The sequence below is a fragment of the Apodemus sylvaticus genome, chromosome X (assembly GCF_947179515.1).
Source record: "Apodemus sylvaticus chromosome X, mApoSyl1.1, whole genome shotgun sequence".
NCBI classification, from domain to species: Eukaryota; Metazoa; Chordata; class Mammalia; order Rodentia; family Muridae; genus Apodemus; species Apodemus sylvaticus.
Genome location: NC_067495.1, coordinates 108,172,617 through 108,316,795, shown reverse-complemented (window position 1 = coordinate 108,316,795; position 144,179 = coordinate 108,172,617). Strand labels below are relative to the sequence as shown.

Sequence of the window (144,179 nt, the reverse complement as noted above, 5' to 3'; positions counted from 1 at the left end):
CCTTGTCCCAATGTGTCTTGTTTTGTTCTGTTTGTCTGTTGTCTCTTGAAGGCCTGCTCTTTTCTGAAGAGGAAATGAAGGGCATGTGGATGTTGAGAAGAGGGGAGGTGGGGATGGATTATGTGACAGAAGAATCTCTTCTTAAAAAATCACATATATCCAGGAGTCAGATAATTCCCACTGCCATTCTCCTGTGCCTACCCTCTCTCCTGATCAGGTCTCCCATCTTCTGTAACATGAATCATTCAAAAAGTCTTCTATGTCTCTGACTTTAGATTGCTCCTTTTCCAAATCCTCATTTACCTTCCTTTCAATGTTATGCTTTCAAAGTTTGTATTGAGTCACACACTTAGCCACCAACTTTTAAAGTAAAAACTACTATCAGGAATTTAATGTCTATCAACACACGTGCACACACACACACATATATATATGTACACAAGTTATGTGAACCTTCTGATTCGGGTATGGTGATGCATTCCTGAGCTCTTAGCATGCAGCTGGTGTAAGGCAGGGGCATCAGATGTTCAAAGTGTCAAAGATTTCAGAAGGTGGATTGTGAAATGTAACACAGAGTTCAGGATGTGGAATGTGAAACGTAACACAGGGGCCTCAAGGAAAATGTGGACAGACTTTTCCAGTTTTTCCTCCTTGGTCTCTAACCTGTGTGTGATATCATTTCCTCCCTTTTCATTCACTCCACTGTCCTTTCTTCGTTTAGCCTACATGGAATTACTTTTTGGAGTGGCTGTGTTTCCTTGTTTCTGAAGGCTCTTTACCTTTTTGGCCTTAAATCTAATTAGAGGAGTGTGGTTCTTATGAGTGAGAGAGGCGGGATTACAACTTTCTTCTGTTTAACTCACTCATTGGCCATTTGCTGAGCCAGGCATGGCTCTGCTTCCTGTCACAGGTCTCACAACTTGCACAATTGTACTGTTGTGTCTACCTCCAGTCAAATTTGGTAAGGAGAGTTTCTAGAAATTTTGACAGTCTGCAATGCTGGAATGTTAAAAGTCTTTCTGAAGGTTTTAGATAAAATGAAAAAATGTGTCACTTTCCAAATATTTATTACTTAACAATTTCATTTATTCTGTTATATATGTATGTATGTATGTATGTATGTATGTATGTATGTATGTATATATTCATATACACATAAATGTCCACTTACTATTTTTATGGTTAAATATAAATATACATCTGAGTTTGACATAGTTGTAAAAATAGATTTTTGTTGAAACCAATATATATAAAATAACATTAAGAAAAATGAATGGATGTCTTTTGAATCTGTCCCTGTGTTTATATCTGTCTGGTCTGAATCTGTGTCTGTGTCTGTATCTGTATCTGTGTCTCTGTGTCTGTTTCTCTTCCTGGAAAATGGCTTTGCTCATTATTGAGTAACACAGAGAACATCACACAGGAAAGAATGAGGGACACTTTACAGAAACCTTTAACAGAGTTTCTCAAGGGATTAAGCCACTAATTCAAACTGACCCCAACTGACCCAGATAACAAACAGTATTACAAACAAAATGTATTAAGCAACATCAATATTTATAGTGGATATTCATGTTGCATATTGCTTTTGACCCCTGCTTTGCTTTTCTAAGCAAATGATAAGCATGTATAACTCTGAGTCAGGGGCATGAAAGGGTACACATCTTAAGATTACAGTAATGCCTTAGCTTAAGTTGTACAATATGATTACATGGGAAACTAAAGGCAAATAAGATTAGCTGTTACAATGCTTTCTTAAAGGCAGGTTAAATAAACAGGCTGAATCTGTGGTATGATAGCTGTCTTAAAAAGTAACTTCAAGGCAGTACTATTAACTTTGTGAAGTACAACAAAATTTCCAGTCTCATAGAGTGTAAAAAAGCTTTTTTTATTGAAACATACAGTCACACACACACACACACACACACACACACACACACACACACACACTTCATTAATCTTGAAGACAATGTTGTATCTATTGATGAAAGCAGGTGTTAGTTTTCTTTTATCTATCTTTTCCTTCCTTACTCTTCTCTCTCTTCTCTCTCTCTCTCTCTCTCTCTCTCTCTCTCTGTGTGTGTGTTCTTTCTTTCTTTCTTTCTTTCCTTCTTTCTTTCTTTCTTTCTTTCTTTCTTTCTTTCTTTCTTTCTTTCTTTCTTTCTCTTTCTTTCTTTCTTTCATTTTTTCAGTGGGGTCCTATGCAGCCTAGAGAGGCCTCACATTTGTTACACAAGCAAATCTGGCTTTTAATTCCTGGCCTTATTGCCTCTAGCTTCCAAATGCTGGCAGTAGAAATGTGAGCTACTTTATCTTGTTTATTTGGTGCTGAGGACAGAACCCAAGGTTTTAAGTATGCAATGCAGAGACTTTACCAACTGAAATATACCCCTAGCATGGCAATTAAGAATCAAATTCTAATATTAAGATGTTAGACAAAATAGTACATACCTGTAAACCCAGGACACAGGATGCTAAGGCAGGAGGATCAGTAACTTGAAGCTCAGATTGGGTTATATAGCAAGTTCCAGACCTAATTCATTCCCATACTAACTAAAACAAACAAACAAACAAACAAAACTTGAAAGAAACAACCTAAACTATAAACAAGCACACAAATAATGTTGGAAAATTTAAAATATTGTCAACTTGACTTTAGATATCATGGATTTAACACTTGAACCTCTGAAAAATATACAGCTTAAGAATACATAGGCTTCATAATTATATACAACTCTAGGTCTCTGAGACACTGAAAATGGCCCTGTACTAGAAATCTGAGGCAGGAATTATGTACCAAATAAGGCTACAAATTAACATACAGTTTGTCATAAGTGCCTTTGACTGTGCTTCTCCTTGCATATTAGGGCCCCAGTTTAAGGTCTCCTGACTACAAAATGCTCTACCAAAGTAACTTCTACACTTAAGTGTATTTAAATAGTATTTTGTACTCTTTAAAAGAAATGACCACTGAGGAAAATATTTTAATTTAAAGCTCTTCCAAATGGAGGTATACTGAAAGTTGTTTTCAATTACATTACAAAATGATATAGTTTATACACTATAATGTGAATCTTAAGAAACCATGTCTTTTCATTTATGTGCACTTGGATAATTCAAGCCTACGAATTTGTATTCTTCACTAAAATTAATTTTACTTTCTAAAGCTCCCTTTCGCTTAATTCCTTATTGCTCTATTTGAAGTAGGTCTTACTCACAAATGAAAACAATGTTTATAAAATGGTTAAAACCTTTATCATGGAAAAAAGCCCAAACATGGTTCAATTCTGCCCTGCCAGTTTAGGAATATAAAATGTGGCTTCAGATCTAAATTGGAATCGTTTTTGCCTGAGGCCTATCTATATATTGGTAGAAACGTCAGGAGGGCACCTGGGCCTGTGCAAGCACATTGCTCAAGGGGCCTTAGCTATTGAATTTTAAAAAAAATTAAGTTAAACAGTTTTGTTTTTCCTTGAGCAGAATATATTCATTTCAGACTATTTCAGACATGAGTGTGGAAACAGGAGATAAAAAATTAACTACAATCCAAGACATGTCTAAGAATGAAATATAGTCACTTTATAACAGTGACTACCCCTAAAAGGTAGGCAAAAGTATAATGAGAATGTAAGGAGAAAGGGGCACACAGGTGCCTTCGAATGTGTTGATAACATTGCATTTATTGGTTTTGATTTGGTTTTTCATCCTCTCTCCTGTTCCTTCCTGGTTCTCTCCTGTTAGGGTTCTGTCTAACCTCTACCCCACAGTTCCCTGGCAACAGCCAGGTAGGCCTGGCCTACTATAAAGGTGGCTGCTCCCTCCCTCCTCTCTCTTACTTCTTATCTCTCTTACTTCTCTTACTCTCAGCTTCTCTCTTGCCCTCTTGGGCTCTCCTCCCCTCCCCCCCTCCATGTGGTCATGGCCGACCTCTGCTTCTCTACTTTCTCCCTCTCTCTCTGTCTTCCTCTGCCCCTACTACACTCCCCTTAACTCCCCTCCCTCCCCATGCCCTGAATAAATTCTATGCTATGCCATGCCAGTGTGTGTCTGGTCCCTTGGGGGAAGGGATGCCTTGGCATTGGGCCCCCGCTGAGACCCCCTTCCCCCACACCACTATATACCACATTCTCTAACCTCTTTCTCTTCTTATGATCACAACATCTCCTTCTCCTCCCCTTCATTTTACTTTCTGGATAGAGTTTTGCTAACCCAAATAGAGTAGATTTGAATTGGCTATGTGAATTTAAAAATCAAATAAAAGGAGAAGGACATGGACTATTCCTAAAGTTTGGAGAAGATTTTGTTTTGTTTTGTTTTTTTTTTAAATTGTAGCTACAAGGGAGACATCAGGCAGTGAGAAAAGTCCAGGCTGAACATGGCTGGCTGCCTAAACAGGACCATGAGAGGAAAGAGAGGAGTCAAGGGCAAAGGTCACCTGGGCCAAGAGGTCAAGAGACCAGCAGAGCCAAAATGACTGAATTATATAGAGATCAGGCTGGGGGAAGGGAAGTGGGAGTGCAGCCCCTGGGAAAGAGAAGTTAGGGGTAGGGGGCTGGGTGAGAAGGGCTGTGAGGAGCCACAGGTACAAGTGGTGCCAGAGGGCTAGCCTGCTTCTGCTTTGGTATGTTAATTGGCACTACAAGTTAGGTCTCAAACCCAGGACAAAGGGCTGAGGTGCCTATTTAACAGATCAAAGTGGACCTGGCTGCCATATTTTCCCAGTATCCCTTAACCCCTACCTGCTACGGGGTATGGCTGCCATACCGTGCCCCTTACTCTAAACTTCTTCAGCCTAGAGGCTGATCTGCCTTTCCCCTAGAGCTCTTCCATATATAACCTAGCCATTTTTGTTAGCTGGTCTTTTCCTCTATGCATTACCCTCTGGTCTCTAGGTCTGACCTCCCTCCCTATCCGCATCTGTCTTTCACATGGTTCAGAGTACAGGTCCACTCTGAACTCTCCTAGATGTCCCTAGCTCTGGCTATGTTCTCTCTTTTATCTACAATAAACTTTCTCTTCCACCATACCTAGGAGCAATCATGTCCTTGCCTTTTGATTTTTTTAGTCCATTCACATAGTAATTTCTCCTGGGTTTCCTAGACCTAACACTAAGTAACTCAGGCTGGCCTCAAAATTATTGTGATTATCTTGTTTGAACAGCACAATTTCCCAGTTTACTCTTTTTCTCTAACATGTTGTTATTGTGCCTGATACAACACAAAATAGATGTGTTTTTTTCCTTTAAAAAGGTGAGCAAAAGAAAATCAAAGAAACAATTGCAAAGAAGACAGCTGTTTGCTCTGGAACATTCCACAGAGGAATGGTTTGAACAAGAGAAGAAATGAGCTGATTTCCTGAGTTAGGTTCAGTTGCCTTTCAAAGAATCCTTGTGGGAGACAGCTGATGGGATTGGCTATTGTAACTGTTTTAATTCAATTAACTTTATAAAGCATATTGTAAGCATCTTAAATTTTATAAATCTAAGGAATTTTATACATCTAAGGAATTTTACTTTCAGGTGAAAATTTTTCTATGATTTTGGACTAAAGTCCTTTCAAATAAATGATATTAATCACAAATGTATAAAAGCATGAAATAGGGCAAACAACCACTGATGCTTAATTTTTATTATCCATCAAGCTGATTCTGAACATTAAAATACACATATCTAAGACTTGGCCTAAGCCTGTCATGAAGCAACAGGTTTTACATGTGCTTATCTGATCCAGCAGTCATCTTTGAGTGTCTGCTCTTTCCACTACATTGGACATAGGAGATCCTCCAGTATCTCTGACCCCAGGCTTTTTCTTTTACTTTTTTTTCTCATTAGGGTTGCCAGGATAATGGGTTCCATTACTTAAGCTTATACAGAGAAAAGAGATGTAATTGAGGTTCTTCCCAAAGAGAAGTCCTTCATCTTTTCCATGAAATGAGTAAGACCAGTTTGTGGCAGAATCCCACTGTGTTCATACCCTCTGATATGCTGCTGGTGAATTGTTTAGTCCTTAGCTTGTAGCCTGGCCCTGTATCAACAACCAGACCTCAGGTCTACCAACCTGGTGCTGTTGTAGCTGTGAGTCACACAGCTCAATGAGGAGAATAAGGAGAGAGCTAAACCCTTTAATAGGTTATAACCCAGTTCCTTACTAGATCATTTTATTTTATTTATTTGATATATTTTTTATTTACATTTCAAATGATTTCCCCTTTTCTAGCCGCCCACTCCCCGAAAGTCCCATAAGCCCCCTTCCCTCTCCCTGTACTCCCACCCACCCCTTCCCACTTCCCTGTTCTGGTTTTGCCCTATACTGCTTCACTGAGTCTTTCCAGAACAAGGGGCCACTCCTCCGTTCTTCTTGTACCTCATTTGATATGTGGATTGTTTTGGGTATTCCAGTTTTCTAGGTTAATATCCACTTATTAGTGAGTGCATACCATGATTCATCTTTTGAGTCTGGGTTACCTCACTTAGTATGATGTTCTCTAGCTCCATCCATTTGCCTAAGAATTTCATGAATTCATTGTTTCTAATGGCTGAATAGTACTCCATTGTGTATATATACCACATTTTTTGCATCCACTCTTCTGTTGAGGGGTACCTTGGTTCTTTCCAGCTTCTGGCTATTATAAATAGGGCTGCTATGAACATAGAGGAGCATGTATCCTTATTACATGCTGGGGAATCCTCTGGGTATATGCCCAGTAGTGGTATAGCAGGATCTTCCAGAAGTGAGGTGCCCAGTTTTCTGAGGAACCGCCAGACTAATTTCCAGAGTGGTTGCACCATCTTGCAACCCCACCAGCAGTGGAGGAGTGTTCCTCTTTCTCCACACCCTCTCCAACACCTGCTGTGTCCTGAATTTTTAATCTTAGCCATTCTGACTGGTGTAAGGTGAAATCTCAGGGTTGTTTTGATTTGCATTTCCCCAATGACTAATGAAGTTGAGCATTTTTTAAGATGCTTCTCTGCCATCCGAAGTTCTACAGGTGAAAATTCTTTGTTTAACTCTGTACCCCATTTTTTAATAGGGTTATTTGGTTTTCGGGAGTCTAACTTCTAAAATTCAGCATCCTTTCATGCTTAAAGTCTTGGAAAGAACAGGAATTCAAGGCCCATACCTAAACATAGTAAACGCAATATACAGCAAACCGGTAGCCAGCATCATACTAAATGGAGAGAAACTTGAAGCAATCCTACTAAAATCAGGGACTAGTCAGGGCTGCCCCCTTTCTCCTTATCTTTTCAATATTGTACTTGAGGTACTAGCTCAGACAATTAGACAACATAAGGAGGTCAAAGGTATACAAATTGGAAAGGAAGTAGTCAAACTATCATTATTTGCAGATGATATGATAGTCTACCTAAGTGACCCAAAAAACTCCACTAGAGAACTCTTACAGCTGATAAAAAAAATTCAGCAAAGTGGCAGGTTATAAAATCAACTCAAGCAAATCAGTAACCTTCCTATACTCAAAGGAAAAGCAGGCTGAGAAAGAAATTAGGGAAATGACACCCTTCACATTAGCCACAAACTGTAAAAAGTACCTTGGGGTGACTCTTACCAAACATGTGAAAGATTTGTATGACAAGAACTTCAAGACTCTGAAGAAGGAAATGGAAGAAGACCTCAAGAAAAATGTAAAAGGCTCCCATACTCATGGATCGGCAGGATTAATATAGTTAAAAAGGCCATTTTGCCAAAAGCAATATACAGATTCAACACAATACCAATCAAAATCCCAACTCAATTCTTCACAGAGTTAGAAAGAGCAATTCTCAAATTCATCTGGAATAACAAAAAACCCAGGATAGCTAAAACTATTCTCAACAACAAAAGAAATTCTGGGGGAATCAGTATCCCTGACCTCAAGCAATACTACAGAGCGATAGTGTTAAAAACTTCATGGTATTGGTACAGTGACAGGCTGGCGGATCAATTGAACAGGATTGAAGATCCAGAAATGAACCCACACACCTATGGCCACTTGATCCTCGACAAAGGGACTCAAAGCATCCAATGGGAAAAAGATAGCCTTTTCAACACAAATGGTGCTGGTTCAACTGGAGGTCAGCATGCAGAAGAATGGGAATTGATCCATCCTTGTCTCCTTGTACTAAGCTCAAATCCAAATGGATCAAGGACCTCCACATAAAGTCAGACACTCTGAAGCTAATAGAAAAGAAACTGGGGAAGACCCTTGAGGACATCGGTACAGGGGGAAAGTTTCTGAACAGATCACCAATAGCATATGCTCTTAAGATCAAGAACTGACAAATGGGACCTCATAAAATTACAAAGTTTCTGTAAGGCAAAGGACACCATCAAAAGGACAAATCGGCATCCAACAAATTGGGAAAAGATCTTTGCCAACCCTACACTAGATTACTTTCTCATTTGAAGGAAATATTACAGTTTAATTATCTACGTAACTCTAACTGCTGTTCCATTAATCAAGTAATTAATTCAATTATACCACTTGGAAGAGAATGTAAACTACACAGGAAACTTATTTTTGAACTTTTTTTAGCCTGTTTACACACTATCAAACACCCACACAGTCTCTCATCATCTCTACATATGCTACTGGAGGGTGATAGGTTGTGGAAGATGATAATACAAAAATGTACTACATGTTCAAATGTCATGAAAGCTTAAGCTTTGTTGCACACATTAACCCAAGAAAGCAAAACAATATTTTTAGAATAATTCTACTTAATAAAAACTTGAGTGAAAGTAATTTATCTCAGAATAAATGTAATCAGAAAATCTACTAGGTTAAGGCATCTTATTCCCTGAGTATTTTGCAATACATTATTTGTCCCCGTAAGACTCTGACAAGCCTTAGCTTAGCAGGGACCCATTCAGTGAGTTTTTATCCAGTTTTCAGGGGCAGAATAGAGCATCAGAAACTAGGCACAATATGATTGGTGGGACAGTGTTCCCTTTAAACTGACTGGTCTTTAGGGAATGAGGTAGTAGGTGATTAACTACCCTTTCTTTCAGGCTTACCCCTCTGACCTGTCTCTTCCAGGAGAGGCGGGGTGCCTGGTGGAGTTTTCCAACAGCTCTGAGCTGACCTCTTCATCCCCAAAGTCCCATTAGACATAACATCTAGATAACTTTTTGTTAATTTGAAGAAACATATTTTAATGGTAAGATAATGATTCCATCATATGTTTTTCTGTTTGGATATCAAACATCCTGTGTTTAGTGGGTTAAAAATAAGCACACATTCAGTTGGAGTGTTACAGCACACATTACTTTAACTGCTCCATTATCTGGCCTGAATCCTGTCTATTACTCTCTTATAGACAAATATTCAGGTAAACTCTACTTTTCCTCAATGAGGCCTTAAGAGCTGTATATTTAGGTATATTCAGCTACTGATATTTTCTTAAGAATATATGAGTTCTACCCTTGTTAGGACCCTTCTGCAAACATCCAAGAGGGAACATTTTGTGGTTTCCCTGCTATCATATAAAGTACCACATAATACTAATACCAATTATCTTCTTCCCTTAATTAAACATCCCAGTGAAAAGCCATTCATGCTTAAGTGGTTTGTTAAGTAACATTCACCATTTGTTCTGATTTTTGTTACAAGGGTTTTGCCATAATTACAGTCTTATACTGAGCTGATATTTTCAAATAAATGCAACATCTGGTGATTTTAGTATTTCATCTAGACCTACAGAAAGAAGAAAAATAAGAGAACAATACTGGTTTAAAATATAGCAAAGGCATGTCTTTACCTTTAGATTTTGAATGCAATTTTCAGGTCCTTTGTTTTTGTTCTTTCCTTTTGAATGTACTGGTGCTTGCTCCTCTCATCATCTCTTCAGGTTTCTGAGTCAATAACTCTGCAGTATCATGGTTATTGCTCTCTACATTTGACTTTAGTAATGTTACTTCGATACAGAAAACTAATTCCCTTCCCCTGGAAATTATCATGCAAGCTTCCCTTCCCCCATAAAAACTGATAAAGTGTTTATATAGATATCTCAGTTGATTTTGTGCTTAAGATGGTGGTATTTTTACCTCTATATGAGTTTGACCTCTCTATGAATCATATACTCAATTTGAAATTGATTGTTCATTTTGTATCCAAATAAAAAAAATCCCTGCCATGTATACATATGAATAATTTCTATGTGCATCAAGTCGTTTAGTGAAACAAAAAAATCAGTGATAGAACTGTATACATCATGAAAAAAGTTGGGCTTTGCATTGGTTGGGTTTTCATAACAATGTCAAAATACCCAATGTTAATACCTTTAGATGACTGAATCCATGAATCCTTAGTCCATGGGCTTTGAAAAAAATCATGTTGTTTGAAATATGTAGTGGAGGATCTTCATCATTTTATGAGAAAACACCTGTTCTCTGGAGCTTTTCCCTTCCCTCCTTTCCCACATCTAGGTATTCCATTTATGAGATGGTGCCATTCACATTCATGGTGAGAACACCACTTTGGTTGATTTCCCTTAGAAACACCTTCAGAGACACAACAAGAAATGTGCATCATTATTTTCCTAACCACTTCTCAGAACAGTCATGTTGACAGTTATGATTCAATATCAGAGCCTCCCAGATTTCATATTTTCTCCAACTCCTAGAGACAACAGAGGGATTTCTCAGGTTGTGGATGCTTAAGAATAAGAAAGTAGCATCCCCCTGAAGGTTCAGGTGTAAATGTATAATTACACAGTTTATTTAATCTATTATTACAATATAAGGGTAAAATATAAAAGTATTAGGAGTTAAAAACACACCCTTCTGGTTGTGTGTATGATGGTGTTTCTAACGGAGATCAGTCAATGGGGAGGTCTCATCATATCGGCATCGATAAAACATGTAGATTTCTACCAGGAGCAAATGAATGAACAGAGTGAGCACTGTGTTTAGTATTTAATTAAAATATCAATTGTTGTGCTGAGATTGTTGCAAATGTTTGGACCATGTTCAGAGTTATGTTTAAGAACAATGCTTGATGCACCTCACCATCAGGGTGTATGTTCAATGTGTGAGAAGCTCTGGGTTCAGCCCATAGCATCAATGTGGTAGAAAAATGTAATGCAGAGCAGTAAACAGAAAGAATAATCGAGAAAATGTTAGCTTTATAATATGTAGTAAATCATTTAGTCACAGTCATACATATGCATGTGTATACACACCACACCACACACACACACACACACACACACACACACACACACACACACCATTCATTCAGCCATATTCAGCCACTTTCTAGGTCATTTGGATGCTGCAATGAATAAAAAACAACAACAAAATCTGTCCTGGACCTTTCATTGTAAGTACAGGAGACAAATTAGAATTAAAATACATAGTATATTAACAGTAATGTGTAGAAAATAGCTATGAAGGGGGAAACGAAGACATCTGTTGTGTAGAGAGGTTGAAGTCTTAAACAATAGAGAGAATGGTCAAGGAAGATCTTGATGAGTACATTTGCTAAATGCTGAAGGAGGTAAGGATATCAGCTGTGGAGAAATTTGGTAGAAGAGTAACACCACGAGAACAACGCATAGGCAGTGCTGTATGACACAGCTCCTGAGAAGACAGGAAGAAACATCCCATAATTCAGGAAGGGAATTAAAAATGGGTCACAGTAAGAATACCTCCAAAGTCCAAGATAGTGATACAATTAATTATATTGGGGTTATTTCAGGAAAGTTAGTGAAAATTACTATCAGTAGCACAAAGGATTCCAAGACAGCTGCACCACCAAAAGCCGTATCAGCATAGGTCATAGCTTATGGCGTGGCATTCAGGTGGCTCAACAGGGCAGGGAACTGCAGTAGGAACAGGACCACCTCTATGTAAATGCTGGGGCTACGAAGCCACAAAAGCATCTCTTGCTGGAGGACCTTATTGAAGACTGCCTGAGAGACCAAGGATTGCTGCTGCAGACAATGCCAGCCAATCAGTAACTGTGTTTGGAAAAGATGCTTTCTTGGGACCAATTGGGCTCTAGTGGAGGGTACTAAAGGAGTCTGCAGCAGTGTTCAGATGAGCTTGCTGTAGCATTTCTCATGTGCTTCCAGAGTCTGTGTAGTTGACTCAGCACCACCTCACCTCCAACCTGGAGTAGTCAAAGGCACAGGAAGCAGGCAGTACCTCTATCAGGGAGCTCACCTAGCTGATCTGAGAGTCTTTTGGGTAACAAAAGGTACAGATAGTGTCTATGAACAGTCCTTAGAGCTTATATATACTTGGGAAGTGATGGGCCTAGTGAATCTGGTCAGTTTCAGAAACTCCATGAGTCTTTTGAATTGTTACTTCCTGAGATTATCTTCTCTGCAGGATGTAATGTTCTACCTCCCTTTAGAATACTGTATATCTTAGTAAGTATCCATCATTGTTGTATTTTTTTTTATTTCAGAGGAAACTGCTATAAAACAACCACATGCAATCCATGAGACTGGGAGAACAGCCAGTAGGCTAGATGAATAAAGAAACCAGAGTCAAGTGGGAGATGCAGAGAGTAGTATGAGATCAGAATTTTAAGTGTGAAAAGAAACGTATAGGGACTGATAAAAGTTTTTAAAATGTTAAAACTTTATTTATGTATTTATTTATTTAGTGTAGGGAATGAGAGTCTTAGCATGCCTAAGCTGCAGAAGGACAACCCGTGGGAATCAGTTGTCCATTTCCAACATTTAAAGTCTTGGCGATCACACTCAGGGTGTCAAGCCTGGTGGCAACACCATGATGTGTTGGTTGATCATGTCAGCCCTATCTCGACTTGCAAACCGAAGAGTGATATGATTTAACTTCTGTTATTTTGTTCCTGATTTTTCTGACATGGGATCTCACTGTGCTGTCCAACCTGGCATAGACTGCTGAGCTCAAACTATCCATCTGCCTTGGCTTCCTGTGTAGCCGGGAATACAGATGAGTGGCACTGTGCTTGGCTTAGATGTACATTTCATTTTCTTATTTAACTTTATCACCGTGAGTGTAGAATCTAGGCCTTTGGGTATACTAACAAGGCCCTCTGTCACTCACCTACATATATAGCCTTATGTCTTAAGTGAATTATTATAACTGAAGCCTTGAGAAAAAAGTAAAGTAGGCAAGAGCAGAAATGCATCATAGGTCAGTTATGCACCATTTCAAGAATGCAGGCAAGAGACAAGAGTAACTTGTGAATAGTGAGAAGTAGTTCTATTTTGGAATATATTGAGAAAGAGCAATTGGTTATAGAACTTTACCAAAAAATAACCCCACAAAAAGTTTATGAAATGTGATATATACATATACATATATACATATACATACACATGCATATACACATACATATACATATATACATACACATACACATACATATACATATATGCATACAAATATATAGATAGATCTTATTTTTCTTTCTGTGTATATGTTTCTAGTTGTGTGATTTCAGGTGCCCTAGTAGGTCAGAGGAGGGCCTCAGATTCTCTGGAACTGGAGTTACAGATGACTGTAAGTTGCCCAGTGAGTGGGACCTGAAAGCCAAACTTGGGTTCTTTGCAAGAACAATACACACTATTAACTGCTGAACCCTTTAACCAACTCAGCAGGCTAAAATTTTAAGGTTATTAAGAATTAGAAGCTTTTTTGAAAGTACCTATAACTGGGTCACACTTAAAAGTTACCAAAGTAATTTGTTATTTAAGAGTAATACACACTGAATCCATCCATAGAAAGGTTTTAAAATAAGCTATCTACTTTTAAGATTTATTTATATATTTCATGTATATGAGTATACAGTAGCTGTCTTCCGACACATCAAAGGAGGGCATCAGATCTCATAACAGATGGTTGTGAGCCACTGTGAGGTTGCTGAGATTTGAACTTAGGACCTCTGGAAGAGCTGTCAGTGCTCTTAGCTGCTGAGCCATCTCTCCAGCCTCAATGCACTGGCCTTTTTTTTAAATTTATTGATATATTTATTTACATTTCAAATGATTTCCCCTTTTCTGGACCCCCACTCCCCGAAAGTCCCATAAGCCCCCTTCTCTCCCCCTGTCCTCCCACCCACCCCTTCCCACTTCCCCGTTCTGGTTTTGCCGAATACTGTTTCACTGAGTCTTTCTAGAACCAGGGGCCACTCCTCCATTCTTCTTGTACCTCATTTGATGTGTGGATTATGTTTTGGGTATTCCAATTTTCTAGGTTAATATCCACTTATTAGTGAGTGCATACCATGATTCACCTTTTGAGTCTGGGTTACCTCACTTAGTATGATGTTCTCCAGCTCCATCCATTTGCCAAAGAATTTCATGAATTCATTGTTTCTAATGGCTGAATAGTACTCCATTGTGTATATATACCACATTTTTTGCATCCACTCTTCTGTTGAGGGATACCTGGGTTCTTTCCAGCATCTGGCAATTATAAATAGGGCTGCTATGAACATAGTGGAGCATGTATCCTTATTACATGGTGGGGAATCCTCTGGGTATATGCCCAGGAGTGGTATAGCAGGATCTTCTGGAAGTGAGGTGCCCAGTTTTCGGAGGAACCACCAGACTGATTTCCAGAGTGGTTGTACCAACTTGCAACCCCACCAGCAGTGGAGGAGTGTTCCTCTTTCTCCACACCCTCTCCAACACCTGCTGTCTCCTGAAATTTTAATCTTAGCCATTCTGACTGGTGTAAGATGAAATCTTAGGGTTGTTTTGATTTGCATTTCCCTAATGACTAATGAAGTTGAGCATTTTTTAAGATGTTTCTCCGCCATCCGAAGTTCGTCAGGTGAGAATTCTTTGTTTAACTCTGTACCCCATTTTTTAATAGAGTTGTTTGGTTTTCTGGAGTCTAACTTCTTGAGTTCTTTATATATGTATATATAATCCTCTATCTGATGTAGGATTGGTAAAGATCTTTTCCCAATTTGTTGGTTGCCGATCTGTCCTTTTGATGGTGTCCTTTGCCTTACAGAAACTTTGTAATTTTATGAGGTCCCATTTGTCAATTCTTGATCTTAGAGCATACGCTATTGGTGTTCTATTCAGAAACTTTCTCCCCGTACCGATGTCCTCAAGGGTCTTCCCCAGTTTCTTTTCTATTAGCTTCAGAGTGTCTGGCTTTATGTGGAGGTCCTTGATCCATTTGGATTTGAGCTTAGTACAAGGAGACAAGGATGGATCAATTCACATTCTTCTGCATGGTGACCTCCAGTTGAACCAGCACCATTTGTTGAAAAGGCTATCTTTTTTCCATTGGATGATTTCAGCCCCTTTGTCGAGGATCAAGTCGCCATAGGTGTGTGGGTTCATTTCTGGATCTTCAATCCTGTTCCATTGATCCTCCTGCCTGTCACTGTACCAATACCATGCAGTTTTTAACACTATTGCTCTGTAGTATTGCTTGAGGTCAGGGATACTGATTTCCCCAGAATTTCTTTTGTTGCTGAGAATAGTTTTAGCTATCCTGCGTTTTTTGTTATTCCAGATGAATTTGAGAATTGCTCTTTCTAACTCTGTGAAGAATTGAGTTGGGATTTTGATGGGTATTGCATTGATGTATATTAATTCCTGTATTCTCTGTGTTTTATTTTTCCAAAAGAAGGAAATGCCTGTTTTAAACATAAAAATACTCTTGACTTCTGCAATAATTTTTATAAAGCAGAAATTCTTTAATGAGAGACTCTCACTGTTGTTAGCTATCTGAGACTGGCCTTGAATTCATGCTCCTCTTTCAGGATTTAGAGTGGTTGGGATTATAGGTGCCAAGCTAGGAGGAGTATTTCTGAGAAAAGAATTATAGAACTCTATATTTGGAGGTAATGCAGGATGTAAAATATACTTATATTTTGTATTAATTGGCATCCAAAGAGCCTGGCTGGCTGCTTATGTTGTAACTTATGGGAAGTTAGTCAGAAAACATAGAGAGTTGTTATCAGAGATTGTGGTATCAATGCTCACAGTGAAAACTATTACTGACAGGAAAAACCACTCCATGAATATAGGGACAGGACAGTGTACTACAAGATCTTAATGGGCTTACAATCTCCTGCCTCTGTTGGAGCTTCCAGAAGCAGAATCCTTTCTCTTGTATGCCACTGGAAAAAAATGGATATATTGTAACTCTTAGTCCCTTTAAAAACATCTCTTAGTCATCAAAACTATTTTTCCATTCAATTCTCCACAATTTATGTTGATTACAGACCATTGCTATAGTTAAAATTGATGTATTCTTTTAAAGACACGGCTTCTAACCTAAGGAATCTATAGTTCATTGATAGCATAATTGGAAATCACGCTTTTCATCGGCCACCTTCTCAGGAATATTAGGCCAGATGATTATTTTTCTTCATCTTATTTAGTTTTGTTGTTGTTGTTGTTGTTGTTTTTAGTACAAAGCCTCATATATCCCTGTCTAGCCTCCAACTTGCTTTGAAGCTAGTTGAAGATGTCCTTAAATTTCAGATCCTCCTCCTGCCTCTACCTGTCAGTGCAGGCTTCACGCTTGCTAGGCAAGTAGTCTACTGACTAAGCTCTTATACCCTCCCTGCTCTCCAGTTTTGTTTGGGACTTTTCATTTTCCAGTTCAGATTGTGATATATCCTGACCTCATGTAAACATCTGAAGCACTCTCTCTCTCTCTCTCTCTCTCTCTCTCTCTCTCTCTCTCTCTCTCTCTCTCTCTCTCTCTCTCTCTCTCTCTCTCTCTCTCTCCCCCTCCCTCCCTCCCTCCCTCTCCCCCTCTCTCTCTCCCTCTCTCCCTCCCCCCCCTCTCTCTCCCTCCCTCTCCCCTCCCTCCCTCCCCCCCCCCCTCTCTCTCTCTCAGCACAATTTACATGAAGACACTGAAGGATAAAGACTTTCACATTCTCAATTTCAGTTAAATGTATCCTGAATTTCTGTCAGGTCATACTAACAGGGCGTTATACTCAGAGGCTGTTCGTCTGAGATTAGTCTCATCTCACTGACTTTACTTATTGATTACCAAATAAATAAGGGCCAGTGGCTTTCAGGCCACCAATCAGGTCTTTCCATATATTTAATCCATTTCTCAAATTGTTAATCTTATATCTGCCAAAGGAGGATCACTAACAGGAACCAAGAAAGATTTCCATGGTTTCAATCCACAAAATTAAATCTTGTCCTACCTCAGTCTAGCCACTTTCTTAATGCTGAAAGGATAAGCAAAAATATATTTTAAAAACACAGTGATAATGTTACTTAAAAATATCAGTAATGCTCTCACCATTTTTCTTTATTCATGTTTGTTACAGTATGAGATATACTGATATATTTGAAACCATTTTGCAAATGCTTCTATGTTCTTCCTTTTATGCTATAATTACTTTGTAGTGCCCGAACAATTATAACACCATAGATTACCTTATTCTGGCTAGATTTTATGTATAAAAGTTCTGTGACAATATGTTGTTAAAGTGTACATTGGTTTAAACCTGTTTGGCAGTTTAGAAATCTAGCATTGCCTAAGTACTGTGTCTGGTCCCCCATTATATTTTAACGTGCAAGCCTTTTAATGACAAACCTCCTAGCCACTCTATGGGAGTTACCATGGACACTAAGAGGCACTCTACATCCAAATCAGGTAGAGAGAAAAACATAGTTCTTTTCATATATTTCAGGTATCTGCAGACTTTCAGAATTGGCTCTACCACTGAATAAAAGGCATTTAGCCTTAATTTATCAGATATTTTTCTGGCAGAATTCCAGCTACAGGTTTTAGTTTCGTTCTTTTCTGTTCTCAACCACTGTCTGCATTTCATCTCTGTGAAAAGACCTTATATTGCGGACACACAAAAATTTCCTTGATGTTAGTTAGTTCTGGCTGTAAAGCCTATATTAGACTGATTGAACTGGCAGATAAAAAGAGATTAGCTTAGAGTATCTCCCCCTCAGCAAGATCCATTAAGTCTAGAGGAGAAAGATTCATTTCTGTCTACACCTTTTCATTTGGTAAGTATAATCTTCTTTGTGTTTTTCTTGCATTTTGTGGTTGTTGCCATACATAATTAAATCCAGTTCTTGGGAGGATCCTCTTTTGTAGGGATTTATTATACTCCTGTTGATGGACTTTTGAGAGCTATTTTTCTATCAGAATTTTGGTATACTGGGGGGCATGATTATGTATTTATGATAACACATTTCAATCTCTAAACTCTTTTAATAAGGGGTATTGTGGGTCCAGGTTTATGGTGAGGGCAAGATTAGGGAGTATGCTTTATAATTCTATAATAATTTCATGTTTTCTTTAATTTGTCAAACATCTAAGTAAAAGTAACTTCACGTATTATAAATTTGCATATTTAACAGACTTTTACAATTGCTCTATGACACTGACCAACACATTGTAAAAATGGAAAAAACATGAAAACAAATGATTTACTAATTCTAGTCCTATATATCCTTTGAGCAAATTCAAAATTTTACCAATAGAAGGCCTACACAAATTTAAGTCCCCTTTCACACAACCATCTAAATGCCTTTTTACATATTGACATTAAATATACATAGCCAGCAACATGCTGTATATTATCTTTATCTTACTATATTAATTACTTTCATTGAAGCTTGTTGTTGAAGCCATTTGCTCACAATTCCATGTACATTAGCAAAACTATTATTCACTTTCATCTGTAGAGCAAATGCTCAACCGACACATTAGGAAAATAGGTAGACAGGTGGGAAGGAGACTGAGTGTCTGCCTCAGGGCTTGAAAAATAGTTCCCAGAATCCATCTTTCCTTCCTTCATTTCCTACCCTCCAAATTTGCAAATTTTCCGGCTTTGCTTTGGATGTGTTTGAATGTCTCAATTGTTGAAGATGAAGCCAAATTTTCTCTTTGTCAGCTTTTGTATTAGTTATCAGGTTTTCTTTTACTGAATTGTGTAGCAGGAATTATTTTTAAATTGTCATATTGGAAAAACTGTAACTAGCTATAGTGACAAGTTTATGAAGTACAATGTAATGATATTTTCATACATGTATATATTTTGCAGTATCTGAATCAGGTCAAAGACATTTGTGACCTCATATTCCTACATTTTTTTGTGGTAAGATTTGATTTCTTTTGTTTTAAGATCTCTTAAAAACACAAAGATTTGATTTGTTTGCCTTTCATTTTTAATTAAATGACATCATTTTTAAGCACCATTGTGTGTACAAGCATACTGAATTATTGTTCTCAGCACTTTATTTCAGTGTAATTTTGGAATTTTGGCAATGGCCTTCTTGGATATTCCTTCCTTGAATACCCTCCTACTTTTGGGGTTCATTCTCACTTTTCCATAATAAATCTATATTCCTTAAAAACTGCATTTCTATTATTGCTATTATTGGTTTGGGATAAAACATAATAGTTCTAGAAACACAAGCTGTGTTCAAACTTTTTTCAAACATTGAGCAAGAGACAGTTTCTTTATGCAAAGGAGAAAGCCAGAGGCAGCAGTGTTCATACAAACTATAAACTAGAAAACCATTCATATTGCAAGATCATGTGACATTCTTGAACCAAAAAATATAATGTATTATGATGATTAAGATGGCCACTATTTGTGGGCTCTCATTGTGTTTGAAGCACTATATAAATGGAGTAAACAAGATTCTAAGGTACTGCTGTAAGTTGAAGCAATTGACTGTTCTGTATACCAAAGAAATTATCAGAAAGAAACCATTTATTTTTCTTAAGCTGGGATCCTCGGTTGCATAATTAGGCTCTGTTTGAATCACAAGCTTGAAAGCTAGTTTTGATTGTGACCTCTCATTGCCTGTTACATGTAATTTCTTAGTAAGTCATATTAATGAAAGCTTTTCAATATTTTTCACATAATTTGTTTCTTTTAATATTTAATGACTTTGCATGCATAGTTTTTATGATTTGTAAGTTTAATCATTATAACTTTTTCTTATAAACCTCTGTGAAATCCAGGCATGGTTGGGCATGCATGACATGGGAGGTTGAGGTAGAAAGATCAGGCGTTTAAGACTGGCCTGTGGACAAAGTGATTTGGAGGTCAGCCTGGGGTAAATGTGACCCTGTCTGAAAAAAATCCAAATAAATAAATAAATAAAAACCACCCAAAAACATTTGCCAGATGTGGAGATACACATGTGTAATACCAAGACTTTGGAGATTAAGGCAGGAAGATAGTTCCAGGGCAGCCTGGCATAAATAATCTCTGCCTATGCCTCTGTCTGTCTATCTGTCTGTCTGTCTGTCTGTGTCTCTGTCTTTCTGTCTATTTCTCTCTCAGACACAAACAGATAATTAAATAGATGAACTGCTTTTCATCAATGGGTGGACATTTCCCTTAATATCAAATCCAAAGACTTTATTTTGGTCACTGTGGCTAAGGGAGATTTTTGTCATATTTTTTACTGTTCTGACCTCATTTTGTGTCTCCCGGCACTTTTGTTCTGGCTATTGTGATTTTCTTTCATTTATTTGAATGAGTGTGCTTGTCTGGAGTCTTGCTAGCACCTGCTCATTCTTAAGAGAGCTTTCTCTGATTCCACATCTAGTTAGGTCTGCTTGTTGCTGTATTCCCTTATATTCCCTAAACAATTCCCAGCATTCTGCACTTTGCTTAGCCCATTCTCCCCATGACAGTGTGAATTCGATGACAGGAACGCTGTTGCTGTGAAAATTGTTTCTCACTCAACTTTCATGGAGTGCTGCACACTTTAGTTGCTTACAAATGTATGCTAATTAAAGGAAAGGTCAAGAAAATGAGGATTACTAAGCTTTGCAAATCTTGGAATGACTTATCAATGTGATGTTCAGGGGATAAATTCTTCAGATATGAATGTTAGAAGGAATTCAAGAAGCCAGTTGGATTTTCCTTCTGTGCTATGTTAGAATCTCTACTGCATCCCTCCCATGAAGCCCTCTATGTTCTCTTTATGAAAAATTTTAGGACATACTTTTTTTAGACTTTTTTTCTTTGACGTCTCAACATAATCATTTACTTACTTATTTTTGTGCTGTGGTTAAATACTGAGCCTTATGATAGTTAAATCTGTGTTCAACCAGTGGGTTCTATCTCAAGCTCATATATGTATATGTGTGTATAATATAAAGTGAGATTATATTATGTTAATTTGTCTTTTTACATTTCATTGACATTTTGTACAACTAGTTGTCTAGTTTTTTTTTTCAATGTATTCTTTATTTACCTTTCAAATGATTTCCCATTTTCTGAGTCCCTACTCCCCTCAAGTCCCATAAGCCCTCGTCCCTCCCCCTGTTCCTCCATCAACTCCTTCCCACTTTCCTGTTCTGGTATTCCCCTATACTGTTGCATTGAGTCTTTCCAGAACCAGGGGCCACTCCTCTGTTCTTTTTGGACATCATTTAATATGTGGATTATTTTTTGGGTATTCCAAGTTTCTAGGTTATTATCCACTTATCAGTGAGTGCACACCATGATTGATCTTTTGAGACTGGGTTACCTCATTTAGTATGATGTTCTCCAACTCCATCCATTTGTCTTCGAATTTCAAGATTTCATTGTTTCTAATGGCTGAATAGTACTCCAATGTGTAAATATAGCACATTTTTTGTATCCATTCCTCTGTTGAGGAACACCTGGGTTGTTTCCAGCTTCTGGCTACTACAAATAGGGCTGCTATGAACATAGTGGAACATGTGTCCTTATTACATGATGGGGAATCCTCTGGGTATATGCCAGGGTATAGCAGGTTCCTCCCGAAGTGCCATGCCCAGTTTTCTGAGGAGCCGCCAGACTGATTTCCAAAGTGGTTGCACCATCTTACAATCCCACCAGCAGTGGAGGAGTGTTCCTCTTTCTCCACATCCTCGCCAGCACCTGCTGTCTCCTGAGTTTTTGACCTTAGCCATTCTGACTGGTGTGAGGTGAAATCTCAGGGTTGTTTTGATTTGCATTTCCCTAATGATTAATGATGTGGGACATTTCTTAAGGTGTTTCTCAACCCTCTGAAGTTCTTCAAGTGAAAATTCTTTGTTTAGCTCCGTACCCCACTTTTTAATGGGGTTATTTGGTTCTCTAGGTTCTACCTTCTTGAGTTCTTTGTATATATTAGATATTAGCCCTCTGTCATATTTAGGGTTGAGGAAGATCCTTTCCCAATCTGTTGGTTGACGTTTTGTCCTTTTGACACTGTCCTTTGCCTTACAGAAACTTTGTAGTTTTATGTGGTCCCATTTGTCAATTCTTGATCTTAGAGCATAAGCTATTGGTGTTCTGTTCAGGAACTTTTCCCGTGTGCCCATGTCCTCAAGGGTCTTCCCCAGTTTCTTTTCTATTAGTTTCAATGTGTCAGGTTTTATGTGGAGGTCCTTGATCCATTTAGAGATGAGCTTAGTACAAGGAGATAAGAATGGATCGATTCGCATTCTTCTGCATGCTGACCTCCAATTGAACCAGCACCATTTGTTGAAAAGGCTATCTTTTTTCCACTGGATGTTTTCAGTTCCTTTGTCGAAGCTCAAGTGACCATAGGTATGTTGGTTCATTTCTGGGTCTTCAATCCTATTCTATTGATCCGCTTGCCTGACATTGCACCAATACCATGCAGTTTTTATCACTATTGCTCTGTAGTAAAGTTTGAGGTCTGGGATAATGAATCCCCCTGAAGTTCTTTTACTGTTGAGAATAGTTTTAGCTATCCTGAGTTTTTTGTTATTCCAGATGAATTTGAGCATTGCTCTTTCTAGCTCTATGAAGAACTGGGTTGGGATTTTGATGGGGATTGCACTGAATCTGTAGATTGCCTTTGGCAGTATGGCCTTTTTAACTATATTAATCCTGCCAATCCATGAGCATGGAACATTTTTCCATTTTGTGAGATCTTCGATTTCCTTCTTCAGAGATCTGAAGTTCTTGTCATATAGGTCTTTCACTTGCTTGGTTAGAGTCACCCCAAGACGCTTTATGCTGTTTGTGGCTATTGTGAAGGGTGTCATTTCCCTAATTTCTTTCTCAGTCTGCTTATCCTTTGAATATATAAAGGCTACTGATTTGCTTGAGTCGATTTTGTAGCCAGCCACTTTGCTGAAGTTGTTTATCAGCTGTAGGAGTTCTCTAGTAGAGTTTTTTGGGTCACTTAAGTATACTATCATGCCATCTGCAAATAGTGATAGTTTGACTTCTTCCTTTCCAATTTGTATCCCTTTGACCTCCTGATGTTGTCTAATTACTCTAGCTAGGACTTCAAGAACTATATTGAAAAGATATGGAGGGGGTGCAGCTTTGTCTAGTCCCTGATTTTAGTGGATTGCTTCAAGTTTCTCTCCATTTACTTTGATGTTGGCTACCGATTTGCTGTATATTGCTTTTACTATGTTTAGATATGGGCCTTGAATTCCTGTCCTTTCCAAGACTTTTAGCATGAAAGTGTGCTGAATTTTGTCAAATGCCTTTTCAGCATCTAATGAAATGATCATGTGGTTTTTTTCTTTGAGTTTGTTTATGAAGTGGATTGCATTGGTAGATTTTCTTATATTGAACCATCCCTGCATCCCTGGAATAAAGCCTACTTGATCATGGTGGATGATCGTTTTTTATATGTTCTTGGATTCGGTGGGCAAGAATTTTATAGAGTAATTTTGCATCGATATTCATAAGGGAAACTGGCCTGAAATTCTCTTTCTTAGTTGGATCGTTGTGTGGTTTTGGTATCAGCATAATTGTGGCTTCGTAGAAGGAGTTGGGTATTGTCCCTCCTGTTTCTATTTTGTGGAATAGTTTGAAGAGTATTGGTGTTAAGTCTTCTTTGAAGGTCTGATAGAATTCTGCACTGAAACCATGTGGTCCTGAGCTGGTTTTGGTCGGAACGCTATCTATGACCCCTTCTATTTCTTTAGGGGTTATGGGTCTGTTTAGATGATCTATTCGATCCTGGTTTAATTTTGGTATTTGGTATCTGTCTAAGAAATTGTCCATTTCCTCCAGATTCTCCAGTTGTGTTGAGTACAGGTTTTTCTAGTTGTATCTGATGATTTTTTTGAATTTCCTCAGTTTCTCTCAGTTTATGTTGTAATATCTCCCATGTCATTTCTAATTTTGTTAATTTAGATACTTTCTCTCTGCCCTTTCGTTAGTCTGGCTAAGGGTTTATCTATCTTGTTGATTTTTTCAAAGAACCAGCTCCTGGTTTTGTTGATTCTTTGTATGGTTCTCTTGGTTTTTACTTATTGATTTCAGCTCTGAGTTTGATGATTTTCTGTCTTCTCCTCCTCCTGGGTGAATTAGCTTCTTTTTGTTCCAGGGCTTTCAGTTGTTGCGTTAATCTTCTAGTGTATGCTCTCTTGAATTTCTTTTTGGAGGCACTCAAAGCTATGAATTTTCCTCTTCACACTGCTTTCATTGTGTCCCATAAATTTGTGTATGTTGTGCCTTCAATTTTGTTAAATTCTAAAAAATCTTTGATTTCTTTCTTTATTTCTTCCTTTACCAAGGTATCATTCAGTAGAGTATTGTTCGGTTTCCATGTATATGTGGGGTTTCTGTTGTTTTTATTGTTATTAAATACCACTTTTACTCCATAGTGATCTGATAGGAGGCATGGGATTATTTCAATCTTCTTATATTTGTTGAGGTCTGTCTTGTGACAAACTATATGATCAATTTTGGAGAAGGTACTGTGAGGTGCTGAGAAAAAGGTATAATCTTTTGCTTTGGGATGAAAAGTTATATATATATATATATATATATACATATATATATATATATATATATATATATATATATATATATATATATATATATCTGTTAAATCCAATTGGTTCAAAGCTTCAATTAGGTTCACTGTCTCCTTGTTTAGTTTCTGTTTTCCTGATCTGTCCATTGGTGAGAGTGGAGTGTTGAAGTCACCCACAATTATTGTGTTAGGTGCAATGTGTGCTTTGAGCTTTAGTAAAGTTTCTTTTATGAATGAGGGCACCCTTGTATTTGGAGCATAGATGTTCAGGATTGAGAGTTCTTGTTGTAATTTTCCTATGATCAGCAAGAAGTGACCTTCCATGTCTATTTTGATGACACTAGGTTGAAAGTCAATTTTATCTGATATTAGAATGGCAACTCCGGCTTGTTTCCTGACACCATTTGCTTGTAGAATTGTCTTCCAGCCTTTTACTCTAAGGTAGTTTTTGTCTTTGACACTGAGGTGTGTTTCCTGTATGCAGCAAAATGTAGGGTCCTGTTTACATAACCAGTCTGTTAGTCTATGTCTTTTTATTGGAGAATTGAGTCCATTGATGTTAGGAGATATTAAGGAGTAGTGGTTATTGCTTCCCATCATTTTTGATGTTAATTTTATACTAGTGTGGTTATCTTCTTTTGGGTTTTATGAAAGCTGCTTAATATCCTGCTTTTTCCAGGGTAGAGTTTCCCTTGTTGTAATGGTGTTTTCCCCCTATTATCCTTTGTAGGGCTGGGTTTGTGGAAAGATATTGTGTAAATTTGGTTTTGTCATAGAATATCTTGGTTTCTCCATCTGTAGTGATTGAGAGTTTCGCTGGGTATAGTAGTCTCGGCTGGCATTTGTGTTCTCTTAGAGTCTGCATGAGCTCTGCCTAGGATCTTCTAGATTTCATGGTCTCTGGTGAGAAATCTGGTGTAATTCTGATAGGTCTTCCTTTATATGTTACTTGCCCCTTTTCTCTTACTGCCATAAGTATTCTCTCTTTGTTTAGTACATTTGGAGTTTTGATTATTATGTGACGGGAGGTAGTTCTGTTCTGGTCCAGTCTGTTTGGAGTTCTGTAGGCTTCTTGTATATTCATGGGCATCTCTCTCTTTAGGTTAGGGAAGTTTACTTCCATAATTTTGTTGAAGATATTTGCTGGCCCTTTAAGTTGTAAATCTTCACTCTCATCAATGCCTATAATCCTTAGATTTGGCTTTCTCATTGTGTCCTGGCTTTCCTGGATGTTTTGAGTTACAAGCTGTTTGCATTTTGCATTTTCTTTGACTGTTGAGTCCCTGGTTTCTATGGTATCTTCTGCATCTGAGATTCGGCATCTGAGATTCTTCTATCTCTTGTATTCTGCTGTTGATATTTGCATCTATGGTCCCTGATTTCTTCCCAAGATTTTCTATCTCCAAAGATGTCTCCCTTTGTGCTTTCTTAGTTGTTTCTACTTCTGTTTTCAGATCCTGGAAGTTTTTGCTCAGTTCTGTCATTTGCTTGTTTGTGTTTTCCTCTAATACTTTGAGAGATTTTTGTGTTTCCTCTTTCATGACTTCTGCCTGTTGATCAAACTTCTCCTGTATTTTTTTAAGTGAATTTTGCATTTCCTCCTTATTGGCTACAAACTTCTGACCCATATTGTCCTGAATTTCTTTAAGTGATTTTTGTGTTTCCCTTGTAAGGGCTTCTAGCTTTTGGTCATTTTTCTCCTGAATTTCTTTAAGAGATTTATTTATATCCTTTATGTGTTCCTCTAACAGCATCCTTACCAGTGCTTCTAATTCCAACTCTTGTTTTTCTGGTGTGTTGGTGTATCCAGGACTTCCTATTGTTGGAGAATTGGGTTCAGATGCTGCCATAATGCCTTGGTTTCTGTTAGCAATGTTCCTATGCTTGCCTTTAGCCATCTCACTGGTGTTAGATAGTCTTATTGTCACTGTCTGGTGCCACAACCTATTGTGGACCTTTAGGGCTATTTCTGAGACACTGGATGACTGGGTTCCCTCTGGCACAGATTACTGATATGCTGCCTTCCTCTTTTGGGCCTTTGGAGCCCTGCTCAGTCTTGCCTCAGGAAATGTTATACTTGGGTTGTCACGGTGAACCAGGTGTTCTCAGACTGCTCTGTTATGGAGCAAAGATGGTGTGTGTGGGGTCACTCCCTCTGTTGATTCTCACATAGGATACAGGCCCCACAACCGACCGGCTTGCAGATAAACTGCCTATGTTCTCAGGTCCTGGGTGCAGGCAAACCCCTGGAGATTTGCACCCCCAGAGATCTTAAACTCAGAATAATACAGTACCTAGTGATGTATTTCTGCCCTGGCAGGCCCAAAGATGGCCATGGGAGTAGCTCCCTCTGCTGTTCTCTGCAAAGGATACAGGCCCCACGACCTACCAGCTGGGAGATGAACCACCTGTGTGCTCAGGTTCTGGGCGCAGGCAGACCTCTGGCTGTTTGCACCCCCAGAGATTTACAGCTAGGGTGATACAGTTCCTAGTGACTCTCTTCTGCTCCAGCAGGCAGAGAAAATGGCTGCAGGGATTCTCTCCCTCTGCTGGTCTCCAGGCAGGACACAGGCCCCATGCCGGGCAGACAGGCAGATGAATCACCTATGTGCTCAGTTCCTGAGTGCAGGCAGACCCCTGGTGGCTTGCACCCCCAAGATCTAAAGCTCAGGGTGATACAGTACCTAATGAAGCTTTTCTGCTCTGGCAGGCAGCAAATATGGCCGCAGGGATTCTCTCTTTTTGCTGGTCTCCAGGCAGAACACAGGCCCCACGCCCGGAGGTCTGGCAGACGAACTGCCTGTCGTTCTCTAGTTTTTAGGAGACATCAAACATTATTCTCTGTCTCTATCTCTATCTCTGTCTCTGTCTCTGTCTCTCTCTGTTTCTCTGTCTCTGTCTCTGTCTCTGTCTCTCTCTCTCTCTCTCTCTCTCTCTCTGTGTGTGTGTGTGTGTGTGTGTGTGTGTGTGTGTATTGACATTCAAGATTGAATCCAGGGTTCAAATAGCTGCAACCCTAGCTCTTGTGTTGTTAAGTAAAATATGGTAGAAAAAGAATATATGATTCAAAAGGCATCACCCTGAGCTTACAGATATGCAAGTTAGAACAAATGGGATGAAAAAACACTTCCTAAAGTTATATCCTGAGAAGGAAGCATGATGAGCCTCAGGCCTACCATGCATCCATTTTAACATCTCACTATTATTCATTTGTGAGAACTGCTTCTCACTGTCACCTATTCATCTTCTCTCTTATTAGGAATGTGGTCGATTTGTTGCCTGTCCCCTTAACCCAAAGTAGGAATCAGAATGCATTGGTTAGAAAGAAGGCTAAGTGGTTAAGAGCCCTGAGTACTCTTTCTAAAGGACTTGGGTTCAGTTCCCAGAACCCACATGGCAGCTCCACAATTTGTGGAAACCCACAATTGTTCAGTACTGGTTCTAGGGTATCTGACACCCTCACAAATATATGAATGCAAACAAAACACCATTGCACATGAAACAAAGTAAATTAAAAAAAAAAGAAACAGTTCTATAATCAGTTCTTCCCTGCTTTAGCTGTTGCCAGGAGTTGGGACCTTGGCATCCTTTGAAAATGTTTTTTGTTCTTTAACAGATGATCGAGGACAATCTCAAACTCTGAAAATTGTTACTAGTGCAATCCTTTCACATGCATATAATTTGAATAGGTCTGGCAAGATGCATTTAAGCTCATAAAAGTGTCACTGAATGTTATGAATTGGTTTTCCATGCTTCAGTACAGCCAGTGTACAGATTAGCACTTTCTATTATAACACCCGGACTCTGCCCTTGACTACAAACAGCAGGAAAAATTTATGAGCCAGAAAACCTTTCTTGGATTTTGCCTTAGGGAAGGAAAGAATGAAATTAATTTGCTCATAGGATGGAAGTACAGATCTCTGAGGAATCAGAGTGTAGAGGATAGGGCAGTCACGCTGAGTGAAAATACAGTTGATGAATTTAGTTCTTAGAATCTTTAAATGGAATTGCCAGTCTTGAGAAGAGAGTCAAGGTTGCAAATAAAACTTTAAAACATATCTGCTTTATATTCAGTTACAGGAGAGAGGGATGGTCTAAGCTATGATATGGACAGAAGTGAGTTTTAGGATGTGGTGCTGTTTTAGAATTAAATGAGTTCAGTTCTTACAGACATACATGACTCAAACATGGTCTCTAGGAACAAAATACATAAGGAAGCAACTCTGGAGCTTTGATAGTAGTTATCTTTTCACTTCAATTCAAGAAAACTTTATTTTCCGTATCTTATATATACGAGAACATAGAAATAAATTCGAAGATATCTCTGCCTTCCATGGCTCCCATTCAAGGGAGAACATACAAGACAAAAGAAAGGTGGAAATGGCATAGTGTGGTGGCACTCGAAAAAGTAGCACTTGGGAGACAGAAGCAAGAGAATCACAAATTTATGCACAGCTTTGCTACACAGGGCAACCAAGTCTCAACAAAACAAAAAAGGATAATAATAGAATCTAGTTGACATAAGCACAGGGTATTTTTAAAGAACACACTGATTTTGAGGGGAGCCAACTAATGAGAATTTCATGAAAGGCTTTTTGGAAGTAATAGCATATGACTTAAATCCTGAAAGACCCCGAAGACTGAGGAATACCATAATCGAAAGACTCTATGGAGGTAATTTGGAAGAACAGTAGGATGTATAATTAATGTGGTACAGTGCTATCTGGCAGAGGGAACAAAAGCAGATGTATGGTAGATGAGAATAGATAAGACATGCCTCAGCAGCAGCATGAAAGACCCACGTGCCAAGCTAAGGTAGCCAGACTTTCTAAACAGTAGGAGGGAGAAGTCTCCATTTGGGGTAAATCAGTTGGCAGCAGCGTGATATGGGGTACTTCCAGAAGAAGGGAGACTAGTTAAAAGTTCTTTAATAACTCAAGAGAGAGAGAGAGATTTAAAAGTTCTTAGCAAAGGTAATAAAAGGATTGTAGCAGTGGATGAATTTGAGAATGCTGAGAGACATTTTTCTTTTTGTCATTATTTTTTGCTTACTTTAATCCAAATTTTATTTAAGCAGGAGTTCTAAATGTTTGATAAGACAGCATTTGAAATAGTGGAATTGAAAAAGCTTGGAGTGGTTGTGAGTGTCCCTAATCCCAGCTCTTGGGAGGCTAAAGAAGGAAATTTAATTCTTCTTCTTCTTTTTTTTTTTCCAATGTGAAGTAAGCTTTATTAAATACTGACCAAGATGGACTTGGACTAGGATGAGACATATTTTGCAGGTGCTTATAAGAACAAACCCACAAGCCACTGTACATTCCATGTGGCTTTCTTTTCTTCTTCCTTCTCCTCCTCTTCCTCCTCCTCCTCCTTCTTCATTATTTTATTTATTTCCGAATTGTTACTCCTATCCTTATTGTCCCTCGAAGAGTTCTTCCCCTCATTCCCTCTCCCCTTTGCCTCTGAAAGGATTTTCCCTTCTGCCTGCATCTCCCTCCCTGGGACATCAAGTCTCTATAGCATAAGGGGTATCCTCCCCCATTGAGAGCAGATAAAGTAGTCCTCTGTTGTATATGTATGGGGAGGCCTAGGTCCAGTCCATGTAAGTTCTTTGGTTGGTGGTTCAGTCTCTGAAAGCCCCCAAGGTTCTAGGCTAGTTGACTCTGTTGGTCTTCCTGTGGAGTTCCTATCCCCTTCAGGGTCCTCAATACTTCCCCTAACTCTTCCATAAGGGTCCCCAAGCTCCATCCACTGTTTTTCTGTTGGTATCTGCATATATCTCAGCCAGCTACTGTTAGAAACTTTCAGAGAACAGCCATGCTAGGCTCCTGTCTGCAAGCACAACATAGCATCAGTAATAATTTACCATAATTCTGAAGCTAACTTGAGCTACATAGAGAATATGAAGCAAGACAGAGCAACATCATAAAATTTTTCTTTAAAAAAAGCATACACACTGGATTTTTATTTAGTCATTATGAACAATGACATTTGAGTGAAATGGATGGACCTAGGAATTATAATATAACATAAGGTAACCCAAACTTAGAAGGACTATACTTCCTGTTCTCACTCATATGCAGATCACTGTGTGTGTGTGTGTGTGTGTGTGTGTGTGTGTGTGTGTGTGTGTGCAAGTGAGATAGATAGAGAGGTGGGAGAATTAGAGAGAAGATATGTGTGAATTTGTACTAGATATTATTTCAGATATTGTTCTTATATTTACTACTTTGAATATTCTCAATATTCCTCCTAAAAGTAATGTTATTTATTTACTCATGTATATGAATGTATATGTGAAGAGTGTCTAAGTGAGTGCAGATAATTGAAGACATCATGGAGTGTCTTCCTCTGTCACACATCAATTATCCATTTCAGGCCAAGTCTCTTGATGATCCTGGGGTTCCCCTTTGTTTTCTTGGTTATATTGGAAGCCAAAGCAATGTTCTCTTGTATGGTTGTTCGAATAGTTGTGCCCCCCCCCGCCCCCGCAGACTCATGTATTTGAATGCCTGGTCATAGGGAGTGGAACTATTAGGAAGTGTGGCTTTATTGGAGGATGTGTGCCTTTGTTAGATTGTGTCATCGTTGAGCCTGGGATTTGAGATCTTAAATGCTTAGGCTATGCCCAGTGTGAAACACTTTCAGTCCCTTTCTGTTGCCTTTTGATCAAGATGTAAAATTCTTGGCTCCTCCAACACCACATTTTCTGCACAGTGCCATATTTCTGTCCATGATAATAGTGGAATTAATCTCTGAAACTGTAATCCAGACCCAATTAAATGTTGTTCTTTATAAGCATTGCCTTGGTCACGATGTCTCTTCACAGCAATGGAAACCATAACTAAGACAGAAGTGGGGTATTAAAGTGATAGGCCTGACCATGCTTTTATTTGGGTGAATGTGAATTTGGGGATGTTGGATTAGCAAAGCAGTAGAATGCTTTATGTGGGGCTTAATGGGACATACTGGCAGATGCATAAAAGACAGTGGTGCTGAGGATGATTTGTACTGTGGGGCCCTGACTCAAGAGGTTTCAAAGGAGTTGAATTTTAGTATGTTGCCTAGAGATCATTCTTGTGATATTCTGGTGAAAAAATGTGCCTGCTTTTTGCCCTTAAATGAGGATTTTGCCTGAGGATAAAGAGAAGAGATTTAGATTAATTGCATTGGCAAAGGAAGTCTCAAAACAGCCTAGTATAGTCTCTTTCCTGTAGTTCACTCTTAGGAAGAACATTTTGCTCAAATACAGCAAACTGAAAAGGAAAAATGCAAAAGGTATGGTTCTCGGATTAAAAAGGCACCAGAAAGTAGAATGGAGCTAAATATTGTGTTGAAGGAAATAAACAGATTAGAGATACTAAACGGAGTTAAGGGGTGATATGAAGATTAAAGACTGATGTTGGTAAATGGATCTTGGGGCAAAATTCCACCCTAGTTTAAGTTTTCATTTTGTAAAAAGAATGCTCCCCAAGGGACAGTGCCACCTATTCTTAATTTACAATGTGTTTGTGGTTGTACAAAGGACAGTTATATCATGTTAAGTCTTATTATGACCTGGTTATTGTTTTCATTTGGACATAAAGAAATCAATTGTGTGTCAAGTTGACATAGATTTTAGTGGTCAATTGCAATTTCACCAGTTATTTTACACACTGACTTTGTTTCAAATCTTTTTATCTTCTTTTACTTAATAAAACAAAGATTTCATACCCTTCTGGAACGTCTATTTCTCCTATGATTTTCATGTAGCTTGATAGCTTGATATTATAATTCCTTTAATATATTTTACTGAAATTCTACTAATATCTCTTTTCTGACTTGGAGATACAACTTGCTTATAGGTAACATATAGTTTTCAAGGTCATCATAGAAATTAAGATTTTGCTTAAAAATCCTTTTGTACTCAGACTCATAATATAAAGGGGGAAAATATAAAACAAGCTTATCCTAAAGGCAATGTATAAAGGTGACACATTCTAAAAGCATCCTAAAAACACTAAAAATATTCCTTATTCTTCATTACCTAATCCAACCATGCAGGTTTAAAATGTGTGTGTGGTCAGGGATACTGATTCCCCCAGAATTTCTTTTGTTGCTGAGAATAGTTTTAGCTATTCTGGGTTTTTTGTTATTCCAGATGAATTTGAGAATTGCTCTTTCTAACTCTGTGAAGAATTGAGTTGGGATTTTGATGGGTATTGCATTGAATCTGTATATTGCTTTTGGAAAAAATGGCCATTTTAACTATATTGATTCTGCCGATCCATGAGCATGGGAGGTTTTCCAATTTTTTGAGGTCTTCTTCCATTTCCTTCTTCAGAGTCTTGAAGTTCTTGTCATACAGATCTTTCACAAGTTTGGTAGCAGTCACCCCAAGGTACTTTATACTGTTTGTGGCTATTGTGAAGGGGGTCATTTCCCTAATTTCTTTCTCAGCCTGCTTATCCTTTGAGTATAGGAAGGCCACTGATTTGCTTGAGTTGATTTTGTAACCTGCCACTTTGCTGAAGTTGTTTATCAGCTGTAGGAGCTCTCTAGTGGAGTTTTTTGGGTCACTTAGGTAGACTATCATGTCATCTGCAAATAATGATAGTTGACTTCTTCCTTTCTAGTTTGTATCCCTTTGACCTCCTTATGTTGTTGAATTGCCCGAGCTAGTACCTCAAGTACAATATTGAAAAGATAAGGAGAAAGGGGGCAGCCCTGTCTAGTCCCTGATTTTAGTGGGATTGCTTCAAGTTTCTCTTCATTTAGTTTGATGCTGGCTACCGGTTTGCTGTATATTGCTTTAATGATGTTTAGGTATGGGCCTTGAATTCCTGTTCTTTCCAAGACTTTAAGCATGAAAGGATGCTGAATTTTGTCAAATGAATTTTCAGCATCCAATGAAATGACCATGTAGTTTTTTCTTTGAGTTTGTTTATGTAGTGGATTGTATTGATGGATTTCCGTATATTGAACCAACCCTGCATCCCTGGGATAAAGCCTACTTGATCATGGTGGATGATCGTTTTGATGGGTTCTTGGATTTGGTTGGCAAGAATTTTATTGAGTATTTTTGCATCGATGTTCATAAGGGAAATTGGTCTGAAGTTTTCTTTCTTTGTTGGATCTTTGTGTTTCAAAATTGTGGCTTCATAGAAGGAAGTGGGTAGGGTTCCTTCTCTTTCTATTTTGTGGAATAATTTGAAGAGTACTGGTGTTAACTCTTCTTTGAAGGTCTGATAGAATTCTGCACTGAAACCATCTGGTCCTGTGCTTTTTTTGGTTGGAAGACTTTCTATGACCACTTCTATTTCTTTAGGGGTTATGGGACTGTTTAGATGATCTATTTGGTCCTGATTTAATTTTGGTATTTGGTATCTGTCTAGGAAATTGTCCATTCAGTATCCCTGACCTCAAGCAATACTACAGAACAATAGTGTTAAAAACTGCATGGTATTGGTACAGTGACAGGCAGGCAGATCAATGGAACAGGATTGAAGATCCAGAAATGAACCCACACACCTATGGCCACTTGATCCTTGACAAAGGGGCTGAAAACATCCAATGGAAAAAAGATAGCCTTTTCAACAAATGGTGCTGGTTCAACTGGAGGTCAGCATGCAGAAGAATGCGAATTGATCCATCCTTGTCTCCTTGTACTAAGCTCAAATCCAAATGGATCAAGGACCTCCACATAAAGCCAGACACTCTGAAGCTAATAGAAAAGAAACTGGGGAAGACCCGTGAGGACATCGGTACAGGGAGAAAGTTTCTGAATAGAACACCAATAGCATATGCTCTAAGATCAAGAATTGACAAATGGGACCTCTTAAAATTACAAAGTTTCTGTACTGCAAAGGACACCATCAAAAGGACAAATCGGCAACCAACAAATTGGGAAAAGATCTTCACCAATCCTATATCAGATAGAGGGCTAATATCCAATACATATAAAGAACTCAAGAAGTTAGACTCCAGAAATCCAAACAACCCTATTAAAAAATGGGGTACAGAGTTAAACAAAGAATTCTCACCTGAAGAACTTCGGATGCAGAGAAACATCTTAAAAAATGCTCAACTTCATTAGTCATTAGGGAAATGCAAATCAAAACAACCCTGAGATTTCACTTTACACCAGTCAGAATGGCTAAGATTAAAAATTCAGGATACAGCAGGTGTTGGCGAGGATGTGGAGAAAGAGGAACACTCCTCCACTGCTGGTGGGGTTGCAAATTGGTACAACCACTCTGGAAATCAGTCTGGCGGTTCCTCTGAAAACTGGGCACCTCACTTCCAGAAGATCCTGCTATACCACTCCTGGGCATATACCCAAAATATTCCCCAGCATGTAATAAGGATACATGCTCTACTATGTTCATAGCAGCCCTATTTATAATTGCCAGAAGTTGGAAAGAACCCTGGTATCCCTCAACAGAAGAGTGAATGCAAAAAATATGGTATATATACACAATGGAGTACTATTCAGCCATTAGAAACAATGAATTCATGAAATTCTTCGGCAAATGGATGGAGCCGGAGAACATCATACTAAGTGAGGTAACCCAGTCTCAAAAGATCAATCATGGTATGCACTCACTAATAAGTGGATATTAACCTAGAAAACTGGAATACCCAAAACATAATCCACACATCAAATGAGGTATAAGAAGAATGGAGGAGTGGCCCCTTGTTCTGAAAAGACTCAGTGAAGCAGTATAGAGCAAAATCAGAACAGGGAAGTGGGAAGGGTTGGGTGGGAAAACAGGGGGAGGGAAGGGGACTGATGGGACTTTCGGGGAGTGGGGGTCCAGAAAAGGGGAAATCATTTGAAATGTAAATAAATGTATCAATAAATTAAAAAAATGTGTGTGTGTGTGTTGTGTGTGTGTGTGTGTTATGTGTGTGTGTGTGTGTGTGTGTGTGTGTGCATGTTTCAGCACAATGTCTTACCTGGTTTTATTTGTATGTTTGTTTGTTTTAGCAAGACTAAATTGACAAAGTTGGTGTGAACAATGTGGATGGATATTGCCCAGCATATTCAAAGCCATGGGTTAGCTCCCCACCACTCCTTTATCCATAGTACAATAAAGTGAACTTCCAGCAGTCATCATATCTCCCCATTTTGATTGTTTTCACATGGTGTCATGTCTTTCAGGTTGAACTCAAAGTCACAGTGACTACCAGATTACTTTGGTTTCCTGAACATCCAGCCTTCACCTCCAGAGAACTAGAGTTACAGGTAAGTATTAGTGTGTCCAATTTACTAATATGCATGTTTTACTTACTACTTTGTTAAGAAATTTCTTCAGAATCTGTAACAACACATGTTACTCACAGAAAAATCAGAAATATCAGATACAGACTGTTAGATGGTTTGCATGTCATTCTGTATATAGTTATGTAGACACACTTGTGTGTGAGAGATGTACTGGAAATTACACGTAGAATTTAGAGAAAGTTCTAGAAATGTGCTCTAATACTCAACTACATCTATAACCACCTAAATATACGCATATGTATATATATATTTATATCTGTACTTTCAAGCTTCTGATGTTTATGACTGGGTTGAATGGTAATAGTCTTTTGTCCTCAATAAAGAACTCGTAAGTATTTCTTTAAATAAGTGCATATGGAACTATTTTTAAACATGGACCTAGAGTCCAATGAACATGTAGCACATATATTTATGCTGTTTATCTTAAAGGTGAGTTTGGAACAGATTTTTTTAATGGTTTCTTGATATCAGATTGACATACTTGAGAGTGAGAGATCAGCATTTGGCATTGCACTGGAGGCAGAGACCAGAAATTTGAGATTAAAAACACTGGGTGTGACAACAAATTTATGACATCGAGAACAGCATGGGGACAGGGGCCATGAGTACCAGGGACATAGTAGTTCAAAATAAATCACAGTTTATTCGCCATACAGGTCAGTGTTCATTTTGGCACAGTGAACCTAGTACAAATGAGACAAATATTTGTAATAAATTGAACATGTAGTTTCATTTCATTGTCCTTGTTGCCCTCCTATGTGATATCTAAGAACATTATGATCTCCAATTTAATGATGAGGAATGTAACATTTTTTGAGAGTTTAAAAAAATTCATGAAAGTTCTTACATTTGGTAAATGGCACAAGACAGATGCTAACCCTGATAGAATGAGATCGTGCTGACTGAGAGCTACAAGAAAGATGAGGCATGGAAAAATTTCCTTCTGGTGATCACTATTGATTTATTTCTCCAAATCTCATTTGAGTCCATCATTGTACTTCAGAATTAATGATTTGTTTAAAGCAGTGTAAAGGGTTTTTTTTTTCCAAGAACAGAGTCAAAGAGGTGAAGGACAATCATATCATGAGAAATATGTATATGAGATATACTGTCAATAAATTACATCTATTCAAACAGATCTGTGAAAGCCCCATGCAGGAAAAGGGTACCTGGTCTCTTTCTCTCCCCACCCTCTGTCTTTCCTCCTCTTTCTTTCTCCTCCTACTTCTTTGCCTTCTCCTCCTTCTTCTTGTGTTTTTCAGACAGGGTTTCTCTCTGTAGTTCTGACTGTCCTGGAACTCACTTTGTAGACAAGTATGGTTTTAATTCTACAGTGCTGCCTGTCTCTGCCTTCTGAGTGCTGGGATTAAAAGTGTGTGGTACCACCACCCACAGCCCCTTTTAATTTTTCATGTATAAATATTTTATTATGCATATTTATTACCCTAAAGAACGTGGAAGGACCAGAAATACACTACAGCAATCGAGTGACTGCTTAGCATTATGCAAGACCCAGTTTCCAAGCCCTAGCATTGCAAGAGATAACAATCTCAGCTTCAAATTCACCTTTACTTCAGCCTGGTGCCTCACATCTGTAGTCTTGAACTCAGTAGGCAGAAGCAGGGACACCATCACAAGTTTAAAGTCAATTTCTGCGATATAGTAAGATCCTGTCTCAAAACCAAGCAGCAGGCACACACACACACACACACACATGCGCGCGCGTGCACAGGCACAGGCACACACACATGGCTACACATATGCCCACACACATGCACACCACTCCTTCCTCCCCGCCCCCAAGTCTGTATTATCTGTAGCATCAATAAGAAGCTATAGTTGGTTGTCCATGACTGTGATCTTAGTGTTTTGGACAGTGACACAGTTGGATTATGAATCTGAGACTAAACTTCCTTAGTTGGCTTGTTTACCCCCAAAACAAAAGGAAACCAAGGGCTAGCAAGATGGCACAGGAAATAAGGCTCTTGCTAAGCAAGCCTGATAAGTTGTGTTCAATCCCTGGAGCTCAAGTGAAGGTAAATAAGACTTCACAAAGTTGTCCCTTGACCTCCTCCACATGCATACTGTGAGGCAGAAATGCCTACGCACACCCTCTGCTCTCTCACATGCACATGAATTTAACTAAAACAAAAAGAACAAGAATGGTAAAGAGTGAAACAGCAAAAACGAAGCCAAATCAACTCCCCCAAACATGTGGTGCTATTGTTAACACATAGGAAAAATTAACAATATTCAATTCAATGTTGATACTTCCTTAATTGTCTTAATTTCTGGACCTGCTCAAATTCCATGAGTTAAATTATCTAGGCTAGAAGCTTTGAATGTTATGTTTCATAGCGCTATGTTAAAATACATTACCATGGATGTATACTCCTTCCTTTGTCATTTTTAGATAACACCTTCAAAATATTCTGTAACTTCTTGGTCACTCTTTAGGAAGAAGGTTTTTTGGAGGTAGCAGGAGACTGTTACCATATGTAGGTCGACCATTCGAGTTTCTTCCTTTCCCAAGTTTCCAATCTTTAGATATGCACTTAGAGATTTCTCTAATTATGGCTTGGTGCTGAGACTAGAGGGATCATAAGTACTCACAATGCTTCAGTTGCAAGTGCAAAATATTTCAGTATAGGTTAATTAATGTTCTTTTAGGTTCCTGATACATATCATAATGAAACTCAACAATTCATTGGCTTAAACCCAGGGTCTTAGACATGTCTGGCAAGTGTTCTACCACTGACTCACACCCCTAGCCTTTTCCTCTGAATTTCAAATTTGATCTGATCCTTTTGAGAAATGGAATAGCTGTTTCTTTCCATAAATCTAATTATTGTTTAGAAAATATTCATATTTTGTCTTTAACTTTTATTGCTTTGCTCTAGATTCTAAATCAAAACTTATCTCACATTTTTATTTACATTTTAGTAAGAACATTCTGTATTCTGGCTCACTTATCTTAATCTTTAAAAGATGTTTAACAGAAAAAAATTGTGGCTGTGGAAGAAAAAATGATTTTTTTCTACTCGGCACTATTTATAACTGTTGAGTAACTACTAATTTGTAAGGGTGGTGGCTATAAAGTAGCCTAGTATTTCAAATGTCTCTTGAACAGAAATTGCATTTGTATCCATCCAGTGCTTAAGGACTATATTCTTTGTTGAAAATTCCCCTCATTGTTTTCCTTGTAAAATCTTTAAAATGTGTCATTTAGTCTTAATGATTTCTTAGCATTTTTCATAAGTCTGGCTTGACTTAATTTGCATATTAGTCTTAATATCTAGTTACCACTGTGTCATTTCAGGAATAAAATAAAAATCTTAAAACATTATAATAGATTCTGTTATAGACTTAAGCAAAAAAAAAATACAATCTTTACTCATGATTATCTATGAATTAACTGACATTACTCTTACATTTTGTATATCATTGGTTATTTAATCTCTTTTGAGGGGCCAGGTTCTAGTAAAGACAGTAACTTTTGCCACATACAGTATATGTGGAGAATACTCTTTACACAGAATAATCTCTCATTATAAACTTAATGCATTAATGAGTGAATGCTTGGTATTGTTCTTCCATCTTTTACATATGTGACCTTATTTATTCTGATAACAAAACAAAGCAAAGTATGAACTATTTTCTGTAACCTGTAAAATATGAGTTATATTACCAGTTTATGGGATTGATAGGAAGATCATATCACAGCTTCAGCAGTTCTTGCCTGTCATCTTGGTGTTTTTCCTTGGAAGAATGTAATCCAGCATCCTATCTTAGAGATGGCACTAATGACAAACCAAAGGTTTCTATCCAAGTCTCTCTTGGTAAACAATTGAGTTTATAGGACCTCATCACACAGCATGAGTGAGCAGTTACTTGCAGGAGTGATGGGCACACCACCAAATAGCCACATTAGTAAATGCTTTACCACAGCATAGTTGATACTGTTCCCACAGATGTGCAGATGATGTTCTCTCCTTCAATTAACCTTCATCCTTCTTTTCATAGTTGGCTAGACCCTCCCTGAAACCATGTACAGTTTGGGGGAGAATTAATGTAGCTAGGACTGGGACAAAAGAAAGAGCAGTAAGAACCTCAAGTGAGAATCTGATGACCCTTCCCTTCTGGGCCCTTACTTATATGAGGGAGTATCAACAGGCTGAGGTCTTGGAAACTTCTTGTGGGTAACTACAACTACTTCAATTAAGATGGAAATGGTTAACATGTCAATATTACACAACTGTAGCAAATTCTATTTAATTCACATTATTGAATACTATTATCATCTAATGTTATATAGGGTCATTGAAATGTTAGGAATGAATTCTGGGGTCTCCCATATTCTAGGGAAGCACTTTACCACTGAACCAGCCCCTGGGTAATTCTTGAAATATTTCCATTCCTATTTTTTCTTATTAGTGAATTTAGTTTCATTCTTTATCCTTCTTAATTATGGAACTTCTCATTGTTTGGTTTGAAATATAAGGGATGGGGAGTACAAGATACAACATTTCTTTGTGATAGGAGTGGGATTTCCTTACTTATTTGGGAGAAAACAGGCTTACTGAGTACTGGATGGCAGTCTGGATAGTGACAAGATACAACCCAATTTCAAAAAAATGGACACATTGTTTGGGCATCATTTTTTGTCTGGTACTGGTGGGCAAATCCAGGACCTTGCAAATTCTTTATACTGATTTAAATCGCTACCTCCTACCACTGTATTTAATAAATTATTTTCACTTGCTAATTACTAGCACAAAGTTCAGTTTAAGTCCTATACTTTCTGTGATTCATGTCCAAGGTGAGTGCAATTTTCTCTTCTCATATTCGTTTAAATTAACCCTCTATGGCCACAAAGCCACTCAGCCAAACTGCTTTTCTTCCCTATACTGTTTTTAAAAGTATATAGCCTATGGCAGATCAATTTTCTTGGTGCAGTCTTCTCTGAGACTGTGGTACGATGTTCAAATTCACAAAGATGGGAATAATATGCACAAGTTATTGGAATTAATGATAAAGGGACATGCCAAAGCGTTCTGATTGTTTTCCCCAATAACTTCATTGAGTATTAGGGAATGGAGTTGAAGACTCGTTGGGATAGTAGAAATAAGAGCAGCAGCTGAAAGGGCTTACTACATATCTGCCTACAAAGATTGTGGTCAGATTATGGAGGCACCACGATGTCTTCTTATAATCGACTTTCAACTTTCTCTGACTTCTACATTAAACATCTCTTTAAGTTGTAAGAAGGAAGACCTAAATCCCAAGATTAATTGGCTTCAAATTCCCAGCATCACACTTTCAGAATTCCATTTAAAACAAAACCTGTATTTCAAAAAAATACTTTCTAAGGTTGTTTGATGATCAAAGCACTTTTATCATCCAATGCTGACGTGATGAAAAGAAACTGGAGATATTTTGGAGTGCTTGGAACAGCTTCAAAGAGTAATAGAACAGTATGTGGAGACTTCTTTTCTTCCAAGTTTGGAAGGCAGCGGTTTAGCTGAGACTCACTGTAAGGAGCAGCTTCCCTGAAAACATCTAAGGTCTTTTCCTACTTTGGGCTTCTAAAGGCTAGAAGAATGCAAGTTATGCTTATTCTCAATAAGGTTCTCATTTTCCTCCCCAAAACTTCTTTTAGTATATTTACACTGAAAGATGGTTCTTGAGGTATTTGTAGGAAGTATCTCAGTCTCCTAATCCTCCCAAGAGCTGTTTCCATACATTTTGAAAGAAGTCCTTGTATCACCACCTCACATTTTTTTGTTTTTGTTTTTGTTTTGCAGAACGAAAGGGCGAGAGACTTGGGGGCAGAGGGAGGAGGCACAGAGCTCACACGACCTCCAGTTAACCTGGTACCTCTTCGCTAAGACTTTGGTACCCAAAGCAGCAGACCCTGAATTGGATTTAGCATCCTTCCTTGGATTCTCGGTTTTCTTTCAACAAACGTTGAGCACGTTCCAGCGTCTTCTGTGTGCGCTACACCTCCCAGCCACTGGCCTGGGGTTCCTTCCCACCATCTCCCTCACCCCCCTCCCACCCCCAGCCTGCGCATGCGTCCTAAGAACCCCCTCCACTCGCGGCCCAGGCTCCGAGTATTGTCGGGGGCTATTCTCTCTCCTAGGAACATGGCGGCGAGTCAGGGAGGCGGTGGGAACAGTGGGGGCGGCGGCTGCAGTGGAGGTGGAAGTGGCGGTGGCGGTGGCGGTGGCGGTGGTGCGGCTGGAGGAGGAGGAGGTGGTGGTGGAGGAGGAGGTGGCGGGGCCTGGGCGGGAGGAGGTGGCGGTTGTGGCGGGACCGTGGCGGTGCCCATCCCGGTACCGACTCCTTTCGGTCAGCCGTTCCCCAATGGGCCGCAGTGGCACCCGAGCTTGCAGCCTCAGCACACCGTGAGGAGCCTGGACCGGGCCCTGGAGGAGGCGGGGAACTCTGGCATCCTGAGCCTCAGTGGCAGGAAACTCAGAGAGTTCCCGGGCAGCGGTTACGACTTGACGGACACCACCCAAGCAGGTGACAGGCTGGGGGAGGGGAAGCGGGGCCTGGAAGGAGGATGGGGAGTGGGTGGCTGCGTGGCTGCCTTGTTGGAGTCCACTGGGCCGGCGCGCGGAGGCGGCGGGAGTCCCCGAATCCTAGCAGCCTCCTGTGACTGCAAAGGGGCAATGCAGGCAGCGGGAAAGAGGGGCGCCAGTAGCCCAGGGATGATGGAGAAACTGGCTGTGATCTTAGTGGCATTATTGTCAAAGAGAGTTGCATGCATACCGGCAGAAGGGACTTATTGACACCTTCCTTAAAGCACTTCTTTCAACTCTTGGCCTCATCTTTCCACACCTCAACTATGAGTAGGTGGGAGGTTGTGAGGGGGAGTTGAGAACAGACAATGCAGAATATCATAATCTCTACATATTCCTTGAAGGCATCCATGCCTGCCTGCATGAATGGCATAGTCCTTTTCCAAGGAAGGCTTGCTGTTTGTCTGTAGTCTTATGCTGGATTTATTTAATCATCTTAGGGTATTTTTGGCTTCCTTCTTCTCACATATGGCTTATAGAGTGGGTTCTATTTTATCTTATTTTATTCTTTTTATTTTCCTGGTGTTGAGAAGTGATGGTGGCTAGATTAGTATTTGTTGTACTAGCAAATTAAATCATCAATCACTTAAGTGTTTGGTTATTGGGTAAAAGATGGTCAAGATTTGAGAGGTGCTAGTTTTAATTTTTAGAGCAGAAAACAAAAAAAATGGGCATTTTTGAGAAAAATTATTCATTTCTTATAGAGTTGATGGTTAATGGATTATCCTATACTCTGTGTTAGTCTTTGTTGTGGCTGATATTTTTGCTGTTGTTACGAATCTGCTCTCCTTCTAAAGCTGTGCAGCTTATTTTTAGCTTTGTTTAGGTTTGCTGAAAGTTTTTTTTTCTTCTCACAATCTTTAATTCTTTATTTATGTATCCCATATACTCGGCTGAAATAAATTATGCACCAAAATATTTGAACTGATGTAGTGATTTTGAAGCAACATAGTAAGTAAATTCACGCAGAGTGGGAAATAGTAAACAACCTTATTTACAAACCAGACAATTTGAATGCATTCAGTTTCTAGACATCAGATCAAGATGTATGCACTGACAGGATGGAAGAGGAAGAAAATCTCAAATTGAAGCTTCCAGTTCAATATGCCTCTTAGGCATTTGCCTCAGGAATGCGTAATCAAGATCTGATTTTTATATTTTGGAAAACACATTTGAATGTTTACACCTTTACCAAGAACAGATTGCCCAAATAATTCTATTCACACCCTTATGGCCAGGCATTGGCAATATATGCTCCTTGGTGTGTTTTTTCAAAAGCTTCAAGAAAAATGGCTCCATGATGCATTATTGTAGGGATTGTTTTTCTTGTCATTCTTTAACCCGTAAAGGTTCCTTCTACCTGTAGGACAAAGTTTAAGCATCTTAGCTGTCACTGTCTGGCCCCAGGTTAATTATTGCAACCTTATCTCTGCAAATGTTCCTGCCTTCTGTTCCAACTAGGTCAGCCTACTGCCCCTCAAATGTATTTGTGTAATTTTGCCTCATCTTCATGCAAGGCTCTCAGTATGCATGAAGTGATCCAAGAAGCTGGCTCCATAATCCGTGGCAGTATTCTGTTTCTATGAATCCTGGGTACTTATTGTCTTTACTACTTATATGACAGTGCTAGCTATCTCTTTATGTTTGTGCCTTGTTCTCCCTGGGGATATGGAGAGTCACTTTAAAGGTATATGTTTACTGTTACCACTCTATATTGCTTCATCCTCCTCCCCTTCTTCTTTGTATAGTGGCATTTCTCACAAACATGAGCATCATTTTATTCAGTTTATAACCATTTGCTTTTAGGCCTTTGGTTGGATTTCTGCGGCAAACTTCAGCACAACCCAGAACCATATTTGTTCTTGGTAAACTGTTACTCCCCATATCTTTTTGTTGGGGCTGGTGCTGAAGACTCAGGAGTTTGCAGATGCTATTCAAGCATTCTGTGTACCCAGATCTCTTCCATCTTAATCTTTACTAGTGTCTATAAGGTACACATACCCTTTGGTGGGTGTACCTGTGTTTGTGCCAGTGCAAACACGTGCAAGGGTGTGTATGAAAATGTGGACATGAGCAAGAATGCCAGAGGTCAACCTAAGATGCAGTGCATTTTATTTTAGTTGAGAGGGACTCTCACTGCCCCTCTCAAGTTGTCAAGTAGGTTGTTTTGAGAACACTGAGGACCCATCTATATTCCCTTTTCCAGCTCTGGAATTACAAAAATTTAAAAATAAAAAATCATGCCCATCTTTTTTTTTTTGTATGTAGATTCTGGGGATTAAATTTAGAGAATCATGCTTGCCTGACAAATACTTTTTCTGCTGAGTAAGATGTTTTCATTTGTTTGTTTTCTTCTTTTTTCATTCTCTTCCTGTGTCCTCCTTTGTGTGTGATACTCCTCTGTGTAAACATTCACTTATGGATGAAGTCACATGGGTATCACTGCCGGCATGTGATCATCAAAGGAGTACCTTGTGTATCACTTTATACCGTCCTTTTACCTGAAGATAGGAGTCTTCTGGACTCAGTAGTATTCCAGGCTAGCTGACCCATGTTATCCCAGTGGTTCTGCTGCCTTTTTCTTATCTTCTTAAAGGAGTGCTGAGATTACAAATACCTCAGCTACTGTGCCTGGTCCTTTACATGGGTGCTGGGGATTTGGACTCCAGTTGTCATTCTGTTGACAGGACTTTACCAATTGTCATTTCCCTAACTCCCCTTAGCCACCCTTTTGAGACAGAGTCTTAATGTCTGGTTAGCACTGAATTTATTTTGAATCCCAGGTTGGCCTTGAGCTTGAGATAATCTGCCTGACTCAATATCACTTAATTACAGGCAGGAGCAACCACCTGATTGGACTTTTCAAAATAATTTTATTATAAGCTATGATGCGGGGTGTGGGGACCCAGAAAAGGGGAAATCATTTGAAATGTAAATAAAAAATATATCAATAAAAAATAAGTGAATAGATAAAAAATAAGCTATGATGCATATATGAGGGAGAATAGGTAGATTTTTCTCTTTCTGACTTTGGGTTATCTTTGCTTAATATTATACTTTCTAAACCCATCCATTTGCTTGCTAATTTCATTTTTATGAACATCTGAATAACATTCTATTTTTTATGTGTAGTGTTTGTAAGTGGATGCCAATATTTGTTCCATTTCATTGTTATTTTAAATACAATTACATACATATTGGAGCAATACATATTGATACGCAATTCTACCTGGGATGGAGTCTTTTGAGGAGTCTAGCTGGGTCATATAGTTGGGGTTCTTTTGTTTTATTTTCTGAGGAAATTCCAAACTAATCTCTGTATTTCTTGTATTTATGTGAATTCTACCAGCAGTGAGTAAGGATTACTTCTCCCAATCCTCCCCCTACAACCCTGTCCTCTCTAACATTTGCTGTTAAATTTCTTGATTATAGCCATTCTGGCCAAGGTACTATGAAGTTGGAAAGTAATTTACATTTATCCAACAACTACTGATGTTAAGTGCTTTAAAAATACATGCCATTTGTGTTTCTTCTTTTGAAAAATGTCTATAGATTTAATTAGCCCATTTGTTAATTAGCAGTTTTATTTCCTAGCCTATAATGTGTATGCATGTATACATGTAAACTGCTGTTAGTATGGGTGTAGTTAGTACATTTAGGAAGGCAACAGAGAGGATACAGTTAGGTGATGAGGAAGGATGGGATGTAGGTAAAAGGACATGCGAATCATGAACTGGAGGTAAAGACACCTTTTCTCTCCTAGTTTCAACTCTTTTACAGTTTTGTAAAAATTTTTTGTGGTAGACAAGTGAAGAAAAATATAATTGAAAGTAGAAGTATAAAACCTTAACCAAAGCTCTGTCCCTTCAGAATGACCGTTCTGACTATATAGCAGTTCGCTGAGATAGACAAGGTTGGGACTAGGCAAGTGTTTGAACCAGCTGTGTATATAAAAATGTAAATGTTTTTATCTCTGAGTTAATTAGAACAAAGTGATTATATTTAAAAATCAATAATGTGATTTTATTTTAAAAATCAATAAAACAACAAATTAAAAAGGAAAGAAATGCCAGACATTTAATTTTTTTGTGTGTTTCAAATGTGTGATCTTTGTGAGACCATATCAAAATCAGGTAGAGAAAAATAGATCTTGTGGTATTCTCTTTTTCATTTAAATAAGACATCAGTATGTGAGTTACTTGTCATTTTTTTTAATTGTCATCTGTTCTGACAAGATTTATCCATGCATTATTTAGAAGCAATATTTGTGAATATAGATATCATGTTCATTTTATATAAATGAAAATAGTCACCTCAGAATTGAAGACAAATGGAGCATATGTGATGTTATACATGTACATGTACACAAACATACATACAGATACTACTATATTCTTAAAGATGATACTGCTTGATGGTATTGTTGCAGTGTCTTTACAATGACTTTTGGTTAATGTTTCAGAACAAAACTGATTATTTAGACAAGCATGAGGTGGTTTATTGGATAGAGAAAGGACTCAAAGAAATGAAAATAGCTAAAATACAATTCTGCTAATTAAACGGTGGTTGGAAAATGAGTTAAAAATAGCAGACATGCTATTCTGCTAATTAAGTGGTTGTTGGAAAATGAGCTAAAGCAATATTGACTTAAGAGAAATTGACAAATTGCCAAAGAAGAAGGAAGGGAAGGCTTTCTGTGTTATTTTTTACTCTCCCACATACATGCATAAGATGAAATATACCAGTGTTTCCTGCTTTGGCTAGACATTAAAATCACAAGTGATTTTTTATTTTAAATGCCAAGGCCTTATCCCAGACCAATTAAATTAGGGTCTCAGTGGCCAAGATACTTAAACAAAATCCTCTCAGGTGAATTCAATATGCAGTCAAGATTGTATAAATGTAAACACTTTCAGTTTGGGTGAATAAAAGTTCAGGCAGTTTAGTGATTAAGATTACTACTTGAGCAGAGGTTCAAAATGCAAACTAGGAAGCGTTCAAGTTTCTAGTGCAGAGTTATGTTGTATCTATATACTCTATGAAATGAACTTACTAGGAACCTACGGTTTTCTTTAATTTTCTTGGATAGTCCACCCTTATAGTTCATCCTGTTTGCAAACTTTACATAGTGTCCCAAAAATTTATGTAGCCATGAAGCCTCGTTGCCTCTAAAAGGCTTACTAAAATGGAATATCGTGAGAAGATAGCTGTTGGCAGAGTGTATCTTTGGTGTCTTTTCCTATTTTTTCTGCATTAATGGTGTCTGTTATTCATGTATCCCTCCTGTCAGTTTTCTTTTCTACTTCTGGCTCACTTTTCTCGTTTACTGGGATGGAGCTCAAAGCTACACAAATGATTATGACAGCCTCTTGAGAAGATTAACATTTAAGAGGAGTTTGCACCTTTCCTAGAGAAATCAGCTGATGGTTTGTACTCATGACCTTTTTGAGTATATCCACTTTCTCAACTCTTAATAATAATAATAATAATAATAATGAAATCCTCTCACCCAAAAAGGATATAAAAAGAGGGACCCAAATTTGTTATCCTATTTTGGGAAAGACACTTATTCTCTTTGTAATCTCTCCTTTCCTGTGGCCTGCTTATCTACTTGGTATGAACTTTCTGGATACTGTGATAATTTATTGCCTTAAAATGAATTTATTGCACTGGGCAAAGGTGGTACATATCATTAATCCCAGCATTTGGGAAGCAGAGGCATGTAGATATCAGAGTTTGAGGCCAGCCTGGTATACAGAGTGACTTCTAGGACATCCAGGGCTACACAGTGAAACTGTCTTGAAAAACAAAACAAAACAAAACAAAAACAAAAAACCCAAGCAAACAAAACAACAACAAAAAAAAAAAACAAGAAGAATTTATTGGCTGCCCAAACATTTATTGATCATTTTCACAGCTTTACCCCCCCCCCTTGCTACAACTAAGTGGATGTGTTTGAGCCTACTTGCAGCCAGTCCTTCTGATACATTATACAGTACCTTTTCTGTCCATGAGCAGTATGTCTGTAAAACAGATTTAGAAATTCTTTTGCCAGATTGTGCTGTGTCCTGGATAATCACATGTTTTCCTGTAAACCAGGAATTGACTCTAGAATTTCCTACATGTGTTGGCTCACCTCTTCAACTGAAGAATATGGTACATTGTATTTGACTGTAAAATGGAGCCAGATAAAAACAACATCTGACTTGGTCTTATAGTTAAAGGTCTTGCTAGTGCATTTACTGGAACAAATTTGTGATTTAATTTTTCACCTGAATCAAGTATCTGCCTTTCTTTATGGAATGTCTTCCTAAAAATAGAATGTGAAACACATTTTTCAGAGTTGACTCATATTTTAATAGCTGTAGATTATATCTGAGTTGCTAAACCTTGAATGGATTTACTCTGAAACTAATCTTATATTGATCCCTTAATTTCTTTTATTTTTCTGCAAGTTTGCAAGTAAAATAAAATTTTTGCTTGAATTGGAAGTTATAGTCATTGTTAAACTAATTTGATTTGTACCTCTTCATATCTAATGCATATATTCTATTTTATCCTATTAATGCTTTAATTAATTAAAAATTAATATGCTTTGATATTGTTTGCTTTTGGTAGAATACATAGTACTTTTTGTGTTTCAGGGGGTTTCTGTGACTGCTGTGGAGTATATAGCAGAGTATTGGTTAGGAATATCACAGTGAAGTATCCACTGGGAATGTTTTCTCCTTATTATAGAACTATTTTTTTTTTTTTTTGAGACAGGGTTTCTCTGTATAGCCCTGGCTGTCTTGGAACACTCTGTAGACCAGGCTGGCCTCGATCTCAGAAATCTGCCTGCCTCTGCTTCCCAAGCGCTGGGATTAAAGGCATGCGCCACCACCTCCCAGCCATTATTATAGAACTATTAATGCAAATATATAGAAGTTACTTCTTGTGAAAGTACATGCTTATTCAACTTCATGGCTATCATCATTTTCCATGTCATGCTGTGCTGTTTGAAAACTTTAGAATGAAATAATTACTTTTAGAAGTCTAGCTTTGGAAACATGTTCGATAGTCTAGAAAAAAAGGAACCTAGCATGTATATAGATGTACGTCTGTAATACCACTCATCTGAAGGCTAACAGAGTATTGTATTCTTTCTTCTTTTCGGGGGATTATAATATAATTATATCTCTCCATCTCTCCCTTCCCTATACTCCTTCCAAATCTTCCTACGTACCACTCTTACTCTCCTTCAAATTGATGGCCTCCTTTTTCACTGTTATTATTGTATGAACATATGTATATGAATATACACACACTCACATTCCTAAATATAACCTGTTTAGTCCATGTATGTGTGGGTGTCTGTGTGTGGGTATGTGTATGTGTGAGTGAAAATGTACTAAGGTCTATTAAGAGGGTGTTGGACTCCCTCAGGCTGGAGGTATAGGCAGTTGTGAAGTACCAAACACAGGTTCTGGGAAACAGCACCTTTGTCCTCTTCGGTAAGGGCAGTAATCACTCTGAACTGCGGATCCATATTTTAGCTCCCAGGCAGTAATAATTTCAACTTAAGGCTAAGTAAAAGTACAGAAAGCATGAGGAAACAATGTCACACCAAAAAAAAAAAAAAAAAAAAAAAAAAAAAAAAAAAAAAAAAGCTCCAGCTGAGTATTAGGATCCTTGCCTAGCAGGCATGAAGTGTTTGATTCTGGTGTAAGCAAACAAAGGTAGGCTACATGTTTGAAGTATAACATAAATATACACAGAAATGGATAGTTGGGATATCCTATATTTGGATGGAATGTGTTGGTAAATTTTAAATTTTTATTTTTCAATTTAGATTATTTATAATTAGGGTTCTCTAGGGGAATAGAACTGATGGGATAAATGAATATGGCTTATATATAATACTATATAGATATTATAACTATATAACTATATAATTATTACTATATGTATGTGCCTATATCTGTCTATATATCTATCTTTATCTCCTATCTATCTTTCTATCTCTATCAATCAATCAATCAATCAATCTATCTATCTATCTATCTATCTATCTATCATCTATTTATCTATCTATCTGTCTATTTATCTGAGTGTATTGCAGGCTGTATGTGGTCCAGCTAGTCCAACAATGGCTGTCTACCAACAGAAAGTCCAAAAATCCAGTAGTTTTTAGTCCATGAGCTGCATATCTCAGCTGATTTTCAGTATATGCCAGAATTCCAAGAAGTGGGTTCTAATGCCAGTGAAGGAAAGCACTTACCCATGAGAATGAGGGCAAGCAGGCAAAGAGGAAGCACTTTCTTCTATGTACCTCCTATGCATTGCCACCAGAAAGTGTGGCCCAGATTTAATGTGGATCTTCCCTCCTCAAAGGTCCAGATGTAGTATGGGTCTTCCCACATCAAATAATTCAATCAAGAAAACTCTCTCACACATATACTAGGCCACTCATCCCAGATGTAGTCAAGTGAATAAACATCACACTTGGAATAGTTTATATGGCATTAGAAATAGGTGAACAAGACCATTACCATACAAGTAATGTTAGGGATACTTTTTACGAGAACCACATATTGAAGAATTACAGCTTATTGACTTTCTGGGACATAGTATTGAAACTCTAGTGAATTGGTGAAAATGGACAATCTCTCTGTTCAACCCAGTGGCTGAATGATGCTTAAACTGAGTGATAACTAACCTCATGCTTTGGAGATTATTTATCAGCATGGTAAGGAGTTGAAATCTTGGCCTTTGGATGTAAGTCAGTTGAAACAACGGATACTTAACAATCATTCCTCTGCACCACACAAACCAGTTATTGTAGTGTATGCTTGTAACCCCATCATTCAGATAGGAAACATGGGGGTCTGAATTTCAAACCTCATAACTGGCTAGATAGGGAATTGGAGGCCAGCCTCTGTTATAGGAGAACCAGTCTCAAAATGGAAACAAGCAAAACGAACAATAGCATTTAGAGTGTCAAAATATAACTGTTTCTTTTTCCCCATGCTTGGGTGTGTTCAGACAATTAATGAAACATTGTAATACTCTTGTAGAATCTGTTCTCTGAAAATTTTAGAGATTTCTCTACATCTTCTTTATAGGACAAAAATCCACACCTTACACTCCAGATTACCATTTCATGTATTGAAAGAAAATGGCATGGGATAATTTTATAATGAGTCAGTGTTAAGTGTCAATTTTAGCTTGTGCATTCAATCTAGTAAAGGTCAAACTTTAAGTGCTTTTGGTTTGGGATACTATGGATTGAACTCAGGACTTTGTACCATTGTTTTTTTTTTTTTTCAGCTTCAATCCCAAACATTAAATCTTTATTTAATCTGTTTCAAAGAGATTTAAATTTATACAATTTCACTTACATAAAACCAGTGTATGGATTATACAAGATAACATTCCCATGTTTTTTAATGTTATTTGAGATCATGTGAAAAAAAGTTTGATATGAGAGTTTTAAAAGAAAATTTTTTTCCTAAACAAGATTTACAGACTGAGCTTGTTTTAGTTAGGTGTTTGTGAGAGTGTGTGTACTAAAAACAAACAAACAAAAACCCAGATGAATCTCAGAAACTTAATATTGGGCAAGAAAATATAAAAGTTGCTACAATAAAAGAAAACACAGTGTAATATTGGGTTTCACTTTTTAAAGTGTTGAGCCAAAGAATAAGAAAATGGGGCTCTGAAATGTTTTGTTAAGACAACTATACTGTGATGATAATAACATAGTTCAGCAGACTTATCTCTGTTGGAAAAAAAAAGACAGATAACTGGTTTGAATGTGTCTTATCACTGACAATCATAGTTGCACAGTACAAAGCATAGTCAAACAAGGACTGGAAAGACTTTTGATTGTAACAATTTGGGGGTGGTGCTGATAGTGACATTTGGTAGTCAGAGATGAGCGATGCTGCCAAGCATCTTTCAGCAATAAGAACAATCTCCACAATGTGGAAAAAAAATGAAGATTCTTTTTTCTTTCCCAAAACATCAATGGTAACCATCTTTTCTGGAGCTTAACTTTGAAGAAGGTTAAGTGCTGTAAATGAAAACAGTGTGCATTGCCTGCTTAGAGGTTGGGATGATATTTGATTGTACTATAGAAACATCACAGGGAGCTTTAGAAAGAATACTTTGGCTTAGAAAGGGGATCACATAGAACCTTACTGAATATGGACATCCCAAGATTTTCTCAAACCCAGTTTATCAGATAATGTTGCTGACTCTTGACTGTCTCATCACTCAGATTAGGAATGTGGGGCTTGTTCCAGCTTCTTTTCTTTCTCTCAACTTCTCCAAGAGTTAGAAATTGGTGCCTGTTCACCAATTTTGAATAACGTTCCTTCCTGACTGTCCTCACTGCCAGTGTTATTTTGGTTTTGAAATGAACCTGTCAATAGTTTCTCAAAGTTTCTCATCTGTCTACCTCATCTTTGCTTCAATGTCAGTTTTTTCTCCACACTTGTTTGATTATGCCAGTTATCTGTCTTAACAAAACATTTCAGAGCCCCATTTTCTAATTCTTGTATCAAAACTTACAAAAGTAAAACCCAATTTACACTATGTTTTCCGTAACTAGTAACTTTTATATTTTCTTTAATTACATTTCTGGGATTCATCTGATTCTTTATTTGTTTTTGGTGTGAATTGCAATCCATTCCTTTGTGTCTCTATACTATTACTCACTTTCTCTTCTTGTTATGCAACCCCCTTTCTCCTGCAGACAATTGACCTGTAAGCATTAAACATAGCTCTTGGATATGTGGAAACCTTTTTCATTTATATACTTTGAAATGGAATTGCTAGGTTGTATATCAATAGTCAAATTGCTTTACAGTTTATATTTTCATGGAAATCTCGAGGTGTGTGTGTGTGTGTGTGTGTGTGTGTGTGTGTGTGTGTGAATGTGCTTCCTATACACAGACTAGAGATCAGGCTTGGATTGTGTGTCATGCTGGATGAGATGTCTCCTGATGCTCCTCCATAGACATTTCTAAGAGTGCAAACACGAGTCCCCTTTATTTAAATATTTTCCAATTTAAAACAGTATTTTTGGAAATCGTTTTTAAACTTTTATTGATCTTTTGTAAATTTCACATCATGTACCCAATCCCACTTGTTTCCCTATCCATTCATATCCACTCTTGTAACACTTCTCCCCCAAAGAAAACAAAACACATAAATAAAAAATCTCACCATGATGGAAGCTGCAGTGTGTCAGTGTCATGGTGTACCACACACTAAACCCTTTTGCTCAGATAGCTTTACTTGCAAATATCACTGAAATGAGTCATTGGTCTGGTTCAAGGCCTCTGGCTTCTGCTATGCTATCAATATTGGATTCTCACCAGTACTCCTCTCTCATATCCTGTTTTTGCCCTGTGTCTTGGAGATTCTGCAGCTTTGGATCTATAGGACCAGCCCCTTCATGCACTGCAGCAGTTTATAGTTGGCGTAGATGTTGGGGTGAACCACATTGGGCGTGGGTGGTATATCCCACTAGCTTTCCAGCTCCCACACCACAAGGGTCAACTTTCTAGCACTGCCTCATGAGCTTACCCAAGGGGCTGGATCAGCCCTCTGCTCTCCTGCTCTTAGGGCTGGCTCACCCTAGCCCCTTCCACCAGGGTAAGCTCTATTGTGCTGTCCTAGTAGTACAGGGTTCTCTACCCTGAATGCCATAGCCAGCAGAGCATGGGACTAGCTGTCTTGCTCTCATGACCTTGCGACCAGCTCTCCTATCTGCTAAAGGTTACTGGGGCAAGAGTGTGAGGGAGGGCATTTCTCCCAAGTTGAGACCACCTCAATGCAGAAGAGGCTCACATTCTCAGGGAAGCCCACCCACATACTCCGTCTCCACCCCCCCCCACCCCATCTCTGCCCCTTGCCAGCTCTACTGTGCAGACCAGGGGAGAAGTGTGTGTGGGCAGGGCACTCTCCAGAATACTGTAGCCTGTGAACGGCAGGGCCATCTCTTTCCACTGACACAACCAGTGAGGGGTGGGGCTAGCTCTGTACTGTCCTTGGACATCAATATGGTCACAGGCAGCAGCCCTCACAAGGTATATCAGCATGATGTTTGGTGGTAATGTGGCCCATGTTTACAGACACAAACCTTTGCTGCTGAGCGTCCACCAGCCCATGCATAACCCCTAATGGCAGGATGGGCTGGGACTTCACTATCTCTTCAGGTAGCAGTGCAGGCTGTTCCTCACAACCTTGAGTGTCCAGTTCCACCTCTCTTCATTGTACTCAAACTATTCTGCTTGCTTTTCTCTTTCATCTCTTCACCACATGCTGGCACAGTTAGTAACACTCATGGCAAGCAGGCCAAGCAGTGCACAGCATTTCACTGTTTGAGATCATACATGCATATAATGTGTTTTGATCAAATCCATATCTCCTATTCCCTCCCACTGAAGTTGTCTTTTATCTCCCAACTTCATGTACTTTGTTTGTTTTAATCCAGAATCCATTTAGTGCTGTCTGTATATACTGGGGTGTAGGACCATCTACTGGAGCATGGGTGCCCTCTCAGAGTCTGAATCCCTGAAGAAAACTCACTCTTACTTTTGAATTATGATGCCTTTCATTTCTGTTTCTTACCTAATTGTCCTGTATATAAATTATGGTACAATATGTAGTAGATATAGTGAGAAAGGGCCTTTTTTGTCTGTGTTTGGAAGGGTAACACTTTCAGTATTTTCCCAAAAAATATGATGTTAACTTTGGTATTTGAGTATAACATTTATTAAGTATTTCAGTTTGGGTTTCCATTGCTGAGAAGAGACACCATGATCATGGTAACTCTTAGAAAAGAAAACATTTAGTTGGGGCTGGCTTACAGTTTCAGAGGTTTAGTCCATTGTAGCATCATGGCAGGGAGAAGGCGACTTAGAGGCAGACATGGTGCTGGAGAAGTTGGGTGTTCTACATCTAGATCTGCAAGCAGCAGGAAGAGAGGGAAATACACTGGACCTGGCTTGAGCTTTTGAAATATCAAAGGCCACCCCCAGTGACACACTTCCTCCAACAAGACTGTACCTACTCCACAAAGAGCATTTGTCCTAATTCTTCTAAGTAGTTCCACTCTTTGATAATGTCAGCATTCTCATATATCAGCCTATGGGGGCCATTCTTATTCAAACCCCATATCAGGTAGAAGAAATTCCTTTTTATAACTAGTATTTTAATTTTTAAAAGGCATTTGAATTTGTAAAATGCTTTTTCTATATATTGAGATAATAATTTTGTTCTTTGTGCATTCATATGGGATATTATGCAGATTTTATTTTATTTTTTAAGGAACTCATCCTGTTATAGTGAACTCCCATGCTTTTATTTAGTCTCAGAGTAAATAAAACCAGAGTAAACTATGGTTTGATTTTCAAAAGTATCCAACCGCCCATCTTTGCAGGTTTCTTGGTCTGTTGTCACTCCCTGTCAGCCATCCAGCCTTCTGGTTTTCCTCCTTTCATTTCCCCCATCACCAGCAGCAGTGACAACTTCAAACCCCTTTTATAGTTGTTGTGATATTTTATTTAAATTATTAGTTTTCTTCCATTGCACCATTTAGCAACTTTATTATTTTTTGAGGTATGATCTTGTTATATAACTCAGGCTGATCTAGTACCCACCGTGTAGTCCAAGTTGGCATTGAACTTCCAGTGATTCTGCTTTGTGAGTGCTAGAATCAGGGGTGTGCTACCACACTGAGCTATATATAATTTGTTCCTTTCATTTAATCTTCTCTCATACAATACATCCTGAGCATTGTCTAGCCTCACTCTACAATTCCCAGTGCCCCACCTCCATTCTCCTAGATCTATTGCTCCCTCAATTTCCCTTCAGAAAGGAGCAGGCCTCCCAGTGATATCAACCTAACCTAACATGACATAACAAGATGCAATAAGAATAGGCACAAACCCTCATGCCGAGGCTGGATGCAGCAACCCAGTAGGAAGAGAGGCGTCCTAAAGCATAGCTAAAAGAGTTAAAAGAGACCCCCTCACTCCCACGATCAGCACAAGCTCAACAAGCACAACATGTATGCTGAGGACACAGGACAGGCCCAGTCAGGCTCTGTGATTGCTGTTTCAATCTCTGAGCCCCTATGGGCCCTGTTTAGATGGTTATGTAAGTCATGTTCTCCTGGTGTCCTCTGGCTACTACACTGCCCCACTTTCCACAGGGTTCCCTGAGCTTCACTCAATGGTTATATGTTTCTCTACCTACTTCCTCTGCTGGAGGAATCCACTCTGATGGTGACTGGGCTAGGCACCAATTTATGAATATAGCACAATTTTGCTAGGAATCATTTCATTGACTTTTTTTGTTGTTGTTATTTGTGTTTGGTTCTACCCTAGGTCTTTGAGTTTCTAGCTCCTGGCCATCTAGGCAGTGTCAGGTCAAGGATCCTTCTCATGGCTTGAGCCTCAATTTAGACAGTCATCAGTTGGCCATTCCCATAATTTCTGAGCCACAATTGCCTCAGCACATCTTACAAGCAAGACAAAGGTCCTGAATTGTGACACATGTGTGCCCGAACTCACATGGAAATGCAAACACACACACACACACACACACACACACACACACACACACTTGCATTATAAAAACCAAATGAAAATAAAAACAAAAAAAAAGTGCTTTGGGGAATTTGAAGCATGGGGTTGACATGGTAGTGACCTAGCAAGCTGGGTGGGGACATTTCGGGAGCTCTGAGCCAGTGAATCTCCATCAATCTCCAATGCATGGCCTGCCAGGCCACTGGGGCAGAGAGTTAGAGGCACAAGCACAGGAACATACCAGTTCTACTTTTTAAATATTTCACACAACACTGAAGTTTGCTCACCTTTATTTATATAATTCTGCTATCATGAATTTCATGTTTTGATTGTTCTGTAATCGTAGGAATTAAGGCAAAACCAACAGAGAAGATTCCTTAATATTGGTAGCCCTGAGTTACAGAATCTTATAGCCTGGTCTTTCAAAGACTACCCATCTCATTTACCTCTAACACAGAGAACTACAAGCTCATGGCTTCAAAGTGTCAAAGTTCAACACTTATTGCTCTATGTTTTGGATGCATAGACTTATTGCCCATGTTGTAGGGACTCAAAACCAGTAGCTAAAGTTATAATTATGAGTATGGGTATCAGAAATTTTGGGGTTTCATTACTCAGTGGCTTTTTCAAACTCTTCTAGCAACCAGAGCTTTCAGTTTTTGCAGTTCAGCTCCTGTCTTTGGCTCTCCACAATTTCTTGTCTTCTGTATGCTCAACTTTTCTGCCTCTGCATCTTGGCCATTTCTCCTGTTCTCAACACTTCCATTATTCTTAGCTTCTTGCAAGTTCAGCCCTCAGTTGCTCTCTGGAACTCTTCAACAGTCGCCTAGTAGTACATCTCTGAACTTTAAAGCATCCAGCTCAGACTGCTTTGCCCATGATAAGGACCATTTACGAGAAACACCCAACATTTTTTATGATCTTAACTGAGGTTTTAATGGGGTATATCATAAGAAAAGCCATGGGCCTAACCCCATAAGATTGAAATACTGCTTGCTTGTATAGCTAGGACATGAATGTGGTGTACTTGTGGTCCACTGTAATTCTATAAGCCACAGCATGGTTTCCTGGTCACAGTTCTTAAGCTCACATAAAGACCATTCAGAAGCCTCATATAGGAAGTAATGAGAAGCTTTTTGCTGATTCATTGGATAGGCATTCCCTGGTAGGTTCTGAGTGAGAATAACAGCAGTATGAGCAGGGTCATGAAGAGTGTAACCAGGGTTGTCCAGTGTGGAGTCTGTTTTCAATCATCCAGATGACTTACCCACTCCTATCAGCTTTTGCCCCTTTGAATGAACTAAATAACAGATTATTGACTGAGTTGGGCCTCAGCTGAGGTGCCTCTGAAGCCCTTTTTGCTTAGAAAGTTTAGGGGGTAGATGGTGCTATGGAGTGATGTTTGGGGGAAAAGACTACAAATGAATAGGTTATCTTTATTTTTTTTCTTTTTCTTTTTCTTTTTTTCTGCTTCTTTTTTATTTATTTATTCATTTATTTATTTTATTTACATTGCAAATGATTTCCCCTTTTCTGGGTCCCCACTCCCTGCAAGTCCCATAAGCCCTCTTCCATCCCCCTATTCTTCCATCCACCCCTTCCCACTTCCCTGTTCTGGAATTCCCCTATACTTTGCACTGAGTCTTTCCAGAACCAGGGGCCACTCCTCCATTAGGTTATCTTTATATTGGAGCTAAATATTAACACAAAGAAAGAAAGAGGATCTTAAGCAAGGGCTTTCCCAAATAAGTTTAGGCTGTTTTAGAATCCATGGAGAAGAAATAATGAGTGAGTTGTGTATAATATTGTCCATCAGGTGAGGTTTAGGTGAAAGGAAAACAATTTTGAGATACAGGTAGCAATGGGGTATTAAATAAAACATTAATATCTAAAATAGCAAAATGTTGTATCATGAATAATACTATCAGAGAGTGTGTGGGTTGGTGATAGGGATGTAGGAGAAGAGAAGAGTTTCAATAACCCTAAGATCTTAAATTATATCTTAAGAACCATCTGGCTTTGAGGCAGGGAGAATGGGAATTTTATATGGAAATTCAGTCAAGGCTAAAGAAAGTACTGCATTTGGGAATTTGTAGTAAATGCGTTGGAGTGTTCTCAAGGCTTTGAAACTTAGATGGGGAATAGGATAGGTCTTTAAGGTTGATGTAAGTGGAAGGAATATTTGAGACTCTGTGTGAGTTTGACAGGAACAGCTAAGAAGTTCTGAAATGGGAGATATTGGAGAGCAGAAATGATGGATGGTCCTGGTGAACTTCCGTTTTTTTAAGGAACCGTGTTTGAGGTTAAATAGGGTGCAGATGTAGTCTGGTACCCAGTTTGTATATAACATCTCTTCCTAATAAAGTAATTGGTCAAGAGGGCCAGATAAGGAAGTCAAGGCTAAAATAATGTCCTCCAAGAAAACGGGACAAAAGAGGAGTGGCCATTGGTTGGAAAATGCTACTGACTTCAACTACTAGGATAGAAACAAGAATGACACAGCATGAAAAATCAGGGTCTGCATCTAAGAGAGAATGATATCCTTATTTGGATAGTGAACACTATACTGGTCTTAGGCAATTCAGTAGTCTAAGATAGGGTCTGTTTAAGATCCTTCATTGTAGAAACATCAGTCTCATTGGACCTTAGGTTAGACTTTAGTGAATTGAGATACGTGTGTGTGTGTGTGTGTGTGTGTGTGTGTGTGTGTGAGAGAGAGAGAGAGAGAGAGAGAGAGAGAGAGAGAGAGAGAGAGAGAGAGAGAGAAAGAGAGAATATTGTTCTTCCTGTGTTTGACCTGTTTACAAGTTTGTCTAGATAGTCTAGGTGGGAGCCTCTTTGGAGAGGCAAATTTTACTGCAATGACCAGACTGACTATACCTAAATCAGAAACTAAGGGAAACCTCTCAAAGGCCACTCTAATAGCGAGGGTTGACAGGCTCGTTTTTTTCATCTTAGATCTTTGGGACTTGATCTTTTGCCTTGTCTCTCATGTGCTTGAAGATTGTTAAATCTCCAAAAGACTGTGTAAAAATTTCATTCTCTACAGACATTTCTAGTATTCTCGAATGTATTTCTAATATCCCGTGTTGACTGAGGGATGGCGTGCTTCACCAGGATTATTATCCTTTCAGGAAGTTTCCATGAAGACTGGGTATTTTTGAAGAGTTTCTGAAGGGTGATTAGAAAAAGGGCAAACATTTTATCTGGCTGATGCAGGATTTCTCTAATTTGATCATTAATGATCGTGATAAATCCTGTCTTCTATCAGGCAAGGAGGCCTATAGTCCCCTTTAGCATCATTTGGGAAAGTCAGCTAATAGTTCAATGCCAGGCTACACGTCAATTGCATTGTCTCCAGTAACATAGTGGCCTAGCTCTGTGAAACATGTTATTAACATATTCTGTTGCTTTAGCATACACAAGTGTAAACAATACCTTTGCCTCCAGGTACTTCTTGAGCAGCAGGTATTTCCAAAACCAGTAGCCTGACAGCAGTGGTCAGAGTGGGTGTGGAGCTGGGAGGGCAGAATGGCCTTTAGTGAGGGATGAGAAGGAGTTTAGCATTAAAATATACATGATGATATACATGATGAGCATAGTCATAGTGAGAGTGGGGGTCAGTAGGAGTTGAAGGGGGAAGGGGGATGAATTGAGGAGAAAGAAGCGGCTTGCCTGCAAGTAGGGCACTTACTAACATGAGTGATCAAGTGTGAAGAAGTCCTGAATAAGAGAACGCAATACCAATTTCCACCCAAGTGATAGTAAAGATGGAATTGGAGGAAGACACTGTGATTAAAAGAATAATTTTCAGGTCAGACTTCCTAGCCATCCATATTGAATAAAGACCAGGTCATACTACAAGAGAAAACCTAGGTCCTAGATTCTTGGGGACTCCAGAATTGCATACCCAGTCTTTGAGGGTCCATGTAAGGGGATGCAAAGATTCCTTCTAAGAACATTAAGACAGTGTCCCTGGTGGCTAATTAATTCATTGAAAGATTTAGCAAAACTAGTGCTAGGACTTTTGCTAAATGAGAAAGAAAAGAGAACTGTCTGTCTGAGATGGTATGAAATCTTTTCTTTCTTGTCAAAAGTGTCTGAGTTATCACCCCACAATTTGTTCTCAATACTTTGACTATTTATGAATCTCTGCATTAACTGTTGACCACTGCAAATACAAGTTTCTCTGACCAACATTGAGAGTACCACTAATTTAATGAGAGAAAAATGGGTATTTCGATGGCAACTTCACACAGTGTACATTCATCTAAACAACAGTAGATAGTTCCCTTTTAGAGCCTATTACATTTGCCATCTATGGGGCTTTTGAACAGGTCTACAGTACCAGGTATGGATTCCCCCCTCGTGGATTGATCCTCAAGTCCAATCAGAAAGCAATTAGTCACCCAATAACAAACTTGTTGTCATTTTATAAGTGATTATATTTTGCTTGACATGTTGCTGTTGTGGCTTGCAGAGTTTATAGCTAAGACCATTACTGACTTTTCCTTCCCTTGCAGCCTGCATAGGATCTTCTAGTACTGTGAAATCTAACTCACAAGGAGGAAAGTTCCAGCTGAGATCTAGCCTCATTTCTCTATGTTCTGCAAAGTATGTAGTATCTTCAGCAAAAGGGTCGTACTTGTAGTTATGGTAGGTTACCAAAGAGCAATTGAAACAGTTTGTGTTGTTTTTTGAGAGAAGGAACAACTTTTGGGGCCTCTTTGTCGAACAACTCTTAGGGGAGGCATCCCATACCTGGAACTTGGAATTTTATTTAATAACTTATGACTTCTGGTTCCTCTGCTTAAGTGCTTTAAAAATCTGTTTCAATATGTTATATGAATGTTGATTATTGATAAACTTTTTTGAATTTCTGATACAAATAATGGAGTTGTGCTATTTTTATTAGTGTACATTAATTATTGCTTCTTAATAGACTCACACTTTTCTTCAGATGGGTCTAAGCCAGGAAACCATTTGTTAGTGATTTATTTCTTCATGAGACACTTTGAAAATCCTTCCCTATTCTAAAATTCCACAGTGCTTTTCATGTTCATATTCTCTTTTCATGTTTATTTTACTTTAGAAGTTTGTAATGAAGTTATATGGTTTGTCTTTAAAAATAAAACATTAAGTCAACAGTCACTTCATAAAAAACACGACACTGGTTCAAAATGCCATATTCACAGTCTGTACAATTCATATGGGCTGAAGGGTAGTGTCATTCTTAAACATCAGTTTGATGTTGATGCCATTAACTCTGATTCATTAGGCATTAATTCTTGGTGAAACTGAAGAATGTTGTTGAAATTATTAGAGATGGCTCTGCGTGTAGTTCCTCTCCCCACTTTTAATAAAGTCTTGGCCTTCCACCACTTTTAATAAAGTCTTGGCCTTCCAAGTGACTTAGCTGATGCACGACTCACAGTCTTTTCCTCATAGAGCACGGATGTAATCTGTCCCTCTGGTCAGCAGCTCTGGTTTCTTCTTGCAGCATCTGCCTTTGTTGGCACCCTTACTTTTCAGCGTTCCTTTTGGCAGCACGAGTCTTCCATCACTGTTTCTTGTTATCTGGTGAATCTAGATGCTTCATATCGATTCTACTAAATGTTGGCTTTAAAAAAACTTTTCAGCATTTCATCAAATATCTAAAAGCTACTTCTTTCTCTCCACTATACTATAGTTCATATTTTATTTAATCATGGAATAGATTAGAACTTCTCTGCCTCACACATCCTGCTGATCCAATAAGGCTTAGACCTTATAAATTGTTATCTCCTCTGGAATGGCAGTCCGACACCATTCTAGAGAATACTGAATCAAGAAATCACCTGTCTTTGGAGAGGGCATGTGCTGAAAAACAGATGCCAAAAACCATGGGGTTGTCATTTCCCATCAGGCTCCAACATCAGAATCTCTAATACTTCAAAGACACTTTTCATTCTTGCATCGATAGAGAGTTGTGCTGGCTCCTGTTTTCTCATTGGGTGTTGTTCTAGTTCTGACTGTTTTTTTAGATGGAAAAATAGATAAGGAAGTATTAAAATGTGACACTGTATTAACAAGATTTATTCAATGCAACTTGAATTGAGTAATGGAAGTTTCTGAAAAGTTGTAAATAATGTATTTTTCATGTTAGAAAATAAAACAACTTGTTCATTTTTACTCCAATAGCATAATTTTGTTATATATGGTCCATGTCATAAAAACAAACATGATGTTCTAATTTCTATTATTTTTGTTTGTTATCTATATGTACCTTATTTTTCATTTATTATGCACAAATTGATGAATTGTCTTTTATTCCCATTGTTTATGCCTTCTAGAGATTTTAGTTTGTTAGAGAATATCTACTCATTTTCAGCAAACTAATAATGATGGATTAAACGTTTGAAGTCTCTTACAAAGTCTGAAGTGTGTTCAGTTATAGTCTAGTGTTTCGTCTTAAGTAGTTTACAGTTTTGAGACATTTATATTACACCTTCAAAAAGTACACCCTAAGAATGATAGCATATTGTTCAGTCTGAAGACCTTTATAAAAGTTATAATTTTGGTTGAAATAAGTGCAGGTGATTCTTTTGTATTACTTCAGTCACTGAAAATGTTCTAATGTTAGCTAATCTGATACCATTTGATGCTAGAGTTGGACACGAATTGGTATTATTGCCTGTAGTTGGTGTCTTAGTCAGGGTTTCTATTCCTGAACAAACATCATGACCAATAAGCAAGTTGGGGAGGAAAGGGTTTATTCAGCTTATACTTCCACGTTGCAGTTCATCACTAAAGGAAGTCAGGACTGGAACTCAAGCAAGTCAGGAAGCAGGAGCTGATGCAGAGGCCATGGAGGCATGTTCCTTACTGACTTGCTTCCCCTGGCTTGCTCAGCCTGCTCTCTTATAGAGCCCAAGAACACCAGCCCAAAAGGGGAACCACCCACAAGGGGCCCTCCCCACTTGATCACTAATTGAGAAAATGCCCCACAGCTGGATCTCATGGAGGCACTTCCCCAACTGAAACTCCTTTCTCTGTGATAACTCCAGCCTGTGTCAAGTTGACACATGAAACTAGCCAGTACAATTGACCCCTTGTCAACTTGACACACAAACACATTATTAAGCCTCAACCCTTACTTTCTTATTCATCCCCAAGATCTAAATTACTTTAAAAGTCCCACAGTCTTTACATATTAAAAGTTCAATCACCTTAAAATATCCAATATCTTTAAAATTCAAAGTCTTAAAAATTCAAAGTCTCTCAACTGTGGGCTCCACTAAAATACTTTCTTCCTTCAAGAGGAAAACATATCATGGCACAGTCACAACCAAAAGCAAAACTCAAACTCCAATAGTTCAATGTCTGGGATCCAACTCACGATCTTCTGGGCTCCTCCAAGGGTTTTAATCACTTCTTCAACTCTGCCCTTTGTAGCACACAGCTTGTCTTCTAGGCTCCAGCTGCCTGTACTCCACTGCTGCTGCTGTTCTTGGTGGTCATGGCATGGTACTGGCATCTCCAAAACGCTGCTATCTTCCACTGTAATTAGGCTTCACCAATAGCCTCTCATACGCTCTCATCAGGGTGACAAGCCTCTGCTCCTATGCATGACCTCTTCAGGTCCTGGGCCATCAATTGCAACTGAGGCTGCACCTTCACCAATGGCCTTCCATGGCCTCTCACTGTGCCAAGAGCCTCAGCTGCTCTTCATGACCCCTTCATGCCTTCAAAACCAGTACCATCTGGGTGACTCTTACACAGTACCAAGTCCAGCCACAGCACAAAATACAACTGTGGCTATCTCTGGAACACAGTCTCTGTGCTCTCAGAAAACACTTCCAAGAAGATTTTATTTCAGTGATGCTGGTCTCTTCTTAATCACCGCTAATTTCTTAGCTCCAGCTAACCAGCATCAATAGTCCCAGTAACACAAAGGTTTGCTTTAGTGGTTCTGGTATCTTGTTACTTACAGCTGATTCTTCAGCCCCAGCTAACCAAAACCACAGAATCTTCACAATCAAAACATGGCCACTTTAAGAGTCTTTAATCTTCCCTCTGAAATTTCACAAGCCGGGCCTCAATCTTCTGCACTGTTCGTAACATTGTCTTCCAAGCTCCTACAGAACTTTCCACAGCTTTTCTAGCTCAAAGTTCCAAAGTCCTTCCACAATCCTCCCCAAAACATGGTCAGGTTGTCACAGGAATACCCCACTACGCTGGTACCAATTTGTCTTAGTCAGGGTTTCTATTCCTGCACAAACATCATGACCAAGAAGAAAGTAGGGGAGGAAAGGGTTTATTGAGCTTACACTTCCACGTTGTAGTTCATCACTAAAGGAAGTCAGGACTGGAACTCAAGCAGGTCAGGAAGCAGGAGCTGATGCAGAGGCCATGGAGGGATGTTTCTTACTGGCTTGCTTCCCCTGGCTTGCTCAGCCTGCTCTCTTATAGAGCCCAAGAACACCAGCCCAAAGGGGGAACCACCCACAAGGGGCCCTCCCCACTTGATCACTAATTGAGAAAATGCCCCACAGCTGGATCTCATGGAGGCACTTCCCCAACTGAAGCTCCTTTCTCTTTGATAACTCAAGCCTGTGTCAAGTTGACACACAAAACTAGCCAGTACAATTGGTGTCTGAGCTTACCTTAATGCTTCTTCACCCCCAGTTAATGTGTAATGAATTCAATTAAATAAATGACAGCGAGTCAATTAAAGACGCTACCTGCAAAATAGGAAGATAAGTTTTGCAAAGCGATTATCAGAATCTTCTTATGTGGCTACATGGAATTTGCTACTTACAATATCTAGATATTAATTTGTACAATTGTGGTTATGCTGTGACCATTTTTCCCTTTGATACCTGAGATGGAACCCAGAGGCTCATGCCTGCCAGACAATCATTCTGCTCTTGACCTACATTCCCAGTGTATAAGCTGTAACTTCTAAGCCTTACTGGACTATGGAAAGATACTGTTTGGAGACAGTTCTCAATAGGCTTTTATGTTTCCATACCTCTTCATTGTGAGGCACTGTTTGTGAGATTTGTCACTGTTTGTGAGGTTTGTTTGTCAGATTCTCTTTTCAAGTATGTTTGTATGGTGAGCAGCCTTGCAAAGATGGTGAGCTGTTTCCTTCAATAGCAAAGGTCAGACTGGCTAGCATCCTTCGAAAAATTCTGTTCTGTCTCTAGGGCAATGTACAACCACACTGTCCAGTAAAATAAGGATATATTACTTAAGACACAGGGGAAGCATGCTTACTGCTATAAATGACATGGGTACTCTCCTGTCACATTCCTCTTAAAATAAGATATACCAGAATTAACACACCTACATTGGCTCAGTAGGTTTTTAAAGGCAAGTGAAATAAATATGAATATTCTCTTCATTCCACATTATTGGCTGTGAGTTCTAAAGTCTTTTATTTTTCATACAGGAGTCTCATGACTTTTTCTAGCATCCACATTCAGCTTTAAGCTAACATGTGCTCTTACAAGTAGCATAACATTTCAGACCCTTTGTAGTCCCTTCAATAAACTCAATGGTTCTGACTATTGTGCTACACTCCTTTAGAATGAATTGGTTTACTTAGTTTTCTTTAATCCTTATTTAATGAATTGATTCAAAATCTTGAAACACTAATAAGGGCCCATTCATTTTAAGGCGCTAACAAGGCTGTATCTTATCTCAGAGCAAACAATTGTGTATTGATAAAATTAGGAACAGCTGAGGGCTTTATATTACTGTTGATTACTTTCTAAACCTGAATTTGGTACTTAGCTAATATCTGTGTTCGGTTTCCTGTTACAGGAATCAGTCTTTGGTGTGTATTTGTTTAGAAGAGTTATCATATCTCTGACCCTGGCTTGTGGTTAGAATCAGAATATTTGAAATATGAGACAGGAGGTCCTATTAGTGGAGGAGAGGAAAATTATATAGAGAGCATGGGCTTTGAAGTAGATTTAAGTTCAGAAGCCCAGTGCTGTAGGGTTTTTTCCCCCTGTATTGGACATGTCATTCAATCTGTCTTTGCTTCATATGTATAATAAGGAATGGTAGCTACTGCATAAAATTAGCATAAGGATTAGAGATAATCTATGACAAGTGCATGGATTCTGATGTAATTTATGATGTGTGTGGCTCAGTCTGATATGAATTTTGAATTCTGACTTCAAATAATTTATACATTAATCTATGTTCCTTTAAGCAGGTAATTCTTTTTTTCTTTCTTCCTCCCACCTACATTTCTGTCTGTATCATGTAATTGTGTTGTTTGGGTTTGACTCTAAATTGTATGAGCTGAAAAATCTATGATATGATGCTATCAGATAATGATGAAGATATGTTCTAACAATTTATGTAAATATTAGAAATTTTACTCGAGAGAAACACGATCTGGGCTTCATATATTAATAAAGTACTGTGGTAGTCTGTATCACTAGATAACACTGACTAAAAATGACTCATTTCTCTTAGTTTACAATTTGGCAACTTACATACTTCCACTAAAAATATCAGACTATAAGTAGCACATTTAGTGTGATATTGGGATAATTTCTGAAAATCTTTTTCTGTACTTTGGCAAAACTGCTGCTGATGGGCCAGGCATTATATTGGGCAGCAGATGGACCCATCTGTGGTGCTTATGGTTGCAGCTTGGAAGACTGCTAACAGACTTCCATTCCATCTGACTTTCTCCTCCTTTCCCCAATTTTCTTGGTCTTTGAAGCTAACAGTGATACAGAACGCCATTTCCATTAGATTAGATTATTTCAGAGGCTCAATTAGCATCTCTAAAAGGCTGTCAGCAGTTTTTTTTTTTTTTTTTGTAAAGAGTGTCTTGTAGGAAGGCAGGAAATAGTAAACTGCAATCTGTCTGCTGCTGACTTACAGTCAGTAGTGGTTGATATGATTTATGTTTAGAAATGAGACAAAGGAAAAACTGGGTACTTGTTATAATGTGATAATGTCTAAGGATATTAATTAAATGAAATGTCACCTTAAGGCACAAGAAAAAATACATAACTATGTTTTTTTTATTATATGTGCTGCCAAATACCACAGTACACAGCTATTAAAAATTTTAAAGGCATTCACCCAATAATTATAGTAAATGATTAATGTGAGATCTGTTCATTTCCTGTGGTTTCTCTAAAAATTATCATAAACTTAGTGGTTCACAGTACTAAAATCTGAGTCTGCTATAGATATGGTGGTCAAAAGTCTGAAGTGAATTTTATGAAATGAAGATCAAGGTTTCAGGGAGACCTTCTAGAAAGCTGGAGGGGATATTCCATGTCTTGTCTTCTACCTTCAGGTGGCTTCTGAAACTGTCTGCACACATAACTCCGATGTTGATGTCTCTCCTTACGTGACTCTCTCTTCAATGTATCTGTCTAATTTCCTTCTGCTCTTCCCCTTTGCCATTGCTGTGGAAAGTAGTTTCACTAAGTAGTTCAGGCTGGTCTCAAATGTGTGCCATTGCTCTCTGCTTGCTCCTCCTTTTTCCTTACAAAGGCACATGTAATCAGATATAGGGCCCACTTAGATGGTCCAAGGTATGTCAATATGGCAAGATTCTTAATTATATTTGCAAAATACTTACCTTTTAAGGTAATGCAGGTTCTAGTAATTAGACCTGATTGCGAGTGAGGACCACCATTTAGTCTACAATTGAAAGATGATTTTTAATGATGAAAAGAAGAACATATCTATAATTGTCTTTTCCTAAGGCCTTAGTGTTCCCAGAGGAGGTACATTTTGAAACTGTTTTGAAATGAATCTCAGGATTCATTCAAAAGGAGTATATTAACAGTTTATATTCATGGTCTTGCTGAAAAATTTATTTATTTATTTATTTATTTATTTTTGTTCATGTATTTATATTTTTTACTGGAACTATGTTGAAACACCAACTTTATGGATATTTCTTGAAAATCATATGTGCATTATTGTGTTATTCCAGTTTCCTGAGTATAAATGGTAATTAAATAGTTTTTATTATTCTAAAGCTCTTTTATTAGGTATATATATATATATATATATATATATATATATATATATTGCAAGATAAATTTTTAAAATTAGTTTACTTTTATGTATTACATCTCTGTAAGTAAATTTTTGCTTTTTTCAGGGTAAACATGTCATGTAGTTAAGTGTGAAATAGTTCATAAAATTAAGACATAATGATTTTGTGTTACTACTGTGTTTCCTTAGTGGGGTAGTATTGTTTTGGCAGTGTTATTTTCTCACCCAGTGCTTAGAAGGGATGTTTATACTAATTTATAATAGGAAACATGCTAGAACTAGATTCCCTTAATTAGGGCCTATGCCACAGATGGGGTATCACTATTCACTTCGTTATGCTTTGTTATAATTCCATTCCGTTAGAATAATCCTGTAATTTTAACTGTCTTATAGTAAATAAACAGGAATTCATTCAGACAACATTTTATGAATATAAACATAATTAAAATCCAGATGGGCTTATAGTATTTCTTTATAATTTAACATCTTTTGAAAGAAAATAAACAAAATATATCATGTCAAATGTTATTAAAATATGTAAAATATGTCTTTATATCATTTAAATTTATATGTCTTTATATCATTTAAATTATCTCTTTATACTTATTTATTCATTTATTTTGTTTTTACATTCCAGATTTTACTCCTCTCCAAGTCTACCCTCTGGTTTACATCCCATACCTCCTCCCCATTCTGTCTGTACCACCCACATTCACCTGATCTCTAAACTCTCTGGGGCCTCCAGTCTCTTGAGGGTTAGGTACATCATCTCTGAATGAACACAAACCCAGCAGTCCTCTGCTGTATGTGTGTTGGGGGCCTCATATCAGCTGGTGTATGCTGCCTGGTTGGTGGTCCAGTGTTTGAGAGATCTTGGAGGTCCAGATTGAGACTGCTGCTCCTCCTACAGGGACACCCTCACACTCAGTTTCTACTAGCCTTTCCCCAATTCAACCATAGGGGTCAGCTGCTTCTGTACATTGGTTGGGTGCAAATATCTGTATCTGATTCTTTCAGCTGCTTGTTGGGTCTTCTGGAGTTCAGTCATGCTAGGTCCCTTTTTGTGAGTGCTCCATAGCCTCAGTAGTAGTGTCAGGCCTTGGGGCCTCCCCTTGAGCTGGATCCCACTTTGGGCCTATTCCTGGACGTGCTTTTCCTCAGGTTCCTCTCCATTTCCATCCCTGTAATTCTTTCAGACAGGAACAATTATGGATGACAGTTTTGACTGTGGAATTGCAACCCCCTCATTTGATGCCCTGTCTTGTGCTGGAGGTGGGCTCTACAAGTTCCCTCTCCCCAATGTAGGGCATTTCATCTAAAGTCCCTCTCTTTGAGTCCTGAGAGTCTCTCACCTCCCAGATCTCTGTTGCATTCTGGAGGGTCCCCTCCCAACCTCCTACCTCTGGAGGTTGCCTGTTTCCATTATTTTTGATGGCCCTCAGGGCTTCAGTCCTTTTCCCTCACTCAATATCAGACAGATGAGGTTGGCTCTACCCCCAACCACTGTCCACTTTCCCTCCCAGGTCCCTCTCTCCCTCCACACTTGTGGTTGCTTTCTTCTCCCTTCCAAGTGGGACTGAGGCATCCTCACTTGGGCCCTTCAGCTTGTTGACCTTTTTGAGTTCTGTAGACTGTATCTTGGGTATTCGGGTATTCTATACTTTTTTCCAGCTAATATCAACTTGTTAGTGAGCACATACCATGCATGTTCTTTGGGGTCTGAGTTACCTCACTCAGGAAGTATTATCTAGTTCCATCCATTTGCATGCAAAACTCAGGATGTTCTCATTTGTAATAGCTGAGTAAAATTCCATTGTGTAAATGAACCACATTTTCTGTATCCATTCTGTCATGTGACGTCTGGGTTGTTTCCAGCTTCTGGCTATCACAAATAAGGCTCCTATGAATCTTAACAAAGGCATTTTTACTAATAATATTTGTCCTTGTTACATCTAGGATCTTTTCTCATGAGAATAATTTTTCAGTATTTGCTTTTTATTCATTCATTCATTCATTTATTCATTTACTGTTTTTAGAGAACAGTTTCTCTGTGTAATCCTCGTTTTCTTAAAGCTTGCTCTGTAGATCAGGGTGTCCTAGTACTCAGAGATTTATTTGGAATTAGTTGTAGGTGCCACATCCCATCTGATGGCCATTCTTGATCTCTCTTAGTACTCAGAGGTTAAGTGACATTTTCCATTTCTGTGATTTATTGCATTAAGGTTATTCAATTTATTTCTAATTTTATTTATCTGAGATATCACACTTGAGATTGATAATCATCTGATAAAGTAAATTACATCATTTCTTCAAAAAGAAAAGTATCTCACCTATAGCTGCACAGCAACATAAATCTTATACCAATTCCAATCCTTTATTGGGTATCATCCACCAAATGCTAGGCTAGAATCCTATGGCATTTTTGATTCTTAATTCTTTCTTATTCCACATAGCTCCCCCCTTCCCTTCTCTATTTTGGGCCAATGATAAATACATTTCAAAGTCCATCCACTTTTCTTTTCTCTAGTGTTTTTCTACCTCATTTAAAAATACCATAATTTCTCTCTGGGATCATTGAATTATTTATTAGTAATTCATATAAGATGCTGTATAGAAGAATGTAGTGGGTATAATTCTATCATTATAATTTCAAATAATGGTAAAGAATAACTTTGATTCCTAACATTCTGAAGTTATAAGAATAAGAGGGAGAACCATAAATTTAGAAGAAAAATTACTTCATTTCTCCCCTTTGCTTCACACTTTGGGAATCTGGGTAGTGTTCAGATTTTGGTTTCTAGTAATTATATATTAAGAATCTTATGATGAAGTTAATCTAAATTAATTTTCATATTATTTGTTTACAAAATTATTGTTCAAGCCTTCTTTAGCCAATCATAAACTTTTTCATTTGGTGGGGATGATAGTCAGCTCTTGACCTGTGCCTCTGGGATCAGTGTCCATGTGTAGTAATGCATACATGTTAATGTTCTGAAGAAGGAATTGACTCCATTGATTGATAGGATTTTTCCCTTGCAGTGAGGCTGTTGAACAGCATTGATAGGAAATTGTTTTCCTCCTGAGGATAGAACAGATGCTAGGCCAAGTTGGACTGTAGATGTTCTCCGTGATGAAGATAATCCTTTTCTAATGATTCATATATTTTAGGCCAATTCAGTATAATAAACTAGTACAAACAATGATTTTCCATGATAAGGTAATTAATTTAATAATTGTTTTGATACTTGTATTTTACAGGTTTCTTTTGCTTGTTTCTTTGACAGTTAAGGCTACAGAGTAGATAGATGCTGTTATAGTGTTCAACATACTTTCCAAAAAACAGCTATCTAGCAAAAGGGTAATTTTTATTGATTGGAAGAAACAAAATCTTTTTGGGTCATTTTTTATAGTCCATTGTGTGTTGTCCCGATTTCATTCAAAATTTTATCGAACAAATAAAAATCTAATAAAAGAAAAATGGTTAAGTGATACTACTATAATTTTATTTTTGTGAAAACTCGATTGGAGAACATTTGTATATGATCACAGAAATTTAGCAAGATCAGAAAGGTACTATTCTAGGTCAAGGAATGAAAATGTTCCCAGATAGATGGAGAGGTTAATGATGTGGAGGCTATTGATAACCTTGGAGAATGTGAGAATGAATGGAAACTTACATGTGGGTCTATAAAAATACATAGTAAATTTAGTTGTATAGTGGATTTGTGTAAATTTGGCCATGAAGGAGAAGGAGAGAGACAAAGTAATGAGAACTCAGGGGATGGTTAGGGAGGCTTTCTTATTGTTACTATATATTTAGTTGTTTACTTGTTACTCAAACATTGATTTTATTTTTCAGATCTTTCCAGAAATCGTTTTACAGAAATTCCTTCAGATGTGTGGTTATTTGCACCACTTGAAACATTAAACCTCTATCATAATTGCATCAAAACCATTCCTGAAGCCATTAAGAATTTACAGATGTTAACATACCTTAACATCAGGTAAGCAAACTTTTAAAAATAGATCTTGTAGGTGCTGAAAATGTAGCTCAGCAGTTAAGAGGAAAGCCTTCTTGTTTCAGAGGACCAGGGTGTGCTTCCCAGAACCCCTATGTTGGCTCAACTTTAAGTCCGTTTTCAGAGGACGCAATGACTTCTGACCTCATCAGACACCAAGAATTCACATGATGCACATATGTACATGCAGGGAAAATACTCATATCAACAACAACAAAAATAACAATAAAATAAATATGCATTTTATTATATTTAACTAATAATATAATTAATAATAATATAAATATTGCCTAATATATTAGCTATAATACAAAATATATTTTCTAAAATAAAATATGATATAATATATTATAACATAATATATAGAATGCTAAAATATATCATGCAAATATAATACATTTATGTATAATTATTATTTATTAAGTAAATAAATTATTATTTACTAAGTAAATAAAACAAATTTTGGAATATTATAAGACTTTATCAGTTTTAGTAGTAAAGGAATGTGTTTTGTTTATGTTTACATTATTTTGTAGGTTTTTCATGTTGTTCTTTAAGGCAGTGTTTTTCAAAGTTTCACACACAGGTATTGTCTGGGGATCTTGTTAAAAGATTCTGTCCTGGTAGACCTGCTGTGGGAACTGCATTTTCGAAAAAGTCCCTTGCTAATTCCTTTTCCAGCACATGTGTTTGTAATTAGGTCTCACTTTGAGAGGAAGGCTTTAGAATATGAATATTTTTTATCATTTGCTGACCAGTGACAAACATCTTAGGTTAAGTTTTCTTACTTGTGATGTTACCAATTCAAGAATAGGTAGATTGGGATGATGTGGTTGGAAAATGAGAGGACAGAGCACCTTTGTGTTTAACATACTTTATTTTTCAGTGATGGGGATCAACCCCGCGTGTTGTGGATGCTAGGCAAGCATTTTACCACTGAATAACATTTCTAGCCAATTCATGCTTAATTTGTATTTACCGCGTGCCAGGCGGTCTGCATCCCAAGTATTTGACTTATATTACTTCATTTAATACTCGAACATCATGCCAATATGTCTTGTATTATCCCTATATTAAAAATGAAAAAAAAACTTTGTTAAGTTTGCAAAGAGCCCTATATTCATACAGTTGTTATTTGGTGTCTGTGGTATAATGACATTCACCTCAAATACTAATGTCAATCAATATTAAGTTTCCTTACATAAAATGGCATAGTGTATGAAGGATTATGAGTGGGACATAGAACGTTGCACATTTCTGAAGTTCTTCTGGATTAGTAAGTAAAAAGTATTATCCTTCCTTTTTGTTACAGGTGCGCGCGCGCGCGCACGCGCGCGCGCGCGCGCACGCACACACACACACACACACACACACACACACACAAGTAACCTCTATTTCAAAGCCAGACTAGTATTTCTAGATATACTCTACAGAGATAAGATGGGGTGAAGGGTCTTTTCTTCCCTCCTCATTCTTGCTTGAATAACATGGAGCTTTTGTTAATATATATGTTATATAAAATATGAGGTACAGGTCTCTTAATGCTAATTAGAAAAGTAGGAAAAATGATAAGATTATCGTTTTCAGTGCTTGCTAGTATATAGTTGGAGTGTTGTCTTCTCTATATTTTGATTGTGAGTCTGGGTTAATCTGTCTGAATTTGACTTTTGACTAGAGCATGTTAAGGGTAAAGATACCAGAGTATGATTGACATTATTTCAACCCTGATCATCTGTGTAACCTTAGAATGTTTTATTTACCCTCTTTGTAGTTTATTTTTCTTTTCAAAATGGGGCTCATGATGAGTGTCTTCCCAAAGGAGATTATTGTGATGGACACTTGCGTTATTTCTTATGAGTTATTCTGAACATTTACTGGCAAATACTAAGTATTCAATAAAATGTTGTAAGTCAAGTACTAGTGGCAAGCTTTTCATCCTAGCACTCAGGAAGCAGAGGGAGCCAGATCTTTGTGATGTGATTTGATGCTAAGGATATAGCAAAGTACAGTGTGAATTCCTGTACAGCTAAAGCTATACAGAGAAAGCCTGTCTAGACAACTTGTGTACATGCATATGTGTGTGGGTGTGTGTGTGTGTGTGCACACATGCGCGTGTTTATATGAGTGCCATGCAGGTGGAGGGCAGAAGATGGTGTCAGATTCCCTGGAACTGGAGTTACAGGGAATGGTGAATTGCACCCAGCAGGTGCTGGAAAACAGATTTGGGTATGCTTCAAGAACAGTCCATATCCATAACTGTTGGCCCATAACTCCACTTTCCAAGCTACCAATCTTTTAAAAAAATAACTTCTTTCTTCACTTCAAGCAAATTTCCCTGAAAGACTTTCCGTAGTTAGGGTTATGGAGGCATTCTTTAGAAGAAGGTTCGGGTATTTTCTTTTTTTATTTTGTTTTTTTTTTTTAATTTTTTTATTCGATATAATTTATTTACATTTCAAATGATTTCCCCTTTTCTAGCCCCCCACTCCCCGAAAGTCCCGTAAGCCCCCTTCTCTCCCCTGTCCTCCCACCCAACCCTTCCCACTTCCCCGTTCTGGTTTTGCTGAGTACTGTTTAACTGAGTCTTTCCAGAACCAGGGGCCACTCCTCCTTTCTTCTTGTACCTCATTTGATGTGTGGATTATGTTTTGGGTATTCCAGCTTTCTAGGTTAATATCCACTTATTAGTGAGTGCATACCATGATTCACCTTTTGAGTCTAGGTTACCTCACTTAGTATGATGTTCTCTAGCTCCATCCATTTGCTTAAGAATTTCATGAATTCATTGTTTCTAATGGCTGAATAGTACTCCATTGTGTAGATATACCACATTTTTTGCATCCACTCTTCTGTTGAGGGATACCTGGGTTCTTTCCAGCATCTGGCAATTATAAATAGGGCTGCTATGAACATAGTAGAGCATGTATCCTTATTACATGGTGGGGAATCCTCTGGATATATGCCCAGGAGTGGTATAGCAGGATCTTCTGGAAGTGAGGTGCCCAGTTTTCGGAGGAACCGCCAGACTGATTTCCAGAGTGGTTGTACCAATTTGCAACCCCACCAGCAGTGGAGGAGTGTTCCTCTTTCTCCACACCCTCTCCAACACCTGCTGTCTCCTGAATTTTTAATCTTAGCCATTCTGACTGGTGTAAGATGAAATCTTAGGGTTGTTTTGATTTGCATTTCCCTAATGACTAATGAAGTTGAGCATTTTTTAAGATGCTTCTCTGCCATCCGAAGTTCTTCAGGCATTTACATTTCAAATTATTTCCCCTTTCCTGGATCCCCCTCCCTGAAAGTCCTATAAGCCCTCTTCTCTCCCCCTGTTCCCCCATCCACACCTTCCCACTTCCCTGTCCTGGTAATCCCCTACACTGCTGCACTGAGCCTTTCCAGGACCAGGGGCCTCTCCTTCCTTCTCCTTGGGCATCATTTGATATGTGAATTGTGCCTTGTGTATTCCAAGCTTCTAGACTAATACCCACTTATCAGTGAGTGCATTCCATGTGTATTCTTTTCTGATTGGGTTACCTCATTCAGGATATTTTCCAGTTCCACCCACTTGCCTAAGAATTTCATGAATTCATTGTTTTTAATTGCCGAGTAGTATTCCATTGTGTAAATATACCACATTTTCTGTATTGTTGAGGGGCATCTGGGTTCTTTCCAGCTTCTGGCTATTATAAATAGGGCTGCTATGAACATAGTGGAGCATGTATCCTTATTACATGCTGGGGAATCCTCTGGGTATATGCCCAGGAGTGGTATAGCAGGGTCCTCTGGTAGTATTATGCCCAGTTTTCTGAGGAACCGCCAGACTGATTTCCAGAGTGGTTGTACCAGCTTGCAACCCCACCAGCACTGGAGGAGTGTTCCTCTTTCTCCACATCCTCACCAGCACCTGTTTTATTTTTTCCTGAATATTTAATCTTAGCCATTCTGACTGGTGTGAGGTGAAATCTCAGGGTTGTTTTGATTTGCATTTCCCTGATGACTAAGGATGTTGAACATTTCTTTAGGTGCTTCTCTGCCATTTGATATTCCTCATGTGAAAACTCTTTGTTTAGCTCTGTACCCCATTAATAAAAGAATTTCTGGGGGAATCAGTATCTCCAACCTCAAGCGGTACTACAGAGTAATATTGTTAAAAACTGCATGGTATTGGTACAGTAACAGGCAGGTAGATCAATGGAATAGAATTGAAGACCCCGAAATGAATCCACACACCTATGTTCACTTGATCTTCGACAAAGGAGCTGAAAAAATCCAGTGGAAAAAAGATAGCCTTTTCAACAAATGGTGCTGGTTCAACTGGAGGTCAGCATGCAGAAGAATGCGAATTGATCCATCTTTATCGCCTTGTACTATGCTCAACTCCAAATGGATCAAGGACCTCCACATAAAGCCAGACACACTGAAACTAATAGAAAAGAAACTGGGGAAGACCCTTGAGGACATGGGCACAGAGGAAAATTTCCTGATCAAAACACCAATAGTTTATGCTCTAAGATAAAGAATTGACAAATGGGACCTCATAAATTTACTGAGTTTCTGTAAGGCAAAGGACATTGTCAAAAGAACAAAATGGCAACCAACAAATTGGGAAAAGATCTTTACCAACCCTACATCTGACAGAGGGCTTTTATCCAAGATGTACAAAGAACTCAAGAAGGTAGACTTCAGAGAGCCATGTTCTTTTTTTGTTTTTTTAAAGGAAGCACTCAATAATTGCCATTGAAAGCTTATGATTTATTATTAAGTTGCTTTTGTATTTTGTTAGATAATATTAAAAGCCAGACACATTTTTCATAATGACACTTTCTTCCTTTTTTTTTTTAGTCGAAATCTTCTATCAACTTTGCCAAAATACCTATTTGACCTTCCCCTTAAAGTTTTGGTTGTCAGCAATAATAAACTAGTATCCATTCCAGAAGAAATTGGAAAATTAAAAGATTTGATGGAGTTGGTGAGTTAAATATTGTATTAAATCATATATACATATATGTATATAACATATAATATTTACCTTTTTCTTTTGGAATTGTATGCATTCTTTTGTAGAATTTCACTGATTATTTTAAAAGCATAACTTGGTATCTGCCTAAATTCAGTTGGATAGCAATCTCAGCTACATTTATTTAGGTCTGATTTTAGCTCCCAGCCAACAGTAACTGTAATGGATGTTTAGTGATTCCTTAATATTAGAGACATAAGGAGTCTTGGTCACATGCTTTCCGACATATGTTTAAAAGTGAATCACTATTTGTTCGTTCACTTTGCGGACAGAGAAGTTTGTAAGAGATTTTTTTCCCCTAAGGTTTTATGGAGCTGATGAGGAGGCTTGGAGAAGAGTGGTAAAGACAGTGAATCCAACTGTGAGGACACTGCTGCATGCCTGGAGTCTCAGCTCCTAGCTACTCCAGGGGGAAGGCAGCTTGGTCATTTGATCTTCTGCATTCATACATCAAGCCAGGGTACCTACTGAGTCCCCTTGTCATGAAAAGAAACAAATGAATAAATAAATTCTTTAAAGGCAAAGAGAATGATGCTTACAAACAGAAGTAGTAGTAAGAAAATAACTTACTTGATTAATGATTAATATGTTCATATGACTTTATAACCCTTTTATAACCAATGTAAATGTAGAGGCAATTATATGTAATTAATTGTAGAAGTTGATATAATATCGTTGCAAAATAACATTTTACATTTTAAAGGACATTGAACCTCTAGAGCAAAATAGAACTCAAGTATTGAGCTCTTTCAATGTATTTTGTCTTTCCTCATTCTTACGCTTTGCCATACTGCTTATTTCTATTTTCTGTGCTGTAGTCAGGTAAAGCTTTCCCAATAAATTGATATTTTAGGTGTTTTCTCCTAAAATAAAGTAGGATTTTAATTTCTCTCAAGGAACAGATATTTTCTTTTCGAATGTATTTACAATATAATGGGAATATATTGTTATAAAGTACAATAATCAGAAATGTCAGGATTTTGTGTATTAAGGTACAACTTCACATCCAATTTTACTTTATGCTTTAGAACTATAGAATTCAGGGGTTATAAAAGATCCTAGAAATGATCAGATATGATTGCTTCCTAATGTAGGAAGCTCTGTAATTCTACTTATGTATATCCAACATGGACAGCTCTCTGGGTATATTTGAACCACTCCTAGGTCTCTTGAGAACTCTTATTAGTTTGTATTTTTAACCAGAATGCATGCTTCTGTCAGTTTTATCTATTGACCTTGGCTACCCTGTGAAGAAGTGCACAACTTCCCTGAAGTACTTGTAATCTACATGCATGTCTAGTACTGAAAATTTAAAGCCATTTCTTTTCTTTAGTGTATACATTCTATTTACCTTTGTTTCAATCACTTCGTTTTTTTTGAGTGATCTAGTTATTTAAATTGAACTATGTGAATTTATTAGTGTGATTAGCTATTAGAAATTTTGAGAACCAAATGTTAATAGGTGCTGAATTCTTCAGCTTCCATATTTATTCTCAGATTTATTAGTTCTTTGAGAGTTACATACAATATATTTTAATAACATTCACTGTTTCTTACAACTACCCCCTTCCCTCCCAGATCCAGCCAGTTTCTTTACCCACCCAACTTGTGCCCTCTTTTTAACATATTAAAAGCCCATCAAGTTCAATCTGTACTGCCTATATATTCATGGATGAGTGGCCTTCACCTGAAGGAGTGACCTTACACTGAAGTACAGTTGACCATACTTTTAAAACAACCAATTAATAAATTTACTCAAATAAGGAAGTTTCAATGTAATAGAAATGAAAAATCTCAGGAATCTAAATACAAGAAAAAGTGAAAACATAATTAGCCAACTCTGTGCATGTTTTTTAGTTAAACATCAATATAAATTCATATTCATCCTCTTTCTTTAGGTAAGAATAACACAGAATACATAGCATAAAGTGTCTGGAAAAATGAGAGATGCTAAATGTTTCTCACATTTAACAGATTGTATGGAATATATTTCAACAACAACATTCTACATGAATGTGTACTCCTGATTTAGTTCCATGATTTTATAGTTCCAGAAGTATGGTTTCTCTTAATTTAGCACATTGGCTTATAAATATTGAAGGCATTTTATACACAGTAACATTTTGGAAAAATTTAATATTGATTGTGTAAAATGGTGCTTTAAACTTTCAGCCTTTTCTATATAAGAAAGCAATTTTATGCATTTAAATGTTTCTTTATAAAACAAAATAAAAACTAATGACAGCTGGCATTTCTAGTACCTAGAAATAAGTTCTCTCTCATTTGTTGCACACTACAAATGATGTTATTATGCAGAATTACATTAATACCCTGGAGTTCATAAACAGTGTTACAAAACAGCCATATAAATTCTTCATCAACATACAGGGTATTCACAGATTAGCAGTAATAGGTTCTATCTTATGGCCTCTGACCTCCCTAGCCACTTGTTATTGGTCTGAAAATGGTGCCAGGTATGGATTTCAACTTGTGAATCACACATTCAATTCTATCAGAGAGTAATTTTTTTACCTTCACAGTATTCATGACAGTATTGTACCAATGGGCCTGGTAGCAGACCACAGGATTCATATCTGGGTAATATTAATGCTTACTTTTCTCTTCTGGTTGTATGCATAGTAACTTTTAGAAGTATGAAAGTAGGGATGAAGCTTCATGCTTGAAATCAAGTTGTAGCTTGATTTTTCCATGTCCTAGGTGTCAAGTAGGATGTATCTTCAAAAAAGGTGATCTCACTCTCAGTGTTTGTAATGTAACCAACAGCAATAGCAAGAGCCTGTGATATTGAATATTTTGGGTCTGCAGAGCCTCATTGGCCACATTCTCTCAAAGAAATAACCCATCCTGGACATGGGCTTTTTATTTGATCGTATATATTTTCTAATAGTGTCAATGTTGCACTATTATTGACTGGCTCCATTTTTAAACTTTTTATATATGCGTGTGTATCCATCTATATCTATCTATATTAAAGAGACTTATACAGTTGTAGATTTCCATATTCTTTTTCCCCAGAAGGTCTTTAGATGATTGCACTTTCAATCAGGGTTACATGTGTATCGCCTTGAGAGACTTCAGACTCTTCCTCATTTTGAGTATCTTTGAGTGGGATTTGGACTGCTCATATATGTGCTTGTAGCTTTCATATTCATATCTCTTTTGGAGAAAGTAATTTGTTTAAACTTACCTTGATTATGGTACCTGCCTTTCTAGCTCACATCTCTGAATCCTTGACTTTTTGAGGGTTTTATACTCCCAAATAGTCTAAAATGAACTATAATAATTGGCAGATTATTTCAGTTGGTTAATAGTTATCTATAGTATTTTATCTCACCTTGAACATTTGGCTCATTGTAGTTTCTGTGGTGAAGTTTGCTCTTTAGCTGAGAGTTTTACTTGTGTAGTTACATAATTTAATCTCATATTTTCACAGAAGATTTTTTATTGATGGTGGTATATTGGCTTATGATCCAATACAAATAAAATCCTGCCAGAGGAGGAAATTAGAAGTAACTTTGCTAGCAATTTGGCCATGTGCTTAAAGTTTAAAATTAAAAGTATGTTTGTAATTCTCAATTTTGTTACACTTTATTTTCTTGTTTTCTTTAGGACATTAGCTGCAATGAGATTCAGGTCCTTCCTCAACAAATGGGAAAATTACATTCACTTAAAGAGCTAAATATAAGAAGAAATAATCTTCAGGTTTTACCAGATGGTAAGATAGTCACTGTTTTCACTCACTGGAATAAAAAAGTAACCATACAACATTTAACTTACTTTTTTTTCATTTCTGAACAGAATTAGGAGATCTTCCCTTAGTCAAGTTGGACTTCTCCTGTAATAAAGTAACTGAAATTCCTGTTTGCTATAGGAAGCTGCATCATTTACAAGTAATAATTTTGGATAACAATCCATTGCAAGTACCACCAGCACAGGTTTGTAATAAGTATATGATACTTATTTTTCTCAGATGTTTATGATTTTATCTGTTCATTAAATTTTAAAGTAGTATCTTATCACTCAATTTTGTCTTTTATATAGCATTATTTAGAGTTTTTATAAGAACTGAAATTTTACATCTTGTATTGTTTTGTTTTAAGACAAGATCTCTTATATCTTTAGACTGGTCTCAAATTTTCTGAATGATGAATGAGTATGAATTTTGATCCACCTGCTTCTAACTGTCAAATGATGGACTTGGAAGCCTATGTCACCATGCCCTGCTAGATGTGACTTTTTATTTTAATTAGGTAGTAATTGTAGTGTAGATTACAGACAAACATTTGGGAAAGCTAGAATCATCTTTTGTGTGAATTTGTAATTCTAATTGTAAATGTTATTTTAAGAAGACAGTTTCTGACTGAATATGCTCAAGTATATATTTGCTTGATATTTGTTGTTAGGGTGATGCTATAATGGGAATTGAGATATGGGTTGGAATTTGAGTTCCTCTAGGAAAAATCCTTTCTGGGAGTTCAAATGGGCTGCCTGCTAGACCAAGAGTACTTTACCTGAGGTAAGACATCTCTCTTAAGGAAGACTAGTCACATATAGCTTCCAGCATATTTTTTTAACTGAGATAGAATTCATACAGATAGAAAAATTACAAATGGAAAACATTACATTTGGCTTTCAATATAATGAGTATTAAAGCCACAAGGAATCCAGTAAAACAATAAAGAATCACTAAGATATACACCCAGAAGGACAAAGAGAGTTCATGAGAAGCAGACAGCAGATATTTGAAAATGTAAAATAGGTGAAATAGTGGTAACTAATGCCCCCACTCCGAAGGCAGACATTTGCCTGAGGAGCACAGCAGTTCCTACTCCCTCCAAGCGTGGGTCCCTGGCATATGAAGAACTGTCTTTGTTGGCTTGTTCATTTTAGTCTTTCAATAATGATTCATTGCGTTCATTACAAAGTGCATTTTTAAATATACTTGTTTATTTTTACATAACTTCATACAATGTGTCTTGATCACATTCACATTCACTCCCACTCCTCCCTCTTCTCCTTCCTCCTCCCTGATCTACCCGTTCCCATCATGGCAGCGGTGGCAGCTGCTTTTGCTGCTGCTTCTTCTCCTTCTTCTTTCTTCCTTCTTCCTCCTTTCTTTTCTACTTTTTTCTTTTTATATTCAATATCTTCCTCCTTTGTCACGAATAATTGACTATGTTTACAGTGCCAAGCAAGAACTCCCTTTATTGAATGAAGTGACTATATTTTTACCTCTCAAAAGACATAGATTATCTAACAAAGCCCAGTTTCAGACATGAGAAACCTCTTTTCAAGTTTCTGCTCAGGGGCACCAAAAGGAACCCCCCAAACAATATATGCTATGGTCAATGCCTTAGTGCCTTCCAGAAAAAGAAGGTAAGATTCCATTGCTGAAGACATCATATACATCATACATTGGATTTGGAGGAATCCGTCTGAAATTTAACTGGAAGCATCAGTGAGAATTTGCAATCATAGTTTCATAAGGAACCATACATGCAAGCTGTCAATAGATGAAAACATCAATGAACTATTACATTGCTTGCCATGGCAAGGCATTCTTAAAGGTGCCAAAAAGGCACTAATGCTAAAAATTAATAAATGGAATTCTTGAAATAAATTTTTTTTTTCTGCGCAGCAAAGGATACCATCACTTGAGTAAAGAGCCAGCATATAAAATGGGAACAAATCTTTATAAGCCTTAGCTCTGTGGAAAGGTCAGCTTCTAAAATATTAAAAAAAAAAACGTATATAAGAATCTGAACATCATGGAAATGAACAATTAAAATTGGAGCATGAAACACATAAGTTTCAAAAGAAGAGAAATACCTGAGAATTATTTTAAGAATGTTCACCATCTTCAACTATCAGGGAAATAAAAAACAAAATTAGTTTGATATTTCATCCTACTTAAGTTAGTTTGGCTATTAAAACAAATCAGAACAAACTAAACCCCCAAACTACTCAACATCAAGTGACCACAAATGCTTGCAAGGATGGGCATGCAGCAAACACACATAAACTCTTAGTGCTGGTACAAAAATGATGCAACCTCTATGGAAATTCCATTCCTCAAAAAGCTAGAAACAGATCTGCCACGCAACTCAGTCATACCACTCCTGGGCATATTCCCAAAGGATTCTATATCTTTCAACACAGATACTTTGGCCTCCCATGTTCACTGGAAAAGGAAAGCAGCCTAGATGTCCATCAACTGAAGGACATTGATAATGAAAATATGTTACATGTACTCAATGAAAGTTCACTTATTTTTTTTATTTTATTTTATTTTATTTTTTCATTGTTATTTTTGGAATTGGGGATTACAGCCAAAGGCTCATGCATACATGCTAGGCAGGTTTTCTATTGAGCTACAGTCCCAGCTCATTTTTCTTTCTGTAAAGGGATGAGTTCTCTTCCCCAACATACTAGTACTTTCCTGAGTAATGAAACTTACAAAAACTAGTGTTCTATCTTGCTATTTATTGTACTTGATACTGCCCTCAAAAGGTGAAGACAGTAAGAAGGGTTTTCTCCAAAGACACATGCTTTCCAGTGCCCCAATTTTCTTCCTTAGAGTGGTCTACTATGCTCAAGAAAAACTATTTGCCGGGTGCATCGGTACAAGCTGTTGATTATTTCTGAACTCCATTTGAACTTACTCAGCTCCAAAGTAGAACTAATCATTGTTTCTCTCTCTCTCTCTCTCTCTCTCTCTCTCTCTCTCTCTCTCTCTCTCTCTCTCTCTCTCTCTCCCTCCCTCCCTCCCTTCTTCCTCCCTCTCTCCCTCCTCCCTTCCTTCCTGCCTTCCCCTCTGCCTTGAAAAAAATTCATTCACTAAAAATTTTCACTTTTCCTTAGAAAATAACACAGATATGTTTTGCCCCTGGGTCTGTGCTCTGTGACTTTCTTTTTTTTTTTTATTCGATATAATTTATTTACATTTCAAATGATTTCCCCTTTTCTAGCCCCCCCACTCCCCGAAAGTCCCGTAAGTCCCCTTCTCTTCCCCTGTCCTCCCTCCCACCCCTTCCCACTTCCCCGTTCTGGTTTTGCTGAATACTGTTTCACTGAGTCTTTCCAGAACCAGGGGCCACTCCTCCTTTCTTCTTGTATCTCATTTGATGTGTGGATTATGTTTTGGGTATTCCAGTTTTCCAGGTTAATAACCAATGAAAGTTCACTTATAAAGAAAAATAAAATTCTCAGATAAATGGTTGGAACTGGAAATAATTATCCCTGCTCAGGTAGCCCAGACACAGACAAAGTATTGCCATGTGTTTTCTCTCACATGTGGATGACACTTTAGATGTGTATGTTCTAATTGGAGTACCCATAGAAGTCAGGAAACCCGTAAGGACTAAATTAGGAGTCATAGGAATACAGTTTCAAGGAATTGGGAATAGAAGACAGGTGGGGGGAGCTGGGAGAAAAAATCATGGACTAAAGGTTAAATGAAGTGGGCGGTGGAAGGACAGGAGGCTGACTTTTCTCCATTGTATATTGTGAGCTAATTTGTAAAAAAGTAAAGTAAAATCCGACTGTGTACATCTGCATCTGTATTGGTTCCACTCTGGCAGAGCCTCTCAGTGGAGAGCCATACTGGCCTCCTGTCAGCAAGGACTTCTTGGCATCAGCATTAGTGTCTCGGTTTGGAGTCTTCATGTGGGATGGATCCCCAGGTGGGGGCAGTCTGTGAATGGCCTTTCCTTCAGTCTCTGATCCACTCCAAGTCTCTGCATTTCCTTTTGACAGAAGGAATTCTGGATTAATATTTTTTTAGTGCAGGGACCCCAACAGGGAAGTCAGGGCAAGACCTGTAGCACTTGGGTTGAAGGGGCTTGCAATGTCATAGGAAGAACAACAATGTCAACTGGTCAGACCTCCCCCCACCCAGAGCTCTCAGGGAATAAATCACCAACCAAAGCCTATACATGGAGGGACCTATGGCCCCAGCTACATATTTAGCAGAGGATGGCCTTGTTGTATGTCAATGGGAGGAGAGGCCCTTGGTTCTGTGCAATCTTGATGACCCAGGATAGGGGCATGATAGGCTGTTGAGGCAGGAGTGAGTGGGTGGGCGGGTGTGGGAGCACCCTCATAGAGGCAGGAGGGAGAGAGAAAGGGATAGGGAGCTTGTGGAGGGGAATCTGGGATAATATTTGAAATGCAAAATAAAATAACCAATAAAAATGTGGAAAAAAAAGAAAATTTGGTAGCTATATGAACTTGAGTTTATATAGCTCATCTATTCTATTGATCAACATGTCTGTTTTTATACAAGCAGCATGCTGTTTTATTACCATAATTTAATAATATAAATTGAAATCAGGGATTTTGATATCTCTAGCACTGTTTTCACTGTTAAGGATTGTTTTGATTGTCCTAGCTCTTTTTATTTTCTTTGTTATACTTACTTTACAATAGTGCTTAGTCTCTCTCTCTCTTTAACCTCCTCCTCCTCTCTCTCCCTGTCCCTCCCCTCCTCCTCCTCACCCTTTCTCTCTCTCTCTTTCTCTCTCTCTCTCTCTCTCTGTCTCTCTCTCTCTGTCTCTCTCTCTGTCTCTCTCTATCTCTCTCTCTGTGTGTGTGTGTGTATTTGTTAATGTGAGTATGCACATGTCATAATACAAATGTCGGTGGACAATCTTATGGGCTCAGGAATTGGTCCTTATTTTTCACTTAGTTTGAAGAAGGATCTCTTGTTTTCTCTCTGCATATGTGAGGCTAACTCATTGCCAGTTTTAAGATAGTTTCCTCTCTCCACAACTCATTGCCAGTTTTAAGATAGTTTCCTCTCTCCACATTCTATCTTACCATAAGAGTATTAGGATTAGAGTTGGGGGATACTATATTTTCGTTGTTGTTTTATAATGTGGATTTAAGGAATCAAACATAGGGCATCATGCATTTGTGGCAAGTGCTTTACTGAGTGAGTCATATTTTCAGCCAGCATACCTTCCATGTAGATTTTGCATACAGAAAACCATGTTTTCTGTATGAGCAACAGACGTGTTTTCTTTGAGCATTTTCCTTGTTGAACTTTTACAATTGCATTGATAATGTGATTTTTTTGTTTGTTTATTGTTTTGTTGGTTTGTTTTTGAGACCGAGTTTCTTTGTGTGTAGCCAGTGATGTCCTGGAACTTGCTCTATATTGACTGTTTGAAATAAAGGTGTATGCCACCACTGCCTAACACTTTAGTTTTAAATTGATTTATTATCTATTTACACAGTCTTCATTAGTCCCTTTTTAATATTTTATATCACGTTTTTGGTTTGGATGAGAGTATGTATGTATATTTTCTCTGTTTTCACTAAATCAGAGAATAGTATGTTTCTAATTTTTGTAATAAAAGTGTTATCTATGATATAGATCATTTAGTGTTTAGTAGTTTTCCCATTTTACTTTTAATAAGAAAATGTGAATTAAATATTGAAAAATGGGTTAGAGATATAGATTAGCAGTTAAGAACAATTTCTGTTCTTTCAAAGGCCCCAGATTCTGTTTCCAGCACATGAAAAAAAAACATGCCAGTTCCAGCATCTCCTGCACTCTCTTATTACTTCCATGGTTGTCAGCTATACATGTGGTACATGCAGGCAAACATGCATATACATAAGATAAAAATGAAATGCACACAGGGATTGCACAGATCTAAACCTAATGGGACCTGCAGAGATAGGATCTAGATACAAGTCTCATTCATAACTCAGAAGCTATTTCCTACTGACAGCCACTTGCAAAGGAGGATTTCCTTTTTACCCATGGATTTTCATTGGTTATGCAAACCACATCTCTCGACCCAGGAGATGGCCAAACTGAAATGAACTCAACTGTATTTTTGAAAGCTTTTTTATTGTCTCACAATGATTTGTCTGAGCTATTTTTTTAATCTTACAGAACTTTTGTTTATACATTGTGGCTTCCAATCATGGTTTTATTGGTTTTATGAGAAGGAAGTATGTATTTCAGCACCTTTATGTGTTTTTTTGTCCATTTTCTTTGTTCTTTTTGTTTTGTTCTATTTAGTTTATAAATTATATTTTGTAGTATAAAAATAATAATAATAAATAAAAAGGGTGTGGATTTGGGTGGGATTGGAAGTGGAGAGGATCTGGGTTGAATTAGGGGAAACTATGATCAGAATGCATTATATAAAGAGATCTATTTTCAATTAGAAGATGAGAAGAAAAACTAACCCAATTATTAACTAATAAAAATAATATAGAATACTTTTTGATAAGATGATAGTAAGTTTTTATTGTTATAGTATTGTCACCTTTTCCTATCTTGCTCCAGACACATAATGCATGAAAATACTGTTGTGATTTTAGGATATTTTGATATTATTTCAATTTATAAATCACTTGATAGTGTTCCATTATATTTGAATTTATGGGACAGAGAGATTGCTCAGCAGTTAAGTGTACTTCCTCTCTTTGAAGAGTACCTGAGATTTTTTTTTCCAGCTGCTATATTGAGGCTCATGACCATCTATAACTCTAATTCCAGGCATCCTATGTCCTTTTCTGGACTCTACCATATGGCACACACATGGTGTACATTCTTACAGGCAAATCACTCATACACATAAGAATAAATAAATATTTGAATTTAAAATTCTTACTCAATGCTTCCTTTTTTGTTTACAGATATGCTTAAAGGGTAAAGTACACATATTTAAGTACTTAAATATACAAGCTTGTTGTAGAATGGATAAGAAACCAGATTCCCTCGATCTCCCATCACTGAATAAAAGAATGCCTTCTCAGCCTCTTACAGACAGGTAAATAGTCTTACAGCTTCAGACAATGATTGTGCTCTGTTTTTATAAAAGAAATTTATCATTTGTAAGTATACTGAATATATTTAGCCAAATTAGTGTTTAAAAATCTTCATTGAATTTTTTCATTGAATAACCTCTATGGCAAACTTCTGAACTAAATGTGAAATTTTTCTTTAGGTAGTTATTATTTTAGTACAAAAATGTAAATACTTTACAGTATAAGTTACAGCATTGACATCCTTTCTGTGACAACTGGTAACCTACTTTTGATCACCATATTAATACTTGTAATGACTAGTTGAATTTGTCTTTCAAGTGACTTTGAGGGAAGAGGAAGAGATTTTGAAGATACCTTTAGTCCTTATTTTAATGTTCTTTTCTTTTTCCAATGTTGAGTCTTCAATCTAAGCAAGTGCTCTATCACTGAGTGCTCCTCCCCAGCTCTGTGTGTGTGTGCGTGTGTGTGTGTGTTCTTTTTTTTGGAGGACTGGGAGTTTAGTGCAGAGCCTGTTTTATACTAGACAATTGCCCTGCCAGTCAGCTATACCTCTTCATTTCCTGGTCAAAAATGATTTATTATTGGTCTTTGATTATGCTGTTTTCTTTATGACATTTTAATATTGTAGATTTTTGTTTTAATTCATACTTTAAATGTAGATTAGTTTGAAAGAATTTTTCAAAATGCAATTCCATCCAGAAATATGGAAAATAACTTGGTGTGGGGTAAGACTACAGAAAGGGTGATTGTAATCACCTAAAATATGTAATGGTTTGTCATTGATTTATATGATAAATTTGATATTTTGGATGGCATTTTAGTAAGTACTACTGTTAACAGTAAAGCCCTCGAGTTCTCAAATAGCACATTCCCATGAATCTTTCTTTTGCCTCCATAAAATATTTATGTATTATATTAATTCCTAAATTGTATTTTCGTTAATATTAGTAGTACAGCAACATTAATATTCTATTGAAGTCACAATTAGTATCTATACTAATCTCTATTCATATGCCTATTAGTTTTGCAAGTGAGACACTTTATTATTTATGGTGTTCATTTTTTTCGCAGTCATTTCTGATATCCATAGCTTTTAAATACTTACTGTTAGACTCTGGGTATATTTTGTTGAAAGCTGTAAGTGTTGGTCTTGGCATCTCATGGAACTTACAGTCTAGGTGGAAGAATCAGTGAACAAACAAAACAAGGAAACAAGAGTTCAGTTCATTTTGCACTGCTATAATATTAAGTAGGCATTTTTGTGCCTCGCAGTTTTGTTGACTGATTAATTCCAACATGACATTCAGTGACATGTCAAAAGGTAATAGATAAGGAAACGAACTTGGGAGATGTGAACATGGTGTCAAATTTACTTTCTTGGCAAATATATTTCCAGGATGAGAAAATAACTACTACAATAGAAAGGTTAATCTCTTCATAAATTGCACTCTTATGGCCAAAACCCCTACCAGACCCCACAAGACAATGCTTTTGTATTAGGATTTAAGTTTACAATACATTCAGACAATAGCATGCCTATTTTCTACCCCCTTACTCTCCCCCTCCCTTTCTTCCTCTCCCTCCCCTCCTTCCCTTTCTCTTTTACACAGTCACAAGTGTTGCCTAGACATGATAGTTCATGTTACCATTTTTCAAGAATTCCATGGTACTTAAGTTACCAGCAATCAGCAGAAACCATTCTTAAATTCTGAATTTTCTCTTTTCTGGGGATGCCAATGTATAGTATGAGTATATCCTTGTGCTGCTGGACAGTGACAGTGAGCTTTTGCTGGATCACAGGAATAGGCAATACTCTAGAGTGGACTGAGTGTTGATGAAGTATGCTGTTTCAGATGCATGGTGAATGCTTTTTAATTTGAAATATTTTTTTAGCTTACTATTAATTCATTGGAACCTTTTACCTGTATGCAAAATCTGAAATTGTGACAGACTTTGAAAGAAATATCTCTAGTCATATTTCAAGTCTTTGGTCAAGGAATATGTGTATGGGGTATTGAATAATAATAAATAATCTATTAACTACTATTAAATTATTATTATTATTATTCCTTCGATTCAGGGTTTCTTGGTGTAGACTTTGGTTGTGCTGGAACTCATTCTGTAGCTCAGGCTCCTACTCACAAAGGTCTTTCTGTCTTTCTCTCCTTGAGTGCTATAATTAAAGGCATGTGCCACCACCACCTGGAGAAGTTGAAGGTTTTTAGTGTGTTTTGTTTTGTTTTTTTGTTTTGTTTTTTTGTTGAGACAAGATTTCACTGTCTGACCTAGATGTAAACCAGTATGGTCTGTTCTTCTGAGGACCCTTCAACTATGTTTTTTAAGTCATAGGCTGGTGCCGCCAGGCCTGCAATCACCCTTAAATGACATGAATAAAATATTTTATAGGAAAATTTCTGGTATTTCTTCTTTTAAGAATGTTTGACATCAAAACTACTTATTTTGCATTATCTAGGGACAGTTTAGCTCAATTTGCTTTACATATTTAAGAAAAAAAATCTAGCTGCTCTAATTATTTCTATTTCTACAGCATGGAAGATTTTTATCCAAACAAAAATCATGGCCCTGACTCTGGAATCGGAAGTGATAACGGAGAGAAGAGATTGTCTACAACGGAAGTGAGTTTTTTTCTCTTGCTGGCCTGTGTTGTTTTGTTATTTCTTAGAGCTTTGAAAAAGAGGCACTTGAATGCATTGGATTTTCCTTTTCAGGCAGATATAACTTTTGTTATATTTTATGACTTCAAAAGAAGGAGTACCTATCGATTTTTCAAAGCAGAACATTCATTGTAACATGGATTTTGGGTTGGAAATCTGGAGATGTAAAGCAGATATTTTCTAGTTCCAATTTAATCAAAGAAGCAAAAAGTTCCTTGTGTGTTTCAAATGCCTCATTTATACTGTGTGCTTGCTCCTTTTAGCCTTCAGATGATGACACAATCAGCCTTCACTCTCAAGTCTCAGAATCGAATAGAGAGCAAACATCAAGGAATGAAAGTCATATAACAGGAAGCAAGCCTGATTCTCAGAAAGGTAATCTCTAGGTTAAACTCATTTATACAGCCCATATTTAAAAAATGAAATTTTTATTTGAAATAGACATTGAAAACTTTTAAGATTATAAGATATAGCTTGTATTGCAAAAAGTGAACTTTTATCTTGAAAACTAAAATAAGTAGAGCATCTATAATATTTTATGATATTAATCTGTACCTAGACCAGGAGGTGTATGATTTTATTGATCCCAACACGGAAGATGTAGTAGTTCCTGAACAAGGAGATACACATATTGGATCATTTGTTTCTTTCCTTAAGGTAAGTATGGAAAATTCAGTGAACATTGTTAACATTCACTCTATCCTGACAATATAAAAGTATACCATGCAATTTAAAATAATGATTTTGCTTTTTATAAGGGGAAAGAAAAGTGCTCTGAAAAATCTCAGAAAAATGAAGAACCAGCAAATGAAAAAAAGTAAGTATGCTCTCATTTTCAAAATACAGTGTGAATTATGAATACTGGGTTTATTCATTATGTATTCCTACTTGAGAGCATGTAAGACGTTTACATATGTCATGGGTTTCCCTGAGCATGTTTAGATAGTTAACTTTCAAGTACTTCAAATTAATAATTATAATAAACATTTGGTTTTCCCCTTGAAGTAGAATAATAATCATGCCTTACTATTTTGTGACCTAGAAGGACTGTGTCTTCACAAACACTGCTTCATTTGCGTTTCTCATAGAAATGCCAACAGGATTATTTTATCAATAAGGACGCTGAGGCCTAGAGTCCTGAATTTCTGGAACTTGAGCTTTCTGTTTCTTGATTTAACATTTCATATTATCTACTAAAAGACTATAAACTATCTATTGAAGGCTTGTCCCCAGTCCCCACTAGTGTCAGAACTGAGTTTTCTCCCAGCGTTTCTAGTCTTCTCTGCACACTATGTTTTCTTCAAGCGACTTTATTGGTAATCTTGTTGAGTGCTAAGTGCTAGGTGAGCTCCATGCCCCATGCCTGATAAACACATATACTCCAAGCTACTTACCTGGAAAATTGCTTATTTTCTAATAACTTGTTAATACATGTCTCTTACCCAGTTATGAAAGCTTTGTTTTGTAATCTCTTTTGGTAATACTGAGGATTGCGTGTTCAGTCTTCAGCATGCTACTAGACAAGTGCTCTCTACCACTAAGGTATCTTAGTGGTATCTACCACTAGTCTCAGTCCCACCTTATTAATGAGTTTTTAGACAATTTTGCAGATGTACACAAGGTGTAGTTGTCATTCTCATCTCCCATGCCATTGCTATGCCTATTGTCCCCACTCTCCACTGACATTTCCTGCACATTGTTCATTTCTATTCATTTTGTTTTGTGGTCCACTGAAATTAATTGCCTGTGTCAATTATGGACTCAAAACTATCTGTTGTAACAGGGTGACTCACTAATGCATATAAAACTAAACACAACAGTTCCCTGTCTTCAAGACTCTATCAATTGCCAGTAGTTCAGAAGTGATAGTAGGCAACATGTATTCCCTACTTCCTTGACCTATTGCTGATAGGTCTTGTGTGGGCCTAAAAGAAGCTGTGATTTTTTGTGAAGTAACTGCAACCCTACACCCTACCTTCTGGCTCTTACTTTCCTCTGCATCTTCTATAATGTTCTTAGAGCCTTAGAAAATGTGGTTGAAATGCCTTTCTTATGGCTATAGCCCTTTTTAATTTTGTATTAATTATATTTTGGATAGGATTTTGCTAAACTGTCAAGGCTAAACTTGACTTCATTCTATAATCCTGAGCTGCCTTGAAATTTTAATTCTGCTGCCTTAGGCTCCCCAGATTATAATCCTGTGGTGCAATTTTGTTGTATTCTTTAGATTTCATTCCTCTCTTAATTTCATTCCTCATAAAATGAAGAGAGTTGTTTAAGTTCAAGTGGCAATAGTGTCTGTAAGATGTAATAAAATACAGTATTGTTAACATTATTGTTATTTCTGCTTATTGTTATTAAATGAAGTGCTTTTTATATAAAATAATTAGAATTTGGAGAACAAATCGTTTTTAATTTAGTTTTTAATGTTAAAATGATATTTCTGGAAAACATGACTATTTTTATTATTTCTTAATCACTCTGTAAACCTTGATCTGGTGAGGGTAGTAGAAGAACAATGGTCAGTACCTCTAGCCAATCAGCATGCAGCTGTCCCTGAATTTTATGTGGGTATTGAAAATCTGAATGCAAATTATTTAATAAAATTTATTTTATTAATATTTGAATATATTTTAATAATTTCTGGAAAATTTGAAACTGTTATTTGAACCAATTTTACAGTCCTCTTATTTAAACTATATTGTTTGTTTTACATACTGCTTTCTAAAATCCAAATAAGTAAACTTCTAGAAACAGTGTGGCAAAATGAAACATTTTGATAGTTTTTCTTTATTTTTAAGAACAGGCTGTGTGAATCTTTTCAGTCCTTTTTATACTCAATACTGAACAGTGTGTATTGTTAACTTATTGTGACCATTCTATATCTCAAATTAAGCATTACTTGATAGCTATGGTTCTATTGAGAATACAGATATATTTTCCTAAAATTCCATATATCCCATTTTACTATTTCAAATGTAAAGTCATATGGATTAGCTTTCATAAGGACTTTAAAAATGACAGTTTTGATATCTAGATGTTGACAAAGTACAGATGCCTTTACTTTTTGAAAAACTGTGTTTGTTGCAGACTTGACAAAGAACAGTTACTTCCAGAAGAAGATGATGATTTGAAAGAAGTCACTGATTTGAGGAAGATAGCTGCTCAGTTACTGAAGCAAGAACAGAAGAACAGGTATTCTGTTCAGTGTTGAGATTTGCGTAGTCAGATCTTACCATCAGTAAAAGATGATCAACATAAGGAAATGAGGTTTCAAGCAAACAATAGGGCCCTTTAAGTATTTTTTTGCAAATGGTTAAAAAGACAGAAGGAAGTCCTTAGGAGAGAAATAAGAAATTACATATATAACTACCAGAAGGTACTCAGGTTGGCAGTATATTTATTTATTTGGGGGCTCTTGGTGATGAAGCTCCGGGCTTCATATTGCACTCGGCAAGACCTCCTCTGCAATTCCTCCCCAGCCTTAGTTAATGTACCTCAGAGTTTACTTCTGTGCTAAATAGTAGTAACTGATTTATCTGCCTATATTCATCATAGCGCACAGTAACATTATACTATGAACATTTTTTTTCTGACTATATACTATACTGGTATCATTTATTTATTAGATTTTTATATCAGATTCTTAATTTTTTTTTTAGCTATGCCATTTCCCAAGGATAGAGGTGAATTATATAATTTTTGATTATACCAGTTCAGGATTTAAGTGTCTCAAGTTTACACTTATCTGTTTTTTGGGTCAACAACCTTTCCTCCCTTTGGTTCGGCTTTCTTCAAATACATATCATTGCCAACAAGCAAGAGATTATATTCATGATTATAGGATCAGGTTAAGTTTATTCAAAGTTTTTTGTGTGAAGCATATGTATATGTGTGCACACATGGAGGTCAGAGGTCCACATCAGGTATCTTCTTCAGTTGCTGTCTACATTATATTTTGAGACACAGTCTCCCACTAAACCTAAAGCTCTGTTTGGCTAGAGGTCCTGACTTCTGGGTCTCCAGGGTGGACCATCTTCACCAGATCAAGGTTTATACATTCACGGAAGCTGGCCCTGGACTTTTCTATGAATGCAGGAAATCTGAATGCACGTCCTCATGCTTGCATATCACGCAATTTACCTACTGAAGCCAAAGCCCATTTTTTTAAAAATTTTCTATATTCTTTGTTTACATTCCAAATGCTTTCCCCCTTCCCGGTGCTCCCCCCTCCCCGTATGTCCTGTAAGTCCTCTTCTCTCCATCCATTCTCCAATCACCCACCTCCTTTTTCTCTGTCCTGGTAATCTCCTACAATGCTGGATCAAGCCTTTCCAGGATCAGGGCCTTCTCCTTACTTCTTCATGGGAGTCATTTGTTATGCTAATTGTGTCTTCAGTATTCAGAGCTTCTGGGCTAATTAATATCCACTTATCAGTGACTGCATTCCATGTGTATTCTTTTGTGATTGTGTTACCTCACTTAGGATGATATTTTCCAGTTCCAACCATTTGCCTAAAAATTTCATAAATTCATTGTTTTTGTATAAGAAATCAACCATATGCTATATACTACTATGTACATAGTACATATATCATAAGATTACTGAAAATCTTACATTAATAATTTTGACTGAAGTTTCTCTTCTTCATGAGGAAATTAATAAGATAATTTTGCTGTATTTAGAATGGATAAGTAAAATTTCTTTTCACTTCTTCAAAATATGTTTATGGTTAACATGGTGACCATCCCTTGAGAGTTTCATATTTAAATATATAGGCATTTGTTTTAAATATATTGTTAAAATTTAACATCTGGCAGCTGTAGTGATGGATGGTTTAGGGATTAAGGGAATTTTTTTGCTTTTCTAGAAGATTGAATTTTTTTTCCAGCATCCAAGTTAAGTGGCCTCCTGTTACTTTACCTCCAGGGATCTAATTTTCTGGCCTCCAAAGGAACCCACTCACATGTGATACAAAGTCACATATACACATATGCATACTTAATAGAATGCATAGCATCTAGGTATAGTGGTGTGTCCCTCTAATCCCAGACCTAATGAGGCTGAGGGTGACCACATGATAAGGCAGCCTGGTCTGTACAAAGCTATGTCTCATAATAAAAAACCTACCCTGAAAAGATGTAGCAAATGATTGTACTGTGTTTCTAACTCAGTGGTGGAACCATTGCCCATCATGTATGATGGCCCAATTTGAATTTCCAGTACCACAAAACAAAGAAACACAACAGTGCTGGTGAGAAGGCTCAGTGCATAAAGGTGCTTGCAGACAAATCTGACAACTTGAGTTTGATCCCTGGAACCTATATCGTAGTAGTAGAGAACCAACTCCCACAGGTTGTCTTCTGAGTTTCCCACAAATGTTGATTCATGCAAGTGTGCAAAACAGACATGCACACACAAAATAAATACATATGGAAAACCTGAAAGACAAAATAAGCAAACTTGTCAAGTGAGAAGTATAGAATCTGCTTTTAGGGATAGAACTGGACAATTGATAAGATAAATCACCATCTAGCGCCATTTTTGTCCAGCAACTACTCTTAAAAATGTCATATTAGGAAATATCATTTACCTGTCTTTATTCATTTTTAATGAATTCTCATTCATTTCTTGTATCACTGCTTTATATAAATGTTTCTGTGTGGTTTACTGTTTAATCTTTTCTAAAAATTCATTTCTTATGTGCCCTCTAAAAATAACTTTTGAGATTAAAATGTGATTATCTAATTTCTGCTTTCTCTTTTCTCCTTCCAATCTCCTAAATAACACTCCAGTTTATTCTTTTCAAATTCATGGACTTTTTCCTTTGTTTGCTGTTATATGTCTATGTCTGTGGATGTATATACATGTGTTAAATATATATTTATTTTGTATACACACACACATATAATTCCTAAATACATATATACAACCTGTTCAGTCCATATGGCTTGCTTGTATGTTTTCAGGGTTGATCATTTGGTTTTGAATAACCAAATACTGTGCTCTAACCTGCATTTTACAAACTTGTCACAATAAGGTTTTGTGTTGATCACCTGGGTGGTTTGACTTACTGGAGCGTACTACTACTAGCTCTTGAGACATGTATCCGTTAGCTAGCAGATTTTTATTTATTTTTAATTATGAGAAGAGAATAATGAAAATTTTAAGACTCTATAGTAATATCCATTTGAGATTTTCGTTTTAGATTCAACCCTCCCATTCATAGTTTTTCTTTATTTTCACCTTTACCTATTATATTTAGTTTCATCTGTCTCTGTTTCTTAATTATTTCCCATAGTTTAGATTAGGGGTATCTGAGTAGGCCAACTTTTGTAGGGTTTGCTTTGGTGTTGCCTTTGTAACTAGTACAAAATGGCATCTTGCATTGTGCCTTCTACATAGTAACACAGAAGGCACAGAGCTATAATATTTGTTGATTGAATTTTTGAAATTTGTAAAATTTAAAGTTAACAGAATTTATTTGTTTAGCCAAAATGTCTATATTCTCTGTAAACACTTTAATTCAAGATATAAACCGAATTTTGTCTTTATCTCATTTTCTTCTTCATTATCATTTTATGTGTAACCAGATAATGATATGAGCCATTTATATTAAGCATTTTAGCAATCTTAAGATATTGCTATTTTTCACTATGAGATAAACAACAAGCATTGTAGAGTCTTTTAAAAAATGATACTTATTTCCCACAAGGCAAAAAGTAACTCTCACCTGCTAGGTAAAGGAAAAATCCACTTTTTAAAAGTTCTACAGAACAGAAGTGCAATTTATATGTTAGGTTTTAATACAATTACTATAGATTTTTGGTTATTGCTATTCCTGTTTAAAAATTATTTATATAGTATTAAGATTAACCACATGTATCAGAAAATATCATGCCGAACCACCCAGGACTTCTGCCTTGACTACACACTGAGCTGTTCTTTTGCTTGTCATTGCTTGCAATTAAACATAATTTTAGGTCTAGGCTAAAAGAAAGCATGTTTATAATCTCAAACAAGGCTTGATTGGAACAATGCCCACATTGAATTTTGTGATGACTTTGTCATAGCTCCTTTGCACTTGTTTAGCCTATGCTAGTTAGTTGAAACCTTTTATTTTCTGAGGAAGTTTGTGCTTTTCTTTCATGAGTGATTCTGTGCTAGGACATAAACAAAAGATTCCATAAGAGAAAATTATTAATCAAAAACTGTGGGGCAAGTAGTCAGTGAATAGTGTGTCATGAAGCTGACTCACAAGGCTTTTTATTATTATAAAACAGCTTCTTATTTCTTTGGTTACAGATTAAGATTCTGTGAAGTTAATGCAGTGGTGTATTTTTGTTTGTAACCACGCAGGGACTGGAGTTAAAGGATTTTTGAGCCCAGAAGTTGGGCTCAAATTGTAGAAAATATACCTAAGGAGAATGTGGTTTAAATAAAGTATAGAGACTGTCATTTCCCAGTGAAAAACTCAAACAAAAAATCTTTAAAAATTAGTAGCTTAAAAATAATTTTATGAGACAAATAAATTATATATGTTTGCTTATAAAACACTGTGCCTGTAGTTAACAGTGCACTTCACAGTTAAAAATGACTCCTTAATAGAGCTTATGTTAGTTTAAAAATGTTTTATATTACTGGGGATCAAACTCAGACTTTATGCATATGAGACAATTAAATATTTTCACCAAAATTAAATTAAACTTATATAAAAATCATGCTTCTCAAAATTGGGAAATAATTGAGAAAAAGTTGCTGAGAAAAATGCTAATATCAGAGTATTTTTTGACTGCGTGATTTATGATAAACAAGAATATTCTTTATATTGGCTTGAAAATAAAAAGGAAATTCTGTTAAAAAACCTGTCAAGATGCTATATAAATTATTTATATTTTCCTATATTTTAAATCATCCCTACTTATTTATGTAAGCATTAGAAAAATTATTATTATGCTTTACCTTATACTGACTTTATTATGTAGTTTAGCTAGCTTTATATTTGGCTATTATCCCGATGGAAAGGTTATTGTATATGTGAACTTTACAATACCTCCAGTTAACTGATTCCCATTATATAATCACTCTTGTTAACTTATTTTATACTATTTTGATATATGTTACATTTTAATAAGTATTTTATTTGCTTTTAGGTTTGTCTTGAGAACTTTTCTTTATTGAGGAATGATGTGCTTCTGAAGACTTTGTGATATAACTAGATAACATAAATGCAAATCTTAAAAGTGACCAAAAATGATCAAAGAAATCAAAATTGGGTTTTGAGAAGTTTATTGCTTGTATTTAGCGTTATAGAAAGCATTGTGACATGTTTCTTGTAATTTTTTTATCTGATTATATCAACATTTCAGTTTGAAAACCAATTATATTAACTTTTAATTTGTTATAACTACTTGAATACTTCTTATAACCCTTGAAATCTAGCCATTCTTTCTTTTTCTGTTTCCTTTACTAATGACTTCCTTGTCTTCTCCAAAACTATTTTCTTTCTCCCATCTTTTGGTTTGGTTGATATATGTGAAATGTGAATATAGATGGAGGCCTTTAAGTTATAGAACATCATTCAGTGACAAACTCTTCCAGAGGACCAGAGCAGCAGGACGGAAATCAAGGTATCTAGAGTTGGTGGAAGCCATAAGCATTAAGGGGCCAGATTTATATGGAGGAACTGTCTTAACAGTTTGGATTAAATAAATACTGGGAACTGTGATAGGGAAGTGTCTAAATAATTTGATTAATCTTTTAGGTAAAATAGATATTTAGCTTTTATTTATCACATATATAGGTCAAATTTCAAATATATTATACATTTTTTACATGTATGTTGACTTCAACTACTATTTTTCTGTTCCATCATACCAGTAAGGGGTGTGGAGAGCCATCATTTTTATCATGGTGAAGATCATTATAGCTTCTCCCTAACAATTCTGACTTTCCTCCCTGAGTAGTATTTATTGTCATTTCTCTTTGTTTTATTTTTTTTAAATCTCTGTTTAAAGTTTATTTTCCTTTGTGATTTCCATAATTTTACATTTAGGGAATCTAAGGGAATCTTAGCATATGAACATAATTTTTTAATGTACTTAATTCTGTGATCATTTGGCTCAGAAATAGAGTTGTTTGGTGCTAATACTTGACCTTTTACACATCACTGCATCTTTGGGCTATGGTCAGAGCCAAGCTAGTGAAGACGTAAGCCTGGCACCCCCTGGCTGCTATATAGTCACAGTAGGGCCATGATTAGCAGTGTATATTTAGTTCATAAGCAATGTATTTAGATTTTTAAAATATTCTTTAGATTCTTGATGTCTAAAGAATTCTATTTAAAATAGATATTTTTTTAATTGCAGCACTGATTTTAAAATTAATTTACATTTATATATAATAAGAATGATTAAATATGTTCATTTATTTAATAATAATAATTATTGATTTAGTACATTTGACATTGAGATTTAATACTTGGAATTAGATAAAACCATGGACAAATAGTTCTCTTTTATATGGATTCATTATTTTTTATTTTTATTCTAATACTGTTTCCTATTGAGGGTTATAATTTTTTTTAGTTTTTTTTAAAGTGTCATTGTCCTTTATCAGTAATTTTGCTTTTAAAATTAATGTTTATTATTTGGCTTTTGTCAAAATGATTATGAACAACCAACATACCTTATGTTATTTTCTGTGCTGATAAAAAGAAAATGACTCAAAAGTGTACCTACTGTATTTCTTTATATTCTGTGTAAGTCAGACTTAGATATAGAGAGTATTCATACAATGGCTAGATAGAATCCAAACGTAGAGAAAGGGTTTCTAAAATGAGATGTAAGACACATTTGATGAACTTAATTCTTTCATTTAAAATGTGTTAATGGGCATCTGAATCTAAATAGCATTGAAGTATTATTTTCTAGGAATGATCTTTATGCAGTGATCTAGATGCCGTTCATTTGGGACAAATATGTCATATGTGTACAATGTTCTCTTCAGTATAGTTTGTAATCACTGTGTTGATTTACTTCTAGGATTCTTAATCATTCAACTTCTGTCATGAGAAATAAGCTGAAACAAACTGTGGAATGTGAAAAGAGGTATAAACATATCATAGTACTTATATTTGGTATATTAAAATGAGACTTGCTACTCTGACAGTGATTTTCCCTAAAAGGTCTTTTTCCTGGGTATATGATGTAGTTTTAATATAAGTAGATAACTTAGAGATCAAACATGCCACAACATGAGTTCAATTTATCTTTCTATAAGCAAACCCCTAGATTATGATTCTTTTCATTTATACTTACCATTTGTCTTGATTCATTCACAAATATTTATCATATGGATGTTACCACCAGGTTTAATTATTTCTTCATCATCAGTTGTGGGTTTTTTGTTAGTTTGTGTTTTCATTTCTTCCCATTGGGTTTTACTAAACTCTTCATTTTTTTTAATGATGTAGGTTTATAGATATGATTTCAAGAGAATATGAAAATCTGAAAATTTCTATTTATTGTTCTTTGTGGTATCAAATTTCTGTTTTATGTAACTTTTAGCTCAACATTTGCATAGTGTGAAGTTTCAAAGATAGGCATGCAGAGTTACATACCGAGTTATCAACTGTTAGATGTTAGGCTATATGTGCACTGTTCATAGCACTTTAAATGGATTGCCTTATTCAATCATCACAATACAATTATGAAATTGTTACTGTGGAGATATTCATTTTGCACATCAGCAAACTGAAACTCAGAAATTCTCATAACTGTCAATATCACATAGTAAGTAGGAGAGTCAGTATGCAAACTCAGATTTGTCTTAATGCAGAGCCTGAAGTCCTTCATTTACTTACTTCATTTGTTTACTTACTTACTTGTTTGTCTATCTGTATTTATTTATTTTTGTTTGTTTTATGTGTATTGATGTTTTTGCCCACCCACATGGATACTTGTATGAAGGTGTCCAGTGACCTGGAACTGGAATTACAGACATTTGTGAGCGGACATGTGGAGGATGAGAATTGAACCCTGGTCCTCTGGAATAGTACCCAGTGTTCTTAATCACTGAGTAATCTGGGATGCAGTCCCAGAATGTTAAGTCTTAATGTACAGTTACAGTTTTGACAACAATAAGTTTATTTCAGATCTGTGCATCTTACTGAATTATTTCCATTGATAGTGCACAGTTCCATATAGATTTCTCTCTGCAACTCCATCTTTTCTTGTGTGGTCCATCTGCCCTAGTGAATGTGAAACTTCTTATGTAGTCAAGCAAGTCAACAACTTTGCAAATACCTCACTAGTATGTCTTCTTTCTAATACAGTTAGTCATGCAAAATTAATGTCGCTCAAACTATCTTACCATCCTCTTACTATTGTACTCGGGTTGGTTCAGCTTCCATTGTTTTCATTTGAGTCACTATGCCAGTCTCGGTGCCTAACTTGTCTCTTCAGTTTTGCTTAGTTTTAAATCTGGTCTCTGTATTATTAATGAATATAGGTTGTAGAACACAAATCTGACAAAGCAACACCCATTTATCACCCAATGAGTACTCAGACCTTTTATGATTAAAGGTAAGAAGGTTGAGGTTAATTACAAACTTAAAATGAGCTTCTACTTATCATCAGCCTCAGATCAGAGCCTCATCTGCTGCACTCTCTCAAGTGGCACCCTTTGAGTTTAGGATCATAATTCTTTGATTTTTCTTATTTATATTTCTATTTTCTATATCCTGGTTTTCATGTTGCCTACATTTCTTCCTGTCTTTGCATGATTTCTTAAGAGCCAGCTCAGTTCTGCATGGTTGCAGTGAGGGCTTCCTAGTAGCCAGAATCATTGTATAAAAGAGTTCACCCAGTAAGACTGAAAGCCAGAGAGATAGTAATAAAGTTAACGTTTAGTTTTATTTTATGTAATGCATCTTATTCCCATAGGAAGCAAATGAAGCTCCTTTAAAACTACATAAAACCCTTCCTTTTTTTCCGTTTTTTTCCTTTTTTTTTTATTCGAAATATTTTTTATTCACATTTCAAATGATTTCCCCTTTTCTAGACCCACACTCTCCGAAAGTCCCATAAGCCCCCTTGCATTCCCTTGTTTTCCCACCCAACCCTTCCTACTTCCCAGTTCTGGTTTTGCCCTATACTGCTTCACTGAGTCTTTCCAGAACCAGGGGCAACTCCTCCTTTCTTCTTGTACCTCATTTGATGTGTGGATTATGTTTTGGGTATTCCAGTTTTCTAGGTTAACACCCACTTATTAGTGAGTGCATACCATGATTCATCTTCTGAGTCTGGGTTACCTCATTTAGTATGATGTTCTCCAGCTCCATCCATTTGCCTAAGAATTTCATGAATTCATTGTTTCTAATGGCTGAATAGTACTCCATTGTGTAGATATACCACATTTTTTGCATCCACTCTTCTGTTGAGGGATACCTGGGTTCTTTCTAGCATCTGGCAATTATAAATAGGGCTGCTATGAACATAGTGGAACATGTATCCTTATTACATGGTGCGGAATCCTCTGGGTATATGCCCAGGAGTGGTATAGTAGGATTTTTCGGAAGTGAGGTGCCCAGTTTTCTGAGGAGCCGCCAGATTGATTTCCAGAGTGGTTGTACCAACTTGCAACCCCACCAGCAGTGGAGGAGTGTTCCTCTTTCTCCACATCCTCGCCAACACCTGCTGTCTCCTGAGTTTTTAACCTTAGCCATTACTGGTGTAGGTGAAATCTCAGGGTTGTTTTGATTTGCATTTCCCTAATGACTAATGAAGTTGAGCATTTTTTAAGATGCTTCTCCACCATCTGAAGTTATTCAGGTGAAAAGTTTTTGTTTAACTCTGTACTCCATGTTATAATAGGGTTATTTGGTTTTCTGGAGTCTAACTTCTTGAGTTCTTTATATATATTGGATACTAGCCCTCTATCTGATGTAGGGTTGGTGAAGATCTTTTCCCAATTTGTTGGTTGCCGATTTGTCCTTTTGATGGTGTCCTTTGCCTTACAGAAACTTTGTAATTTTATGAGGTTCCATTTGTCAATTCTTGATCTTAGAGCATAAGCTATTGGTGTTCTGTTCAGGAACTTTCCCCCTGTACCGATGTCCTCAAGGGTCTTCCCCAGTTTCTTTTCTATTAGCTTCAGAGTGTCTGGCTGTATGTGGAAGTCCTGAATCCATTTAAAGATGAGCTTATTACAAGGAGACAAGGATGGATCAATTCACATTCTTCTGCATGCTGACCTCCAGTTGAACCAGCACCATTTGTTGAAAAGGCTATCTTTTTTCCATTGGATGTTTTCAGCCCCTTTGTCGAGGATCAAGTGGCCATAGATGTGTGGGTTCATATCTGGATCTTCAATCCTGTTCCATTGATTCGCCTGCCTGTCACTGTACCAATACCATGCAGTTTTTAACACTATTGCTCTGTAGTATTGCTTGAGGTCAGGGATACTGATACCCCCAGAATTTCTTTTATTGTTGAGAATAGTTTTAGCTATCCTGGGTTTTTTGTTATTCCAGATGAATTTGATAATTGCTCTTTCTAACTCTGTGAAGAATTCAGTTGGGATTTTGATGGGTATTGCATTGAATCTGTATATTGCTTTTGCAAAATGGCCATTTTAACTATATTGATCCTGCCGATCCATGAGCATGGGAGGTTTTTCCATTTTTTGAGGTCTTCCTCTATTTCCTTCTTCAGAGTCTTGAAGTTCTGGTCATACAGATCTTTCACATATTTGGTAAGAGTCACCCCAAGGTACTTTATACTGTTTGTGGCTATTGTGAAGGGGGTCATTTCCCTAATTTCTTTCTCAGCCTGCTTATCCTTTGAGTATAGGAAGGCTACTGATTTGCTTGAGTTGACTTTATAACCAGCCACTTTGCTGAAGTTGTTTTTCAGCTATAGGAGTTCTCTGGTGAAGTTTTTGGGTCACTTAGGTACACTATCATGTCGTCTGCAAATAATGATAGTTTGACTTCTTCCTTTCCAATTTGTATCCCTTTGACCTCCTTATGTTGTCTAATTGCCCAAGCTAGTACCTCAAGTACAATATTGAAAATATAAGGAGAAAGGGGGCAGCCCTGTCTAGTCCCTGATTTTAGTGGGATTGCTTCAAGTTTCTCTCCATTTAGTTTGATGCTGGCTACAGGTTTGCTGTATATTGCTTTTACTATGTTTAGGTATGGGCCTTGAATTCCTGTTCTCTCCAAGACTTTAAGCATGAAAGGATGCTGAATTTTGTCAAATGCTTTTTCAGCATCCAATGAAATGACCATGTGGTTGTTTTCTTTGAGTTTGTTTATGTAGTGGATTGCATTGATGGATTTCCGTATATTGAACCACCCCTGCATCTCTGGGATAAAGCCTACTTGATCATGGTGGATGATCGTTTTGATGTGTTCTTGGATTCAGTTGGCAAGAATTTTATTGAATATTTTTACATCGATGTTCATAAGGGAAATTGGTCTGAAATTCTCTTTCTTTGTTGGATCTTTGTGTGGTTTTGGTATCAGCTTAATTGTGGCTTTGTAGAAGGAATTAGGTAGTGTTCCTTCTGTTTCTATTTTGTGGAATAGTTTGAAGAGTATTGGTGTTAGGTCTTCTTTGAAGGTCTGATAGAATTCTGCAATAAAACCATCTGGTCGTGTGCTTTTTTTGGTTGAAAGACTTTCTATGACCCCTTCTATTTCTTTAGGGGTTACGGGACTGTTTAGATGATCTATTTGGTCCTGATTTAATTTTGGTATTTGGTATCTGTCAAGGAAATTGTCCATTTCCTCCAGATTCTCCAGTTGTGTTGAGTATAGGCTCTTGTAGTAGGATCTGATAATTTTTTTAATTTCCTCAGTTTCTGTTTTTATATCTCCCTTTTCATTTCTAATTTTGTTAATCGGTATACTGTCTCTGTGCCCTTTGGTTAGTCTGGCTAAGGGTTTATCTATCTTGTTGATTTTCTCAAAGAACCAGCTCCTGGATTCGTTGATTCTTTGTATGGTTCTCTTTGTTTCCACTTGATTGCTTTCAGCCCTGAGTTTGATGATTTCCTGTCTTCTACTCCTCCTGTGGGGATTGGCTTCTTTTTCTTCCAGGGCTTTCAGGTGTGTCGTTAAGCTGCTAGTGTATGCTCTCTCCATTTTCTTTTTGGAGGCACTCAGGGCTATGAGTTTTCCTCTTAGCACTGCTTTCATTGTGTCCCAAAGATTTGAGTATGTTGTGCCTTCATTTTCTTTAAATTCTAAAATGTCTCTAATTTCTTTCTTTATGTCTTCTTTGGCCAAGGTGTCATTGAGTAGAGTATTGTTCAGCCTCCATGTGTATGTGGGCTTTCTGTTGTTTTTGTTGCTACTGAAAACCACTCTTACACCATAGTGATCTAATAGGAGGCATGGGATTATTTCGATCTTCTTGTATTTGTTGAGGTCTGTCTTGTGTCCAATTATATGGTCGATTTTGGAGAAGGTACCATAAGGTGCTGAGAAAAAGGTATATTCTTTACTTTTAGGGTGAAATGATCTATAAATATCAGTCAAAACCAATTGGTCTAAAGCTTTAATTATTTTTACTGTGTCCCTGTTTAGTTTCTGTTTTTCTGACCGGTTCATTGAGGAGAGTGGAGTGTTGAGGTCCCCCACAATTATTGTGTTAGGTGAAATTTGTGCTTTGAGCTTTAGTAAAGTTTCTTTTACGAATGAGGTTGCCCTTGGATTTGGCGCATAGATATTCACAATTGAAAGTTCTTCTTGGTGATTTTTTCCTTTGACCAGCAAGAAGTGTCCCTCAGTGTCTCTTTTGATGACTTTAGGTTGAAAGTCAATTTTATCTGATATTAGAATGGCTACTCCGGCTCGTTTCCTGTGACCATTAGCTTGTAAAATTGTCTTCCATCCTTTTACTCTAAGGTAGTGTTTGTCTTTGACCCTGAGGTGTGTTTCCTGTATGAAGCAAAATGTAGGGTCCTGTTTCCTTATCCAGTCTGTTAGTCTATGTCTTTTTATTGGGGAATTGAGTCCATTGATGTTAAGAGATATTAAGGAATAGTGATTATTACTTCTGTCATTTTTGATGTTCTTTTTATATTTGAGTGGTTATCTTCTTTTGGGTTTGATGAAGGAAGGTTACTATCTTGCTTTTTCCAGGGTGTAGTTTCCCTCCTTGTATTGGAGTTTTCCTCCTATTATTCTTTGCAGAGCTGGGTTTGTGGAAAGATATTGTGTAAATTTGGTTTTGTCATGGAATGTCTTGGTTTCTCCATCTGTTGTGATTGAGAGTTTTGCTGGGTATAGTAGTCTTGGCTGACATTTGTGTTCTCTTAGAGTCTGCATGAGATCTGCCCAGGATCTTCTAGCTTTCATGTTCTCTGGTGAGAAGTCTGGTGTGATTCGGATATGTCTTCCTTTATATGTTACTTGCCCTTTTTCTCTTACTGCCTTTATTATTATTTCTTTGTTTAGTCCATTTGGGGTTTTCATTATTATGTGGCGAGAGGTATTTCTGCTCAGATCCAGTCTGTTTGGAGTTCTGTAGGCTTCTTGTATATTCATAGGCATCTCTCTCTTTAAGTTGGGAAAGTTTTCTTCCATAATTTTGTTGAAGATATTTGCTGGCCCTTTCTGTTGTAAATCTTCACTCTCATCTATACCTATAATCCTTAGGTTTAGTCTTCTCATTGTATCCTGGATTTCCTGGAAGTTCTGGGATACAAGCTTTTTGCATTTTACATTTTCTTTGACTGTTGAGTCAATGGTTCTATGGTATATTCGGCATCTGAGATTCTTTCTTCCATCTCTTGTATTCTGTTGTTTATGTTTGCATCTATGGCCCCTGATTTCTTCTCAAGGTTTTCTATCTCCAAAGTTGTCTCCCTTTGTGATTTCTTAGTTGTTTCTATTTCTGTTTTAGATACAGGATGATTTTGCTCAGTTCCATCATTTGTTTGTCTTTTCCTGTAATTCTTTAAGAGATTTTTGTGTTTCCTCTTTCATGACTTCTGCCTCTTGACTCAAGTTCTCCTGCATTTCTTTAAGTATTTTTTTTGTGTGTGTGTTTCTTCTTTATTGGCTTCTATCTCATGAGCCTTTTTCTCCTGCATTTCTTTAAGTGATTTTTGTGTTTCCATTATACGGGTTTCTAGCATATTCATGTTCCCCTGTATTTCTTTAAGAGATTCATTTATGTCCTTTTTGTGTTCTTCTAGCAGCATCATGACTGTGATTTTAAATCCAAATCTTGTTTCTCTGGTGTGTTGGCATAACCAGAACTTGCTAATGTTGGAGAGTTTGGTTTAGATGCTGCCATATTGCCTAGATTTCTGTTAGTAGCATTCCTGCATTTGCCCTTTGCCATCTTGTTCTTTGGAGTTAGTTGGTCTTGTTTCTGGCTGGTGTATGAGCCTCCTGAGGGACTCTGGGGCTATTTCTGCAACACTGGATGGCTGGGTTTCCCCTGTAGCAGATTGCTGATGTGCTGTCCTCCTCTTGGGTGCCCTTGCAGCCCTAGTGTGCTTTGCCCCAGATTGTGTTTGTGAACCACATGGTACCCATTTGCTCCTTCAGGGAGTGCTGAAAGGTGTATGCTGCGGGGACCTTTTCCGCATGCTGATCACTCTTCTGGGCAGCCCATCTCCTAACCGGGTTGGTGTACACAAGGGTAGCCTAGCTGCTCAAGCCATGAGTCTGGGCAAAAGCATGGGAGGCCAAGGTCCGAGCAAAGTTCCCCTGGGGCTATGATTGTTAATTGGGTCTGTCAGGTGGCCAGGATGGTGGGCATGTGCCTGTGCTTCCTGAAAGTGCAGGGAGAGTCTGCTGGGCTAACAATCTCCTGGGCAGGTTGACACACAGATGGCCCACCGAGCATCCCAGTTCTTGGTGTCAGTCCAGGGCCTGTTGGGGCATAGACCCCTGCTATGTTAGCCTTGGGCTATGCCTGTTAGCTGGTTTTGCCTGCTAGAGCTCTCTGGTGTCCTCTAGGCAAAATGGTGATGCGTATGCCAGCCCAGGCAAAAAAACTCCTGGCTGGGTTGGCACCCCAATGGTCCCACGAACAGCCCAGGGTCTGGGTGCAGGCCAACGCCCGTCGGGCTTAGACCCCTGCGTTGTTGGCCTCGGGTTATGTTTGAGTACCTCAGTCTGTCTGATCTCTCTGGAGTCCGAGAACCAAGATAGAGGCAAGTCTTTCATGACTGGCGGGAGGCAGAGTTCTGAAGTGGCTTCTGTGCGGTGAAAGGCACCGTAAATCCCCATAAATCCCTTCCAATGACAGGCTTTCTATTGACCATACTAAGTTCCACTCCTAAAGATTTCACCAGTTCTACACCACAGTGCTGAAGTTCAAGCTCTCAAACCTTGTAAGAAACACACTATATTCAAGACATAGCATACTCTTCTTCAAAATGTGCATATGCATATTTGCATTTGTTTATAAATGTGTGTGCATCAGTATATACAACAGTGTTAATATATAGGAATGTGCGTTTATATCTACTATAGTGTTTATATACATGTGTGCATCAATATACATTATAGTGTTTTAAGCTGTGCATTGATATATACCACAGCATGGTGAATTTTGCTGTTTCCTTGCTATAGCCACTTAGATGTACAGTATGGATGTGTAATTTCTCCATACTGTACTTACAATAAGAGTGAGTGTACTGTACACTCACTCTTATTGTGCACTTAAATATGCTTCTTCTGTATTTTTTCACATTTCAGAAAGTGTGAACTCCCTCCCAAGTGCTGGGATTACAGGCAGGCACCACCACACCTGGCTTCCGTCTTTATTTTGAAACAGCTGAAAAACCCTTCATTCAGTTTGTCAGTTGCTCTCAAAGTGCATAGTTATTCCATTACCAAGTCATGTTCAGTATTGGGAATATTTCTAGAATCTGTTCACTTTTTATCGACTCCACTTCTGCCAACCTTGCTCTATACACCCCTAGCAGTGCTCAGGTATAATTTGGCAAATGAATGATTTCTCTGAAAAGCTTTACTGGGGAATACCATTTTGCTTTACTGTACAGGTACTCAAGAACCATTTCAGGTCAGATCAGGCTTGTAGAACTTCATTCCTGAAAAAAAAATGGAAATATATTTGAAGAGAAATTATCCTCATTTTGATATAACTGGAAGAGTAGAATGATATTCCATTGTTCAGAGATGTGTGTGTGTGTGAGTGTGTGTGTGTGTGTGTGTGTGTGTATGTGTGTGTACCAATGCAGGTAGGGTTATAGATTGTTAGGTGCATAGTCCAAGAGGTATGTGTATACTGTATGTCATGTGAAGGTAAAAGAGGCAGACTAGCAAGTGCTTTATTTGAAGAGGTAATACACTCATGCCTGTGGCTGTGTGTGGTGTGTGCATATGCGCATGCATGCATGCACCCATAACCAAACCAAATAGAGTTCTAGGTTGCCATTGTATTCTATCTCCTCACTTGCCTCATTATTATATTGTCCTGTGTACTATATGCACTCGTTTTCTCCTTAGCTACTAAATGTACTGACTGTCTGGAATCTACCTTGCTTCTTTCTCCCTGCTCTGTGGAGTAGAAATGATCTTTGTGTAGCAACCTGAGCCAAGCATGAAATTCATCTCTTGTTGTCCATTTGTAAGATTCTTTGTTTACACTTAAAATATGTTTGTTTAATTGATAGATTTCTGTATTTGATAAGAGGTAAGGAATCTAGGGTTTTTGTCTTTATACCCTTCCTGCTTTTTCTCACCCATCCTGTGCTGCTGTTTCTTTTTCTGTACTTTACAAAGTCTTCCACTTTATTTATTATTTGTTACATATTCTACAATTTCTATAAATTTGACCCTCATTTGTACATAAAGTTACTGTACTTAAAATTTTGTACTTTAATCTCCCACGGGGAGGAAATAGCTATGAATTCTGGAATTACTGCATTTTCATATTTGTATATATTTTATTACTCCCTAGAGGTAGAGATATCCCTTGTACTTATTACAATTTTTATTATCTTCTCTCCTTTTTCTCTTCCTTCATCTGTTCCTCCTTCTCTCCATCTTCTCTCTGTTTGAAACAAGTTCTTACTCTGTGGAGCAGCCAGGTCTCCATCTCATGGTGATACCTCAGCCTTGTGAGTGCTGAGATAACCACTATGAGCCATCACACCTAGCTTTACCCCATGTCCTTTCAATTTTAATCCTTTCAAGTGGGTTTGTGTGTGTGTACGTGTCTGTATCTATCTGTCTCTGTGTCTGTGTGAATGCATGCTACATGTGTATATGTGTGTGGATGGCCATGAAGGCCAGAAGAAGATGTTGGATCCCTTGAAGCTGGAACAGGTCCTCCATAACCCCTGTTATGTCATAGACGAAGCTCATAATCAGTGATTCAATTAACAATCAAGTATTTGTCTTCTCAGTTCTTTGGCATTTAGGAAAGGATTTTTTCATGTATTTATTTAATATGTGTATGCATGTATATATATGTGCATGTGTGCTGTGGCACAGGTGTGGAGGTCAGAGGACAGCTTTCAAAAATTCAGGGAGTTACTTCTCCCCTTCCACTATCTGGAACCCAGGGTTCTATCTAACTCAGGCTGTCAGGCTTGATAGTAAGCTGGTACCTTTATTTGCCGTCTCACCTCACTGATCCTGTTACTTGGTTTTAAAAATGGTAACTTGTCTTCAGTAATATTCTGTGTACTTACTGTATATTGGTACACAGTATACTCAATTTGTACTCTCTAAATGAGGTTGGCCTATGTATAAGTTAATATACAATAAGCCCATGTTGTGTTGATGTTGCTCTTGGAACAATAGTTAGTAGGCATTTACAATTGGCTGGTTTCATCAACTTCAATTTGTATAATATTACTAATTCATGTGGTAGTTACTACCTCTCATTGCAGCCCTTGGCAGACTGAGGCAGGAGAATTGCTATGACCTCATGACTAGCCCGAGCTACAATATTGAGTACTAGGCCATCCAGTGCAACATAGTAAGACACAATCTCAACATAACACAACACAACACAACATAACACAAAACAACACAACAAATGAGCCATAGGTATGGATAGTGTTTATGTTGCTGCCTTAAAGACAAATTCCTTGTTTATAAAGTATGCGATAGGGTTTTTAAAATACCTTGAGAAATATTAATGCCTCTTTAATTTTTTTAGTGTCTCTGTAGATGAAGGGAATTCACCATTATCACCTCTTGCATGGCCGGTAAGGGGAAATAAAATTAATAACACATATTATTTTGTTGTCATTTGTTGAGTTTAAAAAGACCTTTCTCCTTATAGCCATTAGAAAATCAGAAGGAACAAATAGTTGATCAACAGTGGCCAGAATCTCAGCCTATAATCTGGCAAAATGAAGAGAGGAGACGGAGCAAGCAGATCAGAAAAGAATATTTCAAGGTAAATTAATAAATTTTAAATTCTGTTTTTGTTTCCTACTTACTACATTTTACTTTTGACACTTTTGTTTTAAATTAATAATATTTAACTCTCCAGTTAAATGTCACAACTGTGGTCATGCTGGTTGCCCTTGAGTGTAAATATACCCACAAAATTTTATTAATTCAAATTATTAATATACACTGTGATTATATTTAAATTGATAAAAAGATGAATGTTTGTGTGTTACACTTCTAATTATGGCAATTAATGTTATGTTTCTCTTTATTTTTTCTTTTGAGGTTGATTTTCACAATTGTAGCCCAGGTTAGCCTCAAATCAGTATTCTCCCATCTCTGTCTTTTATATGCTGGTATTCCACTAAGCCTGGCTCACAAAAAGATATTAACTGATTTTGTTTCATTAAGTAGTTCAGAAGTTGTTTTTTTTTCAGATAGCATTTAAACATGTCTATATAAATAAGTAGTTGAAGATTGGTCCATACTTTCTTATATTAGGAAATTTGTTTTTAAATAGGGTCTCTCTATCTTGGACATGTCCTGGACCTCTCTATTGTAGACCATGCTGGCTTCAAACTCACCGAGATCTATATGCCTTTGCCTCCAAAGTGCTGGGATTAAAGGTGTGCATCACTGCACATAATGTAGTAGATTCCTTAAGAAGGTCTTTTAGTAAAGATAAATTAAGGTACGAGAGCATATAAACTATCCCAAATTTCTATTGCACTGTTATTTATTTGTATTTTAAGTCTGCTATATTTGCAAGTGTTAGTCATCAGGATTTAGAATCAGTTTTTTTTTTTTTTTGATGGTTTGGGTTGAGGTTTAATTTTTTTTAGACAAGAGTTTCACTGTATAAATGAAACCAGCTAGAACTCACTAGCCCAGGCTAGCCTCCATTTTGCAGCCACCACCCTTCCTATAAGTAACAGTATGAAAAAGAGGCAATACAAGATTTTCTTCTTTTCTTCTTCCTCCTCCTCCTCTTCCTGCTCTTCCTCCTCTCCCTCCTCTTCCCCTTCTCCTCTTCCTCCTTTTCTTCCTCTTCTTCTTCCTCCTCCTCTTCTTCTTCCTCCTTCTCCTCTTTCTCCTCTTCCTCCTCCTCCTCTTCTTCCTCCTCCTCTCCTTCCTCCTCTTCTTTTTTTTTTACATTTTTTATTTGATATATTTTTTATTTACATTTAAAATGATTTCCCCTTTTCTAGCCCCCCACTGCCCGAAAGTCCCGCAAGCCCCCTTCTCTCCCCATGTCCTCCCACCCACCCCTTCCCACTTCCCCGTTCTGGTTTTGCCGAATACTGCTTCACTGAGTCTTTCCAGAACAGGGGGCCACTCTTCCTTTCTTCTTGTACCTCATTTGATGTGTGGATTATGTTTTGGGTATTCCAGTTTTCCAGCCTAATATCCACTTATTAGTGAGTGCATACCATGATTGATCTTTTGAGTCTGGGTTACCTCACTTAGTATGATGTTCTCTAGCTCCATCCATTTGCCTAAGAATTTCATGAATTCATTGTTTCTAATGGCTGAATAGTACGTCATTGTGTATATATACCACATTTTTTGCATCCACTCTTATGTTGAGGGATACCTGGGTTCTTTCCAGCATCTGGCAATTATAAATAGGGCTGCTATGAACATAGTAGAGCATGTATCCTTATTACATGGTGGGGAATCCTCTGGGTATATGCCCAGGAGTGGTATAGCAGGATCTTCTGGAAGTGAGGTGCCCAGTTTTCGGAGGAACCACCAGACTGAGTTCCACAGTGGTTGTACCAATTTGCAACCCCACCAGCAGTGGAGGAGTATTCCTCTTTCTCCACACTCTCTCCAACACCTGCTGTCTCCTGAATTTTTAATCTTAGCCATTCTGACTGGTGTAAGGTGAAATCTCAGGGTTGTTTTGATTTGCATTTCCCTAATGACTAATGAAGTTGAGCATTTTTTAAGATGCTTCTCCACCATCTGAAGTTCTTCAGTTGAGAATTCTTTGTTTAACTCTGTACCCCACTTTTTAATAGGGTTGTTTAGAATCAGTTTTAATATTGGAGAGCATCTAATTTTAGAATTGACTTATAGAAGCAGTACAAACTTTGTCCTATACCCCAAATAGCAAACTGTGTTGGTCTGTACCTCCGTAAACCCTCATCACCAAATAACTATCATTTTATCCAAGTATATAGTACTCTGCTAAGCTACACATTATTTTAAGTTCATGCCACTAATAAATAGGATGTCTTTTATATTTTTATGTTTGGTAGAATTTGGTACTTCTGCTTGTATTAATGTATTTCCATATATTGGACAGCAACATGTGTTTGAAATTAGCATATTATCAAAATAAAATGTATATTTTAGCAGTACCTTAAATACATTAAACTAACTTTGAACAAGTAATTATTGATTATTTTTAAGCCTTGGGTTTTGGTTGACCGGACAATATGAGGGATTATCACACATGGAAAAGACATAGGAAGGAAATGGTCAGGTCATCCCTATGAGAATACTCTTATCGGAACCATTTGCAGCTTGGAGCTTGGCATTTATCTAAGTTTCCCTTTTTAATTCATGAAAACTTAGAGCAAACTACTGAACAAAAATATAATTATAGGTGACCTTTGATGAATTATTTTTGATGTTTTTTTTCTGAGCAATATTTGACATTTCTTTGTTTTCCTTTATCCCAATATAACAAAACCATATTGATTATATTTGTCCAAACACCTGCATGGGAATTATCATGTGCTAGCTACTCTCATGAATATTTACACATATTAGCCAGTTTACCATTTAGAAAACTTCAGTAACATAAATAAAGATATCATTTCTATTTTGCATACAACGATATTAAGACCAAGAAAGTCACATAGTTTGTTAATCATACAGTTGAAATTAGAGTTCAAAGCCTTTACAGTACTGTTTCTTTTGTGTTGTGGAGACCTTGATATAAAATGAACAAACACTAATATTTAAATAGTTTGTACTAATTAAGTTAATAGATGTGCTAGTGAGCCTTTATCACAGACAAGTTTTTCTTGCTTTAAAAAAGCATCATTTTTCCATTAAATATTTTAGTTTTTATCGCTGACACATTTCTTCTACTCTATCAATTATATTACAGAGTTGCTAGGAGATAAAATAGGATAATCTCTGAAATGACCATTATAGAACTATCACTCAGAAAATGTCCCTTTCTTTCATTTCTTTCATATGCAATTAAGTATGTGTAAGCATAATCTTCGGTCACTGAGATATGCTTTAAGGGCATGTGTAGTTCTCTCAATTGTCAGAAGATGTCAGTGTTAGGACATTGCATAAAAAATTAACTATCAACAAAATATTCCTGTGTTGTCAGGAAAATAAAAAAAATGTATAGTACTGTGGGTGTAACTCATTGGAAACTAGCTTAGTATGCTCAATGTTATAGGTTCAACCTTCATTATCAAAACAGAAAGAAAGACATAACGGGGAGCATATGGTCCATTATTAATCATAGCTGTAAAATATATTAGAGGAACATGTCTCCTAACTGGAATTCTTAATACACCTCAGATTGGGACTGAAATACTAGTTAAATATATTTTTTCCAGCGGATATCAAAGACAGAGTTTCATAAGAGGAGCAATTAAACAGAATTCTGAATACCAGGCAAAAAATTCTGGGACATGATCTGAGAGTTAGTAGTTTTAAAGATAGTATTTCTATGAGTTCCTGTTTCTGGGACATGATCTGAGAGTAGTTTTAAAGATAGTATTTCTATGAGTTCCTGTTTCTACCTCTGACTTACAGAAGAATTCAATGCATTTTGGTAAAGAATCAGAAAATAACTCTAATGATTGACACACTGTATCATTTTGATTCTAAGCATAAGTCTGTCATATAGATAATTTATATTGAACAATCTATATCTATATTTCATAATAAATTTGGAGTAATTGTACATATACCTTATGCAGTTGTTATAAAGATTAACCTTTCAATACATAAAATGCAGTCATTACTGATGTATAATAAGCAATAGTTCTAGATGGATTGAACCCAGAGTTTCTGGACTGAACCCAGAGTTTCAGAGTTAGTAGGAAGCATACCTCTAGCCCACCTTCTTAAAACAATTGCTCATGTTTTAGTATAGTGAAATTACAAACCATGTGAGAGATTCTAAGAATGCTGGATAGGGTGGTAGTTTTAAGAATTCAGAAGAAGTTAGCCAAAATAGTTGACTTGATGACTTGTTGAACATAGTGAACTTAGAAAAAGCAAGACTCTACAACCTTCCTAATGCCATGACTCTTTAAGTTCCTCATGCTGTGGTGACCCCCAACCATAAAATTTTTTTGTTGCTACTTCATAACTAATTTTGCTGCTGTTATCAATTGTAATGGAAATACCTGATATGCAGGATATGTGACCTCCAAGCCCTTTACGATCCACACTTTGACAACTGCTTTTCTAAGATAGCCCTGAGATTGTAAACCTGAAAGAATGGGAAATGGGTCTGGCTTAGGAAGGAAATGCTACTTGCAGTATTTTGAGGCCTTGGGACAGTGTTATTCACAGCATCGTATGTGTGAATGGGAAGACTGTCTAAACTGACCGTGTCCATAAGTCTCACTGCAGATAAGTTAATAAAAGTACCAGTGTAGCAATAAGCCTTACATGTCATTATGAACAAAAATTTTGCATGTTCAAGGAAAAATAAACCATGTATTTGAATTGTTTTTCAGTACAAATCAACAAGGAAGAATTCAAGTGGCAATGAGAATGAGGAGGTGAGACAAAGGGTGATGTTGACCTGAAAGAGTTCCTTTCATATTTAGTTGGTTCAGTGATAGCTAATCTAGCCCAACTGTCTGCTGCTTTGTTACTGAGTTAAGGTGCGCGTTTTCTACAGTAATGAACATTTCTCAAAATTTTCATATGGCTACTGATTTAATCATTGAGTGTCTGGTGGATTCTGGAACACACTTTCTAAAAATTGGTGTAGAGCTTTATGGTTTGCTGTGAAACTGTAACCCTTCTGTTTACTATTGTTATCATTTTCCACTTTACTTTCCCAAACTGCATGTTAGTCAGTTGAGACTTAATCTGTTTCAAAAATGTGCCTGTGTGTATAGGATGTGTGGGCGCAAGTGTGGCTGTTTGTGTATTCCAAGCATGCACTTGAAGGTCAGAGGGCAATGCTTAAGAGTCTGTTCTCTCCTTTCCTCCTTGGATTCTAGATAGTGATCTTGAAGTCATGTTGTCAGTTTTTGGAAGAAAACACTTTTACCTGTTGACAGATTGTATCTGTCTAAGATTTTAAAAGGACTTTCTTCACAAATTCTCTTCAGATGTTTTAAATTTATTTTTTATACATTTCACATTATTATACAGTTTCTGCTGCACTAATGCTGAAACAATATTTCACAACCAACCCCCCCCCCCAAGTTTTGTGTATATTTTGTTGGGAAAACTAGTAACCAATTTGATGTTTAGTACTTGGCAGGGCATCTGAAATTAAATTACACAGGGAAAAAAGATCTATATGACTTACCTTTGCCTAACTCAAAAACCGTTTTCTTTCCATGTCCTATCAAATAGTATTTTGGGAGACTGAAATAAAAGTAGTTGTGTCCAAAGTGTCCCACCATGTATCTCAATGTTAGCATTTGTGGTATGTCTGCAGGCAGGTTTGTGCAGGTGTGTTTCCTAATATGTTGCAGCTCATGCCCTCTGTCAATTCCTATATAGCTGATGCTGGCTTTCCCTTAAACTTTACAATATCTAGTTGACCCTTACATTTTATTCCTGTCATAACCCACTGTGTGCACTTCAAAGTGTTAGAAGTGTTCAGAGTTTTGATGACTAATGCCAGGGTACCTGATGAGCACACCTAGTTTATGTCTCTAGTCCATACTTACCCTTGAGCCTTAGGCTTCTTGTAGCAATGTATCCTCCTTCATACTTGCTTGAAATCTTTTTCTCACCTAAGGGTGCAATACATTCATCTTTTCCCCGCATTTGCTTCAAACAAGCTTGTTTTTTACAGTGAGGCAATAGTTTTTTAACTGAGGTTGCACATTGAAAGCCATGATGAGTTTTTAAAGACTATTGATGCCTGGGTCTTACTCTCAGATGTTCAGATTTAATTCGTGTGTGTGTGTGTGTGTGTGTGTGTGTGTGTGTGTGTGTACACGTGTGTGCATGCGCATGTGATATGTTTAAAAGTTTTCCATTTAAGTTCACTGAAGGCTGAGTTGATAACTAATTTATGAAATCATTATCTCCCTTCTAGACAAAGCAGAAGTTGGCAAGGTGGCCCAGAGTGAAACCTAGCCCACTTACTATGCTTGTAATTGATGTTTTAATACAAAAGATCTGCAACCATTTACCTATAGATGCTTTTCCATTCTAATGACATTTTGGCAGTTACTACCGAGACCATATATCTAAAATGTTTCCTATCTAGAATTCCACAGAAAACAATCTGTGAACTCTGAGTTAGAGGTTCACCTCGGCTGTCCTCTGTGCCTTCTCAGTGACTCTTTTGCCATACCCTTTCTCCCTTTAGTCCATTCTCCTGCTCCTTTCAGAATACAAATACACAAAAATGCAAGAAGGCCAATCTTTTGTTTAGAAAACTTAAGGTTCACCCATACCTTGAAAGTAAATTCTTTGTCAGGTTTTCTTATAGGCACTGGTAACCATAGCAGCAGAAACTCACAGCTTGCCCTCCCTTCCCCTTTGTCATCTGCAAGGACACAGACTTGCTTTATAGCCATCTTTTTTGTTTTAATTTCTTGTTCTGTGTCTTCAATTCTTGTTACTTTCTCAAAAAAAGAAAAAAAACTTACCTTTTTTCGGCATCCCTTCCTTTCCTCCTTAGTCTCTTTGTGATTCCCTACTAGGCCATATATAGACTGGGAATGTTTTAATAACTGCTCACATGATTCTTTCTTCTCTCTAGACTGAGACATTCTCTAAGGATGTTATTGTATTCATAGTGTCTAGAACATTATCTGACATAGTAGGTGGCCAATTATCATTTGTCAAATGTGGTATTCATCTTCCACTTATTCAAAAACCACAAACCCTTTATTGTTTTTATTCAATTAAATTCTTTGTAAAAAAAAGTTCTCTACTTACACTAATACATTTTATCTTCCAGATAGTTTCTTATTAATTATTATGACCTCGTGCTAGCCTTCATTGATGGGTCTCAGATGGTTATACATCTTATCTACTGTGTCTAGACTGTAGTTCCGATTTTATAAAATGCTTATAAATCATTAGGGTTTCTTATATACAATCTGATGTTTTATTAGTTGGAGCCAGAGATCATTCATGTCTAACAAATTCCCTGAGAATGCTTGTATGAGAATGCTTGTACCATCGTTCACCAACATCATTTAAGTGGCAAGGTTCTAGATTGCACATTGTCAATTCTTCCTTGGACATTTTACAGGAACAATCTTCCATTGTCTTTTTTTATGTTAAAATCATCATTGTGTATTTTAATTTCATCTTTCACATTTTTATTTTTATATTTTAGCAAGAGAGTGATAATGCTCATATGTCACCACAGTCTCCGGTATCATCTGAGGTACACGTTGTTTTAATGATTTGTATCTTTTCTGTGTTTTCAAAACAGTTTTTCCTTGCTTCCTTTCTCAATAGAAATCTTATTTTTCATTTTTTAAAGTAATTTATTCACTTTAAAAAATCTGTGGTTGATTATGTTATACAAGTCTTGTCTGTAAAAATTTATGAATACTATTCCTTTTTATTAATTTCCTAGTAAATTACACTAATTTGTGGTTTTCTGTGGAACACAAATCTATATTACACAATATAAGTCAGTTTATGTGATGTATGCATTCTTATCTCTTTACATTTTAAAATAAGTGGTAGGTCTTAACAATGGCCTTGGAATTTTAATGTGAAAATTTCCCTTAAGCATTGTGCAATGGCCTTTGGTTTTCCTAGTAACCAATTAGGTCTGAAAACAATGCAAGAGAAATGTCCTTTTTCCAAAAGAAACAATCCTGCAGTGGGTTGTTCCTATCGACAGGAGGTTACACTTTTGCTGGCATTTTAATTCTAAATGCTTTAAAGCATTTTAAATAGTATCTCACTTAGTTTATTTAGTATTCTACAGTCAATTTTCATTAGCAAGGAAATGACCATTCATTTGGTGAATTTAGGTCTTAAACTGATTGATCTGAATTAATTATATAAATATGATTATGTTTTCTCATTGTATGTAAGTAGATTTACATTTTTAGAAAGCCAGGATTCTTTCTGTATTAATTTGTGTGATTTGTATTATAAAACTTTTATATAGCTCTGAGCATGCATTTAATAAACAGATTTCCAAAATATGGGAAGTAAAATGATACACATGGTATTAGGGAACAATTTAAGTTAGGATGTCCTAAAATTTGTCATAGCTGCATGCTTTGTACATCCTTTCTCTGTAAGTTATAAGAAATGTGGAGGTAGATATGACTACTGCTGGATTTGCATAGTTGATCTGTGATATTATGGTCTGTGTCTACTAGGCAGAATATTAATGCCATTCTTTCCAGATAAGTTATATTGATATTATAATTTTTGCTTGTGTTTAGATGAATGGATTTTTTTGTTCAGGAATTTATAACAATTTAACCAAACTAGTTGGGACAGCACATAAGGGTGTGGAAGTATAGAATGATGACCATGTGTATTGCAACTCCACTGACAATCACACTGAGCTACCTGGAATATCTAGACACCCTGCAGAATTCTGACTGCTTCAATTTCATGTGAAAAAGAAAATGCTAAAGCCTGTTTGCATATCACATTAACAAAGTCCCTACGTTTCATCTGAACATAAATATAGTCCCACTTGTATGCTTTTATCATTTTGTAGTGGAAAAGACCAGTATCTTTCCCAATTAGCCATGTCAGTAAATGACAGACAAGTAACTGTGGTTTTGGCCCTGCCTGTTCCCCAGAGTTGTCACCCTGAGTAATAAATCACTGCCATGCATTATGGTTATTTATTTTTATAAATTATAAATTTTTTAAAGCGTGTTCAATCACCTCACTTAATTTTTACAACACTCTCAATAGAATTGCATGGAACAATTACATTAAAAATAAATGTTTCCATAAATATACCTTAAGATTTTCATTCCAATTGCCAATTTATTTACATCTGTCTTTCCATAGCTCACCACAGCTTGCAGAAGCACTTATAAATAATGTTCGTCCAGAAGGAAGACATAGTAATTTATCATATGTTCGGAAACCTCTGTTCATATAAATATGAGGATTAGTCTCAAGTTTGCCACTGCTAAGTGCTAAGTCAGTGTAGATACAGTGTCCATGTTGATGCATCTTTTTCCTGAAGTATGCTTTACTATTTTAGAAACTAACTGGATTCTTCTTTTTAAAAAAATCTGTCATTCCTTGTTAATGGTCTTACTTTTTGGATTTTTTTCTGTCTATAAGAATCTAGGCTGGTGAGCTACTTCAGCAGGTAAGGGCTTATGCCACAAGGCTGGATCAACTCAGTTTGGTTACAAGGACTCACATGGATGAAGGAGAGAAGTGACTCCCCCAGTTGTCTTCTGACATCCTCTTTCCCTCACCTTCTGCCCAAGTTCCCCCTCAAATGCACATATATACACACGACTTATTTTTAAAAAATTAAAAGGAAATTAAAAAATCCATACCCAGGTAACTTAGCAATATTTATTGACTTTTTAAAATGTTAATATATCAGTTTGAAATGAAATTTAGGTTTAATTGATTCGTGGAAACCCTAGAAATAAATCTCAAATTTAGAGCGGGTATGAATAAGTACCTTGATGGCTTTGAAACAACAAAGGTTTTCCTCTTTTTGTTTTTTTATTTTTTAGGAATATGACAGGTCTGATGGCTTTTCACATGGTCCCTTTGGCTTGAAGCCTAGATCAGGTAAATGTATAGTATAGTCTTTAAGTAAAATTTATTGTCTATGCTGAATCTACTGTTCCCCAGCTTAAATGCACTAGTATCCATAATTTTGTGTACTCAAAGCTTCTTTTCCCTCTCTAAAATCAGTTTTCTCTTGATTTTCTTTGCCTTTTTGCTTCCTGCCATCATTTCTTTCTTTTCTATTTTTGCCAAGCTCCTGTCACCTTCTCCCTGCCTTAGTTATCCTGCAGTCTTTATTTCTTCTCTCCTGTGACTGCTGTTAGAATGTGCCCTCTGGCAACAGACAAAACACTCTTTCAAATTATAGCACTCCATTAGATTGTGGTTTAAAACAGGAATCTTTTGCATTTGGCATGCCCGTGAGAAAATGGATCCATTTTACTTGGCAAGGTATTGAACTATTCCCAAATAAATATCTTGACCTTCCAGAATGATTTCCTTTTTTTTTTCTTTAGAGGTAGAAGGCTGTCATATGTTTAATTATCACTCTTAACCTGGGTCATAAGTTTCTCATAACATGGTTAAATAAAAAAAAGTCACTGCACTTTTGTTGCCTGTTGATTTTGTACTATGTAGCTAAAGATCATTTACATATAATTAAATATTTTAATGCATTATTAATAACATATTTTGTAATTCTGTACTCATGCTTTGATCACGCCTTTCTTCATGGATGGCTGGTCTTTGTATTATCTGTATAAAATGTTAGGGAATTTCTATTTATATACAGCTTTCAATCGTGCATCTCGACAAGAATATGGGGCAGCAGATCCAGGATTCACAATGAGAAGAAAGATGGAGCATTTACGGGAAGAGCGTGAACAGATACGGCAGCTTCGTAATGTGAGTCACATTGACCTTGCATATCTCCTTTGCTGTAATTCAGCAAATTCATAAAGTATATTGATTTTATTCTTAATGCTCTTTAAATTTTTGATCACATAATTAATAATATGAATGCATACCATGTTTATATAAGATATCTGCAATTTATCTTCATTTCGTTATAGAATCTTGAATCCAGATTAAAAGTCATTTTGCCTGATGACATAGGAGCTGCACTGATGGATGGAGTTGTTCTTTGCCATTTGGCCAATCACATAAGGCCACGCTCTGTAGCTAGTATTCATGTCCCATCACCAGCAGTGGTGAGTAGCATCAGTAGATTACTGTTCTCCAAAGGAAAACACAAACTTTTAAAACTGCCTTTAAATAATGCCCATAGGAAAGTACAATTTTCAATATCAACTAAGTTCTTTTAGAAAACTACTTTTTTTTTTAAAATAGAAAACTACTTCTGATATGTGTCTTTTTTTCTCCTGCTTCACAGCCCAAGTTGAGTATGGCAAAATGTCGAAGAAATGTAGAAAACTTTCTTGATGCTTGCAAAAAGTTGGGTGTTTCACAGGTAATTATCTGATAAAGTTGTATATTAATCTGTTACAAGGAAAGTAGAATCATCTTCTTAGTGAGTGATGAATAACATTTTGTGAGCACAAATTTGAGTATCTTCTTTTTGTTTCTCTATCCTGCACATATATGCAATTACAGTGTTTTTTAAATCTTAAAGAAGGCCTTTATAAAGCTAATCATAGATATCACTGAGTAAACAGAATGTATTCGTGGGAACTGAAGCTTAATTGTTACACCATTGTTGGTGTTATTTAATTGGTGGTATTGGTTTTGGTGGTGTTCTGCTGAAAGACATTTAGACCCCTTGTTCTTTAATGTTATGCTAGAGATTGAACCCAAGGCCTCATATCTACAAAGCATATATTCTACCACTGAACTATACTCCAGTTATTTGTAACTTCATGAATAGATATTGAATTGCATTACAATTAGTATACATTTAGTGTACATTGCATCACATACATTAGTATAACTATATTAAAAGCAATGAAGCTGTCTAATTAAAGAAATGTGGTACCAAGATAGAGAGATGACTCAGTACTCAAGAACACTGGTTGGTCTTCCTAGAGATGCAGATTCAGTTCCCAGCACCCATATGGTAGTTCAGATCTGTCTGTAACTACAGTTCCAGGGGATCTGACACCATCGCACTGACATACATGTAGGTAAAACACCAAAGCACATAACACTTAAAAAATAGGATATATATATATATATATATATATATATATATATATATATATATCTTAGTAATACATATGACAATATCTGTAAATGAAAAACACTGAAGTATGAGTTGGCTTGTATTTTACAAAATAATTGAAATATTACAAAATCAAATCAGTTTTGTTATAGATTAAAATGTGTAATAAAAATAAAAATGTCAATCTTGAGGACTTCATAAACCTACTGTTAACATGACTATTGAGGAAAGTGACACTTTGAAATTTCAATTACTTTATGTTCAGCTCTCTTTTAAATGGGGACATCATTGACTTGTCATCAGATCAGACTTTACCTCAACTGAATAGATACAATTTTTTTTTTTAAAAAGAAACAATGAATCCATACATACCTTGGTAATTGCATGATTTCTGCTTTCTTACTATTCATGATTTTTATGTGATGCCTTAAAAAATTTTATTTATTAAAAAGTTTACATTTGAATTTTTCCCCAGCTGTTATTATTACATGATATTACGTGATTTTTAAAAACATTTTTGTTTTAGGAAGTTAAGAGTTTTATATTTAGTTTCCTTTACTTTTATCCTGAACTTGGAAGATAAATGTGTAATAATTTTACTATTTTTTGCTCTCGGACATTTTCTGATTTTTTAACAACTTTATTGGGGTGATATCAATACATAATAAGCTTCACATCGACATCTGATTTTTAACAACTTTTTTGAGGTGATACAAATATTTAATAAGCTACACATAAATAAAAACACGAAGTTTGACACTTTTATGCCTTTTTAAAAATTCTGAAATTCTGACTTAATGCTACATTTCTGGTAGCCAAACACTTTCCCACTGCCCCAGTTCTCCAGCCCTAAAAAGTATTGATCTAACTATACATCATTGAAATCATCAGCACAATTTACATCCCAAATTTTCCTCATGTGTTTCTGGAAACCATGCTTCCTGAGTTAACCACTAATCTGCCTTCTATCAGTATGAACTACTTCACATTTCCTAGGGTTTCATGTAAATAGAATCAGACAATTATTTGATCTTCTCATTCCCAGTTTTCCCTTATTATAGCCATTTTATTAATTTATTTATTCACTTTACATCTCAATCACATAACTCCCTGTCATCTAAGTTCCCACTAACATCCATAGCTCCTCCCCCAATCCCTCTCAGAAGAGGGACCCCCCCTCTGGTATCATTCCACCCTGATACATCCAGTCATTTTAGGATTAGGCACATGCTCTCCCACTGAGGCCAGACAAGGGAGTCCAGTTGGGGGAATAGGATCCACAGGTAGCCATCAGAGTCAGGGACAGCCCCTGTTACAGTTGTTGGGGAAGCTGCACATCTGCTACATATATGTATGTGTGGAGTGATGCTAGGTCCAGCCCATGCTCACTCTTTGGTGATGCTCTCATTTGAAGTACAGCTCCCCACCCCTCTTCTCCCCTCTTGTCTCATATCGTGGTCATTTTCATCTTGTTTGACATTGATTATTGTCTTAGTTAGGGTTTTACTGCTGTAATCAAACACCATGACCAAGGCAAGTCTTATAAAGGACAACATTTAATTGGGGCTGGCTTACAGGTTCAGAGGTTCAGTCCATTATCATCAAGGCAGGAACATGGCAGCATTTAAGGAGGCATGGTGCAGGAGGAGCTGAGAGTTCTACATCTCCATCTGAAGGCTGCTAGTGGAAGACTGACTTCCAGGCAGCTAGGATGAGGCTCTTAAAGCCCACACTCACAGTGACAGACCTACTCCAACAAGGCCATACCTCCTAGTGGTGCCCACCTCAAAATAATGCCACTCCCTGGGCCAAGCATATGCAAACCATCATAGTTATTATTTTTCCTTTTTGTACTTTCTAAGGAGAGATGTATTATTCTTGCTTTGAAACTTACTTCTTTTTATAATGCTAACTTATTTGATTAGTTAAATATTTGAGTAAAATACCTCAGGAGCACCAAATGTACCAATGACTACTGAGATAAAAAGTCATTTTTATAAGTATGCTTTTAGATAGTTTCAGTATTATTCAGTGAATTCTAATTTGATTACAGAAGTAAAGGAGGTGAAGGATGTTAAACTTCCTATTTTCTATCAATGTAGTTTGAAAAATGACAGAGATACAAAATCCAAAATTTCAAGTTTACTTATAAAATCCATTCTGTCATGGACATGTTGATTTTTTTTATTTGACATGTTGATTTTGATGTATTCATATCACTTAACATTTGGCCATGGCTCATGGAATTTACCTGATGTACTGTTAGTGGAAATAAAGACAGAATTTTGGGCAGAAGTGACACTTAAAATGATCCCAAAGAATACTAAGGAGTACTGTAGTTACAATGAGAAGAATGAGTGTAATATGCTTGGAAATATTTAGAAGAGGCTTGGTACAGACCACTCGCTGTAGGTTAAGTTGAAGAACTAAACATATTTGTATCATAGAAAGCAAAAGAGGGAGAAGCTTTCAAGTAAACACTGTTTAAAGAACGATGCAACAGAGTAATCAAATATGTATGTGCACCATTTGACTAGAGCAGCTTCAGTGGGAAGATACTAGAAAGGTACTTGTAAGATAGTAGAATGGATAATAGTGACCTATTCCCCAACTCTGAGTTGAGAAACATGTTTGTGTGTAAACCAATGGCATTAGTGACCAAGCTATTCTTTATATTCCCTTTCTTACTATATGGTATGAAGCTAACCATATTTTATATTGTAATATTTAAAAGGTAAATGTGGAATTAATGTATTATTTACCTGAGTTTGAAGAGAAAGCTCATCTGGCTCTTGGGCTTTTCCAGAGATCCTGAGTTCAATTTCCAGCACTCACATGGCAGCTCACAACCATCTGTAACTGTAGTCCCATGGGATCCGATGCCCCTCTTCTGTGCAGATGTACATGCAGACAAAATATCTATATACATAAAATACATAAAGAAATAAATCATTTTATTAATCTGAATCTTTGTATTTGGTTGAAGAGAGGGGTATGAGTGGGTTTAAAAAGAATGAGTACAGGAAAACAGTGCAGTAATCTCAAAAAATAAAAGAATTTAAAAACTAAATAATTGTAAAATCTCTGTTTCTGACTCAACAGTTTTATTCAACTGTGAAAAAATATGGACATTCAAATATCTTTTTCTCTTTACCCAGGAGAGACTGTGCTTGCCTCACCATATTTTGGAAGAGCGAGGTCTTGTGAAAGTTGGTGTCACGGTGCAGGCCCTCCTTGAATTACCTGCTACAAAGGCATCTCAGCTTTCTATGGCTTGATGTGATATTGCAAACATTATACGTGTATAATTTCATGTATTTGAAATGATTTCAGATATCTCAAAATCATGAAGAAGAATGTCCAGTAAAAACAGTTTGCCTTAGGTTTCTTTTTTTTTTAAATTCCAATAAGATATTCGATATAAACTCTGAGTAGTCCAAGCAATTTTTGGAGGAAAATTGGATTAATTCAATAAGAGTCTTTCATAAATTAGAATTTTCCGTTCACTTTGTGACTCAGTAAAGTTGATGAATTTCCAGAATGCAAATTGATACAAAATTGAAAATACACTTTCAACTTAGCAATCACATTAGGTTGAATATTTTTTACATCACTGTATACAAGTGAGCATCTAGGTAAAGTAATCATATTTTAGGAAAACTATTCTATATTTGAGTTATTTCATATAATTCTAGCTTATACACAATCTCTTCAATATTTTGTCTTTGTTTCTTAGCAAAAATTGAGTAGAAAAATCAAATCCCTGGCATTAATCAATTCTTTTAGTATTATCAGTTGGTGCCAAAATATTTTCAGTTATACTGTAGGTTGTTTACATGTGAAGTGCCTGTGTAATTGATGAATCTTAAATAGTCTTAAGCAATTTTGTAATTTCTTTTTATGTATTACTAGAATCAATGGAATTTTTAAATATTTTGGTAGGTTTTGTATGGTCAGTAATATGTGAGGATTTAAATGTGCCTCACATTGGTGGTTTCTTAGTTAATTCATTGCAGTTTCCCTTGAATTGGTTATTTCATGTTGTCAAAAATGTTAATATGCTTAATTTATGCTATTTAATTTCACAAAACCATAGTCAGCATTTAAGTCACTTTATGTGAAGAGTATTTTATTTCTGTGTTGAGAACATTACATAAAGCAGTAAGGCTTTGGAAAGCTAGGGAAGTGCAAATTATCAAGGGCATTTGGATGCAACTGCTACGTTTGGGTTTGTATCTCAACTTTCCATAACATTCAATACATCAGTGCTGCCTTCCACATTCAGTAAGTGGCTACTAAGAAACAGGTTTTGATTCAAAATCTGACCCTTTCTGGAACATGAATAACTTATGATCCTCAAGTAACTTGATGTTGAATTAAAAACAGTCTGGTTCATGGAATAGTATGTTCAATTAAGTCCTTGCTTGGTTTGGAGATGGATAAACTTATGGTGATTCTAGGGCAGGAATTTTTCCAAAACATTACTGTGATAACTAAATCAGTTTCCTATAAAAGAGCCTTCATATTCACTTTTGTAGTAGCCAAGCAAGTATCATTTTTTAACTGTTTGATTATTTGCACTTATTACCTCTTAATATGGATGCAACTTAGTAAAAATGTTGGTCTAGGATATCTCAAAGGGCATTTATAAAATGTAAAATGTCATGTGCCAAATACTATGGTAAGGATTGGTTTTAGGAATAAATCTACATTTTTTGGTCCATCATTGTGAAACCATACATTTCAATCTTGGCTTCAGAATACAGATGTGTTTTTACATTCCCCAGAAGTCAAATTGGAATTATTAAAGAGTCAAAGCTTTTTATACTGTAAGATTTAAGATTTAAATTATTAATAATTTATTATTTAAATATTTGATCAAATTAGTTATGACTAAATAGTTGGATCTAAAAACATCCCCAATGACATAATGAATCTCCTTAGTGAAAATTTGGATAATATAGGTAATTTAGTAAGAACCTTACTTGATGAATTTTTAACCTTGACAGTTGACAGCATTACAAATTTAAAAACTTTTAAGAACCATAACATCATTCATACTTCTCTCCTGGTTATTGTGCTATAAAATTGCTCTTATTACTTAATCTTGTATTAATTTCCAAGTAGTTTTGTGCTTTGTTATTATTGAAATACTTGTGTTTTTTAGATAATTCTTTTACTACATTTCACTTGTCAGTTAACTATTACCTTAAAGAAAAAACACACCAGAACTTCACTGCTCTTTTACAGCAAGTACAAATTGTTTTCAAGATGGGTCCCCTTGAGGTCCTTAACATGGCAGTTCAACTATTATTGTGCCAAAAGGCAATAACAACATCACTTCTAAAGCAGTTTTTCAGCATAGTCGACAATAACAAACTTATACCAAAACCCTGATATATTTCTGTTAGTAGTTTTTTACATGTAAATTTTATGCTAAATGTTTTATGACATATACTTACTTCATCAATTATTGATTTAAGAATCATTATCATTATTTGGATGGTTTTGTGATTTGAGAAGGATTGAATAATCAAAGAATATTTTATTAGGCCCAAAATATCATTAGATAGCTACTTCTGTTAAACTTTATGACCATATGGCACAAGAAAGAAGTGATGTTGGATATGTTTGAATTGAAATGAGTAAAAATGCATAACCATTTGTTTAATAATTATCTTTATAGAATGCTAGTTTAATGACTTTTCTAACTGAATTTTTTGAAGAATTCAGAAATGTTTGTATTCGTCACAGATTTATCATAATTGATTTTCTGATGCATTTAAAAATAAATGGAACACTAAATGTATATTACCGATGCAAACTGTGGATAAAGTTGAATGAAAAAAATCTAAGACTGGATCTCAGTTTTCTTCTTTCTGTCATCTCTCTCACTATTGCTATTACCCCTTGATAGTTTGAGTCTGTGGTTCCCACTGTGGAAGAATAGTTAAACTTCGAGTGTCAGCAGTGTTGCTCGGTGAGTAAAGGTACTTTTTGTGGAGTCTGGCAACCATTCCCAAGAGCCACGTGGTGGCAAAAGAGAACTGATTCTTGCAAACAGTCCTTTGATTTGATACTCATGTAGTTCAGGTCCACAAGTACACTGTGGCACACTATTGTCACACAGAAAATAAATGATCTGAAAAAAGAGAAAACTTTTGATAAGCTATTCACAGTAACTGTTTAGTTGGGCATGGTGGCACACCTAGAATCTAGCATCCTAGGGAGCCTGAAAGAATCTCTTGAACTTGGCTGTTTAAGGATAGCCTGACCAACAATGAGATTACATCTGAAAAACTAAAGAACAACAGAAACAAACTCAACAAACGCTGAAGTAGATTATTCTAAGCTCCCTGATTCCCTTCATATGTTATTTTCAGTTTTGTTTTTAAAGTATTAAATGTTGTTTAAAATGTGTCAAACTAAGTTACCATTACAAACTAATATTATCAATGTAAGATGTAAGCTCTCTGCATGACAAATATATGAGAAAATTTCATTGAAAACTACATATAGAATAGGCCAATATGTGATAATTTCATTGTACTTTTTGGAGTCTTCATACATGACCAAATTGCCTTTGACCTGTGTGATAGCAAATTTATTCTTTCACATTCAATCATAAGTTTTCTAAAAATGCTCATATTTAATTGTTCATGGTCTTTCATTGCTAGAATTCACTCATACATTTATATATTGCCAAATTCTATTGAAGACAATATTGCCATAATTAGCTTAACCTTGCACATTTCAGTGAGTACTTAAATAAAAAAAACTATTTAATAAAAGGGTTTTAAAGGTATTCTAAGTTTATCACAAAATTTTTAATGAGCTTTAGCAACTATGCTTGCTATTGTATATTGAATGGTCTTAGAATAAATACTCAAGCATCTATATCAGTGTATGTAGAACTCCAAAGGACACATGTTGCTGTATATAAGATTGATGTATAAATGTCCAAATAGCTTCTACAATTGATAAAATGGGAAGTATCAAAGCCATATGTTTTAAGGTATATTTTCCTTTTCTGTATTTTAAACATAAAAGTTATCCTTACACTTACTTATGATCTTACATAGCTTAGTCTTTATACAATAGAGCATGTTGTACCTAGGTGTTTACTGTAAGGCTAAGGGTTAAAGTTCTGTATCATAATAAAATCTAGCTGTTTTGGAAAAATCTAGTTTAGAATGAGAACTCCCTACATAAACAGTTTATAAGTTATGGCAATTCTAACAAAAGTAGTTAAGGATAGAAATGTGATAAACAAGTTACTTGAAAATTAATAAAAATGGATCAGTTTCATTCTTATACATGCAGACCACCAGTTAAACAATCACCATTTGTTGAAAATGCTGTCTTTTGCCCACTGAATGGTTTTACCTTCTTTGTCAAAGATCAAGTGACCATAACTTTGTGGGCCTTCAACTCTATTCCACTGATCTACCTGCCTGTCACTGTACAAAATACCATACAGTTTTTAACACTATTTCTCTGTAGTAATGCTTGAGATCAGGAATGGTGATTCCCCCAGAAGTTCTTTAACTGTTGAGAATAGTTTTTGCTGTCCTAGGTTTTTTGTTATTCCAAGTGAATTTGAAAATTGCTCTTTCTAACTCTATGAATTGAGTTGGAATTTTGATGGAGATTACATTGAATCTGTAGATTGCTTTCAGCAAGATGGCCATTTTTTTTGCTATATTAATCCTGCCAATCGATGAGCATTGGAGATCTTTCCATCTTCTGAGGTCTTCAAATTCTTTCTTTAAAGACCTCATGTTCTTGTCATACAAATCTTTCACTTGTTTGTTTAGAGTCACTCCAAGATACTTTATATTATTTGTTGATGAAAGATATTTCCTATCCATTCATATTCGGGCAGGGAGAGGCCAGTGATTAGAGGGCAGAGAGGAGTAGGAGGAGCTAATAGAAAGGGGCAGAGAAAAAGGGAGGCTGGGAGTTGCATGAGGGAATTGAGGGAAGATGATCAGATCTAGATGGCATCAGATGTGTTTCTGGTGTTCAGAGAGATTAGAAATATTGGGGTAAGATCTTATCATTATAAATTGGCTTTAGGTAATTGGGAGTTTCATAACCATAAATATATTTGGTTAACTACTCAAGTATAAGAGTCATGCTTTGCAGGTTACTTGCAAGGAATGAGTGCTGGACAGGAGAGAGAGACCTGCCTGGATTTGGAACAGAGGCCTGGCAGGGAAGTTCTATATTTTAACATTTCCCCACTACAGCTTGTGACTATTGTGAAGTGTATCATTTCCTTAATTTCTTTCTCATTCCTTTTATTCTTTGAGTATATATAGGAAGGCTATTGATTTGCTTGAGTTGATTTTATAACCGGCCACTTTGCTGAAGTTGTTTATCAGCTATAGGAGTTCTCTGAAGGAGTTTTTTGGGTCACTTAAGTATACTACCATCTGCAAATTGTGATAACTTAAATTTCTCCTTCCCAAATTGTATCCCTTTGATCTCTCTTTGTTATCTAATTCCTCTGCCTATCGCCTTGCACAAAGCTCAAGTCCAAGTGGATCTAGGACCTCCACATAAAACAAGATACACTGAATCTAAAAGAAAAGAAAGTGGGACAGAGTCAGGAATATTTAGGCATAGGGGAAAACTTCCTGAATAGAACACCAATTGCTTATGCTTTAAGAGCAACAATTGACAAATGGGACCTCATAAAACTGGAAAGCTTCTGTAAGGGACACTGTCAATAGGACAAAATGGCAACCCACAGATTGGGAAAAGACATTTACCCACCCTACATAAATCCAATAGAGGGATAATAACCAAAATATACAAAGAACTCAAGAAGGCAGACTCCAGAGAACCAAATAACCCTCTTAAAAAGTGGATTACAGAGCTAAATAGAGAATTTTCAATCAAGGAATAGAGAATGTCTGAGAAACACTTAAAGAACTCTCAACAGGGAAATCTTGAATGGATAAGAAGCTCTTAAAGAAATGTTCAAAATCATTAGTCATCAAGGAAATCAAATCAAAGCAACCCTAAGATTTCACCTTGTAGCAGCCAGAATGGCTAAGATAAAAAACTAAGGAGACAGCAGGTGCTAGTGAGGATGTGGAGAAAGAGACACACTCCTCCACTGCTGGTGGGGTTGCAAGCTGGTACAACCATTCTGAAAATCAGTCTGACAGTTCCTCAGAAAACTGGGCATAATACCACAGGAGGATCCTGTTATACCACTCCTGGGCATATACCCAGAAGACGCTGCAACATATAACACGAACACATCCTTATTACATGCTGGGGAATCCTCTGGGTATATGCCCAGGAGTGGTATAGCAGGATCCTCTGGAAGTGCCATGCCCAGCTTTCTGAGGAACCGCCAGACTGATTTCCAGAGTGGTTGTACCAATTTGCAACCCCACCAGAAGTGGAGGAGTGTTCCTCTTTCTCCACATCCTCGCCAACACCTGCTGTCTCCTGAATTTTTAATCTTAGCCATTCTGACTGGTGTAAGGTGAAATCTCAGGGTTGTTTTGATTTGCATTTCCCTAATGACTAATGAAGTTGAGCATTTTTTAAGATGTTTCTCCGCCATCCGATATTCTACAGGTAAGAATTCTTTGTTTAACTCTGTACCCCATTTTTTAATAGGGTTGTTTGCTTTTCTTGAGTCTAACTTCTTGAGTTCTTTATATATATTGGATATTAGCCCTCTATCTGATGTAGGATTGGTGAAGATCTTTTTACAATTTGTTGGTTGCCGATCTGTCCTTTTGATAGAGAACTCCTACAGCTAGCTGATAAACAACTTCAGCAAAGTGGCAGGTTATAAAATCAACTCAAGCAAATCAGTGGCCTTCCTATACTCAAAGGATAAGCAGGCTGAGAAAGAAATTAGGGAAATGACCCCCTTCACAATAGCCACAAACAGTATAAAGTATCTTGGGGTCACTCTTACCAAACATGTGAAAGATCTGTATGACAAGAACTTCAAGACTCTGAAGAAGGAAATGGAAGAAGACCTCAAAAAATGGGAAAACTTTCCATGCTCATGGATCGGCAGGATCAATATAGTTAAAATGGCCATTTTGCCAAAAGCAATATACAGATTCAATGCAATACCCATCAAAATCCTAACTCAATTCTTCACAGAGTTAGAAAGAGCAATTATCAAATTCATCTGGAATAACAAAAAACCCAGGATAGCTAAAACTATTCTCAGCAACAAAAGAAAGTCCGGGGGAATCAGTATCCCTGACCTCAAGCAATACTACAGAGCAATAGTGTTAAAAACTGCATGGTATTGGTACAGTGACAGGCAGGAGGATCAATGGAACAGGATTGAAGATCCAGAAATGAACCCACACACCTATGGCCACTTGATCCTCGACAAAGAGGCTGAAAACATCCAATGGAAAAAAGATAGCCTTTTCAACAAATGGTGCTGGTTCAACTGGAGGTCAGCATGCAGAAGAATGCGAATTGATCCATTCTTGTCTCCTTGTACTAAGCTCAAATCCAAATGGATCAAGGACCTCCACATAAATCCAGATACTCTGAAGCTAATAGAAAAGAAACTGGGGAAGACCCTTGAGGACATCGGTACAGGGAGAAAGTTTCTGAACAGAACACCAATAGCATATGCTCTAAGAGCAAGAATTGACAAATGGGACCTCATAAAATTACAAAGTTTCTGTAGGGCTGATTATTTTAATGCAGAATTCTACCAGAAATTTAAAGAATAGTTAATGCCAACACTCTGTCAGTTATTCTGCAAAACAGAAACAGAAGGAACATTGCCAGATTTATTTTCTGAGGCCAAAGTTACCCTGACACACAAGCCACATAAGAACGCAAAAAATGAAAGAGAATCTCAGAACAACTTCACGCATGGTGAAAAATTTTCAATAAAATACTCAGAAACCATATCCAAGAAAACATCAAAATCATCGTCCATCATGATAGAGTAGACATCATCACTGAGATGCCATGATGTTAAAACATACATAAATCTAGACATAATCCACCCTATTATCAAACTGAAAAAACCCACATATGATCTTCTCAGTACATGCAGAAAATACCTTTGACAAAATACACCTCTTCAAAATAAAATCTTGGAGATACTGAGGATAGAAGGCATATACCTTAACATAATAAAGGCAGTTTACAGCAAACCCATAGCAAATACCAACTTAAATGCAAAAAAAAAAAAAAAAAAAAATCCAAAACAATTCCACTAAATTCAAGAACAATGGAAGGTTGTCTGCTCTCCCCATGCCTATTCAACATAGTAATTGACATTTTAGCTAAAGCAAGAAGGGAACCAAAGGAGAGCATGGGGATGAAAAATGGAAAGGAAGAAGTCAATCTTTCTTTCATTGCAGATGATAATGATAGTATACATAACTGACCATAAGGATTCCACCATGAATATCCGTTAGCTAATAAACAGTTTCAGCACAGAAGCTGGACACAAACTCACAAAAATGGATAACTTTCTTGTATACAAATGACAAATCAAAAGAAATGAGAAAAGAAACATTTTCCATAATAATCTCAAATAATACAAAATTTTTTGAAATAATTATTTTTTTGGGTGGGCTTGTAAAACTTTTCTTTTTCTCTTCTTTTCTTTTTTTCTTTTTTTATTGAAAAGAAAAGTAAAAACACTTTATGATATAATTAAAGATTTACATGGAAAATATTTCAGATAAAATAGAAGAGATACATAGTAAAACACATTAAAATTGATAATTTTCATGGATAACTAAAGAGGAAAGTGGTAGACATGCAAAACATTGCTAAATTAATTCAAATATGAAATAGAAACATTTTATGATAGAATTGAAGATTTTCATGGAAAATATTTCTGATAAAATTGTAGAAAAATGTAGAAAAACATGTTAGAATTGAAGATTCTCATGGAAAATTTTATAAAGATATATTAATGGTAGGCATAAAAGTATTCCTAAGTTGAAAGTGGAATTATAAATGTATTCTTGTAAATTTGAAGATTCACATGGAAAATATTTCTGATAAAATTGAAAAAATATATAGAAAAACATGTTAAAATTAAAGATTATCATGGAAATTATACAGATAAAATGATAGGCATCCAGAAAATTCTAAGTAGATTGAAGGTGGAATTATAAACATTTTCAGATAAATTTGAAGATTTACGTGGAAACTACTTTTGGGAGAAGTCAGCATGCTCCAGTGAATCCAGTGGGCACCAGCGGGAGCCTTCAGGTGTCTGCTTCGGGATCTGAACAGCCTGGGCAACAGCACCCTGTCTCCAGGCAGTGCAGGAGGTAAGCTGTGCACCAGAAGCCACCTGGGAAGGGGCAGCTTGCACTGGTGAGTACAGCATTGACAAGACCAACTAACACCAGTGAGAACTAGATGGCAAAAGGCAAACGAAGGAACGTCACTAACAGAAATCAAGGCAATATGGCAACATCTGAACCCAATTCTCCTTTACCAGCATGTCCTGGATACCACATCACACCAGTAAAACAAGATTTGGAATTAAAATCACTGGTCATGATGCTGGTACAGGAACACATGAAGGATATATTTAAAGAAATTCAGGAGAAAATGGATCAAAAGTTAGAAGCCCTTGCAAGGGAAACACAAAAATCATTGAAAGAAGTCCAGGAGAATATATAAGCCAATAATGAGGAAATGCATAAAACACTTAAAGAAATACAGGAGAACTTTGGTCAATAGGCTGAGGTCATGAAAGAGGAAACACAAAAATCTCTTAAAGAATTACAGGAAAGCACAAACAAGCAAGTGAAGGAGCTAAGCAAAACCATCCAGGATCTAAAATCAGAAGTAGAAACAACTAAGAAAACTCAAAGGGAGACAACTTTGGAGATAGAAAGCCTTGGGAAGAAATCAGTGGACATAGATGCAAATATCAACAACAGAATACAAGAGATAGAAGAAAGAATCACAGATGCTGAAGATTCCATAGAAACCATGGATTCAACAGTTAAAGAAAATGCAAAATGCAAAAAGCTTGTAATCCAAAATATCCAGGAAATCCAGGACAAAATGAGAAGACCAAACCTAAGGATTATAGGCATAGACAAGAGTGAAGATTTACAACTTAAAGGGCCAGCAAATATCTTCAATAAAATTGTGGAAGAAAACTTCCCTAACCTAAAGAGAGAGATGCCCATGAATATACAAGAAGCCTACAGAACTCCAAACAGACTGGACCAGAACAGAAACACTTCCCGTCACATAATCAAAATACCAAATGTACTACGCAAAGAAAGAATATTAAAGGCAGTAAAAGAAAAAGGCCAAGTAACATATAAAGGAAGACCTATCAGAATCACAGCAGACTTTTTACCTGAGACTATGAAGGCTAGAAGATCCTGGGCCGATCTCATGCAGACTCTAAGAGAACACAAATGCCAGCCAAGACTACTATACCCAGCAAAACTTTCATTCACCATAGATGGAGAAACCAAGATATTCCATGACAAAACCAAATTTACACAATATCTTTCCACAAACCCAGCTCTGCAAAGAATAATAGGAGGAAAACTCCAATACAAGGAGGGAAACTACACCCTGGAAAAAGCAAGATAGTTACCTTCCTCCATCAAACCCAAAAGAAGATAACCACTCAAACATAAAAAGAACATCAAAAATGACAGGAAGTAATAATCACTATTCCCTATTATCTCTTAACATCAATGGTCTCAATTCCCCAATAAAAAGACATAGACTAACAGACTGGATAAGGAAACAGGACCCTACAATTTGCTGTATACAGGAGACACACCTCAGTGTCAAAGATAAAAACTACCTTAGAGTAAAAGGCTGGAAGACAATCTTACAAGCCAATGGTCACAGGAAACGAGCAGGAGTAGCCATTCTAATATCAGATAAAATTGACTTTCAACCTAAAGTCATCAAAAGAGACACAGAAGGACATTTCTTGCTGGTCAAAGGAAAAATCCACCAAGAAGAACTTTCAATTCTGAACATCTATGCGCCAAATGCAAGGGCACCCTCATTCGTAAAAGAAACTTTACTAAAGCTCAAAGCACACATTGCACCTAACACAATAATTGTGGGAGACTTCAACACTCCACTTTCCTCAATGGACCGATCCGGAAAACAGAAACTAAACAGGGACACAGTAAAACTAATTGAAGCTTTGGACCAATTGGATTTGACTGATATTTATAGAACATTTCACCCTAAAGCAAAAGAATATACCTTTTTCTCAGCACCTCATGGTACCTTCTCCAAAATCGACCATATAATTGGACACAAGGCAGACCTCAACAAATATAAGAAGATCGAACTAATCCCATGCCTCCTATCAGATCACTATGGAGTAAAAGTGATCTTCAATAGCAACAAAAACAACAGAAAACCCACATACACGTGGAAACTGAACAATATTCTACTCAATGATAGCTTGGTCAAGGAAGAAATAAAGAAAGAAATTAAAGACTTTTTAGAACACAATGAAAATGAAAACACAACATACCCAAACCTATGGGACACAATGAAAGCAGTGCTAAGAGGAAAACTCATAGCCCTGAGTGCCTCCAAAAAGAAAATGGAGAGAGCATACATAACCAGCTTAATGACACACCTGAAAGCCCTGGAAGAAAAAGAAGCTATTTCACCCAGGAGGAGTAGAAGGCAAGAAATCATCAAGCTCAGGGCCGAAATTAATCAAGTAGAAACAAAGAGAACCATACAAAAAATCAACAAAACCAGGAGCTGGTTCTTTGAGAAAATCAACAAGATAGATAAACCCTTAGCCAGACTGACCAAAGGGCACAGAGAAAGTATCCAAATTAACAAACTTAGAAATGAAAAGGGAGATATAACAACGGAAACTGAGGAAATCCAAAAAATCATCAGATCCTACTACAAGGGACTGTATTCACCACAACTGGAGAATCTGGAGGAAATGGACAACTTCCTTGACAGATACCAAATACCAAAATTAAATCAGGACCAACTAGACCATCTAAACAGTCCCATAATGCCTAAAGAAATAGAAGGAGTCATAGAAAGTCTTCCAACCAAAAAAAGCACAGGACCAGATGGTTTCAGTGCAGAATTCTATCAGACCTTCAAAGAAGAGTTAACACCAATACTCTTCAAACTATTCCACAAAATAGAAACAGAAGGAACACTACCTAATTCCTTCTTTTTTTTTTTTGGAATATGGTATTTTGTTTATTTTGATAAAATAAATAAATTTTTCTGTTAGAAACCACAACATTGAATTTGTTTCAATGATATTATTCAATCACACACATACATACACACACAAAATTGAACACATATATATGCCAAATAACTGAGATGAAACAAATCATATACTGAAAATCTAATGATATAGAGACCATATAGAAGTCAAATAATAAAATCCTCTACTTCTCTTCTCCAAAACCTCCATCTATTATCCATCAGGCCCCATGTTTATGACCAAAATCAGTTCTCTGTCTCTCACATCCAACACATCCATCAGGTTGTCATGGGAAATGTTCATTCAGTCCTCACATCAGTTTCTCACAAAGCATGAACAAGATCACACCATGGTGCTTAGAGTTCCTCATCTGTCTGTTTAGTTTAGGAAATTGGTGTGCTCTATGTTTTCCATGCTGTTATTATGATCTAGTCCTGTCTCTCCAACATGGGCTCTTCTCCCTTGTTATTAACAATCCTTACACATCTACCTAAAAATTCTGTCCTGAGCCCTCAACATTTTCAAATTCCCCAAACACAACCAGAAGACTCTTTGTGCAATATTCCATTTGCTTCTGTCACTGCTCTATAAATTAATATCTGTCTTCCACACTAAGTTGTATTTTCTGAAAGGACAGAACTCTTCTTATGCTTGTATTCTTGAATACTTGTTACATCACTACTTGGAGAATAAAATTTTCTGAGTAATAATCTGAGATCGATGCCATTTTGAAGCTAACTCTGAAGGACGTATGGAATTCGTTAGAGTTCTCCATTAAAGTCTGTAGTCTTGGAAAATATGCGTTAGTCTTCGCACCAGATATTTGTAGCTCTGAATAGGACATCATTCCCATCTACCTCTAGGCCTTTGCTACTGCTGCACTATTTTCTGGAACATTCTTTGTGCTCATTCTCCATCACCATAAAACCCAAAATGCTGCCTAAGTATTTGTCTCTTAAATACTTTTTTTGTCCTCATTGTCTTCAATATGTGGGGTGTGCATCCCTTCTATTCTCCTTCAGATGAATGCAAGTGAGTGCAGATATTACTGCCAGTACATGTATCTAGCATAAGCAATAAGGTAGGGTTGGTCTTTGGGGTATCAGTAAGTCATTGCGAATTGCCTTTAGGAGTAAGCTGAGTTATGGTAACAACACAATTTCACTCAGATTGAGAAATATTAGGTGGTAAGAAAAGTACACAAATCTTTGTGTTGTGATCACTTGTGAATGAAAACTGGGTATGGCTTTGATCTTCAGAGACAGTCTATTACTATTACTCTAAGATACTTTCTGTCTCCAAGAATTTACAACAGAGGAGAAAACATCTCATGTGGAAGATGTGGGATACCACAGTGTGTCCCACAATATACCCTTTTGCCCATAATTCATTGCTTGTAAATATTCATTGCAATGATCTGATACTAGGCCTCTGGCTTCTGCTACTCTATCCATGCTCTATCACTACACTATCACATGGTATTCCATACTGGCTTGTTTGAATAGTATTGCAACTTGGTTATATTATTCTAAAATGACATATATACAATAAACACATGAGGAATATTGGGAAATTAATAAATCACAACCTTGGCATATAATACCATTGTTTGTTTTCGTTTGAAGATTTAAAATTTGAATTGTTGGAATTATACCCTGTTCTGTTTTCAATTTTTATTAGCATGTTGCTATTAGTATAAAGTAAAGGTTATCATGATAGCACCTTCTGTTTCTAGTCTATCATGCACTTTGTAAATTTAAATTAATGAATTATGGACCTGTTTAAGTGTCATTTTCTAGCAGTAATTTTTTTCAGCTGAATATTTTGCTATTAAATAGATATTGAGGCTGTTTATGGTTTTAGAGTTTGGGGCCATCACTTTAAGTTATTTTGTAATGCTATTTAAAAACCAGCAATAAAAATCATGTCCTCCACTTTCCTGGTATACAGAAATCAGTCATTGCTAGACCTACAAGTAGTCCTTAAATAATTATATTGTACCCAATTCCTTCTACGAAGCCACAATTACGCTGATACCAAAGCCACACAAAGATCCAACAAAGAAAGAGAACTTCAGACCAATTTCCCTTATGAACATCGATGCAAAAATACTCAATAAAATTCTTGCCAACCGAATCCAAGAACACATCAAAACGATCATCCATCATGATCAAGTAGGCTTTATCCCGGGAATGCAGGGTTGGTTCAATATACGGAAATCCATCAATGCAATCCACTACATAAACAAACTCAAAGAACAAAACCACATGGTCATTTCATTGGATGCTGAAAAAGCATTTGACAAAATTCAGCATCCTTTCATGCTTAAAGTCTTGGAGAGAACAGGAATTCAAGGCCCATACCTAAACATAGTAAAAGCAATATACAGCAAACCGGTAGCCAGCATCAAACTAAATGGAGAGAAACTTGAAGCAATCCCACTGAAATCAGGGACCAGACAAGGCTGCCCCCTTTTTCCTTATCTTTTCAATCTTGTACTTTAGGTACTAGCTCAGGCAATTCGACAACATAAGGAGGTCAAAGGGATACAAATTGGAAAGGAAGAAGTCAAACTATCATTATTTGCAGACAACATGATAGTCTACCTAAGTGACCCAAAAAACTCCACTAGAGAGCTCCTACAGCTGATAAACAACTTCAGCAAAGTGGCAGGTTATAAAATCAACACAAGCAAATCAGTGGCCTTCCTATACTCAAAGGATAAGCAGGCTGAGAAAGAAATTAGGGAAATGACCCCCTTCACAATAGCCACAAACAGTATAAAGTATCTTGGGGTCACTCTTACCAAACATGTGAAAGATCTGTATGACAAGAACTTCAAGACTCTGAAGAAGGAAATGGAAGAAGACCTCAAAAAATGGGAAAACCTCCCATGCTCATGGATTGGTAGAATCAATATAGTTAAAATGGCCATTTTGCCAAAAGCAATATACAGATTCAATGCAATACCCATCAAAATCCCAACTCAATTCTTCACAGAGTTAGAAAGAGCAATTATCAAATTCATCTGGAACAACAAAAAAACCCAGGATAGCTAAAACTATTCTCAGCAACAAAAGAAAATCGGGGGGAATCAGTATCCCTGACCTCAAGCAATACTACAGAGCAATAGTGTTAAAAACTGCATGGTATTGGTACAGTGACAGGCAGGAGGATCAATGGAACAGGATTGAAGATCCAGAAATGAACCCACACACCTATGGCCACTTGATCCTCGACAAAGAGGCTGAAAACATCCAATGGAAAAAAGATAGCCTTTTAAACAAATGGTGCTGGTTCAACTGGAGGTCAGCATGCAGAAGAATGCGAATTGATCCATTCTTGTCTCCTTGTACTAAGCTCAAATCCAAATGGATCAAGGACCTCCACATAAAGCCAGATACTCTGAAGCTAATAGAAAAGAAACTGGGGAAGACCCTTGAGGACATCGGTACAGGGAGAAAGTTTCTGAACAGAACAGCAATAGCGTATGCTCTAAGAGCAAGAATTGACAAATGGGACCTCATAAAATTACAAAGTTTCTGTAAGGCAAAGGACACCATCAAGAGGACAAATCGGCAACCAACACTTTGGGAAAAGATCTTCACCAATCCTACATCAGATAGAGGGCTAATATCCAATATATATAAAGAACTCAAGAAGTTAGACTCCAGAAAACCAAACAACCCTATTAAAAAAAGGGGTACAGAGTTAAACAAAGAATTCTCACCTGAAGAACTTTGGATGGCGGAGAAGCATCTTAAAAAATGCTCAACTTCATTAGTCATTAGGGAAATGCAAATCAAAACAACCCTGAGATTTCA

At 36.9% G+C, this 144,179-nt stretch overlaps 1 protein-coding gene and 1 non-coding gene across 3 annotated transcripts; both read left to right on the top strand.

Moving 5' to 3' along the window:
* Positions 1-42,088: 42,088 nt before the first annotated feature.
* Lrch2 (leucine rich repeats and calponin homology domain containing 2) lies at positions 42,089-130,937 on the top strand. Of its 2 annotated transcripts, XM_052171620.1 has the most exons (21): positions 42,089-42,470; positions 73,001-73,145; positions 78,003-78,129; positions 81,808-81,913; positions 81,997-82,133; positions 88,855-88,988; positions 91,535-91,622; positions 91,925-92,036; positions 92,221-92,318; positions 92,420-92,478; positions 94,752-94,856; positions 101,706-101,771; positions 112,827-112,875; positions 112,953-113,069; positions 117,793-117,837; positions 120,600-120,650; positions 122,953-123,010; positions 123,741-123,853; positions 124,021-124,158; positions 124,341-124,418; positions 128,285-130,937. In XM_052171620.1, the coding sequence occupies exons 1-21, from the start codon at positions 42,089-42,091 to the stop codon at positions 128,402-128,404; spliced, it is 2,328 nt and encodes a 775-aa protein (XP_052027580.1). In that variant the 3' UTR covers positions 128,405-130,937. The 2 variants fall into 2 exon arrangements, with proteins under 2 accessions (XP_052027580.1, XP_052027581.1); XM_052171621.1 differs by lacking the exon at positions 101,706-101,771.
* On the top strand, positions 121,002-121,130 carry LOC127675958 (small nucleolar RNA SNORA35). The gene has a single exon (XR_007975620.1). It is a non-coding gene; the product is annotated as a small nucleolar RNA SNORA35 (small nucleolar RNA).
* Positions 130,938-144,179: the final 13,242 nt, after the last annotated feature.

Bases quoted from the DNA above. Each gene is read 5' to 3' on its own strand.
- Lrch2 (XM_052171620.1), top strand. From the start codon at position 42,089: ATGGCGGCGAGTCAGGGAGGCGGTGGGAACAGTGGGGGCGGCGGCTGC. The intron at 42,471-73,000 runs GTGACAGGCTGG...TTTATTTTTCAG, and splicing joins GACGGACACCACCCAAGCAG to ATCTTTCCAGAAATCGTTTT. The intron at 101,772-112,826 runs GTATAAACATAT...TAATTTTTTTAG, and splicing joins ACTGTGGAATGTGAAAAGAG to TGTCTCTGTAGATGAAGGGA.